Consider the following 135234-nt stretch of genomic DNA (forward strand, 5'->3'; position numbering starts at 1 on the left):
CTCTTGACATATAGAACAGGATGTACCTCACTCTCAATATCAATATCCCTCTTTGCCCAGCACATGTAACTCTGGGCTAATTCTTTCATTTTAGCAATACCTGGGTATATTTGATGTAGTTCATCCTTTATTATATCATGTCCTTGCTTTGGAACAATGACCCGTGCTCCTCATAATACACACCTGTCTTGCACACTAAGTTCACTGTGTCATTTATAATAAGGTGTGAGATCCTGAGGCACTTTGGTCTGGGACCATTCCCTAAGCACCACTTTTGTGAATACGGGATCTACACCAGTCCATGATTTTACCTGTAACACTGTCACTGAAGGTGTGTCGAGACAGTCCATTAGTAACGCTGTCTCTTCACTTTTGTCTTTTTCCTTTGTCTCCACTAAAGGCAAATGGCTTAAAGCAACTGCATTTCCCAGCTTCTTCCCAGCTTTGTTTGCAATAGCATATTCATAGGCTCTTAATGTCACTACCCATCTTTGGATTCTGGGTGATGTCATTTGTGGCACAGTCTTTATCTCAAGAATCAATGAGATCAGGGGTTTGGGTTCAGTGTAAATTGTAAACAGACACCCGTACATATATTTGTGAAACTTCTCCACCCCAAAATAACAGCTGATCCTTCTCTCTCTAACTGTGAATCCATATGTTCAGCAGAAGACAGAGTCTGGAATACAAAGCCATCTGGTTTCTCTGGTCCATCCTCCATCCGGTGAGCTAAAATCACTCCAGGAGATGCATCACAAGTCAAAATCAGTTCTTTGTCAGCTTGATAATGGATCAGGACTTCTGAGGACTGCAGAAATTGTTAGAATCCTGAAACACTTGTTCCTGAGCTGATTTCCAATAGCATTTAATCTCATTTTAAAGTAACATATACAGAGGTGTGATGGGGTGGTCTAGGCCCAGAGGCCCCCTGCTGGATGCCTCAGGGTGCCGCCACACCTGTCCCAGAAAAGGAGCAGTGGAAGAGTCCTCCAAGCAGCCTAGAGTAGCTCCAGGGAGCAGCCAATCAGGGCCTAGGAGGGCCATATAAAAAGGAGCTGTGGAGCCAGAGACAGTCAGTTTTTTGCTGGAGCCAGAGGAGTGTAGATGGTGCTACTGGCTGGCCAAAAGGAACTGCAACACCATGGACAGCTCAGTGTGGGCAGGGACTGGGGGAGTGAGGAAGAGCTCCTGGCTGACTGCTGGGCCTGAACATAGAAGAGCCCTGAGGTCAGGATGAAGCTTTGGTGAAGATTGGGGCTGTGTGGAAGTGGCCCAGAGAACTGAAAGCAGTTTAGTTAAAGAGACACAGTGACATGTGACTGCTATTCTTAGGGTCACTGGGCTGGGACTTGGAGTAGTGGGTGGGGAAGTGGCCTACAATTGGAGAGTGATAAGCCTCCAGAAGGGGTTCAGAACTACTTAGTGGCTGAGCTGGGGCCAGAAAAGACCAGAGAGGGTGAAACCATTGCCTCCCAAGAGGAAGCCTTTGGGGTATGGCTCGATACCAGGGCTGGGACTGGTTTAAAGACTGCAGACATACATGACCAGAAGGGTTGCCTGCAAGAGGTGGGTGCCAGAAGGTTACAGGAGGCATTAGAAGTTTTGATAAGTTTGGCAAAAACTTCCTGTAGTAGTTCAGTAAGCCTTCAGCTCTGAAATATTCATAGGTGCTGGGGCATCCCAAATTGCTTTCACTTAATCTCTGACTGGGTGTAGCCCCTGGGCATCCACTTTATAACCCACAAATATCACTTCATGTGCCAGGAGGGAACATTTACCCCTTTTTAGGCACACACCTGCTTCCTTTAGCCTATTGAGCACATCTGCTAGATGTTGTAAGTGTTCTGTGTCTGTGGTAGCTGTGATTAGTATATCATCCAGATATACTGCCACATGTGAAACTCCCTGGTCAATCTATCCATGGTTCTTTAGAAACCAGCAGGGGCTGAGGACACATCAAAAGGTAACTAATTATATTTCAACAGTCCTTTGTGAGGATTTACACAGACGTACTGCTTGGACTCTTCTTCCAGGATGATCTGTTGGTAGGCACATCTCATATCTAATTTTGTGAACAATTGCCCTCCTGCTCAAACTGCAAACAGATCCTCAGTTTTTGGAACTGTTTATTGTTCTAACTGTGAGACTCTAAGTACAATTAACTTACGGTCACAACATAGGCATATGGAGCCATGTGGCTTCAACACTGGTACTACTGGCACAGCCCATTCAACAAACTGCACAGTTTCAATAATGCCAGTTGCCTGTCATCTTTTTAACTCAAATTCAACTTGTTGTTTCATGGCAAAGGGTACAGACCTGGGCTTGAAACTACAAGGTGTGACATTTGGGTTTATGTAGATTTTAGAAGTAGTGCCTTTTAAAGTGCCCAGTTCATCTTTAAATACTTCCTATAGGTATTTAAAACAGTTTCCAGAGCTAGACCATCTTCTGATTTCAAGTGATGCACTTTCTCTTTCCAGTTCAGTCAGCCAACCATCCTTTACTAAGCAAGTTAGGGCTAATGCCTGCAACCACTAGCAAAGGTAGATACCTCTCTTGGTTCTGGTGGCTCAACTTCACCTTGGTGGCTCCCAGCATCTTTACTACTTCTCTAGTGTAGATATTTAATTTTATCCTACATGTCTGCAGTGATGGTGGTTCACTGCCTTTCCACAATGTCTCATATGCTTTTTGGTTCACAATAGTCATACTGCATCCCGTGTCGAGTTCCAATTCTACATTTTTTTCATTTACAATCAACCCAATATGAATGCTTTAGGAATATTTGCTTCCATTTTTTCCATTTGCTTCCATTCCATTTGCTATAGGTAGTATAAGCTACTTCCTCTTCTTTTTTACTACTTTCCTCCTTCGGTATATGGAAGGTACCATGGCTATGAGGCTGTTTTTTATTGTGGTTTTGGGATTCTGCTTTCTTGGGTTGTTTCGACACACTCTTCAAATGTGCTCAGTCAATCTGCAAATGTGACATGTTTCATGTTTAAATCTGAAAGCCATTAGCATGTGTTTGCCTCCACAATGACAAGGCTCTCTGCTAGCTGATTGGATCTGTTTCCCAGGCTGCCTTGCAATTTTGTACATAGTACCATGCCTTTCCTGCATGCTATTTCCATCTCCCCCAGCTCTTGTAGCTTGGGTTCGTAAATCCTGTACATTTTTTATTTGCAGACTCCATAGACTGGGCCAATTTCAGAGCTGTTTCAAATGCTAACTGTAGTTCAGACTGCAATCTCCTTTGCATTTCATCATTAATGCTGCAAATTAATTTCTCTTACCATTTGTGTTAGAGTTGCACCATAATTACAACCTTGAGCGCGCTTCCTCGGTTCTGCCACATATTCTCCTACTGTCTCCCTGGATTTCCTCCAACGATAGTTAAACTAAAATTGTTCTGCTAAATTGCTGGGGGTTGGGCTGAAGCAGATTTACGAGCTCATCAAAAGTTTTAGCTCCAGGCTTTTCAGGGGCTAACAGATTTCTCATTAAACTAAGTCTTGGCCTCTACGCTGCCGGATATAATAGCTCTCGTCTTACCTGTAATATCATTATCAGTGAAAAAACAAGATAATATTTTGCAGTTTTCATCCCACACTGTCACTGTCTTCACTACATCTCACACACACACACACACAGTCTTTACTGTAATAAATCATTGCCAGAATTTCTTGTGAAGCAAGTGATTGGTTCAAGCAGCTGACTTTGAGACCCTGATCCTTTGTATAGCCATGGCAGTCAGAACCGCTATGAATAGGTCAATGCAAAGCCCCATCCCAACTCCCCCCTGCATTGCATGGGGCGTTTGGGTGAGAAATGGCTCTGTCCAGCACTGACTCGTTATGGGTTGTTTGTCGCCAACATTGTCCCAGCCCTGGATCTGGTGCTCGGCCACGGTCTCAGAGGCTCTTGCCGGGTATTCGTTCAGCTGGATCTAGGCAGAGCAATTGTAAACCCAGATGGACCGAACCCCATGTGTGTGTATGTGTTTCTCTCCATTAACAGGTGCAGTGGGTTTAGAAGCACAGGATCCCAGGGAGCCAAAGGCACTAACCTAACCCTCATGCCCCTACACAAGGGCTTGTAGAAAATCTTAGGGGCCCCAACCTGCTATCAGCCCCGTGGCAGCCCATTATGGGGCCTGGCCCCCTCACTCTGAGGTGAGTGAGCAGGAAAGCAGGATCAGAGGGCAAAGGAAGAAACTTTCCCCCAAAGCATCAGTTGGACCAGGCCCATTCTGTTTGGACTCAACCCTGAGGAGCCCTGGGGTGAAGGGGATCTGTTCATCCCAAACCCACCCTGCCAAACCCCTTGGTGCCAGCAGGACCCACAGGCCATAACCCAGCAGGACGGGGCCATTGGGCCAGTAAGAGCCAGCACTGAAAAGAGTCCCATTGGTTCTTGATGGCCCTTTGGCTCACGGGGTGTCATGTGACTTGACCAGAGGTCCCGGTGCCCTGAGGAGAGGGCTAGAGGGTGTGGGAGAGTTAGAATCATAGAATATCAGGCTGGAAGAGACCTCAGGAGGTCATCAAGTCCAACCCCCTGCTCAAAGCAGGACCAATACCAACTAAATCATCCCAGCCAGGGCTTTGTCAAGCCGGGCCTTAAAAACCTCTAAGGATGGAGATTCCACAACCTCCCTAGGTAACCCACTGCAAGGGGGGGAGGGTGAATGTGAGGGATGCACTGTGTAAAGGGGCACACAGTGTGGGGGAAGGGGTGGATGTAGGGCACACAGAATGGAGGGAAGGAGTCTGTGTGGGGTGCACAGTGGGGATGAGGGATGGGTGTGGGATGGAGTGGGACTTGGTGTGGGGTGCACGGTGTGTGGGAGGGTTGGGTGTGGAATGCCCAGTGTGGGTGGGAAGCATGGGTAGGGGTGGGATGGAATGTGTCCCTGTGGTTTGCAGGGCAATGATTCTTTCAGGGACACATGGGGTGCGTCTGCACTGCAACGGTGGGAACCTCCCAGCCTGGGCACACAGGTTCTTGTTAGCTGGGCCTAAGGCAGTGCACCAAAAATAGCCATGTGGCCCTGTGGCTCTGGTGCAGACCTGGGCTAGTTACCTGAGCTCAGACCCAGGGGACAGGGTGGGCTTGAGAGCCCAAGCAGCTGCCTGAGCCACAAAGTCCAAGCTGCTATTTTTAGCTGCTAGCTCAAGAAGAGCTAGCTCAAGCCTCTGTAACCGGGCTCACTCCCCCTGCAGCATAGACATGGCCACGTGCCTGCCTTCCTTCCTGGATTCCCCTCTGGCTGAAGCGTGTGGAGCTGGGCTGGTTCTAGCAGCTGTGCCTGCATTCGCACGAATGCCCTTCCTTTTCCCACCACTCCCTGCCCTGTGAGTGGGTGCACCAGTGGGTGATGAGGTCCCATGCTGGGGAGACAGTGGCCCCCTTTGCCCCACCCCCCAGCTGGAGGAGGCTTATTTATTAAGCAGGAACTAAAGCCTTCCAGCTGAGGTTGGTGTCACTAAGGATATCTCTATGCTGCAATTAGACCCACTCGGCTGGTGCATGCCAGCTGCCTCAGGCTGCGGGGCTGTTTCATTGCAGTGCAGCTGTTTGGGCTCAGGCTGCAGCCCGGGTTTCAGGACCCCCCACCTCGCAGGGTCCCAGCAGCCTATGAGCCCGAGTCAGCTGGTACAGGCCAGCCCGGGTATCTAATTGTAGTGTAGACATGTCCCAGAATCCCCAAGTCTGGGGGAAGCAGAGAGGGGGGCATTCTGCTCCCAGGGGCTGCCAGCTTGCTGGGAGTGCACACTGATTCCAGGACTGCTGCAGTTCCAAGCTTTCAGCTGCCCCGAATCAGCATGTAGACACAGTTCAGCACAAACGAATAACAGCAACAAGCTGCTCTCCAGAAGCAGCTCCCTGCCTAGGGCAGTGCTACCGCAAAGGCCTCTCCTAGCCCCATGCTGGGGTCACAACTGGATCACTGGGGGTGCCTGACACTTCACAGCCATGACACTCAGGGAAGGGCAGATTTCATAATGATGCTTGTCCTGCCAAGAGACCTCAGCCGGCCAACCATCTTCCCGCACCACCCGCCGGTCCCAGCAACTGCCACCAACTGTGATAGCTCAGAGTAGAGCCTGACACAGCCTGAAGCCAGAGCCCTCTTATTAGCCAAGACACAGGGTCTGATAGGACAGGCAGGAGGAGAGGGGCTGGTACATGCCCTCATCCTGGGAAGGAAAGAGCCAAGGGAACATACAGCCAAGGAGACTGGGTAGAGGGGACGCTCAGCACAATCCCCTCTTCCTTTATTACTGGTTGGTAGATGGGATCAAATCTTCTCCCCTAGCCATGGTAGAGATGGTCTCTGTCTTCTTCTGGGCCACTGATGGCTTCAGCATACGGTGCCACTGTCTGCATGGGGCCTTCCTCTTCCAGAGCAGCGTCCGGGGGGTGGTAGATCTGGTCTTGGTCTTCCTCTGGTACCGCTGCAGACTTGGCACCCAGCGGGGCTGGCAGGTCTCCAGCGCTCCTGGGTGCTGCAAATGGAGGAGGCAGAGGGAGCGTTAGATTTCTGGGCATGCTGAGGACGCCAGCGGGAGAAGGAGTGTCATCCCTCAGCTTGCTTACCTCTTCTGCCTTGTGCGTCACTAGACAACAGCCTCATTCCAGGATCAATATCCGCCGTTTGTTCTTCATTCTCAGGTGGCTCAATAGCTCTTATGCCCAGAATACTGAAAAAAAGAAATATTAATAATAATAGCTTGGTCTTATATAGCCCTTTCCAGTTGTGCTTTACAAAGGAGGTCAGCCTCATTGTACAGCTGGGGAAACTGGGGCACAGAGAGGGGAAGTGACTTGCCCAAGGTCACCCAATGCATCAGTGGCAGAGCTCACAATAGAAGCCAAGTCTCCTGACTCCCCGAGTTTTGTAACCCCTCCTCCCCCTCCCCAGTTTCAGCCAGGAAATCCCTAACCACATACATGGAGAAATTTGCCTCATTAGCATTTCAAACATCTTCTTACAGGAACGTTTCACCAAATATCCCCTTAGAAGAGGCCTGGTTCCTTCCCAAGACCTCTACACACTGGTGAGTCCCCACACACATGACCAGAGCAGTACTGCCCTGTTAGGAACATGATCCAGCTCCTACTGGCCGTGTGATATTCCCTCACCCTGTGACTGGACAGGAGTAAAGCTGGGTGCATTATTCATTGTGAACAATATTAGATGCACCAGAATTTACTCTGTTTTGTTTGCATAGTCACGGATTGTAGCATTGGCCTAATATGCTATTTGCTGCATCGCTTGGTTGGTAATTTTCACGGAATTCATTCAATGCTATATTTTTATTCGTAATATGTGATTGGGTACCTAAGTCACATGGCATTGTTCCTGCTCCTTGACTGGCTACTGAAACCTATTAAACAGGAGAATAAAGAGTAGCCAATAAGGAGTGTTAGGCCAAATAACTGTTAGTGCTACAATTGGTGACTATTTCAGGATTCAGAAACATTTCCATGGAAACCCAGTGGTCATCTGAATTCTTGCAACTAAAGAACAAATAAACATGAATAATGCTTGGGAGTAGCAGAGACTTGTGATTTGGATTCATAAATTCATGAACTAGGATTTTCAAGACTCAACCAGCTTAATTATAACCAGGAGAGAATTCAAAAGGCAAAATGATGACCAGAGGATTAATTTTGGGCCAGTACCAGATACACCAGCATGTTCATTCAAGCTGATTGTTCCTGTGATGCTTGTGAAGAACAAAAATGCCACAGGCAAAAATAAACAAACTCTTTTTTCCACATAATAAAATTACAAGTGTTAGCCATCTGTGAGGATGCAAACATCGTGACTGACCCGGAGGCAAATAATGAGATGAAATTCACTAGACTATCATAAATCTTAACAATGACTGATATGGAACCCATGGCTCAGTGGACAAGGGGACTTGTGTCTGTTTAGGCCTTTGGTGAATTTGGCCCAATATCTCTGTTGTTACATATATCCTGATTTCTAAAGGGCACCCCTTTAAAGAGGTCTCTACCCCACCTCTAATTTTGTGCTTGCATCAGATGGCACGTGCAAGTAACAGGATTTAGACCTTTTCCTACCTGCCTGGCAAATACAGAGAGGGAGCGAAACACACAGATACAGACCCTACCCCCCGACTTATGCAATCATTCCATTCCAGAAAGCCTTGAGTAACTCGAATTTTGCATAAGTCGGAAACATATACCTGTACATTACTCAAACATTTCCACAACTCGAAAATCCTATTTCTGGCTTATGGAACTTTTTCTGTAAGTGCGAATTTGTGTAAGTCGGGTCTTGCATAACCCGGGGACCGTCTGCATATATTTATTTTGGCACAGAAGTCAATTAGGAGACAGTTATTTGCATATATGATCTAATTTAATTAATATTGTCCCAAGACTCAATATACTTCTATGCCCCTGTGAAGGGGTAAATAGTTGTGATTTATTGATATCACATGACTGTTTTCAGCCAATCACAACCCAGGGTTTTCTGCTCTTCCAGGGATCCCTATTAAAAAGTATGCCAAATTTTGGAAAACAAGCCTCTGACAACCTCCACAAAATCAATATCATTCTATTAAAATTTCCTGCAAATTTTATTGTGGTTTTTTTTGGAAAACAAAAACACTTTTGGTTTTCATTTTTTTTCTTTTCTAAAACCATTTTCAGTAAAAAATATTACTGAAAAATATTTGGTTTTTCAGAAAAAAAAGGGAAATTTGATTGAAAGTGATATTTTTGCCATGACATTTTCATTTTTGACAAAAGCCATTTTTTTGGTAACGTTACTTTTCAATGAAAAAACTTTGTCATGCTCTAAACAACCCTAACTAACCCCAGATCTTCCACAATTAACAAACAGGCAGGATATGGCCAAATGGAAAGCAGTCATTAACCCCCCATGGCAAGCTTGGCCTCACTCATTTTTGTCTGACTGAGGAAAATCTGGGATTACCCAAGAATTCCCTCCACTACAAGAATCACTGGGTGAGGTTCTCTGATCTCTGTAATGTAGGAGGTCAGGCTAGATAATCATATGATCTCTGAATCCATGAAGAATGTGTCAAATAGATATTCATTCAAAAAAGAAAATGCAGAATTTCTAACGCATTGTAGCAGGGCATGCTCCCTCCTGACTGGGGTTTTTCCAGGCTGCACAGTTCCCAGGCCTCCACAGCTCCTCCTGCTGGGCCCTGAGCACCTTCCTGCCTCCCTAGGTTCTGGACACTTCTGCAGCTTGCAGAGCCAGCCATCCCTTCTCTGGGTGCAGCTTCCAAAGCCTGGATTTTTGCATCACCAGAGGTGGCGAATTGCATTCACTTTCTCAGGCAATCCACGTAACACTGTCTACCCCAAAAGTCCATTCACGTCTGGCCCATTGTTCAGTACAGTTCTCTGCAGTTCATAACATTTCCCAGTGGTCATATCTCATCACCCCCTACAAAGAGGGTTACATTAAATCCCGACCCACAATAAAATGTAACCTTTGCATTTAATACAATGGACCTAAGAGATGCTTAAACTTAATTAGGTAATGTTTTTCAAGGCTATTGCAAGAAATTGCCATATCAGTCACAGTGTCAATGATGATAATATTAACAATAACCATCTTACATTTGCTTCTTAATGTCCTGTTCCAAGGAACCCTCCATTTCTTTGCCTTCTTTCAGAACCTGGAACCAAAGAGCAAGTCAGCAGCAGGGGACCTTCCCCCTTCACTGGACAGCTAATGGCCTCCAATGGACACAGAGACAAGCGAAGCGAACCCGTCCCGCCTCCCCTGCCCTGGCCAGCAGTTTTGGGCTTTGCTGTGAAATAATCCAGTCCTAGGTGGGTCAGCAGCTGTACCCGCACCGCCCCCGTTGCACTGCGGGGGTGACCAATGCACAGAGTGGCGGTGGGACCCGTTCAAGGTTGCACATTCAGCCCGCGACAGATCCCGGAACGAAACGCACCTTCCTCACCTCCCAGCCTGGCGTTCAGCCCGTGCACCCAGACCTGCCCTGGCATTACAGCAGTTCAGCGCCAGGGCTCTCTGCCAGAGGTAGTTCAGGTGGTGGAGACAGCCATATTCCCAGTGGGGAGCTATCCAGAGGGGCCTTGTGTGGCGGAGGGGAACTGCTGGATCTTGTTGTGGGCCAGGAGGGTGGGGGACCAGGAGAACATGGAATAACTGTGACACTGGGTATGTTGGGTTATTTTATGCTAGGGAGTCAGGACAATGGAATATGCACCACTGTATAAGGACCAGACGGGTTGGGGGGGAGTCCCAGTACACCAGCACAGCAGAGGTAACTGGCATGCCTGCCCACCCCATCCCTGCCAGTGGGCAGCGAGTGATGCCCTGTCTCAGGCCAGCAGCGTGCTCCTCTCATGCCAGCAGGCCTAGGGCTCGCAGAAGAGAAATGCTGTCTTCTCACAGCTCAGCCAGTACCCACTCTGCCTCTTGGGCTGGGGAGCCAGGACTCCTTCAGCTCCGATCTGGAAGGATCTGCCTTTGCTGCATGCAGGCCAGGGCGATGCAGACTGCAGTGACCATCATTTCAAACTTGTGCAGGACTTTCATCGGGTCAGAGCAAGGCCTTGGCCAGGTCCTGCCAACACCACAGTCACTAGCAAGGCTCAGCCAGGCCCCGTAGTGGAAGGGGGGACTCTCCAGCTGGCCTTGGCGCTGGCCTGGCGCACCAGGACATTCATCCCCGTAGCAAAGCAAATCTTATGAACCAAGCCAGCATCCTATGCTTGTCCATGGACACAGACTCCAGGTACTTTGCCTCAGCTGTGCTGTGTGAGTGAGAGGAGAGACTGTGTGGGCTGCTACGAAGGCTGGGGCCAGGCAGCAGCTGCGTCTGTCCATGCTGAGGGGAATGATGAGCTGTATAAGGCGGGGGCTCCTCTAGGGTTCAGACGGGCACATGCTAGGGCAGAGCCAGGCCCCACGAGGCCCTGTGAGCAGCCTGTGATGAGCGCTGGTATTAAGTAGAGGGACGGCAGGCAACTGGCACATTACCCTGCTCGCAGCCTGGCCGCAGAGCCTGCAGTCGCTCCACGTTGGTGGTGGATGGCCCTGCTCCCGCTGCCTGCTGCTGGGGTGAGTCGAGGTGAGGAGCTAGCGCTTCCCCTGCATCCTCCCTAGACTGCGGCGCATGAAGCGAGAGGGTCCCAGTGCATTGGCTGCACCCACCATCTCTCTGCGCTCCTCCCCCAGACTCCCGTCCCCTGTCCCCATGACTCACTATCCCAACAAACCCTCTGAACCCCATGACCCCTCCATAGAGCTCCCTTCTCTCTGCGCCCTCCAATGGGCAGCCACCCTATCCCACACCACCCACCTCCTTTCGTGGGGCATGGCAGCTCTGCAGGCTCCTGACTGCTCCTGCTCCAAGTGCATACTCTTCCCCTTTAACTTACCAGCTAGCGGGGCCCGCAGAACACTTGCTGTGGGAAACTGGGCCCAGCAGTAGGGCCGCAGCACGGGGAATGGGGTGGAGGTGATTACTAAAGGGCCCGGAGCCGGGAGGTTTGGGTGGCAGTGGGCATCACAAACCTTTGGACACGTATCTGAGCCAAACCTCCAGCTGTACAGTAGTTAGCCCTCATCCGGCCTCCCATTCTCCTGGAATGGGCACTCATTTTGGAGGGGAGGAACCTGCTTTTGAAGCACTTGTTGCTGAGAGCCAAAATAGCTGGCCATTTGCAAGTCTGATTAAAACTCAACCCCGTGACGAATCCCCCTCCTGATGGGCAGTCTCTTCCTGAGCAGGAGAAGTCATCGGGAAGAGTTTTCTTTCTCCTCGTTTCAATAAGGAAGTAAAGTAGCTAGGGTACAATTTCCAAAAGTGCCTAAGTGCACACATATGACTTGCTATGACACTCCAACTCTAAAGTGCCTTTTGAAAAACAGGACTTGAGGTTCCTAAGTCAGTTAGGTGCTTTTGAAAATTTTCCCCTTGATCTCATCCACAGAGGTTCCTCTCCTGCTTGGCCTCAGGGAACTGTGTCCCCTCCAGAGATTTGCATTATTTTTGGTGTCGTTATTTTCACTGGCGAATGAGACAACTTTCTGGTCTCTGAGCTCATCGGCAGCTCAGCTTTTGTGGGAAAAGAAATGACGCAAAAGTAAAGTTCAAGGCCCTGATCCAGCAAAGGAATGACTCCACCATTGTTCTAACATGATGAACTCCAACCCTTTGATCTCTTCGCCCAGCACTGCCACCTGGGGCCAGAGTTCAGTAGGACCCAAGAGGGACATTTCTGGGCAGAACTGCAAGGACTGGCCAGCCCACATGGGATCTCATGGTAGGTAACGACTGACCACAGAGGACACCGCTCCAAAAATCTGTGTCTGCTGAATGCGTTTCCTCTTGCCTTGAGAGCCCATCGTGGCTCAAGGTCTCACTCATAAACACCACTGTGCTGTGCAAATAACTGTCAGGGGTTTGGTGGGAGATGGAAAGCTCTTAAGGGAGATGGGAAGCGCTCTCTTACTGTCTAGAATAGTCTAGGTATACTTAATCCTGCCTCAGCATAGCGGAGTGGACTAGGTGACCTCTTGAGGTCCTTTCCAGCCCTAGATTTTTATGATTCCACTAGGAAGGTGCCTTGCATTCCTAGCTTGCTAGGGAACTCAGGTTCACCCTACACAGGGAAAATTCCTGTGTCTTTTGGTCTCTCTTTGTGGTCTCCTCTCTGCCCATTGAACCGCTGGCTGCAAAGCCAGGAGTTTTCTGTAGTGCAGTCTGTGTGGGGAGTGCATAAAACCTAAGTGGTACTGTGTCCCAGATAATGGATGGACTTGATTCTGTGCACTCCTAAAACCTTAAAGAACAGGCACCTAATGGGCTTAGAAATGGTGGTATTAATTCTAGTGCTTGACTGATGCTGTTGGTTTTGTTTTTCTCAATCAGCCCACCTCACTGCTTTGCTGAGCTGCTATCGCCTCTGTGAGTGGCGAGGAGATGCTTGCCCTGAATATTCCAGTGTCGTGGAGACAGGCTCATGTGTATGGGCACGATTTCACTATCTCCCATTGTAGAAACATGACCCATTATTACTGGGCTCCATGTCTGTGGGACTGTCACGAGTTTGCTCTGCACCACACAGTTACACTGGTAGGTGTTTGCTGTTTGTAGGGGTTATGGCCATTTGGTGGGGCAGGGTCAGTGCAGCCTGTTGCTGAGCAGACTCACGCTGTGTTGCATTTCAGAGCCACACTTTCAGCTACCACAGCTATCTCTGCATCTCATACTGGAGGACTCAGCCGTCCGGCTAGCAAACAATGCCATTTGTGACATGGGGACTGTAATGTCACACTGGAAACCAGTTTCTAACCAACTTTGATACTGGTATAAGAATGAGGAGGAATATTTTTGTTTAATTTGTAAGTAAGGGTGTGATGGGGTGGACTAGGCCCAGAGGCCCCCTGCTGGAGGCCTTAGGATCCTGCCATACCCATCCCAGAAAAGGAGGAGTAGAGGAGTCTTCCAGGCAGCCTAGAGTGGCTGTAGGGGAAGAAGCCAATCAGAGCCCAAAAAGGCCATATAAAAAGGAGCTGCAGTGTAGTGCACAGGCAGTTCCTTGCTGGAGCTAGTGGAGTGTAGGTGGTATTCCTGGCTGGTCAAAGGGAACTGCAGTACCAGAGACAGCTCAGTGCTGGCAGGGACTGGGGAAGAAGATCTCCTGGCTAGATGCTGGGCCTGAACACATAAGAGTCCTGAGGTAAGGGAGAAGCATTGATGAAGGCTTGGGCTGTGGGGAAGTGGCCCAGGAAACTGAGAGCAGTTTGTTAAAAGGATGTGGTGGCATTTGGCTGCTATTCTTAGGGCCCCTGGGCTGGGACCCCATAGGCCACTGGGGAAGTGTCCTATAATTAGACAGCAAAAAATCCCCAGGAGGGGATCTGAACTGGATCCAGAAGGGGCCAGAGAGGGTGAAATCATTTCCTCCAGGGAGGAAGCCCTGGGGGTAAGGTCTGATACCAGAGCTGGGACTGTTTAAAGATGACAGACACACCCAACCAGAAGGGGTGCTTGCTATTACACAGGGTCCAAGGTCAGTGTCTCTCTGGGCCAAGTTCACTGATGGCTCAAGTAACACATGAGGCATGATTCTCATTTGCACTGAGGCCCCTTATGCTGCTCTGGCTGTGTAATGGGGCCTTTCAGTAGGTGTATGTCACCTTTATGTGCACTGTAAGGCCCAGGAAAGGGGCTTCAGTGTAAATGAGAATCTGGCCCATTGAATGTTAGTGAAGGGAGCGGGGAAGGTGTGTTGCCCATACATTCAGTGGGTGAGCAAGAGGCAAGGACCAGGAAAAGCAGCAACCAGCGGGCTGTTATCCAGCAGCCATCCCACCCACCTTCCCTGGCTTGGGGAATTCCCCTACTCTCTGCTCCCCAGGGAGCTTAGGTGGCTATGGGGAGCTGTGGATCCTCCATCTGTCCTGGGCAGTGAGCCCTGGGGGGCAGGGACTCCTCTTGGGCACTCCAGGGCTCCCCACAGTAGCCTGGGCTCCTCTTACCACTGCCCAGCTCTGGCCTGGCTGTGGGTGGGGCATCAGGGGGAAGAGGAGGAGTGGGGTGGGGCCATGGAGGTGGGTGGAGCTCCTGTATGTGTCCCATTTTCACATTTTGAAAAGGTGGGCACCCTTTCCTCGTGTCTATTCTGAACCGAACCAAAGGCCAAGCTCTGCCTGAACTCTGCTGCACTTGGAATCCAGATCTGGAGTCATAATTTGCACCTGGGACTCCCCTTCGTTTCCTCAAAAGAACCCAAGCAGCTGGCCCTCTGGGGAGTGAGGCTCATAGCTGCTTTGATGGGCTGGAGCAGAGCTGGTAAACTTACAAGTGAAGTCAGCCAGAAGGGTTTTGCCCACATGCTCAGGGTCTAACTGATCACCATATTTAGCACGGGGAAGGAATTTCCCCCAGGTTAGATTGGCAGAGACCCTGCAGGGTTTTCACCTTCCTCTGCAGCATGGGTCACCTGCTGGTTTGCACTAGAGTAAATGTTGCCTTTAAATCAAGACTTCAGTAACTCAGCCAGAGGTTAGGAGCCTACTACAGGAGTGGGTGGGTGAGGTTCTCTGCCCTGCAATGTGCAGGAGGTCAGAGAAGATGATGATGATGGTCCCTTCTGGCCTGACTCTCTATGAGAGTAAGAGCTAAGGTCGTTCTGCTTCTAACGGCTGCCTTGAGCCCTGCTCTGCAAGACAGTGCAGGCAGGGGCCCTGTGACTCTCTGCACTCTCACACATGCTTGGCAATTCAGAGTGACAGAGGTGTTAAGGAGAGAATAAAGCATTCATCGGTGCACTGCTTGCACAACATGCTTCGGCAGAAATATTTGAGCTGAACAACAAATGCACTGCAGCTACCAGCATTGGCTGTGGGGCAGTCAGGGATAACCAAGGTTGCCTTCTCACATGAACCAGGGGATGTATCAGTCCAGGATCCTACTAGGGTTTGGCACAGCGGATGTTACTATATCCGCGACGTTACCCTGAGTCAGCAGGATGGAGAAGGAATTGCAGATCCTCCTGAGTTATTGTGTGGGCTTGAAGGGAAGTTCCTGCAAAGTGGTGCCCTAGCCTATTGCAAGCACATGGTGGGGCTGTGATCACGGTGCGCAACAGACCGAACTGAGAGGAGTCTGGTGCAGACCTACCTGGGATGTGCTGTCGACTCGCAGAAGAACAGCCAAGCCGATGCCAATGAGGAGCCTGGAAGGATTCCCGGAAGGGGAAGGTTAATTTTGGCAAAACAAATCCGTTGGTGCTGCATGGCTGTATCTGTGTCTGCTCCATTGGCTTCCACTAAACAGGTTCAGAAGTTCTAGGGCTATCGCTGTTTCTAGCAGAGTTTCCCCAGGATGGCTGACACCAGTAATATCAACTCTCCATGTGTCTGGGGAGACGGCCTCTCACTGACAGGTTGCTATATGAGCAACTCCACAGTGAAGGTTGTACTGAGTTTCCACTTTAAACCAGGGCTGACCCTTTGTGTGTGTGTGGTCTGGAAGGGAAGATGGACTCTAAATAACTTTGACATAACTCGAGTAAGTAGTTGGTGGTGAGTTGCTATTCCTCTGAAATGGGCCCTTTGGGAAACCTGTCCTGATGTCAGCCCACTTTTGTGTCACGCTAGCTAAAAAAGCATATAGCCAGGCCCCCCTCCTCCCCATAGACTGAGAACTGCTCAGACATGGGGTGTTCACCCTGGGGGAGCAGTTTATGGAGAGCACCATGGGGAAGCTGTTTAGGAGGACAACCCAGGGACAGAAGATTAGGGGGCGCACCCTGGGGCAGAATGACAGGAATGCTGTAGAAAAATGTCTGATCATGTCATTAAAGATTCTCATAATGAATATGCATGAGGAGGCAGAATTAAGGTTGCATAAAGAAAGGCAGCCTTCATTCTGGCATCTCCTAGCTTTTCAGAGCCTGGCTTTGCAGCCTTAATTCTTTACACATAGGTTTTTTTGTGAGTAGTAACCTCGAGAGCCTTGCCTGCCAGGGCTGGAGAGTGCAAGGTGGAGTCAGGTGTTCACCATGTGACAGCATGGCCCAGGCCCGTATCTGTTTACAGCCTTACGTTGGTGCGGAACGGAAGTCCCCTAATGCAGTCCGATCAGAGTACAGCCCCGTTCCCGGTGGAACTGACAGGGCAAGAGAGATTGGCAGGCTGGCCTAAGTTAACTGTGATGTCCCCTCACACATACACTGCCCACTGTTACTAGAAATGGATGAACCCCACTCCCCTACCCTGTATGGCAGGAGCTTAGCAGTGGCACCTGAAGGTACAACAGTGTAAAATTGTGGCTGCTGCCCCCAGGGAGGTGGGGTCAGAGGTGCAGGGCGGAGGCTGGCTGCCCTATGCGATACCACTAACCACATGGCTGGCAAGCGCTCACACTAAGGCGCTAGGTCTTCCAGCAGCTTGGCAGAGGGAGAGTCCGGCCCTGAGCTAAGCTCCGTGCCGTGGGAAGTGGCAGTGTTCCTAATGAGAGCTTTCTCTCTGAAAGAGGGGAGGGGAGCCTTTGCCATGGGCGTGGCTGCGTGTGGGCTCACACTGCCCTTTGTAACTGCAGACGCAATGGGATGCCAGTCACCCGATCAAAGTGCTAAAGCAGCTGGCTGGGTAAGGGTGGAGGCATGCCCATAGCTCAGGTACGCAGCTCCTGTCTCTGCTGTAGGAATGGCTGCAGGGCCCTGCCAATGGCTGCATAGCCTGGCTGTCAGACAGGGATGTTGGATGGCAAATAGCACTTGCCAGGACCTTGCCATTGGTTGCCTTGCAGATTTGGGGACACATCTGGCCAGATGCTAATGACCCTCACCACTGTTAGGGAGATGGGCCCAAGCAGCAAAGTACCCCCAGGTCAGGGCCCCTCTCCAATTACCACCAGGGCACCTGCCTGTACATACGTCATCAGGGCAGGCGGGCCGTGCTGTCCCCGGCTGGGGCTGGGTGTCGGGGGGGGGACAGAGAGGCACATTCCCACTGAGCCTGGCCCCAGATGCTGCATGGGACCGAGCCCCCAGCAATAGACTGTCAGTCTCCAGGATACCAGGCGCCAGATATCGGCCGGTAACTAATTGCTGCTCAGCTGTCAGCATCAGCTCATCCTATCTCCCCACCACAGACTGAGGACCCCCTGCTCCTGGGTGGGAAGATCAGGTGCATGGAGTCTGGTGTGAGTGGTCTTGGCTCCCTGGGCTGAGCCCCCTCCCCTCACAGAAGAGCCAAGCCCCCTGAAGGAGCAACTTCCCTGTCCCAGCATGGGTCTGGTGTCACAGACCCAGAGAGGTTAGGACCAGAAGGGCCCATTCTCATCATCCTGTGTGAGCTCCTGCAAGATAGGGGCTGGCTGCAGGGTTCACGGGGTGGGCTCGTGCGAAGACTGCTGTCACCCAGGCCCGGTACCACCTTGTTGTGGAACCTGGCTCTAAGCAGGGCTAGAGGCAAGGCAGATGTGGGGCTGGGAGGCCCCGGATTAAGTCAAATGGTGCTGGGGGGGAAGGCACCGAATTAATGTGGGGCTGGGAGTGCCTGGGCTGGCTGCTGGGCAGGTGTGGGGCTAAGGGAAGGCACAGCTGGACTCAGGGACACCGTGACACCATCCACAGGGCTGTACCCCACGGGCTGTCAGTCGATCTCAGGCAAGGGGCCGAGATCGCATCCTGTGGTGCGCAGGGGGGACTGGCGATGCTGTGACCATCACTTACACTGGGGCGGAGGGGGCTGCATCAACAAGCAGGAAACTCCAACCCCCTGATTTCATCATTAAGAAATAAATCTGATTTTGGGGGTCTGGCTTGTGATTTCTGAGTGCTTGGGGCTGGGGCTTCTATGGCCATGAGGGAATTATGGCTAATGGGTCCGAGGCGCCCCAGACCCCGAGCCCAACGCGCTGCCCAGCCCTGTGTGCTAGAGAGACATCACACCTGCTGTTCCCCGTGGCCAATACAAGAACCCATTCACCAACCCACTGGTGGCCGTTCTCCAGCTGCTGTGCTCCAAACCAGCGCCACCCAGTAAGGAAGGGAAGGGTCTTACCAGGCCATGTCTGTTTTCCCTGCAGCAGCAAAGAGAGAGAACTCCGGTGGCTGGGTCGGATGTGCAGCGGCCACTTGCTGCTTCCTGCCTTTTACGGCGCTGAGGGCTATGCAGACTGTCCAAAGTCCAGGAGCTGATTACAGGCCCTGATCTGCAAGTGCTGAGCTCCCTTCGCTCCCAGGAAGGGCAGGTGGGCTGGAGGTGCAGAAGCCTCTTCGCAGGCACATAGCTCTGTGCAGGATCCGGCCTACTACCCTTTGCCCCTTGGGCTGCGCTCTGCACAGGGGCCTATTCTGATCCCCGTGGATATTCTCCCTGCCCTGTCTTCCCCACACCCTGAGCAGCTGCTCACCCCTTCCCTCACAGCAACTCCTTTGCAGAGTCAGCAATGCAGCTGGAAGGAGCCCAAGACACATCTCCCAGCAGGCTTGCCGTGGCTGGCTTGCAAGGAGGCCGCTGCCTCTGCAGAAAGCCCCGGTGGAAATGGAAGGGCCCACTCCGACTGTCAGACCAGCCCGTGCACAGGGTGCACCTGCCCAGGCACAGCTCCCGCTCAGAAAACAGGACACTGGCCTGGGGATCTGCTGCGTGGCTCTAGGAGCAGAGCTGGGCCTGGGCACCTGGTTGTGTGTGAAGATGGGAGGGAGAGGCAGTTTTGCTGCCACTAATTATTCCAAAGTTAATTTGCATCTGTGCATGAAGAGCAATTTTCTCATCTTACAAGAAGTGAGGTGTAGATTTTTCTGGCATTGCACACACTGCAGGGCAGGATGGGGTGCTGGTTTGAAAGGGGCAATGGTCACATTGTCATGGAATAATCTGATCCAGGGGCAGGAGCTGGGGATCGAGATATGGGGGATAGAAGATGGGAGAGGAAAGGGAGCAGAAGCTGTGGAAAAGGAGAAGGGAGGGGCAGGCGCCAAGGAGCAGAGACAAGGCAACCAATTAGACATCAAGAGAGGGAATGATGGACAATCACAGCAAGTGACTAGCCAGCTGTGACTGTTAGTCTGGTAATCATCCATCTGAGCTGAATGAACAGACTGCCAGCAAATAGGCCTGGCTAGCACATGATCTGGGACCCCCAGGCTAGACAGACTCCTTCAGGTAGTTTGCTCATTTGCCAGCTCCTCTCGAGGGGCACAGGCGGAACCAAAGCAGGCAGGTTTAGCTTGTTGTCAGCCATGCAGAGACGGGACTGCTCAGCACCAGGAATGAGCCCTAGTTCAGGATCTGAGGCTGAGATGAACAACGTCTCTGCTTTTGTGGCCTGCCTTGCTGCGCGTCGCACATGTTGCGCTGGGCGTTCAATGACCGCGCCATTTGATGGCTCTGTGCTGGCTTCCTACACAGAGAGCAACGCTGATTGTCAATAACGTTGCCCAGCCAGGATTCCATCTTTCTAGTTACAAGATGCCCCTATGAATATTTTATGAGCTACGCTAACCAAAGGGGATAGAGGCATTAACTTGAAAGCTTGAGAACTTGATCAAAGAATATAATATGCCTGTGACCGTACTTCAAACACGGCTTAACCCCAGGGTAGCTGCTCATAAATATGTGCAAAGAAATCCCAGTTCCTGTTTACTGCACATTTCAATATTTATATTTAGCTGCTAACAGCCGTAACGTTTGCGGATTTAAAAATACGATAAGACTTTGTATTCTGGAGAGATGAATGACTGTAATAGAGTTGCAGTTATGAAATGCTCTTGGTATTTTTATATATTCTGGAGTCACCATAAGTAGCTCCATAGTTAAGGTTGAAATGAGATTTGCACTTAAAGCAGGAGATAAATGTCTTTATTTTGTGCAACAAATACGGTGTATTTCCCCCAAATTCACAGCACATAATCGGAGAGTAAGGACTACATTTTCTAAGGCTACTCAAGTGACTCTGTTAATTAGTTTCTGAGTAAAACTTAAATAAAAAGGGCCCTTTAAGACTTATTTTTGTGATTTTTAACAGTTCCTAAAGAGGCAAAAATTCACCATCATCATGAACCGCCAGGCCAGGATCCTACAAAGATCTATGAACATAGTTAATTTTACACTCTGTGATAGTCCCACTGATTTCAATAGGACAACCCATGGGGTGAAGTCCTGCCCCACTGAAGTCGGTGACGAAACTCCCATGGTTTGTGGAGTATAAAGTTACGCACATGCATAAGTCTTTGCAGGGGCAGAACCACAGTCATTGCTGGCACAAGCCATAAGTTTCCTTTCAAGAAAACGGGCTGTGATTAAAGCTGGTTGGAAAACAACATTTGTAATGAAAAATGTTGAAATTTCACATTTATTTCCATTCCACTGGGTAGGAAACCAAGCTGGTTTTTGTTTTTTCAAAAGTTGTAGTGAATTTTTTAAAATAAAATATTTATTGAAATAACACAAACAACGTGGAGTCCGGTGGCACCTTAAAGACCAGCAGATTTATTTAGGCATAAGCTTTTGTGGGTAAAACCCCCCACTTCTTCAGATGTATGGAGTGAAAATTGCAGATACAGGCATAAATATCATATTAATTATCAGATGTTTATGCCTGTATCTGCAATTTTCACTCCATGCATCTGAAGAAGTGGGACTTTTTACCCATGAAAGCTTATGCCCAAATAAATCTGTTGGTCTTTAAGGTGCCACTGGACTCCTCATTGTTTTTGTGGGTACAAACGAACATGGCTACCCCTCTGATTATTCAAATAACGTTGTTTACAGGAAAAATGTGGCTTTCAATAAACAAGACATGTCAATAACCACGTAGAGAATGTTTTTACACAAAAATTTCAATAAAAATATAATGAAAAATTAATTTTTTTTTTAAAAAGGCCTCTTTCAGGTGGATAATTCCCAATAGTCTAATTGTAACCAAGCCAATCTATTAATGATTCTTGTATGCGGTTGTTGTGATTATAATCAGGGCCAGGTCAATAGTTCAGGTCATTCTTAAGCCATGTCATTGCTTGTGATATCAGATGTCACTCAGCCAAACCTCGCAGTTCTTCTCCCGTTACTTTACATGCTCCCCCCTTCTCTCGCTTGTATGCTACAGGGTGTGTGGGAAGGAGAGGCCCCGGGACAAGCCAAAGGATGCAAAGATCCAAATGGAAGATGTCTGGCCTCATCTAAGAGGCACAGGACAACAGCCCTCTCTGCAATCACTTTAACATCTGCTACGCTTTCATGGCATTGCAATTTGATGAAGTGAGCTGTAGCTCACAAAAGCTTATGCTCAAATAAATTGGTTAGTCTCTAAGGTGCCACAAGTACTCCTTTTCTTTTTGCGAATACAGACTAACACGGCTGCTACTCTGAAACCAATGTAATGATGATTTCACAGTGCAAACAGAACCAGACATCATGGGTTAAACATTTATATGCCCAATGGCATAATGTGTAAAATGTGGAGCATCTAAAATGTGAAAAAAATCTGACCTTTACGAATCTGCAGATCACTCCTCCCTCCCCCTGTGTAGAGCCAGAGGCCAACTGAAAACCAGCCACAGCAACCACCAGCTTTATCTGGCCCAAAGTCACAGCAGACCGCTCTGTGCCTCAGTACACCCTCCATTGTCTTGCCTTGGCCAGTAACATTTCCAGTGCTCCTTTCACTACTCTTTAGTCCCTCTAAGGGCACAGCTTTTCCCCCCTCCTTTTTAACAAATTTGCCCTCTCTGTGGCTCAGCTACTGCATGCAGTGTCCATGCTTATGGTTCCTGCAGACTGGGAGCATCTGGATCTGACTCTGTTTGGATAAGGACAAAAAATGGATGGAACAGAATGGAATGATCCCATTTCAATTTCAAAGGCTGGCTAGCAACCCCCGTCCTTAGCTACCTGAGGCCTGTCAGGTAGTTTACTCATGGCACCTCTTTATTTTAGAGTGTACATTTGTTTGTCTTTATCATTAACTTTACCCAGCGTCCTTCCAATTAGAACATTGTATTAATTAACCCTTGCGCATGTGGAAGCTGTACACTACAATGACGTGGAACTTTCCAGTCTGAAATTCATAATGACCGAATGAATACCAGGCTGCTGTTTCAACTCCAACATTTCATTTTAGAAATGGTCAATTTTCAATGTCTGAAATAACATCAAGCTTCCATGCAGCGAACACTCCCACTGCCTGACCTCTCACATCACAACGTCCACTGCCCCACATGGCTAATGGGAGATTGGTGTCCTGCTGGGCTACGGTCTCATGGTCAGCTTCCAGTGCACGATTGCATCCAAACCTGACATGCCCCTCCCCCCCCCCCCCAGTTCAGCCTGCTGCCTAGAGCTGAAGCCCCAGCTTACACGTGGTGCTGATCCAGACGCAGGTGTTTGTCCTTTCGTTGCTTTCTCATCATATCACCCAGGATGTTACTTTCTATTCTGGTTTCTAGTCACGTCGCTTTCGGCACGACTGGCGGGAGCTCCGATATTACAGTGCTGAGCACGTTACAAGAAGAGAATGGAGACAAGACAAGCCTGTGATAAATGGAGCATGTAGTTTTGTGAATGAACATACTGAATTTAGTTCAGATCTGGAAAGTTTCCCAAATTTGTCCCAAAAGTTCATTTTTTGTTGTTGTTGCTGTTCTCCTGTTTCAAACAGAATTGAGGAAGCAGGTGCAATATCACGTGAGCTGGGCAACCAATTGTACGACAGCAATCTAAATGAGGGATACTCAGTGTGACCTGTTTGCAAACGGTTACTGTCTGGTGACAGGTTTCAGTGTGGTAGCCATGTTAGTCTGTATCAGCAAAAAGAACAGGAGGACTTGTGGCACTTTAGAGACTAACAAATTTATCTGGGCATAAGCTTTTGTGGGCTAAAACCCACTTCATCAGATGCATGCGGTGGAGAATACAGTAGGAAGATATATATTTCTTAGAGAACATGAAAAAATGGTGTTGCCATCTTCCTGGGGAATCCTCACAAATGATCAAGCTGGTTGCAGAAACCAGGGCTGTCTCCTGAGCCATTTGGAGCCCAAGAAAGAGACTCCTGTCAGGTGGGTTATTTTTTGAAAGTTGTATTGGGATCAGCTCCATTTCCATGCTTCCTTTGCCTGTGGTTTGCCTATGTGTTGTGCTGTGATTGTGGGGTTCACCGTCCATGTCTAGAGCTTTTGGGAGCCATTCTGTGGTAGAGGAAAGAAGAGGTGTCCAAAGAAATTCAGTGGGTGTTGGGTACTTACCCCTCAACCTCCTAACAGTTCCGGATGTCTCGGGACTCCCCCCAGCCCCTCTGTCCCAGCTGAAGTAGAACATTTCCTGCACTCCGGCCTGGATTAACCAATCCGCACTCAGCACACTTGCACAGGGCCCAATTTTCAGGGGGCCTGCGACGGCCAGATTGGGTGGGAGGTGGTGTGATGGTCCAATCCTGAGTGGTGCTGCGACCCCATGGGTCAGGTCACAATGCCACTCACTGAGATTTGGCCTGGCAGCCCTTCCATGTGGGGCAGGTGATGGGAGCAAGTGGAGCCACTGGGTGGCAGGGATCGGGAGGAGCCGCCCTGACCCAGGATGGAGCAGAGCACTGAGCCGTGGGGTGGGGAGGGGGAGGAAGATCCCAGGGCAGTGAGTGAGGGGCTACAGGGTGAGGGGTTGGAGGCTATGGGGTGAGTTTCAGGAGCTCTGGAAGGAATGGGAGATGTTGGGTGGTGGTGGAGTGAATTGTGGGGGCTGTGAGGGAATGGAGGGTGTTAGGGGCTGTCGGGTGAGTTGTGGGGACTGGGAGGAATGGGGGATGTTGGGGGCTGTGAGAAGAAATGGGGGTGTTGTGGGGGAATGGGAGGTGTTGGGGGCTGTGGGGAGATGGGGCTGTGGGGTGAGTTGTGGGGGAATGGGGGATGTTGTGGGTGGTGGGGTGAGTTGTGGAGGCTGTGCGGAGGAATGGGGGATGTTGGGGGGTGGTAGGGTTGGGGGCTGAGATGTTTGTCAGTGATGGAGACAGATGAAAAATACTGCTTTCATTATTTTGAATGTGTTATTGTTATAGGCATTATACCAACCCTTCCCCAGAAGCATAATTACTGTATTGATGGTTTTTACTCTGTCCCGCTTTAGCCACTTGCAAAGCTGGGAGATGTGATTCCCTTAGGCACCCTTTAAATTCCCAGCCTTAGATATCAGTTAGCCAGTTCTTAATCCATTTAAAGTGTGCTATGTTAATTTTATATCCTTCCAGTTTATTAATCAATATGTTGTATGGTACCAAAGCCAACGTCTTACGGAAGTCTATTACATCAACATTCTTACCTTTATCAATCAAACCTGTAATCTCATTTAAAAAAAAAAGATATCAAGGTAGTTTGACAGGATCTGTTTTCCATAAATCCATGTCAATTTGCATTAATTACTTTATCCTCTTTTAATTCTTTATTAATAGAGTCCTGTATCAGCCACTCCATTATCTTGCCTAGGATCGATGTCATGCTGACAGACCTATAATTATCTGGGCCTTTCCATTTACCCGTTTTAAAAATTGGCACAATATTAGCTTTCTCACAGTCTTCTGGAATTTCCCCAGTGCTCCAAGACTTATTGAAAATCAGCACTAACAGTCCAGAGAGCTCATCAGCCAGCTCTGTTAAAACTCTTGCATGCAAGTTATGTGGACCTGCTGATATAAAAATGTCTAACTTCAGTAGATTCTGCTAACATCTTCCATCAATACTACTGTAATGGAAAGAGTGTTATCACCATGTGATGAAGCTATATCATGCTTTTTCCCCAAATTCAGAGCAGAAATATTTACTAAACACTTCTGCCTTTTTTGCATTATAATTGATAATTCTACCATTTCCATCTAGTAAAGGACTAATACCATTATCAGGATTCATTTTGTTCCTAATATATTTTTAAAACTCCTTATTGTCCTTAACTCTCCTGGCCATAGATTTCTCCTTGTGTCCCTTTGCTTTCCTTATCAACTTTCAACAGTTCCTAACTTCTGATTTATATTTGTTATTATCAACTTCTCCTTTCCTCCCTTTGTTATATTTTACAGCCACCTTCACTTCCACTCTAACCCAGGTCATTTTTTTTAAAACCAGCATGTCCTTCTTCCTCAGTTGTAAGACTGTGGCTTTTTGAGCATAGGAAGATGTTCTTAAATGATTCCCAATGATCATTTACATTTTTCTGGTTAAATTCTTCCTCCTAGCTGATTTGGTTCAATTATTTTCAGCTTTGTGAAACTGGCCCCATTAAAGCACCAAGTACATATATTACTGGTCTGGACTTTATTCTGCTTGCACATCATAACTGTGATCAAGGCATGCTCACTTGTATCTAAGCTCCCTTTAATTTTTGTTCTGTTATCAGTTCCTTTATCTGTTAGGATAAAGTATAAGAAACAATTTCCCTGTGTTGGCTGCAACACTTTTTGAATTAGGAAATTATCCTCTATAACAGAGGTGGGCAAACTATGGCCCGCAGGCCATATCCGGCCTGCAGGCCATATCCAGCCCGCGGGACCCTCTTGCCTGGGCCCTGAGCTCCTGGCCTGGGAGGCTGACCCCCAGACCCTCCCCCACTGTCCCTCTTCCCCTGCCTCCTCAGCGCACCGCGTTGCCGGCACAACGCTCTGGGCAGCCAGGCAGCGCAGTTGCAGAGCCGCGGCCTGACCTGGTGCTCTGGGCAGTGCGGCTGTAGTGCCGCCACCCACCGGTGCTCCAGGCAGCACGGTAAGGGGGCAGGGAGCAGGGGGGGTTGGATAGAGGGCAGGGGAGTTGGGGGTGGTGGTCAGGGGGTGGGGTGTGGATAGGGGGAGGGGCGGTCAGAGGGCGGGGAACAGGGGGGTTGGATGGGGCAGGGATCCTGGGGGGCAAGTCAGGAATGAGAGGAGGGGTTGGATGGGGCGGCGGGGGGCAGTCAGGGGTGGGGCTTCCTGGGGCAGTCAGGGAGCAGGGTGCGGTGGATGGAGTAGGAGTTCCGGGGGGGGTGCGTCAGAGGATGGGGGCCGGTGTTGTATGGGGCAGGAGTCCTGGGGGAGCCATCAGGGGGCGAGAAGCGGGGGCAGGGGGTGTCAGATAGGAGGTGGGGGGCGGGCCATGAATGGCTGTTTGGGGAAGCACAGCCTCCCCTAACCGGCCCGCCATACAGTTTTGGAAACCCGATGTGACCCTCAGACCAAAAAAGTTTGCCCACCCCTGCTCTATAATGTTTAGAAATTCCAAGGATGTTTTAGTACTGGGAGCACAAGACTCCAGCCTACATCACTCAAATTGAAGCCCCCTGTGATCACCCAGCTTTGTTTCCTACACATTATAAATAGACACACAAGGAGGCGGTCATCCTGTTTCCTAGTGTGATTTGGTGGCCTGTAGCAGAAACCAACTAGCACTCCATCTTGAGGTATACCTGCTAGGACATAGAAGGAAATTATCTTGAATGCATATGGATCAGAGTTATTAGTGACTCAGAAACAGGTAATGCCATTTTTGACATGGAGTGCCACCCTCCCCCCTCACTTTTTGCCACTTGATCCTTCCTAAATAGGTTATAACCATTGATTTTAACATTCCAATGGTGCAAATTGTCCCACCAGCTTTCAATAATAGCAACTAGAGTGAACTGAAGTGCATGAATGAGCAATTCCAATTCCTCTGATTTGTTACTCAAGCTCCAAGCATTGGTGTATAGGCAAGTCAATATTCTGACTCAGTTTGTTCTGACTGTCTTTGTTTATAGTGTGACAGTTCTCGGGGTGCCCAGGACTATGAGTCACTTTGTTACCCCCTTGCCTCTAGCGAGACTTGCTTGTGTTTAACTGGGTGTCAGTTCCCTGACCTCATCAGCATGTGTGCCACCCAAACACTCTCCTCTGGGCAATGCCAGCCCTTACTATGCTTTGCGGGTTAACGATCGGTGCACCCCTTTAAACATTCTCCAGTAACATCCAGCCTCTACTCCATTGAATACTCAGAGAAATACCAGGCCAGCCGTTCCCCAGGGACTAGTGTGCACCCCAGCTTGTATGAGTCACTCAGGACCAGCTCCTTGTATAACATCGCAGTGCTGAGATAGATTTATAGTGAAGACAGCCCTAAGTTTATTATGAAACATTTGAGATTCAAGAGATACTAAGGACAGAGGAAAACCCACATATCCTCTGCAGCGTTTCAACCATGGTTGTGATCCTGTTTTCATGAGTGTAATTGCCCCACCAGATTACTTCTGAGGTGCAGGATGGAGGGCTGCCTTCCCCGCATATCCCCCAATGGTCTTTGTCTGTTCCTGAGTCAGGATAATCCTCCATAGCTTATTCTCCAGAGCGCTGCCTCCCTGGTGATTTCACATCACCGCTGTTGATGCTGTATGTAAAGGGGCCTCCATGGTGCCAACTTACAATGCTGATGTAAGCAGTGTCAGGATGAGCTCCACCCTGACATCTGGTGGTGAGGTGTGGCAAGTTGTGGAAAAGAACTTCAGGGGCCGATCTCATTTGCATAGGCACACCCACCCCGCCTAGAATGAGGCCATAGCTGCCCAAATGGTCACTTTGGCTGCTGTGGGATCCCCAGTGTCTCTGTTATTGGGGCAGGAAGAATAAATTGTTATTACCCTGATTATGGGAACTGTGCTTGGAACTGTACTTGGCCTTTTGTTATGATGGAGGGACTCACCATCAACTAAGTGGCACTCGCTAGGCAAGGGTCATGGGTTCCAAAACTCTGTAAATTGAGAGAGGCTGGGGACAAGTATTAATACTTGGTGGCATGGGCCCCTTGGTGAGGGCCTTACATGCTAATTGCACTGCCTCCTTTCTCCACTGTGGAATATCAGAGCTAATTTTGATTCTATTAGGCGTCTAGTTACAGGCTGCTGAGCTCACTTTGGGCTAACAGTGCACCAGCACTGAGGCTCCCCTACTACAAGCTGAATTCACCAAAGAGCTGAACTGACTAAGAGCCGAAATCACTGAGCGTTGTGTTAAGTAGTGGGGGAGCCTGAAGATATAGTGTGGAGCTGTTTGCGGGACGGCTGGAGTGCCTTGTGGACAGGCTGGCGGAGCAGTTTGTAGGACGGCGGGAGCTGCTGGTGGGACGCGGAGCAGTTTGTGGACCGGCTGGTGGAGCAGTTCATGGGACGGCGGGAGCTGCTTGGGGCCCGCGGAGCGGAGCTGAGCTGAGCGAAGGAGTTCGTGGGGCGGTTGGCGGAGCGGAGCGAAGGCCTATGGAGCTGTGGGGCGGTCAGCTTCAGATCATGTAAGGTGCCTCTTACCTCCGTCCCATCTCCACCCAGGGTGGGAGGTAAAGCTCCGCAGATGAACTTTCGAACTCTGGGGCTGCCCTGACCAGGGACAGAGACTTTTGGGTCATTGGACTTTTGGGACTTTGGGTGATTTGGGGTTGCTGGACTCAGGAACCAAAGGGAAAGGACACGCCCCAATTTGCTTGGGGTGGGTTTTTGCTCATGGTTTGTGTTATGAATCCTGTTGGTGGTGTTTCCCCAACATAATGCCACATTGTTTCTCTCTGTTATTAAAAGGCTTTTTGCTACACTCAGACTATGTGCTTGCGAGAGGGGAAGTATTGCCTCTTGGAGGCGCCCAGCAGGGGTGGTATATATTTGTCCCAGGTCACTGGGTGGGGGCTCGAGCCGGTTTGCATTGTGTTATTGGAATGGATCCCCTAGATATTGAGCCCGGCCCTTGTTGCTGCCAACTCTGACGGGCAGAAGGGTTACACTTAGTTTACATGGCTGACCGAAAGACAGGTGAATAAACACCTTTTGTCTGGCAGAAACCTGTTTGTCAGCTCTGCCTTGATCCAGACTTCAGGAACATTTGTTCTGTATCTGTAGATAACTCCTTACATAGGATCTGTACATACCTGTCACAACATTAATGGCCAGCATGACCCCAGCTTTCACTTGAGACCTCAACCACATTCTGTGGTGAACCAGCATGTACAGACAGCGATCAGGACATTCCGGTAACCCCCTTGCCAGCAGGCATTGGGGGGCTTCTCAGGATCACATACAGGGACAGGTCTGAGACAGACACAGCCCCAATGTTGTGTGTGTGAAAGCAGGCGCAGGCATATGTGCCTGTGTATATATGCAGGTATTTGCATATATGTGTGTGCTCGTGTGTGTGTCTGTGTAGGTGTACTCCACCAGGTCCCAGCCCAGGGCCCTAACAGTGGTGAATGGTTCCACCACTGGGTCAGCAGGGATCTCACCAAAACACAGCGACTCGTTTTCCGGCAGCACAACCAGACTAAAGCCTGGTTTCCCTGGCTACTTCCATCTGGGAGCAGGGCTCCATAGTCCAAGGGTCTGCCATCTCCTTAGGGTACAGAGCTGCTGAGAATCCTGGCAACTCCTCTCCATGGACAGTCTCCTCCAGGGGCAGGGTGTTGCACAGTGCAATTTTGGCTCCAGAGTTCTGCACCAGGCTGGAGACATCTACCTTCTTCCCAGGCTCCAACCCAACGGAGCTACAGGGCCTGCCTTTTATACTTCTTGTCATGCCACTCTGCTTTGGGCATAGGGGGCGGGGCTGGTTTGACTCCCCCCACCAGGGGGAGTGGCTTGGTCCCTCCCTGTCAGGCTCAGATGGAGGCCACTCTGCCTCACTACAAGAGGCCTTGGTTTAAAAAAAAATAGCATTTATTTTAAAGTTGAAAGTTTATTGATTAAACATAAGAAATTCAAAGAGGTTTTTATACTGAATTAGAATAAAAAATACTTAATAGGTTTTAATGAAATTTGTTTTGCATAATCACTTTGTTTTGTTTTTGGAGGCAAAATATTAAAGGTATTTTATGTTATTAACAACTTTTTGTGATGAACAGGAAAGAGTTCATTTTCCTGCCAGTCCTGATGGGCGAAGGGTATTTATGTCTCCTGTTTCTAACACCCAGACTGACACAAGGTGGAGGAGATACAGGATAGAGAAGGTGGGGGCAGCAGGGCTTTCGGGGATGCTGTTGGAGTGCTGGGCTGTTACAAATGGACACTCTGGCTGGCAGGTCAATTACGACACCTACTGTTTGGACCCTGGTTCGTGTCCCAACCAGGGACGTTCTTGGGGTGGTTTTCTGGGTTTTTTTAAGACAGGGCAGGACTGGTCCTCTCAGCTGGCTGTGCTGATGGAGTGCAGTTGTTTTCAGGAGATGCTGAAAAGGCAAGAGAGTGAGAGGGAGGCTGGGAGGAAGGAAGGTGGGGGGCAGAATGTAACCCAAGGGAAGGGAGGCAGAACAGGCTGTCTGTCTCTGCAGTGCTGTCATGTAGGTGGGTGAGGTGACAGTGCTGTCACCAGTGGGTGAGGACTGGATGCCATGATCATATGATGACTTTTACAGCTCATAGGTGAAAAACCAAGTTCCCTGAAGAAGAGCAAGGCCTGTTGGCATTCTTCTCTGGAAGAAAGTCCTCTGGCCTATTGCTCCTTCTGTCTGGAGTCAGGGAAGATGAAGTGGGAGAAGATGAGCTGGGATGCACTGGGAAGATGAGAAAAGATGTTTTTTTTCACAGTCTCCTTGTTAAGAACCCCAAAAGGGACCAACCACATAGTTCACCCCCTGGCTACTTTGTCCAGTATCGCTGGTTGGAAAATGAGTATTGTTTAGCAGAACAGTTTGACAAAAATGAAAAAAAAACAAAAACTGTTTGTCAAAATTGCTCATGGAAAATATTTGTCTCTCATAGGGTGAGAGCAACATAGCTACACCAGCCCTGCAAACAACATGGGAAATGTTGGCTTTTCAGCAAAAAAATGAACACCAACATTTTTTATTTGCAAATATCACTGCAGTGGCGCATGGGAGTTGTAGTTACCACATTCTCCTCTATGGGCTAGGCTCCCCAGCCGGACTACATCTCCCATATGGCACAGTGATCTCTGCTCATGGTTTGTCACTGGGGTGCATCATGGGAGTGCAGTGGCCATGGTGCATAGTGCCATTTTCTTGTACTTTTCACTGCTCAGGTGTGCACTGTGGCTCACGCTCAGCATTTCTGACCTTGTGCTGTGTGGTATTATGACACACTGGTCATTGTACAGAATCCCAGCACACAAAATAATCTCCTAGCATGCTATGCCTGGAGGTGCCTGGCTGTGTCTTGCACCAGCCATCCAGAATGCCTCCCTAAGAGAGAGTCATTTTGGGGTTCATGGTTGAGCTGGTTCCATTCTGTTTCAGAGATGGGCAGCACTTGGGTCAGATCAAATCAGACAGAGCTAAGGAATCTGAATTAAAAACGTTTATAACTGGACACTCACAGTGCATGTTTTGGGGGGTGTTAGTGTGTGGGGGTGACAGGTCAGAGGTGGGGAGATGAAGGTGGAGAGAAAATACTAGAGTGGAAAGAAAATGGTCTAGTGCATGATGGGCAAAGGAGAGATTCATAGATGCTAAGGCCAGAAGGATCCATTCTGATCACTCAGGATACATCTACACTGCAATTACACACCCATGGCTGGCCCGTGATAGCTGACTCGGGCTTGCGGGGCTCGGGCTAAGGGGCTGTGTAACTGCGATGCAGATGTTCTGGCTCGGGGTGGAGCCCAGGCTCTAGGACTCTGTGAGGTGGGAAGGTGCCAGAGCTCAGGCTGTAGCCCAAGCCCAAACATCTACACCACAATTAAACAGCCCAAGCCCCGTGAGCCCTGCTCTCTGTCTTGCTTCCAGATCTGCGAGCAGTGAGCAGGGTTACTGCTTTGGCTCAAGAGGTAGCAGTGTGTGCTGCGGTGATGAAGAGCTGGGTGCGAACTTCTTGGATGGCATAGGGAGGGGCAGAGAGAGGGGGACGGGGCCATCACACATGATGGAATTTCTTGGCGGTTTCAGTTAGCTTTATTTTACAAATCTAGGAAATTCCCCTACAAAGAGCTATGTTAAAAACATTGTTAAGGTTGCCAAGTCCGGCCCCAACCACTGCTTCCAGGGAGGTCTGGCAGCGCTGCAGCCCCCAGCTCAGCCCCTGACTGAGAGCCCGAGGGGGCTTCATTTGCCCCAATTCTGTCATAGGTTCAATTTTCTTCTGAGCCCCAGGAATAAGGGGGTGATGGGAAGAGACAGCGGTATGCCCTGGCCCCAGTCACACAGCAGGGTCAATCGCTCCATCCCAGGACCAACGAGGCCCGTCTCCATTGGCCCCAGGTGCACAGTCAGCTCGCTGGGGAGCTGCGCTGCAGCAGGACCCCAGTCCAGCAAGGCAGGGGATTGTGCACTCAGCTACCAGCAGCCCGTGAGCGGGGCTGCTCCCGCACTGAGGGCCTTTGCAAGGTCAGGGGAAGAGACGGGGACCATGAAGCAGCATGATCACAAAGGGCCAGAGGGCACAGTGAAGGCCCCAGGTTGGCAATGAGGGCTCATATTACCACCCTCTGGAGGCATGGTGCCACCCAGTGCCTCCCTGGACACAGGCTAAGCGGGCGCATGACACTGCCATTCAGGAGGTGGAGGACAAGCCCTGCCCTGCAGTGCCATGGCCCAGCTCCTGTCCAGCCCTGTCCAGGAGAGGGCAGGCTGCACTCGCCGGTGCCACGGGTGCACAGGGACGAGGAGGGCACTTTGTATCTGCCCCTCCTGCCCGGTCATCACTCAGCTGCCAGAGCCCTGCAGGGAAGGGCAGGAAGGCAGCGTTCAGCCCTGGGGACAGCCCCGGGGATCACTGTGAAGACCAAGCCCCCTGTCCCTGCCCCTGGATGATGCAGGAGACCAGTCACAGCTGGGAGCGACAGCTGTTTGGGGCTCTCAAGGGCCTCATGCTTCAGGTCCTTAACTGGCAGGGAGCCAGCAGGGGCTGTGAGCAGCTCTGCTCTTAAAGCGCCAGGCTGCTCCTTGAAGCTTTCGAATTCTTCCCACAGCCCTGGAATACATCACCTAGGTAACCAGTCTTAACCAGCCAGCCTGCCTTCACCCCAGCAGAGCATTTACAGGCAGAATCCTTGCAGGGAGAACAGCAGCGTTTTCCACCATGTAAGTGATTTCTGAATCCTTCCTAGCAGGCCGGCAGGGGTGGTGGGAATGGTCCCTGTGGAGCCGGGGCGTTGTGTCGGTTGCATGTTAATTGCATAGATGGGGATTGGCAAGGTACCCCAGGTGGCTTTCTCTGTCCTTTGCCTTTGCATCTAGCCGGAGGAGACAGGAGTGGTGTGTGGCTAGGTTTCAGGGCTGGGAGGGAGGCAATGTAGGTCCAGGCGGCAGCCCGGACAGCGTGGGCTCAGGGCTGGGAAATGATGTTGCTACATCCATGGCTTCGGTAGGTGAAGTTTGGAGGAACTGCGGCACCATTGCCTTGCAAGGATTGAAGGGAATTCCCTGTCTCCAACAGCAAGCTGCTTTTGCAACAACACACGGGGACACAAGATGGTTTGGAAATAGCCCACAGCAGAATATTTGCTTTTTCTTTCTATTGTACTGGCTGGTGTTTTCAGAGTGCCACTCCATGGGATTATAAATCTGGCTCTGTCAAACTTCTCTGTGCATGGGTGTCCAGCACACTGTGCTCTCAGCCTCCGCCCTTGCAGAGCTCAGAGACACAAAGAGGTGGGGATGTTGGAAATTGATCAGATGAACCTGGATTTTCCTTCTCAGTGGCAGTCCACACTGAGATGCCAGCTGGCTGGTATTTCTGCTATCCATGGCAGACTGCATCTCTGAGCAGCAGCCACTTTGCTACAGGCAACGAAAATGGTGCTATTTTCCCCCTCTTAGCCAAAGGTTCAACCCCTCCCCCATTTAATGGCTCTGGGATCCGGGACTGCGGCATGGGCTGGTGTGTGTGGCTCACTCAGGCTCTGTACGCCTAGCTGATGAAATGCAGAATGCCGACGGACATCTGCACATGGGCTTTGTGTGTTTGCGCAGGAAAAGGCATTCACTTCACTCGACTTCTACCTCTTCCCCTCTGCAATAAGCAGCGACTGGTGCTCTGTGTCCCCACCAGAATGGCTAAGGCTGGAGAGCATTTTCATCGCTTCATGTCATTATTGGCAAACCGTGATTCCTATTTTTAGGCGCTCTGCTTCCCTGCCCCTCCTTTCGCTAGCGTGCTGGGTCTCAGAAATAACCTGAGTCTCATTTGCATCATGGGTGTGGGGCTGGACCTTACTCACACAGCTGATGTAGCAGGTTCGGCCAAAGCAGCAGATCTAGCTTGTTTCCACCCAGTCGCTGACAAAGGAGTCAATATGAGAGGTGTCGAGCCCCGGCTGTCAGCCCAAAGCCAGGTTGCCAGGAGCTCTGTCTCTGTTCTGTCCCTTCTCAGCCATTGTGTTAGGTTTGGACAAGTGCTTTGGTAGCATCAAATGGGGAAAAAAACAAGCAAGCATAGTGCAGCCAGCATTACTGCAGGTGCATGGAACTCTAGCTTGATAACTGCCGCTCTCGGGGTCCCCCAGCAGCCGTGTTCTGTGCCCATCTTCACTGGCTTAGCATTGGAAGTGGGCCAGTAAATGTTTCCCAAGTGTTGTAGAGAGCATCGCCTGTATGTCTTCCAGAGGACAGATGTCACATACAGGTGGATACGAACCTTTAACGCACTCATGAGATTTTGGAAAATCCTTTGGCCTGGCCAGAGGCTCCATGAGCCAGGGCGGGTCGGATAACGGTGCGTGTCTGCTCACCTCTGAGCGGCCCAGGCTGGCTGGCCAATCAGATACCTGGACACGCCAGGCCCCCTGTCGCCGGGGAGCCACCACAGCCAGCATTATTCACGAGCATGTGCTACGCACAGCGATTGATGTCTGTCATGACACAAAGGCTGCACCTAGGCCAGGTGTTTCCTGCTGGGACAGTGAGGGAGCAGACTTGCCTGATGCCAAAGCAACTGATCACTCTGGGCTCTTTTCCAAGGGAAGTTACTATTGGACCAATTTCATACCGGGTATAACTCCTTTGAAACCCATCTGTGGCTTTCCCCAGGGAGAAGGGTTTGTGGACTAGGCTCTGTGTAGAATAGCCAAGGATATTGGCCAGGGCAGCCTTGAATTGGCTGGAAAATATGGCAGTGCCCTAGGGAATGCCCGTTTCCCAGGGCATGCCCTCCTCTGCTCTCCCTTCCGAGGTGGGGGTTCCCAGCTCGTTGAAATCAGCTCCCTGCACTGCTGCATTACTAATGTTGCTAGCAAGCCCTAACTGGCAAAAACCAGCAGTGGTGTGGCATTTTATCTGTAACTGTACCCCTGCCTGTCGCCTTCGCTCACCACTCGTGTCCCCTCGTCTGCACGAGGGCTATGTTGCACCGACCCACAGACTTGGCTGCTGCTGAGCTCTTGCCCCCAGAGAAGCCAGCTGTGCTGGCCGAGTGGCCTGGGCGAAAGCTGTGAAGGGAAGCATGACAGTCTATATGAGACCACACACCTCCCATGCTACAGCTAGGGCTCCCAATCCCGCCTCTGTCGCTCGCTCTGGCTTTGGTCAGATCACTGACCCTCCCCAGTTCCTCATATATAAACGAATATGCAGGGCCGGATTTCCAATTAGGCACAGTAGGCCCATGCCTCAGGGTGTTGGCATTCTAGGGGCACCTAAAAGTTAAAAGTGGGTTAAAAGTTAAAAAGTGAATACATACAGCCCCCTTGCAGGCAGGCGGCTCCTGGCCTGGGCCAACTTTCTAATCGCACAAAACCAAATACCCCTGCCCCTTCCCCGAAGCCCTTTCCCTGTCCTGCCTCTTCTCTGAGGCCCCACTCTCGCTCACTCCATCCCTCCTCCCTCCATCACTCGCTCTCCCCGATCCTCACTCACTTTCACCAGGTTGGGGCAGGGGGTTGGGGTGTGTGGGGGGGTGAGGGCTCCAGCTGGGGGTGTGGGCTCTGGGGTGGGGGGATTTGGAGTGCAGGAGGGGGCTCAGGACTGCGGCAGAGTGTTGGGGTGTTGGGGAGGGGACTCCGGGAGGGAGTTTGGGTGCAGGAGGGGACTCCGGGCTGGGGCAGGGGGTTGCGGTGCGGGACAGGGTGCGGGGTCCCAGCAGCGCTTACTGCAGCTCCCAGGAAGTGGCAGCCAGGTCTCTGAAGTCCCGAGGCAGAGGCGTGGCCAGGTGGTTCTGCATGGTGCATGCTACCCTTACACCTGGAGTCGTCGACCCTGCAGCTCCCATTGGTCACGGTTCTTGGCCAACGGGAGCTATGGAGCCAGAACTAGGAGCAGGGGCAGCCTCCCTGGCCACCCATGCACCTAGGGGCTGCAGGGTTCTGGCAGCCGCTGTTGGGAGCAGCACAGAGCCAGGGCAGGGTTGTGCTGCCGACCGGACTTTTAACGGCCCAGTCGGCTGTGCCAACTGGAGCTGCCAGGATCCCTTTTCGACTCGGCGTTCCGGTTGAAAACCGGACACCTGGAAACCCTAAGGCTGCTAAGGGTGCTGTGAGCCGCGGCCGGGCAGGCCGGCTGCTGAAGGTGCTGGGAGCATTCCAGCACCTTCCCAATCTCGGCCACCCCACTGCCTTCACCTCGTACGGGGAGGGAGAGGGAGGAGTGTGGCCGGAACACCATTCACTTGCATGGGCAGAGTTGGAACATGGCTGTGGGAGGGACAGAAGACACCCGGGGACCACTTGCTATGTGGAGAGGTACAGTCCCCGCCTTGCGCCTCGCCTGGGGCAGGTGGGCTGTGCCCCGACTCAGGCTGGGAGCGCCATGTGTGGCAGAGGGTCTTCTGCCTGCTGTGTTTACCTTTCTTTTCCTTTCATTTTTTACGGAAGACACAAAAGTCAGCTGTAGGCGGGGGTGGGGGTGCTGAAGATGCTGTGCCTAGGGGTGTGTAAGGTGTAAATCCAGCCCTGCCAATATGGTTCATACCTGGCCAATAAGTTGGGCCAGCTGACTCGGGCGAAGGGGCTGTTTAACTGCAGTGTAGATGTTCCAGCTAGGGCTGCAGCCTGAACTCCAGGACCCTCCCACCTGGCAGGGTCCTAGAGCCTGGACTCTAGTCTGAGCCCAAACGTCTACACTGCAATTGAACAGCCCCTTAGCCTGAGTCAGCTGGCACAGGCCAGCCGTGGGTTGTTAATTGCGGTGTACATGTACCTTGGAGGCCAAATTCCCAAAGTCATTTGGGCACCTGAAGATGCAGACAGACACCGAAACACCTATAAAAATTGGGCCCTGGGAGCCTGTCCAGTGGTTCTGCCAGAAGTGACGGGAAAACCCACCTGGCCCCTCAGACCAACTCAACTCTCTGCAGACCCGGGGGCTGATCCTCAGAAGGTGGAAATCATCATTGCGCCATTGAAATCAATGGGGCTGTGGACATTTCAGTGGCTGAGGATTTGGCCCATGGTTCATAGCTGATCGCTGGGACTAGCTATAATAATAAATAAGGCAGGTCCCAACAGTCCTTTCTCAGAGTCAAATCGACACCTGAATTTCAACCAGGTTTAGCCCAGCAATGACAGCTACTGGAGAGTTCACTTACGCAATGTACCAGAGCCCATTTCTGTCCTGACTGATGCTCTGGGGAGCCCCGCTGAAGTCAGAAGTGGGTGGGTGGGATTTTGCTTTCAGTTTCACAGGGGTAAACCCAGAATAGGTCTACTGGGTTCTCTTCCTGAAAGAAATACTCTAGCTCAACCACAAGATATGGGCTGGATGCAGGAATCACTGGGTGAAATTCTCTGGCCTGTGCTATGCAGGAGCCCATATTACATGACCATAAGGCTTGCTGCTGGCCTTAAATCTGTGACTTCAGTGGAGTTATTCCATGGAGTTATTATGCACTAGAGAGCAAAATCTAGTGGGGTGTGCGTGGAGAGAAAGCAGACAGCAGTGTATGCGAGTGGATGCACCCAAACTTGCTCTGAAACGGAAGGGGTGATTTCCCATTGTACGTGGCTGCTTCTCTTTGGGGGTACTAACTGGGGGGATGAGCCATGTTCTTTGGAAATGTCAGCCAACCATTGTCAGAGAGTGGTTGCTTGGTGGGGTGTCATTGCTAAGCTGCCCTGGGGATCGCACCGCCTTGTATGGTTGTTTGTTGTTGAGGGATTGGTTAGAGCAGCGTTTTTCTTTTATGAATATATAACAACAAAATGCTGCTTGATAAGGAAATCATTCTCTCCTCTCCAGCTGGGGAGGGCCGGCCACACAGGGAAGCATCATTAACAGATTGCCCTGCTCTGCATGAACCGATTAATACACCGAGATTTAGAGGTGATCGATGGGCGCCTAATGAAATACTTTGAGTATGAGTGTGGGCACCATAGAGTCAGCCCCAGTGAATGGGGAGTTGCTGCTGGAATCCTTGTAATGAGCTGTGATTTCAGCACCGGTGCCCCATGTCTGGAAACCCCAGGGAGGAAACTGCCTGGTTGTTACTTCCATGGTGGCATTGAACGTTTTCAATCAATAATTGTGATCGTCTTTAAACATAGCTCTCTGGCCTTAGTTACAAATGAATCCTGATTCCCCCCAGGAGCTGGTTGCTTGTAGGGGCAGTGTGCTGGGAGAGAAGCTGAGCCCTGATTAGGGGGCGGGGTTTCTCTGACTAGGGGTCCTATAAAGGTAGCCAGCCAGCCGCACAGGAGCCAGCAAACAGAGCTGTAAACAGGGGAGTTTGAAAGGGGAGTTTTGGGGGAAGACTAAGATCCAGGCAAAGGAACAGACAGGCTAGTGAAGTGAGCGTGTGGTGTTCTGGTAGCGTTTTCGTGCTTGTTGGGGGTTTGTTTTGTGGTGGGTGGGTGTTTTGGTTTGGTTTGTGTTTCCCAGATTAACAGGACTTAGGTGAGAAGGCTATGACAGACACCGAGGCAGCAGTGGTAGTGACCCAAGTAGTGGAAGACACTATGAAGATGACTGGATGTAGAAGCTGTGGCATGTACATGATCCTGGAGGGGGTACCTGTAAAGAATTTCATCTGCATGAAGTGCCACCTGATAGAGCTGAAGGAAGAGAAGATCGTAGGATTGGAGATGCAGGTGGAGACTCTGTTTGAGTTTAGAAGGGATTCGAGCAGATGATAGAGCAAAGACATGAGGAGGCTGAAGGGAAAAGCTCAGACTTGCAGATGGAAGCAGGACCGAAGAACTCTGAGGGGATACTGCTGGGTGAGGAAAGTGGACAGTGGAAGCATGTGACTAGGAGAAGCAGGCAGAGGAAAAGGCTGGGCAGTGAAGGAGAAATAGAGCTCAGGAACAGGTTTGCAGAGTTGGAAAATGAAGAAGGGGCACAGCAGGTGGTCACTGAAGGTGAGAGGGCAAGGAAAAAGAGAAGAGCAGATAGTCCTATTGGAAGAAGGCAAGAGTCAGTGGAGATAATAACACCAAATATGAGCCCCAGGAGGATACGAGATGGGTTGCAGAGGATTGCAAGGGACAATAGGAATCGAGAGGCCTTGTGGCCTGATGGGACAGGGGATAGACTGGAGAATCGCACCATTGCCAGGAAAAGGCAGGTCTACGTGTTTGGGGACTCATTACTGAGAAGAATAGACAGGCCTGTAACAAGAGCTAATCCAGAGAACAGAAGGGTGTGCTGTCTGCCGGGTCCTAAGATACGGGATGTGGACCTGAGGCTGAAGAGGATCCTAATGGGAGCCAGAAAGAATCCATTGATTATCCTTCATGTGGGAACAAATGATATGGCTAGATTCTCGCTGGAATGTATCAAGGGAGACTATGCCAGGCTAGGGAAGACGCTAAAGCAAATCGAGGCTCAGGTGATCTTCAGTGGGATTCTGCCTGTTCCTAGAGAAGGGCAACAAAGGTGTGACAAAATTATGATGCTCAACAGATGGCTCAGGCAATGGTGCTATAAGGAGGGCTTTGGTATGTATGGCCATTAGGACGCATTCATGGACAGAGGACTGTTCTCTCAGGATGGACTTCACCTGAGTAAGGAGGGAAATAGACTTCTAGGATGGAGGATAGCACAACTGATCAAGAGAGCTTTAAACTAGGAATTCGGGGGAGATGTCCAGGTAATCTCCACGCCAGTTATTCTCTTTGAGAGGGAAGAAAATGAAGTAAGAAAGGATACAGCTGTGGGTAGGAGAATGGACATAAGGCGGAAGGGCAGTGTACATACCAATCTAATAGGTAATATTGGCGGTAGAATGTCTGTGCCCAGTTGGGTAAAGAATGTGAGCGAAGCCAAACAGCAAAAATTAAGATGTTTGTACACTAATGCGAGAAGCCTAGGTAATAAAATGGAGGAACTAGAGCTACTGGGGCAGGAAATGAAACCAGATATTATAGGGATAACAGAAACATGGTGGAATAGTAGTCATGACCGGAGTACAGGTATTGAAGGCTATGTGCTGTTTAGGAAAGACAGAAATAAAGGCAAAGGTGGTGGAGTAGCATTGTATATCAATGATGAGGTAGACTATAAAGAAATAAGAAGTGATGGAATGGATAAGACAGAGTCTGTCTGGGCAAAAATCACATTGAGGAAGAAAGCTACTAGAGCCTGCCCTGGGATAGTGCTTGGGGCGTGCTATAGACGGCCAGGATCCGCGCTTTGCTGAATCAGGGCCCTGGTCTTGCCCAGACACAAGGGCGACTGGTGCCAAGTAAATAAAAACACCAATGAAGGCTATGTGGAGTGACAGTACAGGTGGCATCAGGACTTGTCCCCAGCTGAACCCCTAACAGCAGGAAATTCTTCAGGGAAGGAAAAATCTCCTTCATTCCTTGCCGCCTTCACAGCCACACCCCACTATCAATGCTGCTCACACCTGGCAACACTGTCAGTGCGCTCCCACACTCCAGTCACACCCAACCACACTGTCAGTGCTCTCTGACACTCTATTCATGCCCTGACAACATCCTGACAATGCTGTCAGTCCACTCCAGTCACACCCAACAACACTTTCAGTGATCTCTGACACTCCAGTCACACCCCGACAATGCTGACAGTTCTCTCCCAAACTCCAGTCACACCCAACAACACAGGCAGGGCATTCTGACAGCCCAGTTGCACCTAGACAACACTGTCCGTGCTCTGTAACACTCCCTTCACACACAGCCCACACTGTCAGTGCTCTCTGACAATCCAGTCGCACCCCAAAATGGCTGTCATTGCACTTGGACAGTCCAGTCACTCTCTGAGAACGCTGCAGTGTACTCGGACACTCCAACCACATGCAAACCACACTATCAGTGCACTCGGACACTCCAGTCACACCCAGACCACACTGTCAGTGCTCTCTGAAATGAAAATTTGAAACATTTTGTTTCAAAATTATCACACCAAAATGTTTCAACTTTTCCAAAATATATTTTCCTCCTTTGTCATTGGGCCAAAAGTATTCACCAAATTGGACCCAAATTCACAAATAGTTTCATTTGACCAAAAAAAAAATGTATTTTTCAGGAATACTATTCACAGAAATAAATAAATATTACCCAGCTCTGGTTGGCGATTAGGCCTAACTGGTGGATAAAATAACGAGATACTAGCCAAGGACCTGGGGTTTAGAACCCAGGACTGTAGAGCCTTGGGTAACTGATGTACCCAAAGTACCACCAGGAGCCTATAAAGAAGCATAGCCAGGGAGCACAGTGGAGAATAGGCACCGCAAGAGGTACCACCCACAAGACCCAGATTGACAGAACCCTGTGCCACTCCGATTGGCCAAGTGTCCCTACTTAACCCCAGGGGTTGGCCTAGGAAGTTGTTGGGGGCAATTTCACAGACTTTGCCTTGTCTCTGAATCCAGCCTGACCCCAACTTCTGCCTCCCAATTCTAGCCTGGTACTGCCTCGGGTCTTTGACCCTGGCCTAACTCTGACTCTAACTCTGATTTATGGGACCCGGCTTTGTGATCCCTCCAACTCCTGCACAGTGATGCCTGTCCCTAGTGGGCAGGACCTCAGCCCAGCTGTGACTACTAGGCCAGACTGCCTGTGCCCTGGTCCCTTACAGGTAGGCTATTCTGCCTATTGCTCCCTTTTGGGATCCCTAAAAAGAGTCTTTGGAGTGAAGATGGGTGGACTGGAGGGAGCCACTGTTATCATCATGCCACCACCACTGTATCCTGGGATCCACCATGATACCACGGGCCATTTGTCCTCCTTATCCTGAGAGAGGACCCAATCAGATGAGGCCAGAGAGAGGGACCCAGATGACATCTCCACCTCTACTAGCACTGGCTGAATCCTGAACACCAAATGGGCTGTGAGACTTGGTCTATTGCTCTCACCCCTCCATGTGTCATGTTTCCTTCCCCACCTGATTTCTTCTTTCCTGTCTTTCTTCCTTTGCTGTTTGTTTAATTGACCGGGCAAAGTGATGCCTAACGCTCAAGTCGATGGCACTTCTGTCTGTCCACACTTCATTGTTTAATGTTGTACCAGTAAATAAGGCTTTTAGTAACATCTTATCCCTTTTTGGGCCAGAGACAGTCCTTCTTCAGAACAACACTTCTCCTGTTCACGTCCCCACACACAAACCTCTCACCTGAGTTTGGTCGCTCGTTCAATCTGGGCATGGGGGTTTGAGTGAAAGCAGAAGTCAAGCTCTGGCTGATAACACCTCCTACTTGGCATTAGCCAGTTAAAGCTTCATCTATGTGAGGAAACTGGTCAGCATAACTATACTTGTGTCAACAAGCCTAAATCACTGGAGTGCTGATAGTCCTCCAGTGCCTTCCCACAATTCCTGGTGTGTGCCCAGGAGGATGGACTAGCTCTCCCATAACTCAATGGGAAAGAATCATAGAGTGGTTCCTCTTACTGCAGCACAGACAACCATGGGATATTCCCCGCAGTATTTTCCACTGCATGCATCCGATGAAGTGATCTGTAGCTCACAAAAGCTTATGCTCAAATAAATTTGTTAGTCTCTAAGGTTCCACAAGTACTCCTTTTCTTTTTGCGGATACAGACTAACACGGCTGCTACTCTGAAACCTGACACATGGGGGAGTGCATCATCAGTTAGGATCCAGTAAATCAGGTAGGGCTTTGCAAAGTGACTGCTCATACCCTCTAGACTCACCTGGCTGCTGATCACCTGAGTTAACTTTGCAGTGAAGACATAGGGAGAGAGAAAAGAATCTCCATCTATTAATTTATCCAAGAGAAAGTTCAGAGGTGACTTGATCATGTCTGCAAGTACCTACCCACGGAGAGGATTTCTGAGTATAAATGGCTCTTTCCTCTAGCAGACAAAGGCAGAATAAGAACCAGTGGTTGTCATCCCATTTCCTGATTCCAGCAGCCAGGGCTTTAAGGAACACACCACAAATCATGAAACCTGTGATAAAGTCACCAGAGATGCAATGAGGAAGCAAAGTATGCTGTATACAGCTGTGATTTCCTGGGATATTTAGTAGAAAGGAACGTAAGCCACAAGATTCAGATCCAGATCATTTTCTTAAACTTTTCTATAAAATATCTGCAAAATGCAGCCCAAAGTTTCCTTGTCTCTAGAGAGCTGGCTGTTTTAGGAAAACAAAACCAACTAAAGTTGGGCCAAAATTGAGGAAGAAGGTCATACTGGTTTTAAAAAAATGACTTGGTTTAGAGGGGAATTGAAGGCAGCTATATTTAAAAAAAAAAACCCATAACAAATAGAAGAAAGGAAAAGCTGATAGTAATGAATATAAATCAGAAGTTAGGAATTGTAGAAAATTGATAAGGGAAGTCAATGGAACCAAGGAGAAATCTATGGCCAGCAGAGTTAAGGACAATAAGGAGATTTTAAAACATATTAGAAACAAAATGAATCCTGACAATGGTATCAATCCATTACTGGATGGATGTAGTACAGTAGAACCTCAGAGTTATGAACACATCAGGAATGGAGGTTGTTTGTAACTCTGAACAAAACATTATGGTTGTTCTTTCAAAAGTTTATAACTGAACACTGACTTAATACAGCTTTGAAACTTTAATATGCGGAAGAAAAATACTGCTTTCCCTTTATTTATTTATTTATTTATTGTGGTTTACATTTAACATAATACTGTACTGTATTTGCTTTTTTTTTTATCTGCTGCCGCCTAATTGTGTACTTCCAGTTCCAAATGAGGTGTGTGATTGGCTGGTCTGTTCATAACTCTGGTGTTTGTAACTCTGAGGTTCTACTGTAGAATTATCAATAATAATGCAGAAAAGGCAGAAGTATTCAATAAATATTTGTTTGGTACTTAGAGAAAAACAGATGATATACTTTCATCATATGGTGATAACACTCTTCCTATATCACTAGTATCTCTGGAGCATGTTAAACAGAAACTACCAAAGTTGGACATTTTTAAATTAGCATATCCACATATCTTGCGTCCACGAGTTTTAAAAGAGCTGGCTGAGGAGCACACTGGACAATTAATGTTGAGTTGCAATAAGTCCTGGAGCACGGGGGAAGTTCCAGAAGACTAGAAGAAAGCTAATATTGTACCAATTTTTAAAAAGGGTAAATGAGATGAGTTGGGTAATTATTGGCCTGTCAGTCTGACATTGAGCCTGGGCAAGGTAGTGGAGCAGCTGATATGGCGCTCAATAAAGAATTAAAGTAGAGTAATGTAATTAATGCAAATCATCATGGGTTTATAGAAAATAGATCCTGTCAAACTAATTTAATACCTTTTTTAATAAAATTGAAAGTTTGGTTGATAAAGATAATAGTGTTGATGTAACATACTTAGACCTCTCTAAGGCATTTGGCTTGGTACCACACGACATTTTGTTTAAAGATCTAGAACAATATAAAATTAACATGGGGCACATGAAGTGGATTAAAAACTGGCTAACTGATAGGTCTCAAAATGTAATTGTACAAGGGGAATCATTCTTGAGTGGGTGTGTTTCCATTGATGTCCCACAGTGATGGATTCTTGGTTCTATGCTATTTAACATTTTTATCAATGACCTGGAAGAAAACATAAAATCATCACGATAAGTTTTCAGATGACACAAAAATTACTGAGGGGGGCTGCGGGTAAGTAATGAAGAGGACAAGTCACTGATGCAGAGTGATCTGCATCGCTTGTAAATTGGGTGCAAGTAAACAATATGCCTTTTAATATGGCTAAGTGTAAATGTTTATATCTAGGAACAAAGAATGTATGCTGTACTTACAGGATGGGGGACTCTATCCTGGGAAGCAGGGACTCTGAAAAAGACTTGGTGGGTCAAGGTGGATAATCAGCTGAACATGAGCTCCCAGTGCAACATTGTAGCCAAAAGCACGAATGTGATCCTGGGATGAATAAACAGGGAATCGAATAGGAGCAGAGAGGTTATGTTACCTCTGGATTTGGCATGGAGTGCGACCACTGCTGGAATCCTGTGTCCAGTTCTGGTGCCCATGGTTCAAGTAGCATGCTGATAATTAGAAAGGGTCAGAGAAGAGCCATGAGAATGATTAAAGAATTAAAAAACATCACTTATCATGATAGACTCAAGGATCTCAGTGTATTTAGCTTAATAAAGAAAAGGTTAAGGGATGACTTGATCATAGTCTATAAATACCTACATGGGAACAAATATTTAATAAAGGGCTTTTCAACCTAACAGAGAAAGGTCTAACACAATGCAATGGCTGGGAGTTGACGATAGACAAATTCAGATTGGGAATAAGGTGTACATTTTAACAGTGAGAGTAATTAACCTTTGGATCAGTTGACGAAGGGTTGTGGTGGATTCACTATCATTGACAATTTTTAAATTGAGATTGGATGTCTTTGTAACAGATCTGGTTTCAGAATTATTTTGGGGCCTGTGTTCTACAGGAGGTCAGACTAGATGATCACCATAATCCCTTCTGGCCTTGGAATCGATGGTTCTGAGTGCACCTGTCTCATGGCTCTGAGGAGAGCAGGTCTGGGTATCAGACACTGACCAGATGATTTTTCTGTCTGTTGAAGGAATCAGCCCTGTAAATCCCAGTGTCTCATTCACTGGGTGGCGTTCACCATAAAAACGGCCATATTGGGCCAGACCAAAGGCCCATCTAGCCCAGTATCCTGTCTTCCGACAGTGGCCAACGCCAGGTGCTTCAGAGGGAATGAACAGAACTGGTACTCATCAAGTGATCCATCCCCTGTCGCCCATTCCCAGCTTCTGGCAAAGAGCTAGAGACACCATCCCTGCCAATCCTGGCTAATAGCCATTGATGGACCTATTCTCCATGAACTTATCTAGTTCTTTCTTGACCCCTGTTATAGTCTTGGCCTTCACAACTTCCTCTGGCAAGGAGTTCCACAAAGAGTGCGTTGTATGAAGAAATGCTTCCTTTTGTTTGTTTTAAACTTGCTGCCTATTAATTTCATTTGGTGACCCATAGTTCGTGTGTTATGAGAAGGAGTAAATAACATTTTCTTATTTACTTTCTTCACACCAGTCAATATTTTAGAGACCTCAATCATATCCCCCCTTAGTTGTCTCTTTTCCAAGCTGAACAGTCCCTGTCTTATTAATCTCTCCTCATATGAAAGCCGTTCCATACCCCATATCATTTTTGTTGCCCTTTTCTGAACTTTTCCAATTCCAATATATCTTATTTGAGATGGGGCAACCACATCTACACACAGTATTCAAGATGCGGACATACCATGGATTTATTTAGAGGCAATATGATAGGGATATTTTCTGTCTTATTATCTTTCTTAATGATGCCCAACATTCTGTTCACTTTTTTGACTGCCGCTGCACATTGAGTGGATGTTTTCAGAGAACTATCCACACTGACTCCAAGATCTCTTTCTTGAGTGATCACAGCTAATTTAGACCCCATCATTTGGTATGTATATTTGGGATTATGTTTTCTAATGCACATTACTTTGCATTTATCAACATTGAATTTCATCTGCCATTTTGTTGCCCAGTCACCCAGTTTTGTGCGATCCTTTTGTATCTCTTCACAGTCTGCCTGGGACTTAACTATCTCGAGTAGTTTTGTATCATCTGCAAATTTTGCCACCTCACTGTTTACCCCTTTTTCCAGATCATTTATGAATATGTTGAATATGTGACAAAGTTCCTGCTCTACCTTGGTGGGTCTTGCGCTTATTGGCAGATTTGCTCGCCTTGGAGCTTCATGGCAGCCCTCAGCTTGGCCGTTTTTCTGAACTCACAGTACAGGTCGACTCCTCCTGCGTCTGACCAGGAGTTGGGAGGATTTGGGGGGAACTTGGGCCCGCCCTCTACTCCGGGTTCCAGCCCAGGGTCCTGTGGAATGCAGCTGTCTAGAGTGCCTCCTGGAACAGCTGTGCAACAGCTACAACTCCCTGGGCTACTTCCCCATGGCCTCCTTGCAACACCTTCTTTATCCTCACCATAGGACCTTCCTCCTGGTGTCTGATAACGCTTGTACACCTCAGTCCTCCAACAGTCCACGTTTTCACTCTCAGCTCCTAGTGCCTCTTGCTCCCAGCTCCTCACACGCACACCACAAACTGAAGGGAGCTCCTTTTTAAAACCCAGGTGCCCTGATTAGCCTGCCTTAATTGATTCTAGCAGCTTCTTGATTGGCTGCAGGTGTTCTAATCAGCCTGTCTTAATTGTCTGCAGAAGGTTCCTGATTGTTCTGGAACCTTCCCTGTTACCTTACCCAGGGAAAAGGGACCTACTTAGTCTGGGGCTAATATATCTGTCTTCTATACTTACCTGGCAGGGGAGACACCATGATCATGAAGACAGGTTTCAGAGTAACAGCCGTGTTAGTCTGTATTCGTAAAAAGAAAAGGAGTACTTGTGGCACCTTAGAGACTAACCAGTTTATTTGAGCATGAGCTTTCGTGAGCTACAGCTCACTTCATCGGATGCATAGCATATCGTGGAAACTGCAGAAGACATTATATACACACAGAGACCATGAAACAAAACTTCCTCCCACCCCACTCTCCTGCTGGTAACAGCTTATCTAAAGTGATCATCAAGTAGGGCCATTTCCAGCACAAATCCAGGTTTTCTCACCCTTCCCCCCCCCCCCACACACACACACATACAAACTCACTCTCCTGCTGGTAATAGCCCATCCCTCTTTGAAACCTCTCTTTATAATGCGCATGATAATCAAGGTGGGTCATTTCCAGCACTAATCCAGGTTTTCTCACCCCCCCCACACACACCCCCCTCCAAAAACCACACACACAAACTCACTCTCCTGCTGGCAATAGCTCATCTTACAATGTGCACAGCAATAATCCAAGTTTAACCAGAACGTCTTGGGGGGGGGTTTGTAGGAAAAAAAACAAGGGGAGATAGGCTACCTTGCATAATGACTTAGCCACTCCCAGTCTCTATTCAAGCCCAAATTAATAGTATCCAATTTGCAAATGAATTCCAATTCAGCAGTTTCTCGCTGGAGTCTGGATTTGAAGTTTTTTTGCTTTAAGATAGCGACCCTCATGTCTGTGATTGCGTGACCAGAGAGATTGAAGTGTTCTCCGACTGGTTTATGAATGTTATAATTCTTAACATCTGATTTGTGTCCATTTATTCTTTTACGTAGAGACTGTCCAGTTTGACCAATGTACATGGCAGAGGGGCATTGCTGGCACATGATGGCATATATCACATTGGTGGATGTGCAGGTCAACGAGCCTCTGATAGTGTGGCTGATGTTGTTAGGCCCTGTGATGGTGTCCCCTGAATAGATATGTGGGCACAGTTGGCAACGGGCTTTGTTGCAAGGATAGGTTCCTGGGTTAGTGGTTCTGTTGTGTGGTATGTGGTTGTTGGTGAGTATTCGCTTCAGGTTGGGGGGCTGTCTGTAGGCAAGGACTGGCCTTTCTCCCAAGATTTGTGAGAGTGTTGGGTCATCCTTCAGGATAGGTTGTAGATCCTTAATAATGCGTTGGAGGGGTTTTAGTTGGGGGCTGAAGGTGACGGCTAGTGGCGTTCTGTTATTTTCTTTGTTAGGCCTGTCCTGTAGTAGGTGACTTCTGGGAACTCTTCTGGCTCTATCAATCTGTTTCTTCACTTCCGCAGGTGGGTATTGTAGTTGTAAGAATGCTTGATAGAGATCTTGTAGGTGTTTGTCTCTGTCTGAGGGATTGGAGCAAATGCGGTTGTATCGCAGAGCTTGGCTGTAGACGATGGATCGTGTGGTGTGGTCAGGGTGAAAGCTGGAGGCATGTAGGTAGGACTAGCAGTCAGTAGGTTTCCGGTATAGGGTGGTGTTTATGTGACCATCGTTTATTAGCACTGTAGTGTCCAGGAAGTGGATCTCTTGTGTGGACTGGACCAGGCTGAGGTTGATGGTGGGATGGAAATTGTTGAAATCATGGTGGAATTCCTCAAGGGCTTCTTTTCCATGGGTCCAGATGATGAAGATGTCATCAATATAGCGCAAGTAAAGTAGGGGCGTTAGGGGACGAGAGCTGAGGAAGCGTTGTTCTAAATCAGCCATAAAAATGTTGGCATACTGTGGGGCCATGCGGGTTCCCATAGCAGTGCCGCTGATCTGAAGGTATACATTGTCCCCTCAGACAGAGACAAACACCTACAAGATCTCTATCAAGCATTCTTACAACTACAATACCCACCTGCGGAAGTGAAGAAACAGATTGATAGAGCCAGAAGAGTTCCCAGAAGTCACCTACTACAGGACAGGCCTAACAAAGAAAATAACAGAACGCCACTAGCCGTCACCTTCAGCCCCCAATTAAAACCCCTCCAACGCATTATTAAGGATCTACAACCTATCCTGAAGGATGACCCAACACTCTCACAAATCTTGGGAGAAAGGCCAGTCCTTGCCTACAGACAGCCCCCCAACCTGAAGCGAATACTCACCAACAACCACATACCACACAACAGAACCACTAACCCAGGAACCTATCCTTGCAACAAAGCCCGTTGCCAACTGTGCCCACATATCTATTCAGGGGACACCATCACAGGGCCTAACAACATCAGCCACACTATCAGAGGCTCGTTGACCTGCACATCCACCAATGTGATATATGCCATCATGTGCCAGCAATGCCCCTCTGCCATGTACATTGGTCAAACTGGACAGTCTCTACGTAAAAGAATAAATGGACACAAATCAGATGTTAAGAATTATAACATTCATAAACCAGTCGGAGAACACTTCAATCTCTCTGGTCACGCAATCACAGACATGAGGGTCGCTATCTTAAAGCAAAAAAACTTCAAATCCAGACTCCAGCGAGAAACTGCTGAATTGGAATTCATTTGCAAATTGGATACTATTAATTTGGGCTTGAATAGAGACTGGGAGTGGCTAAGTCATTATGCAAGGTAGCCTATCTCCCCTTGTTTTTTTTCCTACAAACCCCCCCCAAGACGTTCTGGTTAAACTTGGATTATTGCTGTGCACATTGTAAGATGAGCTATTGCCAGCAGGAGAGTGAGTTTGTGTGTGTGGTTTTTGGAGGGGGGTGTGTGTGGGGGGGGTGAGAAAACCTGGATTAGTGCTGGAAATGACCCACCTTGATTATCATGCGCATTATAAAGAGAGGTTTCAAAGAGGGATGGGCTATTACCAGCAGGAGAGTGAGTTTGTATGTGTGTGTGTGTGGGGGGGGGGGAAGGGTGAGAAAACCTGGATTTGTGCTGGAAATGGCCCTACTTGATGATCACTTTAGATAAGCTGTTACCAGCAGGAGAGTGGGGTGGGAGGAAGTTTTGTTTCATGGTCTCTGTGTGTATATAATGTCTTCTGCAGTTTCCACGATATGCTATGCATCCGATGAAGTGAGCTGTAGCTCACGAAAGCTCATGCTCAAATAAACTGGTTAGTCTCTAAGGTGCCACAAGTACTCCTTTTCTTTTCATGATCATGAAGGTGGTTCTCCCAGGGTGAGGCTCATCCATTGCACTGTGGGTGTGCTGACCCCTGCGATTTCCCCAAATGCGGGAAACTCGACTGCATAATTTGTGGTAGTGGGGGACTGCGTTCACGCTGTCCCCTGGAAAAAAAAATTACTCTCCTATAGCCATCTGGCCTGACCCTGTCACAAATAGGATTAGACCCAGTACAGACCCTGGGTGATGCCACTATTTACCTCTCTGCATTCTGAAAACTGGCCATTTATTGCTATCCTTTGTTTCCTGTCTTTTAACCAGTTACCAATCCAACTACACCGGTCCTTTCTGTGCCATACGTTAGTGCAGAGGTACAGGGCAGAAGGAATCACTCTCTCATCATGCATCAGTCTGTGTAGATGGCGCAGAGGCTGTTTATAATTGTGGAGTACAGGGGAGGACTGAGGTTTATTACAAAGAAGGTCTTGTAAACAGGAAGAGCATGTGGCCCGGGGGGCAGGTTTAATAGCGATGCCTGATGCACTCGGGAAGTGGATATAGCTGGTTAATGACGGGTCCCTGCTCCTGGCACCCCTGTCTGTGGCTGGGACCCCAGCTGGTACATGCACAGTGCTGGGTCGCAGGGAGCACACATCCAGCACTTTCTGACTCTAGAGAGGTTGTGTGGCTTGTCGGGTCACTGCTGAGCTTCATGGGTCAGAGTAGTTCTGGGTGCTGGATGTGACCCTGGATGCTAAATAGCCTTCCCAGCCATGCCCTTCTCCCACCTTCCTGTCTTGCCGTACACCAGAGCCAGCAGCTGGGATTCGTTATCTAACATCCCATAAGGCCCAATAAGGAATCAGAGGGAAGGAACATAAACAGATGAATGACTCCACCTGGCACAAGCTGCTCTCTTTCTCCTAGAATGGAATCTGATTCTGGATTGACCCTGTGACACTCCCCCAATGACAAAGGAGAAGGAAATGGACAGAAAGACAGGGAGAGCTGCTGGGACCCTGTGTCAGTGGAATGGGAGGGTTGGGAGCCCTGAGCACTGCTCAGGCAGGAGGAATGTACGGAAATTGCCTGTGAACAAATAACTGACAATAGCAATTATGGTGGGGCTCTGAACTGGGGGCTGTTCTGTGCCCCAGCCGCTCCCCATCCTGATCTCTTAAGCCATTCCCAGGAGAGGGAATGTTCTGTGGAGTGAGGGCTGAGAGTACATATTAGTGGTTTAATGATGAACACTTTCCCAGGGACATTGCAATTATTCCCTAAACAAGAATCAGAAATCCTGGGCACTCAGAGCTAATCTTAAATGTGAAAGAATCCTAGAAGGTCAGGAAATGTGCGGCGAAGGTGCTCAAACAGCCGTAACTGGCCCTCCTTTTTTTTGTTCTTTTCTTATTTAAGGACTGACCCTATGACTGATGGTTTATGCTATTGGAGATGGGAATGGACGGCTCTCATTTAGGGCTTTAAAAACTCATGGACAATGGCAGGGCACAGCCTGAGGCCAGGTGTAGCCTGAAAACTTTTGCCAGTATAGTAATGATGGTCTAGCTAGTTGGTATAGTTACATGGCAATACCCTCACTCGTGTAGACAAGACCTGAGTTTGGAAAAGACAGGGGGGGTAGACGTTTGGAGAATCAGCTGAGTACGAACACCCAGTCCGATGCTGTCACCAAAAGGGCTAATGCGAGCTTTGGATGCATGAACAGGGGAATCTTGAGTAGGTGTAGCAAGGTTATTTTACCTTCATATTTGACACTGGTGCAACCGATGTTGGGATACCGTGTCCAGTTCTGGTGCCCACAATTCAAGAAGGATGTTGAAAAGTTGGAGAGGGTTCAGAGAAGAGCCACGAGAATGATTCAAGGATTAAAAAACCTGACTTATAGTGATAGACTCCAGGAGGTCAATCTGTTTAGTTTAACAAAAAGGTTAGGGGTGATTCAATTATAGTCTATAAGTACCTACATGGGGAACAAATATTAATAATGGACTCCTCAATCTAACAGAGAAAGGTATAACGTGATCCAATGGCTGGAAGTTGGAGTTAGACAAATTCAGACTGGAAATAAGGCATACATTGTTAGCAATGAGGATAATTAATCATTGGAACAATGTACCAAGGGTCGTGGTGGATTCTCCATCACTAGCAATTTTTAAATCAAGATGTTTTTCTAAAGATCTGTTCTAGGAATTATTGTGGGGCAGTTCTCTGACCTGTGTTATGCCGGAGGTCAGACTAGATGGTCACAGTGGTCCCTTCTAGCCTTGGAATCTAGGAATAATTGTCCCATGCCCCAGTCCCTTCCATCCTCATCTCTTTGACATCTTTTGTCACCATGTCTCTGAGGTGTTTGCATCCTAGGGCTGAAAAAGTCAGTTGTTTTGAAAGAGCTCTTTGGGGCTGATCTTGTCTCTTTGAGCTGCTCACGTTTCTGAACGACATCACAAAACCATGCTGAAAATACAGCAGACACTTGCAAAGCAGAGTGCTTAAAGTCAGGCTCCGAAGCCCACCCATATCTAGGTACCTGGGGCCAGATTCTCAAAGAGTTCAGCATCTGACAGCTCCTATTTAAAGCACCTCAATGGAGCAGACAGATTTTTGAAAGTGACCAACCCTCAGCAGAGTTTTTGAATAATAACTGGAGAGGCTGAGCAGCCTGCAAGCCTGGCCTCTGTATTTAAGTGCTGAAGAGCTTGTGCTCACTAGACGTTTGCATATCCTATGAACTGATTGCCAATTATCTCAAAATACTTAACATCTCTGTATGGGCTGGTTCTGCTCTAGGGGCCTGACGCTGCCCTCAGAGCACCTGCTAAGCTCCTGCCAAAATCCATGGACTTCCTGCCCTGCCAACTCTGGGAATTTTGCCACAAGTCTTGCAGTAGTTGGTGCTTTTTGTAAAGCCCCAGCTCCTGGAGTCAGAGGAATCCCAGCTTTCATTTTTAAAAAAGTTTTAGCCCTTCTGATTGCAGAGGGAAGCATGACCCAAGTGTCCTAGGGGCAACAAAAACAAACCCAGCATTGACTATTAAACAAACCTCCTGGTTTTAACCCAGTACCCTGACTTTGGGACCTGACTGATGGGTTTTGAACCCTTGGAGACACTGGCACATGCATGTATGAGCCCTTGCTCCAGTCAGGTTGGTTCTGAGCTGTAGTTTGTCTCTAGCTAGTTCAGGAGAGCTGCGCTCCGGCTGAGCTGTGTGTGTTTTTATGGCTTTGAGAGAGATTTTGGGAGGCTTGGGCAGCTGACCGGTAGCACATTCATAATGTCATGGCAGGAATCACCGGAGGTGCTGTTACATACAGCCTGCAATTTCCTGTTCTCAGCCTGCCAGCAGTGTTCAGTCTTGGAAGGAATGCAGTGTAGTCATTCCATCAGCGTTACAGTTTCTTTGTAGGGGAGCTGTGCAAGCAGCAAGAGGCGGAGGGATTGCTCTGCCCCAGTCACTCCGACTAGACCCCTTCCATGGGCCACAGTTGCTCCCCAGGCACTGGGCGTCAGTGTTGGGCACTTAGCTAAGGGGCTGGGAAGGGGAGGCTGGCAGTGGGTGGAGTCCTCTTACTGCTGTTCGGATATGCAAACAGCTGGCAACAGGCATGGTACAAAGTCCCCGATCCACCCAGCTCTGAACCTGGTGGCACTGGGTCCAGATCTGAACGTGTGGACCCACAGAGGGACGCTTCAGTGATCACGGCCTGACAAAACGGGTAACCTGCAACTGTCTCTGGAAACTGAGCAACTGTCTGACCTGTTGCCTCTCCCTCTTTCCCTCTCAGCAGTGTTATCTGACCATGGTGAAACTGGGCAGCAATCTCTGTGAGAAGCCGGACAAGGAGCAGGGCGCCGGCAGCAGCGATGACAGCTTTGACAACATCCCTTTGATAACACCACTGGACGTCAATCAGCTACAGCAGCCCTTCCCTGACAAGGTAATATCAGCGGCGCCCCTCGGTGGCCAGCACCAAGCGCAAGTCCCCTCTGCCCCTGCTGGCCCCCTCACACTGTCTGATGGGGCAGCGGTGGTGCTTTGCGGCCTCATTTGCCCCTCGGGAGGTATTAACCACTTCCTGATTTTCCCAGGGCCCTGTGCTGTGTGTGAAACCAGCAGCCAAGCCCAGCATGCCCCCTGCGCCCGCAATCCCACTGCTGGGGCTGGGTTTGTTCAAGGAGAATTGGACTGTGCCAGTCAGGATGTGCGCAGCCATGCCCCCTCGCGTGCAGGGGAACTCAACAATAGTCAGCGCAGCAGAATCCACCCCGGGCCAATGACAAAGGGGCCGCGGTTTCCTTCGTGAGTGAAAATTAACTCATGCCATTTTTTTCCGAAACGGAAAAAAAAATGAAGTGAATAAAATTGAGTTTCTTATGGATTCGGTTATGTGGGGGCGTGATTAGCCAGGGGCGCCTCACCTTTTTCCATAGGAGAGCCAAGCTCTCAGATGGTGTAAATTGGGCTCTTTGTGCCAGCTGGGGACCTGGCCCAGAATTGCTCTCTGGCCATGTGTCTGTGCCTCTTTATTTGCTGGTTCCAGAACATGGACAGATGCTGTGCTTAGCCCATAGCTAAGCTTTGAGACTAAAGCTAACATTCAGAACTGGCAGCACCCTGATAGCAGCTGCGTCTCCCCATCACTGCAGGCCCCTCGCTCTCCCAAGGTAGGTTCCTCCCCCTGGGGCTCACTGAGCAAACATGTCATCTACATGCTGGCTAGCCAGTGTGTGCAAGCCAATGTGTGCAAATAGGTCTCTGGTTCTGTGCAACACTTTTGTTTCCCAGGAGTGAGGGATGGACACTTTTGTAGAAACGAACCAATCCAGGGAAATCCAAACTTCTTTGTGAACAGTTGGCAAACACAACAATGGGCTAGAGCCACCAGACAAGCCATCGGTTGTGGCAGAGGTGAGCAGCCCATCTTTGCCTGGGAAATACGAGGAACAGCAAGTCTTGAAGGCCCTGGGCCTGAGTCTCATTTGCACTAAGGTCGCTATACGTTGCTGTGCCACTGTAAAGGGGCCTTACAGTGTGCATATGTACCCTCCCAGAGCAAATGATGGAAAGGCTCCTTGGTGTGAATGAGATTCAGCCCCTATGTGTTTGCTGGGGCCTCTGTGGAGGGCTGGAGGACAAGGCTGGAGTGAGGCAGGAAGGCAGGAAGCAGGACCGGGTGGGAAGGCGGGGCTCAACAGTCAAGCAAATAGGCAGGGTCCTATTTCCCATAGTAGCAGCTAATCAAAATTCTAATACTTGCTCAGAAAAGTTCCTGTATCTCTTTCTGGTTTATATAGAGCTTCCCAGCCAATCGGTGGGCTTGTGAGCTTTGTGAGTCAGGAGCTTTGTGGGCGGGGCCTTTTGTGAGGTAGAGCTTTACTGGCCCCCTTCTCCAGTCATTCAAGGGAATGGCTGGGTAGTGGCCATAGTCTGAGGAGTACTGCCCGGGTTCGAGACCTACCATCTCACACCTCATTCCTTCTCCTAGAGCACCCTTGGGCGGTCATGGGCCAGGTTTTCCAGGGTGGTTTTTGTCGAAGGCATTGACCAGGTCCAGGAGCATGGACAGTGTCCACCAGTTCCCAGGAGCGCTCTTCAAGACCATAGCCTTTCCAATTCACAAAATAACCGAGTCAACCCCATCTGATTCTAGCCTCAAGGATCTTCTGGACAATATACTGCCCCTCCCACACGTACTGGTGGGAGGGGCAGTTTGGAGTGGTGAGGGAATTGATCCTGAATGTAGGGTTTTAGGAGTGAAATATGGAAAACTCTTTTATTCAGAGAGAACCGGGAAAGTCGAGTTCAAGTTGACTGCATTGATTTGCTGGTGAACTTGGTAGGGGCCAAGGAAGTGGTAGTTCAGCTTATGAGATGGCCTGTCTGTGTGTAGCTTTTTCATTGAGAGCCATACTTTCTGGTCTAGTGGAAGGGCGGGACCCTCCTGTTGTCATCGGTCTGCATGTTGTTTCTAGCTCTTCTAGGTGTCCTCCAGGCAAACTTTTGGGTCACTTTGGGTTTGATATATCTGTTGTAACCAGTCCAGGGCTACTGGGTTGTGGAAAGTTGCAGGTAGCTCTGGGTAGAACCAAGGGTGGAACACATAGTTTGAAAAAAAAAAAGGTGGGGGGGCTTTGACCCATAGATACGTGTTCTGAGTTATTGTATGCAAACTCTGGATGAGGTAGGAGCAAGGACCAGTCATTCTGGTGGAAGTTTACGTAGCATTAAATCTACAGCTGCAGGATGTGGCTGGTTCTCTCTGCTTGACCGTTTGTCCAAGGGTGGTAGGTGGAGGCAAGGCAGGACCAGATGTCCAAAATCCAGAGAACTTCTTGCCAGAAGCAGGAGATAAATTGCGCACCACACTCAGAGATGATGCGCTGTGGGAGACCATGGAAGCAGGCAACTTGGTCCACCCAGAGCCGGGCAGTTTCCTGGGAGGAGAGTAGGCCAGTGCAGGGGATGAAGCATGCCATCTTTGTGAGGTGGTTCACAATTGTCAGGAAGGTCATGAACCCACTAAAACTGGGTAGTTCTACTACAAAATCTAAGGCAGTGACTGTCCAGGGGTCAGGTGGAGTGTGGAGGGGTTGTAGGCATCCAAGGGGATTATTGTGCAGTGTTTTGGATCAGGCATTTACATTGTACAGGCCTACACTGTAACCCACATGTGAGACCACCAGAAGACATGAGAGATGAGATGCTGAGTTTTAAAGCAGCCAAAATGTCTGCCAGGAGGGAGTCATGACTTACCTGTAAGACTGTAGTCCTCAGAGGCTGGGGTGAACGTATATACACCTTTTTTGTAGGTTATGCAATCTTCTTGGTGGGAAGCTGCACCCAGAAAGGTATGAGGCTTGAGGATGCATGAGGTTTTCGGGTTCAAGTCCTTTAGGTCAGTGTAATATTTGCCCTTTGAGGACAAAGTGTCGGCCTTGCTATTTTTCCTGGATGATAGGAGGTTATGAAATCAAAGTGCAAAAAAAAAAAAAAAAAAGGCCCGCTGAAGTTGTAACTGGTTGAGGGCCTTGGCACTGCACAGATATTCAAGCTTGTATGATTAGTGTACACCTGGACAGGATACCAGGCCCCTTCTAGATAGTGACACCACTCTTCAAAGGCAGTCTTAATTGCTAGGAATTTTATCCAAAAGCTCATTATTTTGCTCTGTGAGTAGGAGTTTCCTGGAATAGAAGGCGGGCACGGATGTAGCAGTTGCTGAGAACAGCACTTTGGGATAGCACTGCTCTGATTGTCACACTGGAAGCACCCACTGTGTTGAAGAAGGTGTGCGAGGTGTCGGGGTGGACCAATATCGGAGCAGAGGTAATTGTGAGTTTGAATTGCTTGAAGGCCTGCTGGGCCTTGGGAGACCAAAGGAACCTGGTGTTTTTGTGGAACAGGGCAGCAAGAGAGGTGATTCTCTCTGAGAACTTTGGCATGAACCCCAGGAGACACTGTCGTTCACAAACGCTCTGTGGCACCACCCACTGGAGGACTGCTGTTACCTTGCACACGTCCAGGCCAGTACCAGCAGGGGATAGGATGAACCCCAGGAATTTTATGGGGGCTGAGGAAAGGCCTATTTTTCTAGCTTAGCCCATAGGCCATGTTGGCATAACCCCTTCAGGACAGAATGGACGTGCATTCTATGGTGTTCGTCCTTGTCTGAAAAAATAAGCGTGTCATACAGGTTTGCTACCCTGTATTGGTCCACAATGTCTTGGAGCACACCATTAATACAATGCTGGAACATCACAGGTGTGTTTGTCAAACCAAAGGGCATCAAGAGATATTTAAAGCGACCTTAATGCGTTCAAAAGCTGGTTTTCTATTCGTCCCCAGCTCTAATGCGTACTAGGCTGCATGCCCCCCAGACTCTAGCGTTGTGAATACCCAGGTGATGCTCATGCAGTCCATTAGCTCAGGAATTAGTGGTAACAGGTATCAGTTTCTAATGGTGACCTGATTCAGGGCCTGATAGTCCATACGTAGTCAGAGGCTTCCATCTTTTTTTAAACAGAGGACTAGTGCCCCACCAGTCAACATGGATTTACAAATAAAGCCCTTGGCTGGGTTCTCCTGAAAGTAGGTATGCAGCATGGCTAGATCGGACTCCAACATGGTGTAGAGGTGCCCGAACAGAATGTTTACTACTGGTTGTAGCTTGATCGGGCAAGCTGAGTCCCTGTGCGGGGGCAAGGTGTCTGCGTTCTTTTTTTCAAAGACATCTCTGCAGTCACTGTATTGGGATGGCAGTTGAGGACCAGAATCAGTGGGTGGCTCTGCTGGGCCAGCTACCCTGGCATGAAACTGCTGGGAAACTACTGCCCATTTCCTGGGGTCAAGCAGTGCTGGAGACAGTCAGATGCCAAGCCAAAGATCACAGCTGGAATCGGTGTGGGGGTAGGGCGTAGGAATGGGGACTGGGAACAGACACCGATTTGGGATAAGGAGAACAGGAACCAGGAACAGGTGGGAAGGCAGGGCTCAGGAGAAAGGCAAGTAGGCAATGTCCATAGTAGCAGCCAGCTAATGATTCCTCTGCTTGCTCAGACAACTTCCTGTGCCTCTTTTCTGGTTTAAGTAGAGCTCCCCAGCCAATCGGTGGGGCTGAACATCTCCCCCAGTCAGGAGCTTTGTGGGTAGTTGGGGCCTTTTGTGAGCTATAGCTTTGCTGGCCCCTTTCTCCAGCCAGTCAGGTGAGCTGCTGGGGAGTGGCCATGGTCTCAGCACTACCTGAGGACTCGTGGCATGTGTTCGAGGCCTGTGTTCCCTCACAGCCCTCTGATCGGCCCATCCAGGCTTGTCTGTCAGGAATGCATGTTAAACCATCTTTGACCAGAGTAAACCTGATGGGACTCAGCCTCCCATGTCGGCCTTATCGAAATGCTCATGCAGTTGGCTTTTTCCAACCAAAAACCATTGTCGGAAAAATGGCCGACCAGCTGTTGGCTGAGCGTCCTCTGCCTGATGGCCAGAGTTGGTGCCCTTGGGTTGGGGACTTTGGGCTGTCTCTGGTGTCTCTCCCCTTAAGCCCAATTTCTCAGTTGTGTTTTGGATGGACAGTCTTTGCTCCTCTCTGCTAATCTGGGGTCAGTCACTGAGGGGAGCGAGTGTCTCTGCATTTCAGTCTCCCCTGGCCCTGGCTTCTCCATCACTCCTCTCGCTTTGTGCTTCGTGGCCCCCGTTCTCCGCTGCAGCAGAGGAGCGCTTGGACAGAGGGGAGAGTGGGAGTGCAGAAAGCCAGCGACAGCTTCAAGCCCCTTGGCTGCCCAGCCCTGGAGAAGGTTAGACCCGAGGGGACTTATTGTAATGTCACCAGAATAAGCCTGGGCCCGCAACACCCTGGCCCACCCTCTCCTCCCATTGGTGTGGGGAGAGGGTGTGGAAAGTGGCTATGTGATCAGAGAGTCCCCAGCATGGGGAGCTCTGCTGGGAATCTCTAGCTTTTCCATGCTGCATAAGAGGCTGTATCAGACCAGAGAATATGGCCCAGTGTCTCCTGTGTCCCCTTCTCCCTCGGCATGTGGTGAGAGTTTGCCTTGGCTTTGCGCACATCTCTGTTGGGGCCCCAATGCCAGGCTGCCGGTCATGGGCAGGGAGCCATAGTTTGCTGTTGCCTTATCTCTGTTGGTGCCAGTCACTCATGTGTTGGCCTCCAGCGTCACTGGTTCTGGAGATGGAGAGGAGCCGAGTTTTGGGGTGAGGATGTACAGAAATGAATGAGGGCTCGCTCTGGACTGAGTGTGTGACTTTGGGTTGGGGGGTGTTTGCTGCTGCAGCTGGGGTGGTACCAAGGGGCTGGTGTCCTCATGCGATGTTGATCGGGGGATCACAGCTGTTGTTACCAGGAGTTCAGGGCACAGACTTTGTTGGCACATTTGCTTTTGGGAGTTTTCTCCCAGTCAGGGTGATCGGCTGTTACCATTGGGCCCAGACCTCGCTCCTTATTGGAGAAGGAGTTGGGTGACGTGGCAGAAGGGCATCAGCCAAGGGCTGTATTCATCCAGTGGTTTCTTTATGGCACAGGAGGTCTGTAGGGCTTCTCTGGGGCCATGACAGATAGTCTGCAACTCCTCCGGCCATCTCCACACTACAAAATTATGACGACCTAACTTACGTCACATACAGCCACCGCGGTTATTAAATTGCTTGTGTGTGTGCACACTCGACTTCTTTTGTCAGCGGTGCCTGTCCTCACCAGGAGTGCTTGTGTCGATTGCATTGTCAGCATGGGGACGGCTGCAGGAGGCCAGTAACAGTAGACGTAAACAACACAGTGTCTACACTGACACCTTGTCAACCGAATGACATTGAGCATGACTCCGTGCTGCTCGGGGAGGTGGCGTTACTAAATCGGCATCAAGAGGCATTGAAGTGGGCGGGAGCCAAATTGAAGTGAAGACACTTCCACAGCTAGGTTGATGCGAGGCAGCGTACGCCGGCCTAACCGTGTAACATAGACTAGGCCTCCATCCGGCTGGTGAAGCGTGCGTGTAGCACACGTTGTGATCAGCTGCTGCTGGGTGCCTGCAGGCAGAGAGGACTTTCGTGGGGACCCTTCAGGGCTTGACTCTGAACTATCCTGGGGTTTGTTATTTTCCAGGTTATCCCTGGTTGGCACATTCTCCTGTGAGCGGTCACGAGAGGACACTAGTGTAACGTGCTGGGGAGTGGGTGTGACAGGTCCCCACTGCACTGATCTGCTGAGGCTATGTGCCTGTTACAGCCCCAGCTACGCAGCCTTTTGCTTTTTGCCCTGGAGGTCCCCACTTCAATCCCCAGGGTGCTGACTGTCACAACAGCAGGACCCCGTCACCAGCATTCTGCACACCCTGTGGCCCCAGTTCTCGGCTGCCTGGTGCCCCGAGCGAAGGGAGGGCAGAGTGCTCACCCCCAGTTTGTGCTGGGGTCTGACCACATCAGGTGCAGGGAAGGCTTTTGGGCCAGTTTCTCAGCCCCACTCCATCCCATTTACATTGCTCCTGCCGAGCTTCAGGGACAGAGAACTGCACCAACAGGCCAGCAGGCTAATCCCTTTGTACAGTGACTCCCTGGCAGGTGTGGACCTGGGTGTGCCAGCCGAATCTCATTTCCTCTTGGTCTTCCCAGAAATAAGGTGCACTTTTTTAACAGCGAGGGTAATTAACCATTGGATCAACTGACCAAGTGCCATGGTGGATTCTCCATGGCTTGCAATTTTTAAATCAGGCTTGGATGTTTTCCTACAAGATCTGCTCTAGGGGCAGGGGCAGGTCTCTGGCCGGTGCTGCACAGGTGTCAGACTAGATGATCACAGTGATCCTTTGGCCTTGGGATCTATGACGCTGTGAACAGGAATCCCCCGTTGTGATGCAGTGCCCAGGGCGGTCAGCCTCTGCAGGCTCCACTGTGCCTCTGCAAGCTAGCGATGGGCCCGCTCCAGCCGCTGAGCCCTCCAAGCGTCCCCTGGAGTGTCCAGCCCCTGGTCCAGTGGACACTCACAGTATTCACAGATACACTGCTCCCAAAGGAACAGTGCCCCCAGCCTACCAGTTCCATCTCAGATCACAGTTCCGCCTAACACACAGCACTTAGACCTGACTATCGTGAAAACAAGTACAAGTGTATTGAATAAGGTGTAGAGAGTCGAGTAGCAGCAAGTCAAAGCATTGGAAACAAATGGTGACACATCAAATCAAATCAAAACACGCCTCTAGAGTTCAGATTGAATTAACAAGATGCTGTCCTGTCTAATTCATTGTACCTCCCGTAAAGTCTTTGCAGCATTTGCCAGCCAGGCTGGCTCTGATCCCCACTCCCCTTTCTTAAGACAGAAGATGCTGAGGGTTTGGCTCCTTGGCAAAGGATGCAGGCTGTACCTCAGTATTCCCAGTTACACCCAAGAATCCATTGTCTTTGCTTGTTAACAGATCGCCCCCTGCTGGTTTTGTATTTTCCTGCAGCATTCCTCGCATAGGTTTTGCACTCTTTTGATTAGCATCAGGCTCGGTAACGCAGAGAGGCCTCCATTGTGATACATGCAATGCATGGGACACACCTGACCAGCCAGAGAGATAAGTGTCTCCTGCCCCTGCCTGAACAGAATCTATCCAAGCCCTGTCACTTCCTGGTGACCTGCTTTTAATATCAAGGCTTTAAGGACATAATTCCCACTCTAAATACATAACTTCTTCACTATTACCCGTACATGCATTTCACAATGACTAGGAGGACCAGTGGGCTACTGGCGCTCAGAAGAGACCTGACATGCCACCCTTGGTGAATTATTAGGGATGTACCTCAACCAGGGGATCCCTGTAAAGCTCCATGCATCCCCTCTGCCAGCTGGCATCAAGAGGCCCCTGGGTCACTCTTGGTGTAGGGGTCATGTTGAGGGTGGGAGAGGCATGGGGCCTTTGTTCCGGTCATCACCAGCCAGTGGCATGGTCCCTAGGAGGCTGATACCAGAGTGTAAATAGAGCCCTGTGACTGCTCTAATTTATGCTGTGCTCCTGGCTGCCCCTAGGGTAAGGGCGATGGCTTAAAGCCGCCTTTGCTCCCTCCCCTCCCCTCCGGTTCTGAGCCAAGCACTGCTCAGCCAGACCTGAAGTTCTGGCCCTTTAAATTCGAGTTGTTTAGCAGGAGCCCAGGCAGAGGAATCTGTTTCACGAGGTTCGGTCCGGACTCAGTGTACCTAGTGGAAAGAGCAGGGCTGAGGTTAGCTCCCTGACTGGTTCACGTGGCTCGTGTTTGCACCATACCATTCTGACTCGGTTCATGGATTTAATCAGCTCGTATGTTTTCCCACAGCGTCAATGTTGTCATGATTTAAGATTCAGGTTTCAGTGCCGGAATAGACAGAGTCTTTCGGAGCCTAGAAAGCCAGTGCAGAGCTTTACCTGGTGCATGGGTTTGTAGCGTACACTGTTGTTAATGAGCACCATGAGGCCCAGCCATGGATGCTAGCTGGTTTCTCTGGCAGGGATCCATCTGCTCGGCTTTCCCACATTATGTCACTGCTGGTCAGTTACCTGGGATTCTGCAGCAGCCTCTGCAGAAAGTGCTGTTACCCCAGCTGTCTCTGTGGGTCATGGGCACTCTCCTCCTTGAACGTTGGGTGACGAGCCCTTCTGACCACCTCTCAGGGAAGTTTCCCGACTAGGGGGCTGGTTTAAATGGGTGGGGTTTGCCAAAGTGACTTAAAAGCCATTGAAAGTCAGTGGGAGCAGGGGGCCTTGCCGTCCTGTGCGCCTTTGAACGTCTCCCCGTGGCGCTGGTGTACCTACGCCACTTCTGCGCTTGTGTGGATACCACCCACTAGCTTCGATGGTGCTTCTTGGAGGCGCCCAGTGCTGTGTAACCGTGTCCGGAGTGACTGGCCCATCGCAGGTGGGTAGATCTCGATGGTATGTTCGGGTGCAGCGAGGGCTCTTTTTAATGAGGCTGTTTGGGTGTCAAACCAAGTGTCTTTGGCTTGGATTCCTTTGTGGAGGCTGTGGACGTGTTCCCTTGAGATCTGGCCATCCCGCGTTGCTGTCTGTTGGGTTTACGTTCTTTCTAGGCCTGCCAGAAGGACCCTCTCCTGCTGGAGCAGGGTGCTGTGTTGTAGGGAGCATAAGCAGTGGCTCTCCCTGCTGGAGGCTGGAGGGTTCCAAAGCTTTCTTCATCTATGGCAGCATCTAGGCAATCATTTTACCGCGCAAAGCATGATCCTTCCTCACTGGCTGAGGATTGCCTGGCTGTTCTGCTGGGGACTCTGTGTCACTGTAAGATGCCTTGTGCCCTAGTGTGCATTCAGAAAGGTCTTTTGGGTGCCTGGTTTTAGATGTGAATTGCTACCCCTCCACACCACGGGCTGCAGTCATGGCTGTGAGTGACTCTGCCAGCACATCATCGCCTTGGGGAATCCCCACCCCCTGCTCCCCACAGAACTACATACCTTGCACTGGGGGCCTTGCAGAGAACGGGGTAGGGCATTCGGTTGTTTCCTCTAGTGCAGTGATGCATCAACATCAAGAGATTGTACTCATGGCTGGCGGGCCCATTGTGTTCCCACTGGCACCGCTCGCTAACCATCCGTCTCCATTGATGATTTCCATGTCATTCTCGCTCAGCCGGCAAGTACAGAAAGGATGGCCCACTCTGAGTGCCTCCCTTCTGGGGCCTGGAGATGCCTTGCGGAGACCCGATTTCCGGAGAGTGACTGCTCAGAATTTGCTGAAAACCAGCCCCTCAAGTCGGGCTCCCCAAGTCATCTGCGACAATAATGACCATGGTTTCTGTCTCTTGCTAGCCCCAGCTCAGCCTGGCTCCTGATGGCCACGGTGTGTTTTCTCTGCACCCCACACCATATCTGCAGCCAACCACAGCTTCGCATCATGGAATCTGAACTTAGGCCAGCTTTGGCAAACGTAGGGACCAGAAGTTCGGCTCCTAAATCCACACCCAGGCATGTGAGTCAGAGATTGTAAGTGACACTGAATAACTGGCTCCTGCTGGCTTCATTTGGTAGGAGCAGGGGGTACGCAGCACCTCTGACAACCAGGTCACATATGGAGTTACTTGCCTATCTTTAGGCATCCACGCTAGCAAATGGTGATCTGCCCTGCATTGAATCTGGCTGGAGGTCAGCTTGCTTTTTGGCTATTGGCCTCACTACCAAATGAGCAAGACTCTTGGGAGGCCACTTATTGCAGTGTCACTGGGAGCAGAACTCCCTCTTGAAATATGCTGAGCCCTCCTGGAATTACCAGCAGCTCTGAGCTGGGGGGATTAGGGCAGAAGGAGGCTACAGGTTGCTCTCTCTTGGTCTGAGCTTTGCTGCCTTACTACTTTTTCTGCCCTCGGCCCCCGAGCAGCCATGATGATCCATTAGGGAAGCCCCAAACATGGTGAAATCCCACAGCAAACTCAGGGCAGCATTGGTGAATCACTACTTGCAAGTGGCCCAGGCCCGTTGCCCCAGGCCTTGTGAGCTCAAATACCAGGCACCTTCCAGCAAAGAGTCTGCTCTGCTTTTTGCCTCTCTGAGCAGTTGTTCCATGCAGCCTTGTCCGGTTGTATACAGGTCGCCGCTCACTGATTCCTCTCCTCACAGGTGATTGTCAAGACCAGAACGGAGTACCAGCTCCAGCAGAAGAAGAAGAGAAAGTTGCATGTCCCCGGAATTAAAAAACTGAACATAAACCTGTACGATGAAGTATCAGAAAAGGTCAAGGTAAAGCATTCTCCTGTCTCCCCTCCCACCCCACCTCAGCAGGGATTGTGATTTGAGGGATTGTCTCTCACATTGACACTGCAACGGGGAAAGTGAATAATCCAGATTAACTCAGACCAGCCCTGTTTTAGCCAGGAGAGGGGCCAATGTGTCACCTCCCACTCTCTGTCCTCAGGGGGGAAGCCAGCAGCCTGAAACCAGAGCAAGCCGATTTACATTCCTTACAGAACAGTGCATGGGCTGCTCTGTGCTCTCCACGGGCAGGAGGCTGGTGGAGATCCTGCCTCTCTCATGGGTAGTGTGAGGGCAAAAGGGCAGAAGAGGAAGAGGGACAAGGGAGGGCCTGTCGCTGTAGAATGGTCTGTTCCTGGGGCTGCTTCCTCTGCTGGAAAGCAGAAAGGGTTAACAACAGTCCTACAGACAAGCCAGGAGGAGGTGGCTAGCATGGGATTCCCTAGGGATGGCCAGGAGGCCCTGGTGCTGACTAGCCCCCCAGGAGGTCACTGCAGTGAGTGTGGGAGGAAGGGGCCCTAGTCCAACAGCACAGATGCGGTGCGGGACTGCTCCCAGGAACAGGATCTGGTTTTCTTCAGGAGATGCCACCCCCCAGCATCCCACAGAGGCTCAAGTGGCAATGGAGGAGGGAGATGGAAATGGGGCTTGCTGGGAAAGGGCTTGTTCAGGGGACAGCAGAGGAGTGGGGCTGTGGGTGAGGGGCAGACTCAGACAAGCTGGGTTTGAATTTTCAGTGCTCGGCCACACCAAGTGCCAGAGCTGCAGCGTTTGCCCATCCCTTGAGCCCCTCCACCTTGGGGTCCCTGGGCCTGTGGCAGTGCCATGAGCCTGGACACCACAGATCCCTGTAGTTCATTCACCTCAGGCTTAGAGGAGAGGCAGGATGGAGCCTGGGGACGAGGGGTTTGTAACCATTTCAGCACAAGGGTGTGGCTAGCTGGTCACTGCTGCTGTTCCCGCCCCCCAGGCTCACACATGCCCTGGCTCTGACATGCACTTGGAAGGGGCGTCTGCAGGGAACACCAGGTGGAATGGGCAGTGACAGCAGAATCCCTTCCACACGGCTGATGTGGATTGGCATAATACACTCCATATGAGCCGGTCTCACTGCTACTGGGTTAACCGGCTGTCCGGTGACTTCTGCCTCCAGACATGCAGATTGTTTGGGGGGCCCAAGTCCAAAGGTTCTGCAGTGTCCCAATTTCCCTGGCGTACTTTGTCTCCAGTCCCTTGAGAAGCCACACAGGTTGTTCCTTGTCCCTCTGATTTTTCCAGGATCATTGTCCTTAGCTGCACGTTATTTAGGGCCCGTTTTAGGACTCAGCTGTCTTACCTCTCACTCCTGAATTTCGATCCTTCTCCCCATTGCATGTAGAGGTCTCTGGGGGCCATATTCTGCCCTCCCTATTCACACTGAGTAGCCCCTGGCTCAGGGGGAATCTGACCGTAGCTGTCTTCATTCCCCCACATGTGCTTTGTGGACACTTGAAACCCTTGAGCTGTGTCAGACTGTATAAGCGCAATAACATTCCCAGTAAGGTACAAGAGACACACACCCTCAGGCAGGGCATTAACCAGACAAGATGGGTCAGGAAGACACCCCCACTCTCCCCCCGAACAGCTTATTCCAGACATGCCCATTATGCTTTCTTGCCCCTCCCTCTGCAGCCTCTGGTCCTGACTATTGTTGGGTACCGGACCCTGGGCTGTTGGTCCGGTGTGCTGAGGCCATAGCCACATCCGCACCTGTACAAACACAGCCTGGTTTTCAGTCCAGTCTCAACCTGACCACCTCTTTGACAACCATGGGTTAGTTCCTGCGGTGACATGTGGCCAGGGTTGGTTAAAGCTGTTAGGTGCATCTAGCTGTGTCTTTGCATCCACAAACCGAGAGCCCGGTCTGAAAACCAGGCTCATGATGCATTTCCTTTGCCCCCTCCCCCTACTCAGATTCCACCTCATATCTTCTGAGGGGAAAAAGGAAAAAAAGAAAAGAGAAAGAGAACGAGCTAATGTGTCTCTGAAGATCAGCTTCATCTTATCTGGGAGTAAACCCGCTAATGTGCATAAATGTAGGGTGATTGCACGGCATCTCTGCACAGCCGAGTTAAGGTTGTTGGATGCTTTTCCATATCCTATTACTATGGTAGGATTTCTGTTAAGTTAAACTTTCCCTCTGAATTTCCTGGATTCATAACACTTATTTGGGGGATAATTGCACCATCCCTATAATGTTTTTACCCTAATCACTGACGTACTCTTAGCCTTAACTCCATCTTGGGGTATTTTTTGGTTTGCAAAAAATCACAACAATTAGATACAACAGCCTCAATAACTGTGTTTAATTATAACCTAATTTCTTCAAATGGAGTCTATGCACTAGATTTCAGTGAGTTTTAACTACATGGGAAGCCTGAAGAGGCTGGGCTGTTCTAATAAGGCCATTTGGGACAAGAACATGTCGGATGCAGCATGTTTCATTTCCTAAAGGACTCATTTGTAGTTTAATTTTAACTTCTACACTAATGTATGGGTACACTTGTAAATTCCCAGGCAATCCGTTCGATACTCAAAGGCTGAGCGCTGAGGATATGGTGTGCTCTTCCAAAGAGGATGTGTCCCTTGTATGAGCGCAAAACTCAGCTCGGCCTTAACTCTGGTGTCCTCACCAGCATCTTCCTGGTGTACTGGTGTATTCTGTTCATTGGCCTGGTCCCAGAGGCCCATTTCTCCCCCAGGGGATATGGAAAATTCCCTCTGGCATTATAAAAACCAGGACCGTGACCTAGTCCCTCTTCCCCTTCTCTTTGATAAGTCATGTACCTGAATGCAGCATGCTCTGGTAGTGGGGAATTCCTGCTTCCCGTACGGAGCTCTGCAACACGTCTAAGCATCAAGGTGAAATAAATGGCCATGGGATCCACGTAGCACTCACCTAGCATTACCTAGGAATCACAGTGAAGGGAGTGGGCTGGCTGGCCGCTCCCTGGAGAAACAGAAGGGGCTGTGTTAGAATCCACTGGGTCTGCCAGAGGAGCTGGGTCTGTTGGGGAGTGGAGGAAGCCCAAGTCGTCTTCAGAAGCTGTGTGACCCTCACAAAGTTTCCACTGGCTCTGAGTTCCACCTGTGAGTTCCTCATAAGTCCGGGAGCTGCAGCACATCCCCGCATGGAGCGGGGTTGCGGGGAGGTCGGTCCCAGAGCTGGGTGAAAATTTCCAGTAATTATTTTACTGAAAAAGGCAGATTTAGATCAACCGAAACATTCTGTGAATTTGTGTTGAATTCGCTTAATTGTTTTGATAAATAAAAATCCCTCCAAATAAAATGTTTCCTTTTGAGACGACGTCTCATTTTGAAATGGATTTCAATTTTATTTTGGAAAAAAAAAACAACTGAAAAAGGTTAAAGCTCTAAAAATGAAACTAAACGTTTAGTTGGACTCAAAACCCTTTTTTGGGAACATTTTGGTTAGGGCAGCGAACTGGAAAATCAGGTGTTTGCAGAGCTCTGACCGTGCCCTCATCTACAGTATACAACCCCTGTGGGATCTGGGAGTTTGCACCGGTGCGGGTGATGGAGAGGCCAGAGGCTGAGCCACAGAGGCTGGCTCTGCACAAGTGGCACAGTCTGGAATGGGCAGAGATGACGCAAGAGATCCCTGTCTTCACTGTCTGACTCACACCTGGGCCCTGGTGCTTTAATGCAGCTGTAAATAGCAGCTCTCACACTATGAGTCACAGCCAAAAATAGAACTTCAGAACCAACAAGCCAGCCCCCACAGGAAGCTTTCTTTTGGAGGAAGCAGGGAAAGTTCTTTGCAGCCACTGCTGCAAATAACGTCAGACTTTGCACCGCCCAGAGCCAGCCAGGCAAGGTCTGGAAGTGAAAATGTGCCTTCTCTTGCTGACTTTCTCTCTTCATATCCATGCAGACTGGGTGCCTGGTCTTAGCCGGTGTGCCTGAGGCAGGCACTGTGACACTGCCCATGCTCTGCAGCACCAGCAGCAGCGGGCATTTCCATCCCATGCTGTGGAAGGAGAAGCGGCTTCATTGAGCGATTTATAAATGATGTCACACACGTTCTGTCAGGGCCAGTTCCTGGGGGCCGTTTCTCCCCCAGCAGGGTATAAGTAACTTGCCAGTGACGTCACTCTATCTACTTATCTTGGGTCGACATGTATTCCCCACCCCGCAGCTGCAATGGGCATTTGCTTCCCTCTGGAATCCATAGAGACCAGAAGGGACAGTTCTAACCATCCAGTCTGTCCTCCTGCCCACCACAGGCTAGCGAGCCCCCCTCCCTCCAGTGACTCCTGCAGGCAGCCCAGAACATGCAGTGGAGTTAGAGCAAATCCCTTTGAAAGAGACATTCTTTCCAGACTCCAAGTGATGGAGAACCCTCCATGTCTCTAGGTGAGCTGTTCCAGGGGCTAACTAACCTCCATTTAAAATGTGCTCCTTATTTCAAGTTTGTCCGGCTTTAGCTTCCATCCACTGGATCTTGTTCTCCCTTTTCTGCAAGATTAAACAGCCCTCTATTATTAGAAATTTCTGCCCCAAGGAGATACTTGTAGACCATGATCAAGTCACCTCTTAACCTTCTCCTAGATAAACAAAACAGACTGAGTTTCTTTAGTCTGTCACCGCAAGGCAGGTTTCCAGACCTGAATCATTTTTGTCTCTCTCTTCCAAACCCTTTCCAGTTGGTCCAATTGATTAGAAGTCCAGACACCAGACCTGGACGTGGTATCCAGTGATGGTCCCACCAGTGTCATATACAGAGGTAACACCTCCCCTCTTGCTATAAGGTCTGTGTGGACACCTGGCCTGGCTATGGTCATGGTCTCACCAAGGCAGGGTACCCTCTCTCATTGTCTGTCAGTGCCTTCAGGTTTGGGGATTTTTGCCAAAAATTTTTGTCTGGGTTCATGCCAGTTGATCTGTTTTGTTCCCTTTCCTTCCAGCTGACAGGGTTGATTCTCATCACGGTGGCCTTCCTGGCCTGCCTGCTCATGCTGGTCATGTACAAGGCGCTGTGGTATGACCAGCTAAGCTGCCCAGAGGGCTTTGTGTTTAAGGTAAGATGACCCCTGTCTCCCTCCGGCCTGTTTCAGTTATCACCTTACTGATGGTGGTGCTGGGAAAGGAAGAACGCTGCTGTCTCCTCAGTGTCAGATGTTTGCATTATGCTGAGCCCGGGCTCATGTATGGGCCCCGATCTTGCCTGGTGCTGAGGGCCCTCAGCTATCCATGCTCTCGGCTTTGCAGGATGAGCTCCCTTTGGGACTGTTGGGAGAAGGCCAATTGCCGAACCCCGACACTGGCCTGTCTCTCCCAGTAAGTGTCTTGTAAGCGATGTTCACATGGAGGTGGAGTTGCGCGTGGGTGAGCGGTGTAACCAGCTGGTCACAGCCGCTGGCTGTGTTCTTCCTTGGGACACCCCACATCCGCAGGCATCCTCCAGAGGGACCCCAGCAAGCATCTGACCTGCAGAGCAAAATGCCTGTTCCTCTTGACTGGGGCAAAGTGTCCCATGAGCGTTGTGAAGGAGAGATCTGCTGATACAATCTGCCCAGTGGTGCAAGCATATGGATTGGTGTAGCGATTTGCCGACCTTCTTCTGCTACTGTGATGCCCAGAACTGAACTTGGTGCTCTTGTGTTGTACCTGTCTATCCCCAGGGAATCTGAATCAGCTCCCTCTTCTGACTTGATGTCCTTTTGTATGCAGCCCAAAACGTAGGGGCTGTTTTACTGCTTTGTTTGGCAGCTCGCTGGGGCTGTGCTTTCCAGCATACTTCTAGCTCTCCCCCCAGGGCTTTTTTCCAAGCTCACGAAAGCTTATGCTCAAATAAATTGGTTAGTCTCTAAGGTGCCACAAGTCCTCCTTTTCTTTTTACTGAGTACTTGTGTATCACGCCCTCTCCCAACCACTGGTTAGCTTGCATTTGCCCAGGATCAGTCCAGTGTGTTATCTCTCCCCCTTGGCAGCGCTCTGGCTTTGTGAGCCGTTTGGGTGTGTACAGCAATGGTGTGCAGACTGGCCTCCAGCTGGTGCCCCTGCTGGGCGATTTCAGAGCGCAGTGCAGAGGTGCAGGATGTCACTAAGACTGGCCCTTTCCCAGTGGAAACATGTTTACTGCTTTGGGAAAAGAAACCCTGTGTCTGTGCCACAAGCAGCAGAAGCCAAGTGGGTGGTTTCATGGGGCGGAATATCCCCCCATCTTCAGGCCGGCAGGCTGTGACTGCTGGGCAGCCGAGGTACAAAGGCCGGGGGAGGGGGGCCTCCAGGGTGTGGTGTTGGAGCAGAACTCTCCTTGCGCTTCCTCCCGGTGAGCCTTGACTCCTGTAATTGGCCTGTGGGGGGGGGCGAAAGGGGGGAGGGCAGAATATCAGACGGATGCAGCCTGCCATGTCGGGCTGGGGGCGGGTGGGGGGCGGTAAGGAGAGACCATGCCGAGGGCCCAATTCAGTGCAGGGCTTTTTGCCAGTGGAAGCTGGTGCTGACCCAGTGGGAGGAGCCCACCTGGAGGAAAGTTCACAAGGAGGGAACAGCAGTGGCACAAGGTGCCAACAACTCCGGTCCTGCCAGGGGCCCATGGCCACCCTCAGTGCTGCTGTCTGGGGAGGGGCATGGCCAAGGCAGCTGGGGTAGGGCTGGTCAGAAATCTTTTTTGATGGAAAATTGGGGTTTTGATGGAATGAAATATTTCATGGGAAGTGCCTGGTTTCCAAGGAAAGGTCCAGAAACGGGCGGCCTGAAAACCAAAATATTTCCATTGTGAGGTGCTGCCACGGTGCCTTGTGGGCATTGTAGTTCGGGTGCCTCTAGCTCCCCATTCTCCTCTCTGGTCAGGCCACATTTCCCTAAGTGAGGGGTGTGAAGGTCGAGTGGTGACGCTCTGTGTGGGTGGGGCGGCACATGCTCACGCCGTGAAGAGAGCACTGTGAAGCTGGGATGAACTGTGGGGTGTCACCCAGATACCCCTGCTTCCCGCCTCTCTCGCTGATCACACACTGTAACCCACCAGCCAGTGCATTCGCTTCGTGTCCCCCTCCATGCCCAGTCCACACAGGTTATGAGTCTGTGACAATCCGGGCCTGCGGAGTCTGGCTTCTCAGCCCAGGCTACAAAGATTCGTGTTTAGGGGCTGTGCAGTAGGCAGCCCGGCAGGTGTAATGCAGGGCAACCTGCTGCTGCAGCCTCCCCTGGCGGTACCTAATTCTGGAAAGTCCAGGAGAGGCAGGGAGTGTTTCAGGGAGTGATTAATGGCACAAAGGGTGCCACGGCAGATGACACTAAGCTGCGGGGAGAGGTAGATACGCTGGAGGGTAGGGATAGGGTCCAGAGTGACCTAGACAAATTGGAGGATTGGGCCAAAAGAAATCTGATGAGGTTCAACAAGGACAAGTGCAGAGTCCTGCACTTAGAATGGAAGAATCCCATGCACCGCTACAGGCTGGGGACCGACTGGCTAAGAAGCAGTTCTGCAGAAAAGGACCTGGGGATTACAGTGGACAAGAAGCTGGAGTCAACAGTATGCCCTTGTTGCCAAGAAGGCCAATGGCATATTGGGCTATATTAGTAGGAGCATTGCCAGCAGATCGAGGGAAGTGATTATTCCCCTCTATTCGACACTGGTGAGTCCACACCTGGAGTACTGCGTCCAGTTTTGGTCCCCCCACTAAAGAAGGGATGTGGACAAATTGGAGAGAGTCCAGTGGAGGGCAATGAAAATGATTAGGAAGCTGGGGCACATGATTTATGAGGAGAGGCTGAGGAAACTGGGGTTATTTAGTCTGCAGAAGAGAAGAGTGAGGGGAGATTTGATAGTAGCCTTCAATTACCTGAAGTGGGGTCCCAAAGAGGATGGAGCTCGGCTGTTCTCAGTGGTGGCAGAGGACAGAACAAGAAGCAAGGATCTCAAGTTGCAGTGGGGAGGTCTAGGTTGGATATTAGAAGGGTGGTGAAGCACTGGAATGGGTTACCTAGGGAGGTGGTGGAATCTCCATCCTTAGAGGTTTTTAATGCCCGGCTTGACAAAGCCCTGGCTGGGATGATTTAGTTGGGGATTGGTCCTGCTTTGAGCAGGGGGTTGGACTAGATGACCTCCTGAGGTCTCTTCCAACCCTGATATTCTATGATCCCTCCAGCTGACCGCTAAACAGGGAGAATTGCTCTTTCAGTAACTTTCCAATGGGATACAATGTTAATAGACACAGAACTGAATGAGGCATGTCATTCAGCTACTCACACCCTTCTGAAGGGTCGACCTAGAAACAGTCCCAGTACCATAGCTTCTCCCTCTGATTCTCAGGCAGGGGCAGCTCCCCTTCTCCTCGATTCTGGGAACAGCTCAGCTACTCCAAAGCTGGATAAAAAAACATGTGAAATTAGCAAACAAAAACTACATTCAGTGGCAGTTAATGTTGCATTAAGACTTGTCACTAACCCAAACCCTTTAAATGTGACCTCATATCTATTATATGACCAAATCAGCCCATCTGACTGTCACACATTCCATGCATTTGGGAACATATTCTGTCTTAACACAGCTGAGATCACTGGTAAGGTTTTGTGTTAGATGCAAATTTGATGCCGTTGGGGCCTGTGCAAGTATTGGCTGAAGACGGAAGTGAGCTCTGTGGAGCGTTGGAGGTGGCAAGGAATGCAGGAATCTTTCCACTTAACTGCTTATTTCCAAGCTTTTAAGTTTTTGGACGGATGGGATATGTCCTGCATCAGCCTGAACTGTCACTAAACATAGATTTTGTTTGTTGTTAACATGTATGATAAGTTACACACACCGATGCACAGACAGACAGACAGACACACACAAGTTAAAAGAAAATTAAGGTTGCAAAGCCAAGCACTCAAAAGTTAGGAAATGCCAGAGTGAAGACTGTCTGTACAACCTTAACTCTGCCCCCTTGTGCATATGCATTCTGATACAGTTTGTAATGATGTGATCACAGACTATTTTTTCCACAGGAGGCAGTGGGGAGATGTGAGGGGATGGAGCATGCTCAGTGGGGGCAGAACCTTTGGAGATTTTCCTGCTAACACCTATGAAGTTTCTATGGAGCATGTGTGAAATGCGATTTTCTGAAGGTTTATAACTTGGCCAAATTTAAAAAAGAATTTGCTAACCTGGGCAAAGCAATGTATTTCCCCTCCCTTTGTTCTCTGAAACAGCTGAACTGTTTTGACTGAAATTTCCCACCCAAAATCAGCCTGAGACAAACAGCTGGCAGGGGAAATGTCAGGCCTGCTTGGCCAGCGTGTTGAAAAGAGTGAGAGCTGTTGATTTGTTGTGACGCTTCCCCAGCAACAGGCTCAGGGAGCAGTGGCAGGGGCAGGCTGTGTTGGGCGCTCCATCAGCACAGCACAGACTGGCCTGTTGGGAGGCAAGTCAGCCAGGTGAGGGGTGGACAAGGGCAGGCCCCAGCTCAACATCTAGCCCCCTGGAGAGTCCCAAGGGTCAGAACTATGAGGGGGCATCTAACCCAGCTCATTGGGACCAGTCTCAGATTCCTCCTGTATTGGGTGCCATGCAAGACCCATAGAGCTCGGGGTGATACAGGGGGTCCTGGCCCCAAAAACTGCCCTGGCCTCAGTGGGGCCGGGATTTCAGTCCCGGGGTCTTTTGGGGGACTTGTCTGTCCCCAGCAGCGTTTGTGTGGGGATCCCTGCCTAACTCCAGCAAGTCCTATGGGACACCATTGGCTGCCCAGTTCTGCTAAGCCAGTCTGTGGAGACTGCAAGGTGCCAGCAGTGGCCCCCTTCCCCCACTCTCCTCCACTTGGCCAACATTGACAGCATAGACCATCTTCTCATGGGTCCCTGAGCACAGGGTGTCCATCTTCTCTGAGGGCTTCAGAAAAGGGGCAAAAGCAGGGAAGATGGGATCCAGGAGCGCATGAGTTCAAACCTCACCAATTCCAGTCACTGCTATTGATATCTGTGTGCATGTCACAGCCCTGATTATTGGCCAGTGCTGGGTGCCTCGGCTGCAGTGAACAATCACATGCCTGTTACAAACAAAGGAACTGAGAGCTTGCTGGAGAGGCTCCCCCGCCATGTGACAGCACTGCTGGGGCAGAGATGAGGCAGAAGGTCCCCCCATCCTTCCTTCCCCCTATAACCCCCCTACCCTTCCCCATCTACCTCCCAGACCATGTTGCCTCCCACACTGACACCGTTGAAGCTAATAGTTTAGGTTTACCCCACTCAGGCAGGCAGGATTTGGCCCATCTAGCACATTAAGGACATCTGAGGCCTCTCCCCACTAGGATAAAAGGCAAGTTTTAAAGACACGCTCCCTAGCAGGCTTGAACTAATATGTTCTCAAACTATAGGGCAGCTGGGCCAAGCTGCAGTTAACAGGTGTTAGCTGGTCAAGGTGAACCCTAGCGGGGAGCCACCAGCAAACATGGGTTAAAATGCAATCTGCCCTGCCTGCACGAGAGTTTTAAACCGGGTTAGTTCAAAGGGGCTGGCTGCCGTGTTTAAACATACGCTTGCTGTCCTGGCATGGAAAGGCCCTATCTGATGTAGGACAGCAGCCGGGATCCTGCTCCTAAATCACTTAGAGGCTTTTGAAATTCCCCACCCTGCTCCTTCCTTGGGCGGGCCCAGCCTTTCTCTTGTCCTAACTCCTGCGTGTGCTTCCTGTGGGGAGAGCGGCTCGACGAGACTGGGGACCCCTCAGAAGCTGGAACCAGTTCTGCATAAGTTGTTTGCCGTTAAATCCCAAACTCAGGGGAAATCACCTGGCTTCAGGAATTTGGGATGGTCAAAAATTCTCAGTTGAGATTTTTGACAGAAAATGGGGGTTTGGGCTTTTCAAGAAAAGTGCCTGTTTTCTGTGGAAAAACCAGATACTCCCAAAATGAATATTTCAGTGTGGGGATCCTGATGCAGGGCCTCAAGAGAGTTGTAGTTAAGATGCCTCAGGTCCCAACTACTTCATGTCCTCTATGGGCCAGGCTCCCTGACCAGATGATATCTCCCTTAATGCAACGCAGCCACCAACTCCCATGATGCGGCTGCCTCCCAGCACCAAGAGAGGGATCATGGGGACGTAGGCAGGCCAGGGAACCCAGCATATATAGGGGAATGGTCACTGCAGCAGAATTCAGAGCCCGCCCACCCTGTTTTCCAGCTCGGACAATTGGACAGGGAGCAGAATTCTGCTTCCTGGTGCAAAACCAGAGGAACCCGTGTTGTCAGTGGAGTTATGCCAGTGTAAAGAGATGCCGCCCCAGGGAGTGGATCAGCAGGCACTGCAGTGGGTTGAGCTATCTGCATCCTTTCTCTTGCCGCATGGAAGAGCATGACCCAGCACAGTTATTGGTTACAAGGGAGCTTGGGGCCAGCCAGTGTCACTGCTCCCTCTGCTCTCTAACCAAAGCCTGCAGGTCTCATTTGCTCATGGCGTTTTCTGTTCTTTTCCCCAGCACAAGCACTGTACTCCCGCCGCACTGGAGATGTACTATTCGGAGCAGGAAGTGGGACCCCAAGGAAGTCTCTACACGGCCATTAACCACTTAAATCAAGGCAAGAAAACTATCCCTGAACTGCCGTCCCCTTGGTTACCGGTCATTAATGCCTTGAAGGAAGGTGAGAAAGGCAAAGAGGATCCGGCTGGCATTCAGCAGTAAGGGACAGGAGCCAGACACACCTGGACTGTGGTTCCGGGAGTGCGTGTATTAACTTCAAGGAGAGTATTAACCCATTCAAAGCTAGTTTTGTGTCCCAAATCAACCAACAAAAAGACAATGCTGAAAGGGCGCCTAGAGCAGGAACAAATTGTTTTCTTTTTGGCACAGAGAAGAGATTTTGCTCCATTCTGAGAGATGCCCCTCCCCCAATCTCTTGAGCATAAAAACGTTGTCCGAACGGTTATTCTTTGCTTTTCTTTATTTCTGTGTATTTATAACGGGGGCTGCAGGGGGAATCTGTCGGCGCGGTGGCCGAGTAGCCATTAGAACGCCATGCCATGCCAAGGCTGAGATGCGTTGCTAGTGTTTTTCTGCACCTCCATGGATAATTTGAGATGGACTGAAGTAATACTCTTCTTCGTGCTATACAGGGGTTAGCTTTTGTCTGCACACATTGCATTAGCCCCAGAAGGACCTTTCGGTCCCTGTCCAGTCGTGTTTCGTTAATGGTTTTTTGACACGGTGGTTGCTGAGTGCCCATGACCACCTTCATGGCAGGAGGGAAGAAAATAGGCTATGGGCACACCACAAAAATAGCAACCTTTTAGAGCAGCTAAGTGCTTCAGCGTTGCTATCCAGTGCTGTATGGAGGCAAATGTTAACACGCATTGCACTTTAATTTGAGTAAGCTTTTAAATGTCATTTATGCTTCGCTAGTCTCGGTTGCAATTTGATTGCTAATTACCAGGCTAAATCTGACACCATTTAATTACATTGCTGCTGGCTAGGGTACCTTTTTTGTTTGGTCATTAACACATCTTCAAGTCTGTAGGATCTGGTTGGTGTGAAATCATTGTACCACTCTCGTTTGCACCGTGTGTTTGTCTGTGTGTGTGTATGTGTACTGCTTTTAGGCCCTCGCGTTGTGGAACATCATTGGCGATTTTACACCACTTTGTACATTTTTATAGAGATTGTGATTTGTCACCTTGCAGCAAAGCACTTCCAAGTGCCAAAATGAATGTGGTAATCAGCAGCTTTTCTGTAAGTAAAAATAAATGTTCATCTTCACCGTGGCTTATTCATTCTTCTCCTGGTTGTAATTGGTTTGGGGTGGGGGGGGGTTGAGTCTTTCTTTGCAAGAACTCAGCAATGCTGACAGCTGTGCCAAGTCCAGTCACCTAACACGGAAGTGTAAACAGTGATAATCAAATTCACTGTCACTGCAGCATGGTCCTGTGACAGGAGCCCAATGCAGTCATTGCTCTGGCATGGGGAAAAGTGCCATGGAATTTAATAGCTTCAGAGCGTCCTAGATTTTAAGGCCAGATGGGACCATTCTGATCACTCAGTCTGACTTCCTGTATAGCACAGGCCAGAGAGCCTCACCCAGCGACTCTTGCACCAGCCCAGAACTCCTGGTTGAACTAGGGCATGTCTGATTTTAAGGAATGCCCCACACAATTGGCCTCCCTGTTGAAACATCTGTGCTGTTAAATACTTCATTTGCACGCCCCCAGGATCTTGGTTTTGGGTTCAATGCAAATCTGAAAAGGGCCAATTTTGCTCGTTTGGAGTCTGAACCCAGACTCTGTCCAGACTGAGCCTCAAAATCAGAGCCCAAACCCTGGGCTTGCCCTATTCTATATTCAAACACTTCCTTACTCCCTTTCTGCTGCAGGAGTTGCTTGTAAAACAGAGTGGTTGGGAAAATGCCCAAGGAGAATCAGCCTCCCCAGCCTTTCCCCAGTAGCAACAGGCTCTTAGCACCTCTGGGGCTGCCAGGTGCCACAGAGAAGGTTTACAATGCTGCAGGGTTGTCAAGATTTTTCAGCGCGTGCCGCCGTGTGGGCTGTCTCTCTCTCTCTAACCTCTGGCTTTGTTCGTTATTATCCACATTTGGCACTAGGACAAAAGTCATCCGTGACCGTGACACACTCCTGGCTCTGATGCTGCACAGCACTGAACAAAGGAGCTCAGTATTGTCACTCTGTTTCACAGAGAGGGGGTGTGGCAGAGGTAGAACTCGAACCTACGTCTCCTGCCTTAGCCACGGGCCCACATGCTGCCTGTGTTATTTAGCTGGAGTGATGGAGAACCCCTAGCTCCATGGTGCTGACCCACGTAACAGCTAATGCAATAATATGAGACCTTTCCAATCATCAGTGTGCCCTCTAGGGCCCAGTACAGTGCGGCAGGGAGAGAACAAACACTCCCTCAGCCAGCTGCTAAAGTCACTTCCTGCACCTTTGGAGTTTGTCGGTGGGTTCTCCATCTGGTTTTCGTCCTTTGCCAAAGATGACAGACCAATCCAATTGCACTCTCTCCCTGTGTGCAGACGGAAAGGCTTTGAGCTATACTTGGCAGGGAGACTTTCCGAGTCTTGGTAAAAGAGCCCAGCTTCTTGAGTCCGCTTTTGATTTTGCATGTTTTCATTGGTCCCTCCATATGGTGACCCAGAAGGGAGTCCCTCATCATCTTCCCCTGGGCTTGCAGCCAGGAAGAGCCCACTCTGGGTCCATCATTCACCTGTGGGGGAGACACCCCGCTCTCTGCAGTGATGGGTGGAGGTCAAGATTCCCTGTGAGACTCTCTGGTCTGTCAGCTGCCTTGGATGTCCCTCCCCAACAGGGTTAGGTATCATTCATGTTTACATGGAAAACCCTTCTCCCAGCATCTGCTGAGCTCCTTGTCCCCAAAGCAGAGTTCAGCGTGCTTGTGCCAAATCCTGGTCGAGCTGGTACAGTCATGCAGCAGTTGGGAGCAGGGGGGTTTCAGGCAGGTGGGAGATATGCACAGCTTGCAGAAGTCTCCACTTCTTGCTCTCTGAAGAGCACCATGCAGGTGCCCCGAGAAGGGCTGTGGCTAGAACACGGCTCCCCTTTGGAGTTCCAGGCACAGTCCACACGGATCTGTGCTCTGTCCTCTTGGCTGCCTAGTGAATGAGGAATAGAGAGCTTTGGCAAGTGAAGTTTTTTGCACTGGATACAGATGACCTTGCTGAACCTCAGGGCTGGTGGAGAACCAAGAAGTGACATATGCGGGTAGCTGCGTTTTGTCCTGTATGCAGAGATTATAGCTACAATTCCCAGCAATCTCCCCTTCTTTTTCTCTTCTGCAGAAGTTCCATGGACTTGCACAAATTTCAGGCCTTCTTAAATAAATAGTTCACAGTGAAGCAAGGTAAATAGCAGGGTCCCCCAAGGATCTGCACTAGGACCAGGGCTGTTCATCATATTCATAAGTGATCTGGAAAAAGGGGTAAACAGTGATGTGGCAAAGTTTGTAGATGTCCAAAGCAGACTGTGAAGAGTTACAAGGGGGGGTCTCACAAAACTGGGTGACTAGACAACAAAGTGGCAGATGAAATTTAATGATGATAAATACACATTGGAAAACATAATCCCAATTAGAAAGATAAGGTGGGTGAGATAATATATTTTACTAGACCAACTTCTGTTGGTAAGGGAGACAAATTGTAGAGCCACATGGAGCTCTTCTTCAGGTCTGCTTTCCTATTAGGCAAAATGGTTAAGGATGCAACCCCATGCCCTGGGTGTCCCTGAACCTCTGACAGCTACAAGCTGGGAGTGGACGACAGGGGACAGATCACTCGATAAATTGTACTGTTCTGTTCACTCCCTCTGAAGCCGCTGGCACCAGCCACTATCAGAGGATAGGATACTGGGCTAGATGGACCATTGGTCTGACCCAGTCTGGCCATTCTTATGTTCTTATTTCTTTCTATGTACAGTTATATTTACATGTAAATAGACAGGAAATGGAGATAGGTACCTGATAGTCCATGTAATGACATGAGTGCAGTAAGAAAGCAATTTGAAGTACTCTGCTCAGAAATATACACTAACAGAATACAATTATAAATGTGAGTACATGGCCCAGTCAGGAATTAGACAGGAACAAAGGTTCGCTTTCAGCTGCAGTACAATTTCCAAGGGGACCTTGTAACACTTAAACATCAGGCCTTCTTCCAGGAGTTGTTTCTTTAGCTGTGCCCAGGGCCATGTCAGTACAAAGGAAATGGAAGTATCTGCCTGGGAATTCCATGTCAGTCTAGGAGAGTGTGGTGGGAGGGTAATTAACAGGCACTGCCATGAACCAAGTTAAGCCCTGGGGTTAAACTTTGGTTTGTAGGATTTTGCAGTAAATACATGTATCAAAAAGAATAACTCCGTAGTAATTACCCTTTGGCTGCAATGTAGGTAATGTACCAGGATTCTTACAAATATGTGTTCAATATGAGACCAAAGGGGTAATATTAAGTAATTCAGGCATTAAAGTGAAGTTTCTCATTATCTGCAATAGCGTTAATTACAGGTATCAAAAATTAGAATTGCCCTGAATTACAAAGTAACTGTACTGTGATCAGTGTCCCTGTATTTCCAAATCTCTATGGCACTGGAAGAATACATGGATAAATACAAGAATAAATAACAATTACTGTTCCAAAGAGCTCAGAGCACTGGAGTTACAGGCGTTGTTATTCACCTTGTACTCAGACACCTACTGATTGTTTTCTTTAGGAAAATGCTGAGTTTTAAGAAAGCATACTCCAAACAGACGAAGTAGTCCAATCCCTGATAGCTGAAGAGCCATGCACTGCAGCTTAGCTCTCCGCCATGCAGTTCCTACACTTCCTTCTTTCTCCAGAAAACAGGGGCGTTAACATGGAACACTATTCACTTCTTGAGTGTGGGACTCCTCCCTCTCTGAGCATCGCCCTTTTATACACAGGCTCTGTCCTACCCACCCCACAGAATGTCATAAGAATGGGACTCACATACTAAAGCTCTCCAGCTGCATACGCATGTAGTCCATGCCTCCATGAGCTGTCCCTAGGATTGCCAGGCATCCGGTTTTCGAGCAGAACACCCAGTCGAAAAGGGACCCTGGCAGCTCTGGTCAGCACTGCCGACCGGGCCATTAAAAGTCTGGTCGGCGGTGCTGCAGGGCTAAGGCAGGCTAGTCCCTACCTGTCTTGGCACCACGCTGATCCCCAGAAGCAGCCAGCAAGTCCAACTCCTGCGCAGGGCAGCCAGGTTGCTCCGCGCGCTGCCCCTGCCCCCAACACTGTCTCTGCACTCCCGTTGGCCGGGAACTGTGGCCAGTGGGAGCTGGCGGGGGCGGTGCCTGCAGGCGAGAGCAGTGCGCGGAGCATCCTGGCCCCCCTGCCTAGGAGCTGGACCTGCTGGCTGCTTCCGAGGCCCAGCGTGGTGCCAGGACAGGCAGGGACCCTGCCTTAGCCCTGCTGTGCCGCTGACTGGGAGCCAGCCCAGGTAAGCCCACACCGCATCCCCAACCCCAACCCCCTGCCCCAGCCTTGAGACCCCTCCAAACCCAGAGACCCCTCCTACACTCCAAACCTCTCATCCCCAGCCAGAGCCCTCACCCCCCTGCACCCTCACCCCCCTGCACCCAAACCCCCTGCCCCTGCCCCAGCCCAGTGAGGGTGGGGGAGAGCGAGCCACCGAGGGAGGGGGAATGTAGTGAGTGGGAGGCAGGGCCTCAGGGGGGCGTGGCAGGGGGTTGGGGCATGGATGGGGCTAGGGTGTTCTGTTTTGTGTGATTAGAAATTTGCCAGCCCTAGCTGTCCCACTAGGCCAATGAGATGAGTAAGAACTGCCTGGCAGAGTAAGGGGTGCAGGGTCAGGCACAAATTGATCTGAAAAGTTCACTGCGGAAAATCAGTTAAGGTGTAGGCTGCATAGCAGAATAAACAGACCCTTCAAGTGCCGTGGAGAACTCACTTCTCCATGTGCATCACACCGCCATGCTGGGCTGAGTTAGAAGGGACATGCTCAGGGCTCTGCTCAGCATGGTGTGTAGATATCCCAGGAGGTGGAGATCAATGCTGCGGAGAAGGCAGGCTGTTAGATCTACAATGCAAGCAAATGGCCAAGGCACAGCATAGGGAAAATCAATTTGAAATGGTGAGTTTGCAATACAAGCAAACATTGGCTACTCTTTGAACTATTGCTGAAGGAGGCCACAAGAGAAAGTTCTGACTTCAGCATATATGGCTTAGCTACACCTGCCCACCTTTACTGGTTGATCCTCGAAGCTCCTAATGACTGAGAAGTGAACAAGCAAGTGCACAGGTCAGCTGTTTAAATATTTAATTTAACACAATCCAAACATCAGGAAGCATCTGGCCATGTCACATGAGACCCTCGTTGTTCCTATAATCATCAGATGGAAAACCAACCACACCTTCACATCTTCTGTTGTCTGAGATTTCTGAGGCCTGGTCTACACTACAAAGTATTTTCACCATAGCCGCCTTGGTCAGGCGTGTGAAAAAATCACATGCCCCTAGCCGTCATATCTATGCCATCAACCCCCCGGCCCCGTAGCAGGGCGCTGGTGCAAAAGCACCTAATTAGCCCCTGCCCAGTCACCTCCAATCAGGGGAAATAGATTGGGGCTGATGGAAAAGGCCTCATGCTGGCCTGAGGATTGGCAACACCTGCTGGCCTGACAAGCCAATGGCTATAAGGGGGCAGCCAGGGAGGGAACTGGAGGCCTCCCAGCTGAAGGCTGATGCTGCCTGTAAATGAGACTGAATAATCCTGTAAAGCTTGTATATCGATAGACACTGGTGGTGGGATAACCTTAAGTAAATAAAGACAAAGGTGTTGCACAACCTGAAGCCTCTCTAAGCCTCATTGGGGCAGCAAGCAGGCCCCAGGAAGAGGGGGGGGTTGTGGACCCTATTACATATGGGGGCTTGTCCAGGATCCTTTGCTGGTGACCTGGAGATGGAGGGCACTCTGCAGTGGCTCAAAGAGCAACATAGGGAGATGCAGAAGACACTGCAGGCCTTTCAGCAGTCCCACCAGCTGGAGAGGGCAAGCTTTACTGGCTTGGCAGGCCGAGCAACAACAGACTTTGCAGGACTCAAGGAACAGGCAACGGTGCAGCAGCAGCTCCTGCAGAAACTGGTGAGTCCTGTGAGGGAAGATGGCACCCGGTCCCTGGGCCTTAGCCTCTGTAAGGTGGCCCCGGCAGATGACCCTGACTCCTTTTTGGGCACCTCTGTGCGGGTGGCCCTGGGTGCGGGATGGGACAGGACAAGCTGGGCCCTGCGGCTAGCCCCATATCTTGCTGAGGAGGCGCAGGTGGCGTATATGGCCCTGACAGATGCCCAGGCTAGAGACTATGATACAGTGAAGGCAGCCATCTTGAACCGCCTGGGTCTTTCATCAGAGAAATACCGGCAAAAGTTTCGGGCAGCCCCGGGCCTTCGCCCAGAGATTGACGGACTGGGTGACGTGGTGGTTGAGGCCCGATGCCCAAACAGTGGGGCAGATTATGGATCAGGTGATACTCAAACAGTTTGTACAGTGCCTCCCAGATAGCATGCGGGTCTAGCTGTGGTAACTTTAGCCTGCCCCCACAGAAGCCACCGTGGAAAGGACGGAGGAATATGCAGAGGCAGACTTCCCCTCGAGGGAGCATCGGACCCTGTGAGATACAGAGGGAGGCAAGAAACCCCGTGAGAACCCCGCTGGGAAGCCGGTAGACAAGCGACGGGAGGAGCACAAGGGAACCCCTAGACGCCCGGGACAACTTGTATGCTGGTGCTGTGGACAGCCAGGGCATAAGAGCCTTGACTGCCTGGTGATGAACTGTGGGGACACTGAATTTTGTGGTTGGACCAAGGTTGTGGGGCGGAAGAAGAGGCGTGGGATAGCCTCAGAGGGGTCTAGTGGATACGGCCTTAACCCGCTCCCTCATACAGTGGCACTTGGTAAAGCCGCATTGGCTTATCCCTGGGGAAGGGATGGTGGTGGAATGCATCCACTGGGATGGGAAGTATAGTCCTGTGGCCCAGGTACCCCTGGAGGTGCAGGGAAGGTTTGCCTGGAAGCCGGTGGGAGTAATAGAGGGGTTGCCCTACCCCGTGGTCCTGGGGTTGGATTGGAACCCTTCCCCAAAAGGGAAAGAGGGCAAGGGGGGGAGACCAACGGAGAAAGCGAGAGAGAGGACCCTGGAGGGAGGGGGCAAGGCCCCTATGGGGGTGGACCCTGAGAAAGGGGAGTCCCCACAATCTCAAGGGGAGAAAGATACAGACCCTAGACAACACAGCCAGGATAGGGACCCTACGGGAAGGACCAATGAAGGAACAAATGTCCCAGGACGGAACCACCCAGGGGAGGGAATCCCTGTGATAGAGGCAGAGAAGCTAAAGAAAGGTCAGAGGATAGAAACCCACAAGGGGGAGGCCTAAACTCCAAGAGGGAGAGGGCCCAAACCGGGGACTTGGTAGGCTCGGGGCAGTTGGCTCTGATCTCTTTCCTTCCCTGGTAGGGGAGACAGAACATCTGGGGCGACCCGCCCAAGGTTGCGACTGGTGTGATGACTTCTGGGAGGAGGTAGACTTGTGGCGTGGCCCACACCCTTTTGTGGGGGGGGGCACGCCAAAACCCCACAGGGTTGAGCTCAGGGACCACCCAGATGGGCAGGGAGGCCACTCCTAGAGTGGAACCCCAGGCTGAGAAAAGCAGGGCCGAGGAAGGTCAGCCCTGGCATTGGCTTAAAGGGGGAAGTATGTAGCAGGGTGCTGTTGCAAAAGCACCTAATTAGCCCCTGCCCAGTCAGCTCCAATCAGGGGAAACCAATTGGGGGCTGATGAAAAGGCCTGATGCTGGTCTGAGGATTGGCAACACCTGCTGGCCTGACAAGCCAAGGGCTATAAAGGCTGGGAGGGAGCTGTAAAGCTTGTAAATAGATGGACACTGGTGGTGGGATAACTGTAAGGAAGTAAAGACACGGGTGTTGCACAACCCTGAAGCCTCTCTGAGCCTTATTGGGGCAGCAAGTGGGCCCCAGGAGGAGGGGCAGGTCATGGACCCTGTTACACCCCCATATAGACACAGCTGTGCCACCAGAAGAGGACTTCTGTCAGCATAGCTAATGGCATAAGAATGCTGGGCAAAAAACGCCTTCTGTTGGCATAAGTTGGCCCTATGATAGAGGGCTCTGCCAGAACAGCTTAGTACAGATAGTATAGATGATAGCTGTACTGGCAAAGAATTTCTTGTAGACAAGGCCTGAGACTCTAGCTGCATCAGATCTTGAAACACATTCGTAGAGCTGCCTGGAAAGCAGGAATTCTTCCCATGGGGATTTTTGAATCCCCTTTCAAGACTTTCTGATTGTGAGTTTCCAAGTCTTACACCAGAGGATTTGATAAAGTAAGAAATAGGAATCAAACCTACATTTTCATACTGCTTTGCAATCTTAACCAGTTGGAAATCACCACACTTTCTCACACTCTGGAGTTTTCCTGCTGGAATTCCAATTTTCCCACAGGAAACTGTTTTTGATGAAACCATATTTTCCATCAGAAACATTTTCTGCACAGAAAATTCTGACCAGTACTCCAAATTAGGGATAGGGAGTGGATGACTAAAGAGCCCAAGTGAGCTAATGCTAATGGAATCAGACTAAATGCTTGAAGGGTATGTGTACACAGCAAAAAAAACCCCATTGCTGACCCAGTACAGTGAACTCAGTCCTGCTGCCGAAGCCCCATGAGTGTGTTTCATTTCTGTGTAGACTTCTGGGCTCGGGTTGGAGCCCGAGCTCTGGGAACTGCCCACCCCTGCAGGGTCCTAGAGCCCTGTCTCCAGCCCGAGCCTGGAAGTCCATACAAACAGCCCTTCAGCCCGAGCCCCACAAGCCCGAGTCAGCTGCCACGGACCTAGGTTTTTCTTTGCTGTGTAGACCTACCATCAAGATTTAAAGGGCCTGGGGATTTAAGGCTCCACCTCTTCCAGCTGAGGACACGCCCCCTGCTCAGGACTCTGGCGTATCAGTAAGTCCTCTAACTTACTTTCACCCCTGCCTAAGGGTAGGCATTAATAGAAACTGGGTACCTAAATTCCATAGGTGTCTTTGGAAATCCCACCCAAGATGTCTAGCTAGCTGGTATAAAGAAGCAATTCGTTGTTAGAAGCCTCACTTTGAATATTTGCACCTGCCTTCCAATGACTGCCTGCAAAAATTGCAGCCAGTAGGAACTGAGAGAGTGCAGCTGCAGGAGCAATCTTAGAGGATGTCTTTGGAAATGGCTCTCTACGGCTTTTTGCACTGCTAACTTTGATGATTCTAGGACACTTTGCTACAGTGAAAGAACAGACCATCCAAGAGCTAAGTGAGATCAATAAATATGAACCAGGACAATATGGAAGCAAATGCCGGTGAAAACTCAGGGCCTGGTAGGGTGTGACTAGACTGCTTGGTAAGTCTGATGCATCTGTGTGCTGGGAATTAGCTCGAGCTTCAGACTCATTCATGACTCAGGGGTCTGCTTGTCCTTCTTGACATCCCCCTGACAGCAGTGGAAGCTCATGCTGAAGGGAGAGGAGCAAATGTGTGATGTCTGCTACCTTCTTCCATGACTGTTTAAAAAACCTAAGGAAAGAACTCGGATCAATGCATATGGAAATGTAAATCCTATGTATGTACACAAACTATGTTAATAGAACATTATTAAGTTGCAAAGTCAAGCACTGAAAAGTTAGGAAATGCCAGGATTAAGGTTGCTTGTGCAGCCTTCATTCTTGCCCCCTATGATGGAGTGGGCTAGGCCCTGAGGCCCCCTGCTGGAGGTCTCATGTCACTGCCACACCCTACCCCAGAAAAGGGCGAGAGAGAGTCTGTGGAGAGAGTCCTCCAAGCTGCCTAGAGTGCTGATGTGGGACGCAGCCAATCAGAGCAGCTGCAGGGAGCAGCCAATCCGGGCACAGCAGGCCCATATAAAAGGAGCTGCACTGCAACACTCAGTTTCTTACTAGAGCTGGAGGAGAGTGGATGGTGTGCCTGGCTGGCTGAGGGAGCTACAGGACACTAGAGAGACTAGTGCTGGCAGAGGCTGGTGGGGAACTTGAAGGTGCACTGGGCTGGCTGCTGGGACTCAATCAGGACAAGGCCCTAAGGTAAGGGTGAAGAATGTGCTGGGGCCATGCGGAAGTGGCCCAGGGAATTATAGCAGTGATGCTGTTTATTTAAAGGGACATGGTGGGTGGCTGCTATCTATAGGGTCCCTCGGCTGGGACCCAGAGTAGAGGGCAGGCCTAGGTCCTCCCCACTGGCAACTGGGAAAGTGGCCTGGAATTTGAGGAACCCCAGAAGGGGAATTGAACTCCTTTTAGTGGTCCAGCTGAAGAGCTGAGGCCAAAAAGGCCCAAACAGGTGAAGAGTCTCCAGGGATGGAGCCCTACACCAGGGGTGGGACTGCTTGCAGAGCAGGGACAATTTGAGAGATCCCAGGAAAGGGCTGAGATACAGTTCGACCAGGATACTGCAATAGGTCCTGCAGGACTGATTGAGGAGTGAGCCCAGAGATAGGACTGAAGATCGAGGGACCTTATAGAGTGTGCTGAAATAGGCTCCCTGTTGGACGTATATCCTGGAAGGGGGTTGATTTTTATCTCGCATTCAGACTGTGTGACTGTGGCCTGAGGGCTGAGTCATCAAAGACCCACCACAAACTGAGAGAGTGCAGGCTTGTGAGAGGGGAGTACACCCCATTACATCACCTATGTGTGTATTATGATAGGTTTCAGAGTAGCAGCCCTGTTAGTCTGTATCTGCAAAAAGAAAAGGAGGACTTGTGGCACCTTAGAGACTAACCAATTTATTTGAGCATAAGCTTTGGTGAGCTACAACTCACTTCATCAGATGAAGTGAGCTGTAGCTCACCAAAGCTTATGCTCAAATAAATTAGTCTCTAAGGTGCCACAAGTCCTCCTTTTCTTGTCCTATAATTGCATAGGTGTTAATGGGCCTCTCTACCTTGAATGGTCCCTTACAATGTGTGTTTAGCATAAATAGTTTGTTCCACTTTGTATTCCTGGGGGAATTCTGCTCACAATATTTGAAATTCTGCAAATTTTATTTGTCAAAATAACACTCTATAATTCTACGCGTTTCAATTATTTTGGTAATTTATTTCAAAATATCTGACCGTAAGTATGTCTGTGGCAATACACACACACAAATTCCCCACAGGAGTGGAGAGTTAAAGAAACCCCTATGACAACACAGTTCCTGTTTCTCGGCCCTCCCCCAAGCCCAGCAAGAAGTCCAGACACCTGCCCCCCTCCCTCCCAGAGCCCATCCATGGAGGGGCCCCCAGCCAATACACCCACACTCCCTCCTGCCCCAGGGATCCAGATGAAGAAACAGCCTGATGTTCTGTCCCAAGCTTGCATGGAGCTTCCTGCGTGCTGCCCTCTCCTTCCTTCAGGAAATGCTGGGAACTGCAGCTGCCAGGAACTCTCTAGCTCTCTCCCCTTCCCCCTGGCAGTGTCTTCTATATGCGAGCTGGGCTCTGTTGGGTCCAGTGGCCCCTAGTGGTGGCCAGTAACACTGTAGCCAATTTCTGTGGGGAAAGGAAATTCTGCGTGCACATTAATTCTGTGTTGCGCAGTGGTGCAGAATTCCCCCAGGAGTAACCTTGCATTTTGCAGTGCAGTTAGGAGTTCCTTTCCCAGACCTGAAGACGAGCTATGTTGTTCGAAAGCGTGTCTCTCTCTCTGTCCAACAGAAGCTGGTAGAATAAAAGAGAGTGCCTCACCCCCCTTGTCTCTTTCATACCTTGGGACTAACACGGCTACAACTACACTGCATACAATAATCATATGCTGTTTTTTCCACAGGACTCCGCCTCCTTCAGTGCACAGGATGGGTGGTGTGCACTTACTGAGCACCTGTTCAACATTTTGTCTTGTTCTTGTTCAGTGTATGGTTCTTGGCCGTATTTACTGCTCACTATTCAAACCCTGCTCTGAAGACAGACTTATTAATTTCTTCATGAGAGAGTCCACTTAGTGGAAAGACATTTTACATTAGAAATTGATTGTCTGCCCATTTTGGGCCTCTATCATTGACCTGCTGAGCGTGAGGCTGCCGTGGTGGATTATTCAGTTATAAAATATGTATAAATATGCTGGTCCAAAAGGTCAACACAATGAGACCTGATTATAGTATACTACACAGTGCTCAAGCACTATGTTAACTCAACTACCCAATGAAAGGGCAGAACTAGGGCTGCCTCGCAAGCTATTCTTCCAGAGCAGACTCTACTGTACAACTAGCTTGGACTCTGAGGAATAATTCAGCAAAACCTCTAAACAAGGAAAAATGCTTCCAGCTTTTTCAAAGGTTCAGTGTTTTTCTTGGTTCGTTTCCTGGCTCAAGCTGTTAGCGTTTTCATAATCCCCAGGAGCTATCTTCTTGCAGGCCAGATAGTGCACAGAGGCCTGTTCGTTATGAAAGATGATGATTGTATGAAATGTTTTAGCACCCTTACAATTTACAGAGCTGCACTGTTACATATATGGATTTCAGAACTCAAAAGATCAGTCATTTACTTCATCTTCTGGCTCTCCCGAGGAGATCCACGCCTCACTGGCAGCCTCTCTGTTCTGTACAAATGCTACCTTTAGGTTTCCTAAGTATAATGCCTCATTTTAAGGTGCAAGGTTTTGAATGCTGAGCTTTATAAATCTGTCTCTCAGCATGGACCTCTGCAGCACAGAGAGCTACGGTTCTCATCTGTTCCAAATGGCAGAATATTTGTCCCTGGATTGCTGTTGCTGTGATACTTAGTTTGCTGCTCATTGAAAAAGACTAGAACAACCTCTACCCAGCCAGTATTTATGGAGCATGTTACAAGCCAAGGATTTCAGACAAATGACTCCCAGAAATTCAGGGCCAGGTGCTGGAGGGGAAGAAATGGGTGGCTGTCAGGAAGCCAGTCACTGGCGAGCTCTGCCTTGTCTTGGCCCCACATGTAGGTGGAAGCAGCCTGACCTTCACTTGTTAACCCCCTTGAAATTGAACGTATCCAGAATAAGATGCAGACAGGAATAGCTGGCCTAAGAGGTTCATGGGGCTGATCCCCTTCCCCCACCTCCCTTCAACATCCCAGCTCTATAGTGGGCTGATCTACTACAGGGTGCAATACCACCTGCTGCCCCAGGGCAGGAGTGGGAGCGCTCAGACTTCAGCAGGGAGCAGAGAGAGGAGAGACAGGGCAGTGAATGCCACTATAAGGGCTGATTCAGAGCATGGGGTGGTCTGTTCCCATAAGCCTTCCCAGCTGTCTCTGCTCCTGCTTCAGATCCAGCACCTAGGCATGGAGTGGCTCTGCAAGAGGGAGGAGTGTGTGCACAGTGGGGGGGTCCTGGGCAGCTGGTTGGATCAGGGTGCAGAGCTGGGCCTACCCACAGCCCCACCAGTGCTTTTGGGCCCAACTATTGCTGGAGGCAAAAAGTGGCTCCCCTAGACCCTCAGGGTGACATGCTCTAGCCTGTATGCAAGGGCCATCGACTGGAGTCACAACCCAGGATTGACCATTCCAGGGCGGGGTCAGATCCCACGTGGAACGCAGCTGGCAGAAAGAGCCAGTCAGAGTTGATCAATCCCACTATGGCGGTGGTTCCCCTGAGTCGTCATCGTGGCCCTGTCTTGGGGCCAATGACTCTCACCAGCTGCTTCAAGGATAACACCGTCCAGCCCAGACCGAGCCTACTCCTTGGCCTAAAATCAATGCTCGTGCAGAGACCTCAGGTGGAGACTCAGGGGCTGCCTGCAGGATCCCCAGTAGAGGGGGCCTGTTCTGGAGGGGGATCCACTATGCCATGACTGCAGAGGGAGGTACAAAAAGGGCTGGTCATTAGGACACCAGCTCCCATGGAAATCAAATGCTGGCTTGTCATAGATCCTTCCCCTGCCAGGAGCTTGGAATGGAGGAGTGAGCACTAGAACTAGAGATTTGCAGAAATCAGGGCAGATGCGCAAACAACTTGTGAACAGAAAATTGGCTTGAATTTGTAACCAATATTGGGCCTGACTCATCTCTATATTACTCACTAAATTTCAGTGCAGTTGCATAGGTATAAAACTGAAGTAACACACAATGGTAAATCACAATGAATAATTTAGCCCCCCTAAGATATTCTCATTGTCTATTGCCCCCACACACGCTATCAGCAGAATTTCTATGTCATAATAACTGTTGCTTTAAATATCTTAATATAGCCTTAAAATTACTAAAAAGTTGAAAAACTAGACTAACCCCGCAATTTGGATTCATTCATGTAACTTTGGTATTGTGACTGCATTTACTTACTTTGTTTGAGTCAAACGTGTTAGTGTAAGTGTCTTAACCAGTCAGTAGCTGAGGGAAGAGTATTGTGCAAATCCATGAAGGAATCTTGCCAGTCTTGAAGGCTGCACATAATATGGCCTATATCTTCTAACCGCACAGCAACCAAGGGGAAAATCATGAAAGCCCCACTTAGTATCATTTGTCATACCTATGATCATTCTACATCTGAAGTGATTGATCTTTGTCCACAGATGGCATGCAAGGTCAAAACCTGGGGGCTGGACTATCGGGTCTGTCATGAGATAGGCATTGGCTATGTTTGAAGCTTGTTCTTGCCACCTAGTACGCCATCTGGAGGTGACATGAAGGCTCTTTACAGGAATTATCCAAATGGAGTGTCTTGTGCTAAGATGGTAGATCAGTGGGTTAGACGCATCTATAAACTAGGGTAGATGTGGCATGTCCTGTACCTTAAGGAACAGATTCTGCAAGGTTACTTGGCACCTTATCTGAGAAGGGGCAATGTTGGACAGGACCAGCAGCCAGGCCAGGTTCATCAGTCTCATGGTAATCAAAATGGCTAAGGCACAAAATGAGTTACGTTTAACGAGGGACACAAAAGGCAATAAGATATTCTTTAAATATATTTGAAGCAAGAGAAAGATGAAGAAACGTGTAAGCCCTCTACTTATCAGGAAAGGCAAGATAATAATGGATGACATAAAGAAGGCTCAGGTGTTTAATGCCTATTTTGCTTCAATCTTCATTTAAAAATTGTGACCAGATACTCAACACAATTAATATTAACAACAAGGTGGAAGGAATGCAAGCCAAAACAGGGAAAGAACAGGTTAAAGAACTTTTAGGTAAGTTAGATGTATTCACGTGAGCGAGCCTGATGACATTCATCCTCAGGTACTTAAAGAAGTAGCTGATGCAATCTCAGAACCACTAGCAATTATCATTGAGAACTCAAGGCAGATAAGAGAGGGCCCAGAGGTCTGGAGAAGGGCAAACATAGTACTTACCTTTAAAAGGGGGAACAAAGAGGACCCAGTGAATTATAGGCCAGTCACCCTAACTTTGATATCTGGAAAGATACTGGAACAAATTATTAAACAATTAGTTTGCAAGCACCTAGATGATGATAAGGTGTTACATATGCCAATATGGATTTGTCAAGAACCAATCATGTCCAACCAACCTTTTTGCCTTCTTTGACAGGTTTACTGGCCTAGTGGATAGGTGAGAAGCAGTAGATGTGATCTGTCTGATTTTTAGTAAGGCATTTGACTAGTCCCACATGATATTCTCATAAGCAAAGTAAGGAACTGTGATCTAATTACTATAAGGTGAGTGCAACACAGAGGTGAATTAGTGATTCATTACTCTGTCAGCAACTCTTGTCAGGCTTGGCACACTATCTACGCTATTAACATGCTGTTGTCATGATATATACGAAAAGGTGGCCTATATTATATAACTGGAAAACTAATAACTTGCTGATCATTAATATTCTTGTGTGGGATGTGTACAAAGTTATGGATATGTGCTAGAATTATGTTCTTAAAATGTGTTTGGCAAGTAATGCATCATCCAATGTGCCTGTGACCATGTGGACTAGGCCCAGAGGCCCCCTGCTGGAGGCCTCTGGGTCCTGCCACACCTGTCCCATGAAAAAAGTAGTAGAAGAGTCCTCCAAGCTGCATAGAGAGGCTGCATGGGAAGTGGCCAATCAGAGGCTGCAGGGAGCAGCCAATCTGGGCCCAGGAGGGCTATATAAAAGGAGCTGCTGAGCCAGAGTCAGGGAGTTGCTGCTTGGAGCCTGAGTAGTAAAAAAAAAAAAAAAAAAAGCCACTGGGGAAGTGGCCTACAATTGGCCAGTGATAAATCCCCAAAGGTGATCTGAACTGTTAAGAGGCCCAGGTGGAGAGCTGGGGCCAGAACAGGCCAGAGTGGGTGAAAAGTCTCCTGGGAGCATGGCCCCCTACTAGGCCAGCAGTGCTTAAAGATTTTGTTGAACTAAGACCTTAGAAGGGGTCTGCTTGAGTTGTGTTCCATACAGACTGTGTGAGACTCGGCTGGAAGGCTGAGACATGAGAAACTACCAGAAGGGGTCACCATAGACTAAAAGAGGTGCAGACACACACCCGAACATTGGGGTACTTGCAAGAGGTGGGAGCCACCTCATTACAATGCCCCTGGATAAGAGAATGTGTATTTGCTTGTCTGACCAGCTTGGTCATCAGGCAGAGACCATGAAGGTGGCATTTACATAAAAGGTAAACAAAGCCATCAAGCTAATTGGGGAGGAGGTAATCACTCAGCTGTTACTAGCAGGGGAGGAACTAGTATAAAGTCTTCACCAGACCACATGGCAGCTCTTCCTAGCAGGAGAAAAGGAACTTTATTTGAGGATACATTTCAAAGGTTTACTGGTCTATAAAGCCAGGGGGTCTGAACCCCAGAGAATAAGCAATTGAATCAACTGATTATGTATAATAAACTGTAGTAAAGTGTCTCAAGTAACATCTTTTTCTGAAAGCTGGTGACACACTGGTGATTAATATCTGTGAAATATCAATTTTAATACTATAGGAGGAATTATTGATGCTCATTGATATTATGCTTTGAAATCTGTGACCAAATATAGGTTTCTCCCGGATAGGAGTGGAAGGTAGCGTGGTGGAATCAAAGAAGTGGAAACCCTATTTACATATGAATAAGCAGGAGGATGGGAAGCCCACAGGAAGGGAAGAACACATGAGGTCCTCACACCTCTTGTTATAGGGTTAATGAAATCTGAGAGAGATAAGGGGAAACAGTCATTCTGGCATCTTTCCTCTAGGAAGACCGGAGAAACCAGCACCTTGTACTTCTGTGGATGGTCCTGTGTGTGAGAGTCAGCCATGGCTGGAAAGAAACAAGTTGGTAAGGAATCTACCTTGAACCAGACTGTAGCGTGAGTTAAGTCTTAGCCATTAGGAAGCATATTTTCACTTTTTTATTTGCTTGTAACCACTTTTTCTTTATCCCTTGTACTTAAATACACTTAAAACCTCTCGCTTTTGTTAATGAATGTGTTTTACTTTTAATCTAAACCACCTCACTGCTGTTTGACTTGAAGTGATTGTTAACTCCAGTTAAAGGAATAAGCTGAGCTTCGGTCTCTTTAAACCTTATTACTTCTCTGAGTGCTCCAAAAGGAGGCTAGGCACAGCAGAAAATATGGTTTTGAGGAAATTCAGGACTGGGGATATGTTGGGGTTACCCACAAGCAACGTTCCCTCTAATTTTTGACAGGCTGTGTGAGCAAAAAATTTCTTCTGTGCAAATTGTTGTGCTTCTGTGCAAATCTTTGTGCATGCGATGTTTCCCGTGTGTGTGGGGCTTAGGATCTGTGTGTGCACGCACATGCGCACAGCTTAGAGGGACCAGTTCCCACAAGTAGAAACCCAGGTTGGCAGAGAGCAGGGTGGGGCTGTTGTGTTGTAGGCAACACAGGCTGTTGGGGTCGGAGCGCTGAACTAGGGCGTTTGTGTCAGGGCCAGTGAGCAAAATTACAGATGGGGTTTCTGTTCCCAACTATTGACAGTTGTGTGTCTCAGAGAAAGATCCTCTAACCCCTCTCTCCAAGAGACGTACCCTTGTCTCCAAAACCAGGGAGGTGGCAGAGCGCATGCTGGTTTATGCCTATGCTACACATTTTCTGGCCAGCCTTGAACTCTCCAATTCCATGACGAATGTTCTTTTGACACTTAACGGCTTTTATATTTTTGGTCTAGCAATTATTCAGACGCTCAGCCCAATCGGCCAGGTCCTGCTTCCACGTGCTGCCTCACTTTCCCCCTCTCTGAAGTGGGGATAATCCTAACTGACAATTAGACAGTGTTTGATCCTCAGGTCTTGCTTCCCAAATCCCTGCCCTCCTTTCCCAACACCAGCCTCTCCCCCATTTCCCTAAACTTCCATGTCTATGTTGGTGCCTGTCTCATTCCCCCCAACTGCAAGTTCTCATACACAGTCGCCTTCCAGCAAGCTGAAGCTGACCCTGGCTCTAGAGCTGGAATTGCATATCCTGAGAGCTTCCCTTGCATGGTGTATTTACCGTGGGCATGAGAAAGGACAACACCCATGTGCAGGTAGAACATCATCCTCCACTTCTGTCCCAGCAGCAGGATGGCGTCTGATCCCTGCTCCCTCGGACAGCAGGAACTACTGAGAGGTGGGGTTGGCAGAGCGTGAGAACAGCCCATGAGGTTAAGAAATGGGGTGGGGGAGAGCCTCTTCCCTCCATGGGACATTACGTTGTCCCTCCGTGGGCAGTCCTTTCTTTCTGCAGGCTGTGCTTTGGTTCCTGGATTCTGCCCAGAAGCCCAGCTCCCATTCCCAGCAGCTTGGCTGTTCCATGCCCTGCTGTGCACCAGACCCTCTGCAGAGAGCTGCTTTGGGCACGGACTGCAGAGCCAGCTGTCATCCTGGCAGGTGTATCTCCAGGTTCCATAACCCTGACCCATAGTCTCCCTCCGCTGGCAGGCTCTGAGCAAGGCCTGCCCAGAGAAAATGGATGATGAGCTGTAGATCCTGCTGACAGCAGCCCCCAGCACAGACAAACTCCAACACATCTTGGAGGTGAGCAGAATGGGGAGGGGCAGCGGAGGTTTTACCTTAGCCCTGGGGACTCCTAGAAAGAAGAGACTGGAAAATCCATGTTTCCATTGGATCCTTCCAAGTATGTATTTGTGATATAAACTCACTGGGTGACTGTGGGGTTAACTCATTTCCCCCTTACGGCATAAGTCTTCTCCACTATCAAATCTACCTTGGGTACGAAGGGCATAAGCCCTGACAATCACCTTCACCTGTGGCTGTCTGGTCCTGGAGCCTAAACCAACCGGACTATCTGCCCCATCACCTAAACTGCCCTGTCTTTCCCTCCAAGGGCCTTGTCCTAAGTGCTCAGCCTGGCCCCTCCCTGGACCGTCCCTGACGTTTAAAGGATTCTCCAAGCCCCTCCCATGCCTGCTCCCCTTGGCGTCTCTCTCCTGGCTGAGCACAGGCTGCCCTTATATCTCTCATCAGGCCTGGGTCCTAGGCGCATGCTGCTTCTTGTCACATGACCCCCACACTTATTCCCTTCAGCCTAGGGAGCTGCATAACCTGGTCTAGGTGCAGTTGAGCTCCAACCCCTTTCCTGGCCATCTCACCCTGGGACAGGTTGAAACTGGAGACCTGTGGGCTAACAGTAACCGTTTGCTCTCGAAGGTGCTGAACACACAATGGAAGAGGAAATCCTTTGGCCTGGATTTAAATTATTCCAACTGAAAGTGAATTAGAGAAAATAGGTCTAGAATTATCTTCCTAGCAGCAGAAAATGTATAAGTTGACAGATGTTAAGGTCAGAAAGGACCATTATGTGCATCTAGTCACCCCTCCTGTACAACTCAGGCCCTAGAATGTCACCAAGGGGTTCCTTCAGACAACTATAACATGTGACTGAGCCAGAACACGTCTTTTGGAACAACGTCCGCAGGCATTAGAGCCAGTTGGCGAACAAACTCTTTCTTCTGCAGTGACGTGAGGTTAAGGGACATGAAGGAAAAGACATGGAGGCTGTGACTAAAGTTAGAGCAGCGAGGCAAGGAAAACTAGGGCTAGGTACCAAGACTGGCTATCAGAAGACCTGCCGTTTTCTATTCCTGGCTTTGGGACCATGAGCGAGTTTCTTCACAGCTGGGTGCCTCGGTTTCCCCAACTATCAAATAGAGCGAATCAAGGTTTTTTTCTTCCCCCCCATTTTACAGGGTGGGGAACTGAGACACAGTTGGGACCTGTCTACACTCCAGGACTGTAGTGCATTTCTAAGCTGCTGACCCGCACATTTTGTTCAGAGCCTATGGACAACACAGCTCCTAAATGTGTGTTTGTTCTGTGTTTATCTCCTATGTACCAGCAGGGCTGGACAGCCTTTTCTCACTGTGCAGTTGGGAGCAGGTCCTGCATTACTAAGGGTCTGAAGAAGCTCTCAAGGACAAAATTATTTTAAAAAATTCATCAGTGAATTGGGAGAAAACATACAATCACTGCTCATAAGATTGGTGGGCGACAAAATACTGGCAGAGTGGTAATTACTGATGAGGAGAGGGCAGTGATGCAGAGCAATCTGGCTCATTCAAAGAAAACAAGTTTGACCAGAGCCAAATGCAAGGTCCTATACCTAGCAACAAGGCCTGCTGGCCACACCTACGGAATGGGGAAGTGTATCCAGGAAAGCAGTAACACTGAAAAGGATTTAGGGGCCATAGTGGAGAAGCCACTCAACATAAACTCCTAGTGTGATGCTGTGGTGAACAGGGCTAGAGCCATCATTAGACATAGGAGCAGAGCTGTGAGTAGGATAGGGAGGTGACACAGCATCAGTGAGGCTGATACTGGAATACTGCATCCAGTTTTGGTGTCTTCATTTGAAAAAGATGTTGAGAAATTGGAGCTGGGGCAGCAAAGAGCCACCAAATGTTCTGAGGGCTGGAGAAAAATGTCTTCTAGGGAGCGATTGAAAGAGCTCAACCTGTGTAGCTGATCAAAAGCAGATTGAAAGGTGACTTCGTTGAAGTGTTGAAGTGCCTTAATGGAGAGAAACTATTGGGTATTAAAGGGCTCTTTAATCTAGCAGAGAAAGGCACAACAAGATCCAATGGCTGGAAGGTGAAAAGAGACACATTCATATCACAAATAAGGCACAAATATTCAACAGCGAGGATGATTCACCACAGGAACAAGCTACCAAGGGAAGTGGTGGATTCTTCATCTCTTGATGTCATTTAATGAAGACTAGATGCCTTTCTGGAATGTGTTTGCCCCAACAGTGGTATACAGGAGGCTTGTGATATGTAGGGGGTCAGATTAGATGCTCTAATGGTCTCTTCTGGCCATAAAGTGTACTAATTTCTGAAAAACTGAGTGTAGCATTGGGAGCAGCCTCTGATGTTTTACTGTCTAGCCGGCTTGCTTCCTAGAACGAACACTCATTGAGTGGGGTGATCCAGAGGGAGTAGCTCAAACCTCCAAAGTGTCTAGCCAGCGGCAGGACATTAGCATTGCAGGGGAGGGGTGGGTGTGGCAGTGACATCACAAAGGCCTTTTGCAGGACCTCAGCCTATTGGTCAAAGGCAGTGGGGAGCTGGTGACCTCACAGAGAGATAGTGACCTCAGCCGGCAGGACAGGGGTGTGGGGCCAGGGAAACCTCGGAGACCCCTGTGGCTTTTGCTTCAGCAAGTCTCCTTCTCGAGGTCTGTCTTTGAGGACTGAGAGAGTATTTGTGTTCACATATGTGAGCGCGAGGAGGAACCTCTTTTGAGTTTTCTCCTTTCCTTTGACTGATTTTACTAGAAAACAGACGTCCCTGTTTAGAAGGTAAGAGCCTCCGAGAGGTTTGGAACCTGTTCAGTCTGATCCATCTGGTGCCAGCTGAATGCTAGGCATGGAAAACATTAGCTTAAGGTGGCAGAATTTTATTCACCACCTAGGATTTTGTCCCTTAGAATCACTGGGGACATTAGGGTTTGTCCTTTGTGTTTTACCTTTTCCTCCATCCTTCCCTCCTTTCTCTTCATCTCTTACTACTTTTGTCCTTTCCCCTGTTCCCCTCCCACCACCAGGAGGGGTGTGTGTGTGTGTGTCACAGGGAGGGGCTCTGCAGCTCCCACTGTGGGAGGTCCACCCAAAAATGTGGGGATGATATAGTGTTCAGACAGTGATCCCCACTGGCGACCTGGGCCATCCTTTGGGCTCTCTGGTTAGAACCCTCAGTTTCTCACCCCGCAGTCTCTACTCTGATTGGCTGAGCAGGGGGTTATTGACCGGGAGGAGACTCTGGTCCTTGTTGTTCTCTTTTAAGACCAAGTAAATAAGTCATAACCAGTCATATATTTGATGAATTTTGTTGCTTCTCTGCATTAATTGTCTCTGAGCAGTTCATGATTCTCTCTAACATTCCAGTTCTCCTAAAATACTTGCTGAATAATTGCTATGAACTGCTGTTGGTCTGGAGCTCATTTGAGAGCACTTTATTCAGGTCATTCAGTGTATGAAATTCAAGATGCGACGGTTAGTTTGAAAGTCGGGGTTCTGGGGTCCTATTCCCAACTCTGCCACTGACTGGCTGTGTGACTTAAGACAAGTCAATTCTCCTTTCTCAGCCTTAGCTTCTCCCTCTTTCAAGTAGGGATTGCAATCCACTCCTACCTGTCTCACAGTGGGTGGAGGATGGGGATCCATTGAAGAGAGTCACTAGGAGCAGTGCATAATATGAGGTGTCCTATCACATTTACTCAGATCAGATTATGACATAATAGAAGAGCTGAAATATTCTATTTTATTATTTTGAAATTAAGAGCAGCAACTACTTAGCTCAGGCTGAAGCAACTTATCTAGTTTTTGAGATCTAAGTGTCTCCTCTTTGTGTGTGATGAGACAATTTAACACACTGTGCCAAACAGGAGATGCTTTTGTTTTGCAACAAAATATTTTTGCAAAGAATTTTCATCCCACTTGTTATGATTTCAAGAAACCAACTGGTTTAGTCTGAATGGGATTTTCTGACAGAAACAGTTTCAATGAAATTTTCTCAGAATCTCGATTCCTGGGCTCTATCCCTGCCTCTGGGGGGGTTGTCTGTTAGAATAGGAGTCAGGACTGGTGGCTTCTCTTTCTGGCTCTGCCACCATCTTGCTGTGTAGGCCCTTGGGTAGGTCACTTCCTTTCTCTGGGAACAGGGACAATTCTCAAACTCTGGGCAGTCGTGAGCCTGGGTGAGATAAGGGGTGTTAAAACCCTTTGTGAAAGAGAAAGGGGAGTTTCACAGTGTTGAGCACCAAGGAATTCTAAACTTTGCTAAAATGTCTAGTCTGCGGAAATAAGAAATGGTCGGGGCCAAATTTTAATAGTGTTTTTTAAAGCCCATTCAGGAAAGAATTTTCTGTAGTATCTGGCTGGTGAATCTTGCCCATGTGCTCAGGGTTTAGCTGATTGCCATATTTGGAGTCGGGAAGGAATTTTCCTCCAGGGCAGATTGGAAGAGGCCCTGGAGGTTTTTCGCCTTCCTCTGTAGCATGGGGCACGGGTCACTTGTGGGAGGATTCTCTGCTCCTTGAAGTCTTTAAACCACGATTTGAGGACTTCAATAGCTCAGACATAGGTGAGAGGTTTTTCGCAGGAGTGGGTGGGTGAGATTCTGTGGCCTGCATTGTGCAGGAGGTCGGACTAGATGATCATAATGGTCCCTTCTGACCTTAGTATCTATGAATCTATGTGAGTCCCACTCTTTTAGGTACCTGGGGTTCTTTTCCATTTTGCCACTTTTGTGGCCTTAACAAACCAGGTGCTGTGCCCCAGTTCTTTTTTGGGGATCTCAGACGAGAACATCTTCCCATCCATTAACAAGACAGGACCTATCTTTAAAAGGGGAACAAAGAGAGCCCTAGGACTTACAGACTAGCTAGCCTCACTTCCATGCCTGGAAGAATACTGGAACACATTATTAAACAATCAGTTTTTCAGCACCCACAGGATAATTTGGTTCTTAGGACTAGTGAGCATGGATTTGTCAAGAACAAATCATTCCAAACCAATCCGATTTCCTTCTTTGACAGGGTTACAGGCCTAGCGGAGGTGGGTAAACAGTAGATGTGATCTATCTTGGTGTTAATAAGGCTTTTGACACAGTTCCATAGGACATTCTCACAAGCAAATTAGGGAAGTGTGGTCTAGATGCAATTAGTATAATGTGGGTGCACAGCTGGTTGAAAGCCCGTACTCCAAGAGTCCTGTTCCATGTTTGGCTGCCCAACTGAGAGGGTGCACCTAATGGGTCCAGCAGGGATCAGTCCGGGGTCCGGTACTATTCAATATTTTCATTAATGATTTGGAAAATGGAGTGGAGAGTATGCTTCTAAAATTTGCAGATGACACCAAGCACTTTGGAGCACTGGACTGGACTTCAGCATGCCCTTAACAAATTGGAGAATTGGTCTTCTTGAGTCAAACTCCATGGCTGGGCCCCTCTCTATAGACTGGGCTGAAGTGAAACCCCAGAGCCAAACACTCCTTCTCCTGGACAGTGCACTCCAACCTTTAATGGTCAGATGCTGCTTAGCACTGTCACAGCAGCTTTTGCTGGGGGAATCTCCCAGCACTTTCCAATAGTGGGAAAGTATTAAATCCCCATTTGACTGCTGGGGACAGAGCCATAGAGGGGAGAGAAACTTGCCCAAAGTCCCACAGGTCAATAGGAAAACCAGCACTGGAACCCAGGAGTCCTGACTCCCAATCCCCTGGTCCAGTCACTACAGCAGAGCACACTCCCTCTCAAAGGCAGGGGGACCGGACACGAGGGCCTGGTTGTAATTGCCAGCTGTGGGAGGGAGTGTGCAGCAGTGGTTAGTGAAGGGCCTGGAAATAAGGACAGCTGGGTCCATCCATGGCTCTGACACTTGGCATGACACTGAGCCAGTAGCTTCCCCTCTCCAGGCCTGTTTCTCACCTGTAGGGTTGGGGCCGCAGTCCCTACAGCCCAGGGGGGTTGGGAGGCTCCAGGAAGGTGTGTAAAGTGCTGGGATGTCAGGAGCTGGGAGGCGCTGTCACCCCCACACCAGGGCAGTGTTCTGCACCCCCTGCTGCTAGCTGAGTTTCTCCATCCCTTGGGAATAAGACAGACTCTTGTTTTCACAGCTAGTCGATCGCTTAGTGTCATCACCCTGCCTGCTGGCTGGGCAGGGTAACTCCTCAGGTCACCACCCTCTCCAGCCTGCCTTGGGCTTGGAGAGTGAGGAGGAGGACGAGAGACAGCTGGCGACCCTGAACATCCGGCATCCTTCGCTCCATCACCTAGCGTGAGTGAGTGGCATTAGGGTTCCTCTGTGGCATCCCCTGTCTGTCTGGGGAGAGGCAGAAAAAGGGGGAGAGAATCTCTTCCCGCAGAGAGAATCTCTTTCCAAGGAAATTGGATTTGCAAACTGCTCCCAGGAGCCCCTCGCTCTCAGACCGGGGAGGGGCTTCTCCAGAGCAGTCTCCGGTGTGTTTGGAAAGGGCCCAGCACTGGGGCTCCTAGCCCTTCCCTTGTGGGAGACTGTTCCCCAGGCTGAGAGTCTCTCAGCTGGGCCAGAATCTGTGAGCTGCTGAGCATGGAAATCAATGGGCAAGGAGGGGGCCCTGGGCTTGCTCTGCCTAGGGACTCTGACATGCGGAATGGTTTCCCAGGAGAATTGCCGACTCCTGGGTTCTGTTCCTTCTCTAGCCTTTAGGGGAGTGTGGCCTGGGACGGCAGGAGGGAGCTGCTTGTCCAAAGTGACCAACGGTCTTTGGGACTGACCCCAGTGCTCGAAAAGGAGGAGACTCTCCGCGTATTGCAGCACCAGGGATGACGAGGGGGAAAGTTGGGAGCCAATCATGCAATGAACTCCTGCCAGTGTGTGTAGATTGCACTCCCTGCACCCCTGTGTGGGGGAGGAGGAGCTGCTCTGGCTGGGGTAGGGATGGGGAGGGACCAGAAAGGCTGGTTAGTGAGAGGCTGCCTTGACCCCAGACTCACGCCTGCTCCCCGTTTGGTTCCAGGATGGCCAGGCTCCTGAGGATGTTCAGGAAGGAGGCTCTGCAGGTGGCCCCAGAGCCTGAGGGAAGCAGCTGCCATCTTATCCAGGAGCAGAGCTGTCCCTCCATCCCTGCTGGCGGGGAAGGAGCTCCCGGCCGGGCCAGGAGGTGGAAGCCCCCAGCCTTCTAGCAGAGGAAACCCGCTCCCGGCGCAGGTGCCGAGGTGGGAGATGCACCGGCCAGGCCGAAATGGAGCTGGCCCAGGATGCGGCTGGGCAGGCAGGACCCAGCCCAGGAGAGAAGCCGGGCAGGGTGGCTCTGGGGCTTGTTGTGTGGGAAGCACCGGCCCCAGGAGCCCAGTCCTGATTCCCAGCAGGAGGCATCGTCCTGCCCGGTCACCGAGGACCTTCCAACCTCCCCAGGGCCGGAGGTGGAGGATCCCTGTCCCAGCACCAGCAGCTCGGCCCGATCCCCGTGGGACAGCAGCAGCACCTGGGACTCGGACAGCAGCAAGGCCGATGGGTGCTGCTGCTTTGTTCCAGGTGAGGAGCCAGGCTGGGCTCAGGGAGGGGTGAGGAGGGGGCTGTGAACACCCTGGGGCCAGGCCCTCGATCAGTGCCGTGGGGCAGGTCCCCAGCCCAGGTGTCTGGCCTGAGCCACATGAACCCCACTGACACTAGATGCTGCCACTTTGGTCCTTGATGCTCCAGTTGAGGGGAGAGGGGCGCAGGTACCTCCGAGGGAGTCCAGGCCAGTGGGAGGGCAGGCGTCTCCTTGCTATGGGCTCCTGAAGAAGTTGGGGGCTGAAGGCATCATTGAGAGGGGGGAGTGTGGGGCCCGATCTGCCCTGGGTCCTGGAGGTGGGAAGGGGGCATGTTGCCCCACCATGCCACTGTCCTTCCCCAGAGTGGCAGCAGGCATCACCCTGTCCCCTTCTCTCCCTGGTGCAGGGACGCCCAGGGACTCGGAGGAGGAGGAATGGGGGGACGTGGCAACAGAGGAGACTGTTCTCAAGAACATCCAAGAGCAGCTCCAGGGCCGAGAAAAGGTACAAATGTTCCCCAACTGTGCTGGAACCGAGATTGTCCTGCTCCTTCCCAGCATCCTGACCCCCTGCAGAGGGTCTTGTCTCTGACGATCCACCAGCCCTAATGGGGACCTTTCTCCTCCATGATCTGGGACCCCCAAGATGGGGGAGTTTGTCACACACCAGCCGGGTTCTCCTTCCCCCACAGGCACTGTCCCAGTTCCTCACCCTGCTTGTGTAGGAGTCGTGGGTGATTTGGACAATGGGCGGGTCCCCACAATCCCCCATTCAGGCCTGAGTCCTGCAGCTGGTGTGGGTGGGGCAGGGAGGTCCCTGGCTAACTGGCTGTCTCTCCCCTAGCCCCACTCCTGGTGGGTACAGGATGAGGCCCAGCAGCTCATGTTCCTGCACGCCATCCACCCCACGTGTCTCACTGCATAGCAGAGGGCAGGACACATTGGAGCCGCACTGCTGCAAGGCGGCTGTGGTGGAGAGGATTGTGGTGAGTGAGACAGGGTGCCCAGCAGCTGGAGGGAGGACAGAGACAGGGGAGGGGCAGGGGTCTCCCCAGGCCAATGGATGGGGGATGGCTGGTGCTGGAGGGGAAGCTGAGGACAGGGATTGTTGGGGCTGAAGATTGGGGAGAAGAGACAGGAGAAATTCTGAGATTGATCACTAGTGGGCAAGAATCGGAGGAGCGGGAGGCAGGTGGGGTGGCTGTGTAATCTCCTCACTGGGAAGTAAAAAGAAAAGGAGTACTTGTGGCACCTTAGAGACTAACCAATTTATTTGAGCATAAGCTTTTGTGAGCTACAGCTCACTTCATAGAATGCATACTGTGGAAAGTACAGAAGATCTTTTTATACACACAAACCATGAAAAAATGGGTGTTTACCACTACAAAAGGTTTTCTCTCCCCCCCACCCCACTCTCCTGCTGGTAATAGCTTATCTAAAGTGATCACTCTCCTTACATTGTGTATGATGATCAAGTTGGGCTATTTCCAGCACAAATCCAGGTTTTCTCCCCACCCCCCCAGCCCCCACACAAACCCACTCTCCTGTTGGTAATAGCTTATCTAAAGTGATCACTCTCCTTACAATGTGTATGATAATCAAGGTGGGCCATTTCCAGCACAAATCCAGGGTTTAACAAGAACGTCTGGGGGGGGGGGTAGGAAAAAACAAGGGGAAATAGGTTACCTTGCATAATGACTTAGCCACTCCCAGTCTCTATTCAAGCCTAAGTTAATTGTATCCAATTTGCAAATGAATTCCAAGTCAACAGTCTCTCACTGGAGTCTGGATTTGAAGTTTTTCTGTTGTAGTATCGCAACTTTCATGTCTGTAATCGCGTGACCAGAGTATGGCCCCACAGTATGCCAACATTTTTATGGCTGACTTAGAACAACGCTTCCTCAGCTCTCTTCCCCTAACGCCCCTACTCTACTTGTGCTATATTGATGACATCTTCATCATCTGGACCCATGGAAAAGAAGCACTTGAGGAATTCCACCATGATTTCAACAATTTCCATCCCACCATCAACCTCAGCCTGGTCCAGTCCACACAAGAGATCCACTTCCTGGACACTACGGTGCTAATAAATGATGGTCACATAAACACCACCCTATACCGGAAACCTACTGACCGCTATTCCTACCTACATGCCTCCAGCTTTCACCCTGACCACACCACACGATCCATTGTCTACAGCCAAGCTCTGCGATACAACCGCATTTGCTCCAATCCCTCAGACAGAGACAAACACCTACAAGATCTCTATCAAGCATTCTTACAATTACAATACCCACCTGCGGAAGTGAAGAAACAGATTGATAGAGCCAGAAGAGTTCCCAGAAGTCACCTACTACAGGACAGGCCTAACAAAGAAAATAACAGAACGCCACTAGCCGTCACCTTCAGCCCCCAACTAAAACCCCTCCAACGCATTATTAAGGATGACCCAACACTCTCACAAATCTTGGGAGTCAGGCCAGTCCTTGCCTACAGACAGCCTCCCAACCTGAAGCAAATACTCACCAGCAACCACACACCACACAACAGAACCACTAACCCAGGAACCTATCCTTGCAACAAAGCCCGTTGACAACTGTGCCCACATATCTATTCAGGGGACACCATCACAGGGCCTAATAACATCAGCCACACTATCAGAGGCTCATTCACCTGCACATCCACCAATGTGATATATGCCATCATGTGCCAGCAACGCCCCTCTGCCATGTACATTGGTCAAACTGGACAGTCTCTACGTAAAAGAATAAATGGACACAAATCAGATGTCAAGAATTATAACATTCATAAACCAGTCGGAGAACACTTCAATCTCTCTGGTCACGCGATTACAGACACGAAAGTTGCGATATTACAACAGAAAAACTTCAAATCCAGATTCCAGCGAGAGACTGTTGAATTGGAATTCATTTGCAAATTGGATACAATTAACTTAGGCTTGAATAGAGACTGGGAGTGGCTAAGTCATTATGCAAGGTAACCTATTTCCCCTTGTTTTTTCCTACCCCCCCCCCCCGACGTTCTTGTTAAACCCTGGATTTGTGCTGGAAATGGCCCACCTTGATTATCATACACATTGTAAGGAGAGTGATCACTTTAGATAAGCTATTACCAGCAGGAGAGTGGGGTGGGGGGAGAGAAAACCTTTTGTAGTGGTAAACACCCATTTTTTCATGGTTTGTGGGTATAAAAAGATCTTCTGTACTTTCCACAGTATGTATCCGATGAAGTAAGCTGTAGCTCACGAAAGCTTATGCTCAAATAAATTGGTTAGTCTCTAAGGTGCCACAAATACTCCTTTTCTTTTTGCGAATACAGACTAACACGGCTGTTACTCTGAAACCTGTCACTGGGAAGTGAGGCCCGAATCTCTCACGCTCCTTTGTCTCCTTTGGGTCTCACAGGAGCTCATTGAGGAGCTTCCTGATAACTCTCCACCCAGCACCATCCTCGCTAACTCCCTGATTGCTGTGGGCAACCTCAGGTACCGAGACCCTCCCGCCCGGTTCCTCTAACCCTGGTGTGGCTCAGGCCCAGGGCTGGGAGTCACTACCCCTCCCACTCCCAGGTCACCTCCCAGGGGTGGCTCCTCTGGCAGAGGTCGCAGGAAGGTTCACTCTCTTCTGGCTGGGCTGTTCTTTTCACCCCAGTAACATTGCAATGGCTTTGGGGAGAGGCTCACTCCCAGGATCAAATACAGGAGGGGCAGCAGGGTCCAGGGAACAGGTGCTATTGCTGCCCTGCCACTGTCTGGAAAACTTTGGCCTTGTCATTCCCTGGCTCGGTGCCTCAGTTTCCATTCTCGCCAGCCTGCGCCTATTTCCCTGCAGTTTCGCATCCATGTTGGTGCCAGTTCCACCCCCGCACTGCACAGTCTAATACCGGCTCCTCTCTATTATTGCCAGCACCATGACACCTGCCCTGGAGCCAGAGCTGGAGACCCACCTCCTTCAAGCTGCCCTGCATGCCGTCTTCACCCTGGGAACGGAGAAGGACACCACCCAAGTCCAGGTAGATCATGCTAAAGTCATGGATTGAAGAGCCAGCTGTCATCCTGCCATGACTCCTTGCTAATTGCCTGCAGTGGGATGTGAATGAGAGAGGCCAGGATATGTGTTTGGGGGTCTCACCAGTGCTTCCCAGAGATCCCTCTTCCCATCCTGTGGCAGGTGTGGCCCAAGGTTCCCTAAGTGTGACCCATGGCTCTCCCTTGCTGTGCAGGATCTGCATAGGGTCTTGCCAGACCTCCTGGATTCCATGCTGGGGAACCTGCTGGCAGAGTCCCCAGACACCGACAGTCTCCACTACATCTTGGAGGTGAGGCCGATGAGAGGGCTGGGGGGCAATTTTACCTGAACTCTTAAATCCATTTTCCGGTCTGTCCTCCTAGCTGGGCCCCCAGTGGGCCGTCCTTGGTCAGGGCAGTCAGTGCAATGCAGAGTCAGGCCCTTCCTCGTTGACGGACAGAGGAAGGAGCTGAGACTTCAAGCCAGAGCAATGCCTGGGTCTGTTGAGCACTAACCACAGGGCCCCTGGCTGGCTTGGGGAGTGAGAGTCTGAACCCCTCCTGTGAGATCCAGAAGATGGTCCTCAGAAAAGAGTCACAGGCTCCTTCCTAGAGAAACAGGAGGACCCCAGAGAATCAGCCCTTCTCTCCAACGGGCCCTGAGATTCCTGAGGGGATTGTGCTCACACTCAGTCCCTTCACCCAACCAAGGACGTGAGAGCTGGGGGGAGGGGTCTCTCTCCTTCTTGGTGAGCTGTTCAGGAATCAGGAGTTCAGGGAGGACAGGACCAGCCCAATACCGAACATTGTTCCAATCTAGAGAGACAATGACAAGTTGTGAGGTGCAGGATACAAGCATCGTCCTGGGGGCAACAATCCTCCTTCTAAAGCTCTGCGGTCAGTGAATTAAATATTCCACCCTGCTCACAGCCCCCTGGGTATGGGGGGGTCTCATTTGCCAACACGTGCACCTGCCCATTGATCCTGAGATGCCTCCTTTCCCCACAGCACATTAACTACTGGATCGTGTCCAGGGTGTCGCAGAAGAGAGCCAGGGCCATTAGGAGCAGCACGGCCCTGCTCAGATTCACCATCACGCTCCCTGAGTTTGATGTAAGTGACCTCTGACCCCAGCTTCCTGACTCCAGGCGTAGGTGGGCTTGCTCCAGCTGGCCGTAGGATCTGCTGCTGCAGGGGCTGTGGGTTAGGAGTGTTCCTCTTGGGTAGGCAGAGTCAGAGCAGAGAATGAGCTTGGCTTGAGTCAAGTTCTTCCTGTCCTGGTTAAGTGGTGACTCTGGGCTTTTAAGGGGACCATGCTCCAGTTCATGTCTCCCTGTCATCCTGGAGCAGCTGTGGAAGCAAGTCCTCAAGGAGGGCCCTGCCCACATCCCTGTGCTCCAGGCTCCCTTGAGGGCAGACGAAATTAAGGGTCTAGCTCTAGCTCCTATCCTCTAGTACAGTGGTCCCCAATGCAGTGCCCGTGGGCGCCATGGTGCCACCGGCGGCATTTCAGCGGCAGGGTGTCCGGCACAGAAAGGTTGGGGACCACTGCTCTGGCATCTCCTGCAGAGGGGCTGAGGCGAAGGAGTCCTGGCCCAGCGGGGGACAGGGAGCTGACAGGAAAATGCTGATGGAGTCCCCTCTCCCTCTCCCTTCCATTAGAACTCAGCAGAATTCCCCAGGATGGGTCACCATGTGGCACAGCTGGCTCTGTTCATCAGTGACCCAGACAAGGATATCAGCCAGCAGGCCAGGGAGGGGGTTTACCGGCTCTACCAGCTGCTGCTACACCAGAAGGGTAAGGAACCCAGCTGGGAAATGGCACCCGAGAGAAGAGTGAGACTGGGACTCCAGCCAATTTCTCTCAGACTGACCCCGGCTAGAGGATGAGTCTCTCTCTATCTCTTTCTCTGTTCTACACCACTCCCTGCAATTCTGTTGGGCCAGGCACGTAGTGAGGACTCTGCCCACTGTGCAGCCACCAATGGGATTGGAAGGACACAAGCACTGCAACCAGAATGCCAAATGTGTGTGTGTCTCTCTTTCCCAGGGCTGACCATCCATGAGGCGGAAGACCTGTGGTGTTGGGACTGGCACCAGGACAGCAGGCTCCTGGGCTACAGGAACACAGCCAGGGTGGGGGAGGTAAGGACACTCTGCCAGGGCATGAGACAACTCAGGGAGTGGGGGTGGCTGGGTCCCCTGCAGTGGCTGCCTCCTGGGGCCACTAGATGGAGATGCCGTTCTAGCCCCAGGATTTGGCACCTGGCTCTGGGCAATCTGCTAATGCCTCACATCTTGTTGGTTTTAGGTCTTTGGAAATTTCTTCAGAGGGGCAGAGAAGATTCTTTGTCCGCACAGCAGTGCTGGCCATCCATGACCCCCTGCTGCATGTCAGCCAGGCTGGGCTGCTCCTTGCCTACTCCCTCCTGGGGGAAGCCCAGCAGCTGACGGGGGACACGGTAAGCAGTTGCATTAGACTCAGGAGATTGGGGCCGGGCCCAGGCCTCGTTCCCATGCTATCGCCATTCGCTGGCCTGGCAGCAAGGAGCCTGGTGGGGAGTGAGAGTGAAAGCAGGTGCTACTGGGAAGGGAGATGAATTCACCTCCATGAGCAGGAGGGAACCAGCTTGTCCCCGGAGCAGCTCCAACCCCGCTCTTTAGCAAGGCTAATTAATGACAAGCATTACCTCATCACAGACTTATGTTCTTAGGACATGGTGCTATTGCTCTTGGGAAGGGCAGAAAAGTCCCCTAAGTGCGCTCTGCAAGTCTCTACTGTCCCACAGGGCCGCCCCCAGTTCACAGTGGCCTAGCGTCCGTGTCACCCGAGCCACCACCCAGAGTTGCTCCCATCACTGGCAGGCTGGGAGGCCAAGGACTGACTGGTGATGGTGACTGACCAGGCAGGGCTGAGGCACATGGCGGGGGAAGCTTGTCCTGCTGCTAACAGGGCTGGACCCGCTCTAGAGAGAACGGGAGGATTCAGTCAGCAGGGGCTGCTGATCTGCCCCATTCACCAGGGCTGCCATCTTGCGGCTTCAGCGTTAGTGGCTGGGATGACTTGGGGAAAGGTCTCAACCTCCAAGCATCCCACTTCACTGCTGCCAGAATCCCTCCTGTCCCCCATGCTAGAGCCCCATCCCTGCCCAACCTGGGTGGGGGTGGAGAAGAGGGTTCTGAGAATTTGAGCTGTGGATTGGAGGTGGAACAGCTGTCAGGGGCACTGAGGGGGAGGTGGCCGGAGTTCACCCTACAAGGAGGGGGGTTGGCACTGGAGGTCATTAGAAAGGACAACACAACTCCATTCTGGGGGTCAGGAGGATGAATCCATCCCTCAGAGGTGGGCAGGTGCTGGGTGGAAATGCTACTGCTTCCAGGTGCCCTTAATCCCCCCTGATTCCTCGGGGGCATCCAAGTCTGACAGGTTCTCGTTTCCTTGCAGCAGGAGGACATCTCGGCCAAAGTGATGAGCCAGCTGCACATCATCCGGCACTTGCGCCAGGTGCCTGAGGCACTGCAGGGCCTGTGCCTCTGAGGCCACCAGCAACTCCCGCTCCCTGCTGCAGGTACTGCTCTGGCTCCCTGTAAATGGAGAGCTAGTGGAAGGGGAAATGGAGCCCCCTGGCACTCACAAAAACTCTCTTCCCCCTCTGTGGAGCAGGGTCCTTCCCTCTGCCCCCCCAAATTCCTTCATCTAGGGCAGGAGCTCTTTCCCTCACACCCATTTCCCCCTGTTTCCTTGGTCTACCTCCATCCCATTCCTCCTGCTCCCAGGCAGAGCTCTCCCTGCCCCATATGGTGCAGAAGGGCCATTGTGTCAGGGCCAAAGTCCTTAGCCCCACTGAAGCTCAGAAAGCTCCACTTTTGAGGAGGTGGGGGTGGGACAGAGGCTCAGGCCTAGCTTTACCTCCTGCCCTTTAGTCTCCCCTTGGCTCTTCTACGGGGTCTCTGGGTGTGAAATGAATAGGAGCCTCCTTCCCAGCTTCTCTTCCAGGCCCTGGGATCTGTCACAGCCTCCCAGACAGGCACAGGCTGCAGCTGAGCCACCTCCGGGAGCAGTGGGGACAGGTTACCTCGTCCCGTCAAAGCAAGCAATTCTGGGTCTCCAAGAGGCTTAGATGGAAGACCCCACTCCCCCATGGAGGTAAGAGCCATTTAGTCCTTGGGGCATGTGGGAGAGAAATGGGATCCCCAATGCATAGCCTGGCTGGGAGCTTCCCCGTCCCTGGCTCCTAGCTCTGACACAGAGATGTCTCCATCACCCTGGTTTTGTTCCTAGGAAGGGGCTCCCCAGAGACGTCCTCTAACCTGAACTCCTGAGAGCATTTCCGGTAGAAGGCCCCAGCCCCTCGGGCATGAAGATAGCATCGGGTAGTCTCATTCACGTGGCATCTCCGGTCTCCACCTCCACTTCCCACAGCAGGGCAAACAAACCCATCAGCTCCCAGAATCCCAACTCTTTGACCTCCTTCTGCTCAGCAGTGGGGTTTCTCCAGTCCCCTCACCACACCTGTCAGCCTCTGAATGATGAAAGGCCTGAATGTCAGTGTCACCAGAACAAGCAAACTCCAGTTCCAGGCAGTGGGGCCTGTGGGTACTCAGCCCCTCTGGAAACCAGGTCTGAAATGGGGAGCAAAGACCCCAGCCCAGTAACAGTAGGAGTGGACAGAGCAGGCCTGTAACAGGGTGCTTTCCCCTGGGCTGCACAGCCTGGGGCTTAGCCTAGCTGATTACAGAATGAGCCCTAACTGAGAGGCATCATGTACCTCCCCCTAAAGAGCCAGCTCAGAGCAGCAAGGAAAGCCTAGAGGGGAACTTGAGAAGAGAGGTAGGAAGTGCCCAGGGAAAACTGTAGCAAACAGAAAGGAGCAGACCTAGCTGTCGGGTACAGGGCCCTGGGCTGCTACCAGTGTCAGGGTGGGACTGGGTTCCCCTACTGGCCCCAAAGAAGGGGGAATACGCGCACCCGGAGAGTGTTACCAAGCCCAGCAAGGAGGCTGCAGGCTGAGCAAGAGCCCCAGCGATGACAGAAGGACTTTCTTTCTTTGGAAAGATCTCTTTGGACTTTTAGTGTGAGACAAGCTGGGCCCCAAAAGGTTGTCTGCAGGTGGTGACCTGGACAGAGGGCTGAGTTACCAGGCAGAGAAACTGCCATGGTGCTGGAGCAACCATCGATGGGGGACGCTAGCCAAGTGAGAGGGCTGTGATGCCATGCCTGGCCACCGGGGGGCACGTAACAATGAGTAATTGGTTTATGATGGGCATAGTCAGGACGATTGACTTCCCCTTGTGATCCGTGAGGGCTGATGGAAGTCTTGGTTGCTGAAGGAAGGTCTGTCCTCCCAAGCGGGAGTCTCGAGGGACCGGTTTCCCTGACGGAAAAGGTTTTGGCGTATGCAGCGGCAGTAGCAAAAAGGCTACAGAAGAAGCTAAAGGCTTCAGAACTGGCTCTGCAAACAGCTGTGAAGGAGAGTGAGTGGCTGCAGGAAGAGCATTGGGATACTGTAGCAGAGAAGGATGGCCTCTTAATTCTGGTGAGCGAGCTGGCAGTGGAGCTGGAGACACTGTGCTCGCAGACTGTACACGCGCGCAGCCGGTGACAGTGATGAGAGGATGAGGGATGAAGCTTGGACAAGAATAGAACTTGCCCCCCGTGTGGGCCAGGTTCTAAGGAGGAGGGTATATAACAGGGGGGCTTGGCCTGTGGGCTACACAGCCTGGAGCTAGGCCAAATGGATTACAGAGTGAGCTCCACCTGAGGAGAAAACCAGGGAAAACCACAGCAAAGGTACAGAAGCAGGCCTAGCTGTTCGGTACAGGGCCTTGGGGCAGAACCTAGAATCCAGGGTAGGACTGGTTCTCCCATGGCCTCTAAGGAAGGGGACGTACAAGGCCATAGAAAGGGCTACCAAGGCCAACAAGGGCAGGCCGAGCCAAAGTCAGGATTAGGAAGAACCCCCAAAGGGACAGAAGACCTTGTTTCTCTTAAAGACATTTTTGGACTTTTAGTTTGGGATGAACGCCACCCAGGAAGGAGTGGACTAAAAGATGATCACCTGGCTAAAGGGCTGAGTTCCCAGCCAAAAAACTGCCAGAGTGCCCTAGTGACTATCGGCGAGGGTGCTAGCCCAGCAAGAAAGCTGACACGAGGCCTTCCCAGAAAGGGGCACCTATCGGTGAGTGAACTCTGTTACAAGCCTGCTTCCATTATGGAAACAGCCTAGTATTGGAGAGTGGTGGGGATGGCCTATGGGAGAGGATGGCTGGAGGGGTCATATAGGAGGGTAAGCAGGGTCCAGAGAGCAGGGAATGGGTTGTACTGCAGCCCTGCCACTGAGTGGTAACATGATCCTAGCCAGGTCACTCTCCCACCTGGTGCCTCACTTTCTCTATCTTTGAAACGGGGATCGTCCTGACCCACATTAAGAAAGTGTTTGATCCTCTGCTCTTGCTTCCCAAATCCCTGCCCTCCTTGCCCCACACAGGCCTCTGCCCTGTTCCTCAAACTTCCATGCTCACATTAGTGCCTGTGTCACTCCCCAACTGCAAGGTCGCGTGTACAGTCTCCTGCCAGCAAACTGAAGCCGCCCCTAGATCCAGAACAGGAATTGCAGTTCCTGTGCGCTGCCCTGAATGGAGTATAGAGCATGGGCATGGGGAAGGCCAACACTCACATCCAGGTAGATCATCAACCTACTCCTCTGTCCCAGGAGCAGGAAGGCCTCTGGTTCTTGCTCTCTTTGGTAGCTGGAGCTGCTGAGTTGGGGTTGCAGTGGGCAGAGATGGGAACAGGCCATAGGATTCACCAAGTGTCAGGGGAAGACTCCCCCTCTGTGGGAGATTTTTGGCCCTCTGTGGGGAATCCCTTCCTGGCAGATGCTGTGCTTTGGTTCCTGGACTCTGTCAGGAAGCCCAGCTCCCATCCCTAGCAGCTTGGCTGTTCCCTATTCTGCTGCGCACCAGGCCCTCTGCAGAGAACTGCTCTGGGCAAGATCTGCAGACACAGCTGTCATCCTGGCAGGTGTAGCCCCAGGTTCCATCACCCTGACCCACGGTCTCTCTCCGCTGATAGGCTCTGAAGAAGGCCGGCCCAGAGACATGGATGTCATGCTGAAGAGCTTGCTGACGGCAAACTCCAGCACATCTTGGAGGTGATCATTATGGGCAGGGGCAGGAGGAATTTTACTGTAGAGACTGGAAATGAGAGACTGGATGATCCACGTTTCCATTGTGTCCTGCTACCTGAGAGCCACTGGGCTACCCATGGTCAGGGCAGTCAGTGCAGAGCCGTGTTGGGGCCCTTCCTCCTTCAGGGACAGAGGGAAGGTGCTAGTGCTCAACAACAGGGCTCTGCCTGGTTCTGTTGAGCGCTAACTCCAAGGCCCCAGGCAGGCTTGCGGAGTGAGAGCATCAGACCCCTGTGAGGTCCAGGAGAAGGCCCTCAGAGAAGAGCACTGGCTCCTTTCTAGGAAGCTGCTGAGATTCTCAAGGAGGGATTCATCCCTTCTCTCCCATGGACGCAGAGGATTGTAAGGAGCAGGGTGTTGTCCTTTGTCCAACAGAGACCTGTCCTAGGTCTCACCCACAAACCTGGGAACTTGACGGGGTCCTACCCCAGCACTTGCCCTGAACACTCTCGTCTCCCCTCCCCTCTTGCCTATTTAGCTATGGCTCTATGAACATGAAACAAACAGGAACTTCTTCTCCATCTCTAAGCCAAACTGGTTTATCAAGTCTGACCCCTCAACACATTTTAGGGGGTGTATTTCCAGTACATGTACAGAACTCATTATACCCCACTCAGACCTACATCACACAAGAATATTCATGACCAGAGTGTTGTCCGCTTTCCAAAAATAAGAATGGCCATAATAGGTCAGACCCAAGGTCCATCTAGCCCCTTACCTGTCTTCCAACCGTGGCCAATGCCAGGTGCTCCAGAGGAAATGAACAGAACAGGTAATGATCAAGTGGTCCATCCCCAGTCACCCATTCCCAGCTTCTGTCAAACAGAGGCTAGGGATAGCATTCTTACCCACCCTGGCCAAGGGCCATTGATGGACCTATCCTCTGTTCTCCCCCTGGGATGACAGAACCCTGATTGTCATGTCTGTCTTCCAGGCTCTATCCCAGTCTCTCACACAGATGTATCCTGTAACCAGCCCAGCTTAGGGAGCAGTGGAGACAGGTGATCTCATCCTCTCAAACCAAGGAACGTGGGTCTCATTGAGGCTCAGATGGAAGGTCCCATGCATCTCCTGGAGGTAAGAACCATTCACTCTTCCTGCCACTTGGGGCTCTTACAACAAACTGGGGGCTCCTGCTACATATCCTGGTTGGGAGCTTTCCCTATCCCTGGATCCCAGCCCTGGTACCTGTTTCTCATCATGATCTATTTCTCATCATGATATCCTCATTTTATTCTCAGAGGATGTGTCCAGGATCCTGGATAATGTTTTCTGCAGGAGATTTGAGCGGGGAGAGATCACTCACTGTCATGACCCAGGGGTCTTCAACCCAGGTCTGTAGGGTTCATGGGAGCAGCCACACTCTAACCCTCCACCTGGAAGCCTGCTGAACATTGCTTACTTAGCACCCATGAAGTTCAGCCCCTGTTTGAGGCTCCACTCCTGAGGTCCTATTGGAGGAGTCCCAGAGAAGCTAATTGGCCCCCTGGCCCTGCTTAAGGCAGCAGCAGGAACAGGAAGCTGACTGAACACCGGGGCTGCTCCCTGTTCTGGACCGTGCTGCCTGTTTCTGCTGCTGATCCCCTGGCTTGATTTCCTGGCATCTGATTTGTGGTTGTGATCGCAAGATTGTCTTTTGCTTCTGATCTTCCAGTCTCCTGACCCAGCTGGCTCTCGACTCCTGTCATGTGAGTGTGGACTCTGGCTCTGACCAGTAGGTCTGGCTGCCCTTGACCCAGCCGTGACATTGACTTTCGTACAATTTCTCCAATGCCCTTTTTTTTGCTGTCCAGCAAGATGCAGCAGTACCTTGGCTCCTAAAGTCTAGTTGCCTGCTATTCAAGGGCTGAGGAGTAGTGCTTGTATTTCCCCCACCCCAGCTGCTTTTCCTATGGGAGTCTCCCTAGAGCAGAGGAGAAATTTGCTCTTCTCTTAGGATCAGTCACAGCAGTAATTCCACCCACCCTGGGATCAGGAACCATTTTTGAAGCCCTTAGCGTGTGGGGTAGGTGGGGGCAGAGGCTGAGGCTCCAGCAGTTTCCACCGGAGGACACCACCCTGTCTTTCTATGGTCTGACTAGGGCTCACCATCCATCCTGGAACTGAACACCAGATGGGAGGTGATAGATTGTTCTTGTGTGTGATGGAGCTGTGTGCCAGAGAGGACCAGGAGCAGATGCACCACACGTGGCCAGGAATGGGCTAAACAGCCTGTAATACTAGGTGAGTACAACCATGGCCACATACAGACACCATGGGCATCCATGGGGACTGAATCTGGCCCTTTGCTACCAAGAGCACAACTCACTCCAACTTGAGTCATTATGGTAGTGACCCCTGACAGCCCCTCTGAGGGGGGTAAGTATTAGCTGGGGCACAGGGATGGAAAGTAATTGGCTGTGAGGTCAGACACAACATCACTGACAGAGGCAGGACTGAAGCACTGTACTGATACCAGTCCAGCTCCAACCACTAGATTCCACCCACTTCCAAAGCCAGAGACCCCAGGAGCCCTGACTCTGACAGCTAGGCCTTAAATGACCAGACCAAATTCCCTCCCACTCAAGAAGCCATAGAAGGGACCCATGTGTGGTGCATCATAGCTAATGATGAATACAGCGGGCTTTGTCGTGTGTGGTGAAGGGTTTAAAATGGGTCTCTTTACTATCACACTAAACTTTAAAATAGCTGGGTATGATGAAAGGGCAGGTCTATAAAGGTAAGAGATCACTCTTGAAGTCTGAGATTCTGTTGCTATTGCATGCTTCTACCAGCTGATCTCAACCCAACAAATCCCTCAGCTGGTAACTGAGCTCTTGTCCTCTTTTTCTGGACCAGCCACCAGAAATACATACATGTACAATATATGTGGCCAAGGAAATACAGAGGCATGGGGGTCACTTGCAGAGTTGCCTGTTAATGCGACTCTTGTGGGGGAGCATGGCCGGGTACTGTGCATTAGGCAGGAGACAAATGTCTCCAAGCCTGCACATCCTGAGGATCCAGAGTCCTCTCTCCAGATCCCAGAGTCCTAAGGAGCCAGATGGAATCTGGCCTCTCTCCCCTCACCTCAGCAGTCCAGAAGAAGCTGTTTGCAGACATGTCACATGTTCTCTCCTGCCACACTCACCTGTTGGTGACTAATGCAGTCACAGAGTCCAGTCTGGGTGTCCTGTATTCCTCTGGGCTGTGGGAAGCAGGAGGACTTGAGCTGCAATGGAGCCTCCTGTGCATGGGCTGAGTGGACAACCTCTCTATTGCCCTATCTGGCTTCCAGCAGCCGGGGGCTGAGGAGGAGGTGAAGGACTTACCCCAACACACTGCCTCTACCTATGCAGCAGCTCTAACATCACCTATCCCTGTACCCACTCCAGCTCCTCACAGAGCAGCAGCCCAGTAGTGCATGCCCAGATCACTGGCTGTAGCATATCGCCCCAGCTTAAGTCGCTTTGTAGAGCTAACCTTAATTCCAAGTAGCTTGTAAAATATTGTGAAGTGTTAGTGGGTGCTGGACACTTGTTGAGTTCAAACACAATCCGGTGATTTCAGTTTGGGCTGGACCAGTACAATGTTTTGAGCCTCAGGCGTGTGCCAAACAATGTTGTAAGAACTAGGAAACTTCACTCCAGTCCTCTTCTTGGGAATCCCTTGACCAAATAACCCCAATGTTGCACCATTAACTCTGCCTTGAACCGAGATGAGCTACAGCAATTTTCTAGATAATCTGTGTCAGCTTGTAGATTTTAGAGCACTAAGGAAATTTAGCTATTAATAAGCTCATCTCAGCTTTAGCCACAGTGCTTTTGCTGCCCGATTGTAATGGCACTGAACTGGGCCTTAGGTGATGGATCCCTTGGCCACTTGAGCTGGGCTGTACGACCAGTTCAGTGCTGTCCAAGGCAGGCTGCTGCCTTGTCAGCCTGCGACACTTCCCATTGGAGGAATGCACCAGCCAGAGGAGTGAAGAGCGTAGCAGGGATGTGCTTGCAGTGACCAGTCCCTCCGAAGGCCCAGCAGGAATCTGCCCATGACCGCATGGTTGAAAGACTGTATCTTTCCTCATAACCCTATGGACGGGCTAGTTTCATTGGCTCTGACGGGGGGTTGGTGAGTACAAATCCATCACGCTCATCACAGATCATGCAGAGGAGGGCAGAGTGGGGCCTCTCCCCCATCCACTTAGTGCCATCTCCTGGCTGAGTTGGCATGAGAGATGCGACATTATTAATTATTATTATTATTGGAGACAAGGTGGGTGAGGTAATATCTTTTCCTGGGCCAACTTCTGTTGGTGGAAGAGACAAGCTTTTGAGCTTACACAGAGCTCTTCTTCATATTATTATTTATTATTATAACCTGTATTATCATGTAGCCTCAGAGCTCTGAGTCATGGACCAAGGCCCTATGTGCTGCACAAACACAGCACCAAAACCAGCCCTGCCCCAAGGAGCTGATATCAAAGTGCCCTGAGACTGGATCACTGTTGGTACGTAAGTATACAGAGGGCTCCAAGACATGGCTCCTCCGAAGAGCTTGTGTAACCCACACACCTCCTCAGTGTCGTGTTCTGTCCCATCTAGTGGCACTACGACCACTTAGAGAGAGAGATTAATGAGTTTGCTCTACAACCTTACCTAACAGCCAGCTGCCTTTTACTTATGCAGTAGAGGCTCCTGCATCTAGCTCCAGAGGTCCCAGGTTCAATCCCGCCCGCTGATGACCGGGGTCTGTCAGTGTTCCACTTGGACTCCAAATGCCTAGCTCCCTCCTTGCTTTCTCAACCACAGCTCCACTCTGAGCAAAGTCTCCATTGTGCCGTCTGTCATGGTGACGCCCAGCTCCCTTCCCTGAGCTGATGCAGGGAAGTGCACAAGCAGTTCAAACTCTTCCCACCTCGGCAGGGCTCAGCTAAACCCCCAAAGCTTCCCCTCTCCAGGCCTGGGAGGACTGGGGTAGCTGGCAGGCTCAGAGGATGGGGTCTTTTGTCCTTACAAGGCAGCCACAGGGAGGGGGAGAGCAGACACAAGCCGTGTGCACTCAGGAGGCCACCGTGCTGCAAAGGGAGGACAAGAGTAGGGGCAGGAGTGGGAACGGCTGAGCAGCTGATCCCTGCAGCTGGGGTCCCTCTCAGGCCAGTGGCATTTACAAAGCACCAGGTGCATCCATGTGTTCCTGATGTGCTGGGCAGCCCTGCCAGCCCATTATGGCTTTCAGAGACCATGTCGGGGGGAGGGGGAGGCCAGACAATGGCAACATGGCTGCCTTTGTAGCCATGCTCCCATTGCTATGGGAATCAGCCAAGGAGGCAGCAGTCCAGGAGAGTTTGAGGTGGAGGTGGAATGCACTGCTATGGGGGAAGGTGTGAACTCATCGCACTCTAGCTAGGCTGGTGTGACCTCAGGCAACACTTCTAGTCTGGGGTAAGAGAACCCTTGTGCAGTTTAGCTTGTGTCACTTTGGAAACAGTTTAAGCTAAGCTGGAAAAAGCCTCTCTTATTTCACATGGAGAGTGTCCATACAGGGAATTCTAGGGCACAGTACAAGTGGGGCAGTGACAGTACAGATATCCCAGTATGCAGCCCAGTTGCAGGCCCCAATCCTACTGCTCCTATGCAAATTGGTGGCAACCTCCCGTGTGGTGTAGAACCAGGTTGTTTGGCTCCAGTATTGTCCTCTCAGCTTGGTGCGTTCCAAGGAGCCGACAAATGGGCTTGGGGACAGATTGCTCCTGGGGATGCCAGGTAATCAAATGACAAGCAGCGGCTCATCCCAGACTGTCAGCTCCAGGCGTCACCTGTCTGTGAGTTGCATTTGCAGGAGATAAAGCAGCAGCCTGCTTAGTTGCACAGCTGTGGAATCCTCCCCTCCAGAGCCAGCATGGGCGGCAGGACCAGCCGATAACGTCTCATGCTCAGTCCAGCTCAGCTCTTTCAAAACGCAATAAACAAACTTGGAATCCACAATCCTGAGTTCACAAAGCAGCGCTTCACGCTGGGCAGAGCTCTGGGAGCGCTGTTCAAAGTGCCTGGCGGATTAAAAACCTCTCAGTGCTCGGGCCAGAGCCTTTACTTCGAAACGTAAGATAAGGAGGAAACTCAAAACATGCCTGTGGGCTGGTGGCTGTATTTGATCCATGTTAAAATTATTTTGCTCATTTTGATCAGCCTTAAGCTGTGGGAAAAGCGGTGAAGGGCGTCGCATGCCTGTGGTGAGAGTTATCTTGATGAAGCCTGCACTTTGCAAGATTATATGTAATGAAACCAAAATGAAATTCCTTCTTTTATCTGAAGGTTGCAAAGAAGCATGTCTGGGCGTGCGGTACCTGGGCACCTGTTCCTCATTAAAGAGGGCCGGACGTCTGTGGCCTGCAAGGAGCAGAAAGCATATCCAAGACCTGCAGGCAGGGCAAGCAGGGTCTGACCCCAGCCTCTGTTCTCGTCTAACATGCACGCCGATACCTGGGCTCAGTAGGCTTCCCTGAGTCTGGCGCCAGAGCTGAGAAAATGCCTTTTATACCCTGCCAAGACATGGCCAGCCAAAGCTTGCTTTTTTTTTTTTTTTTAAGAGACAGGCTTCTTTTTGGTGGGTGTTTGAAAGCTGGTGTTTAAAGCACTAGGAAAAAGGTGGGAGGATTTAGTTAAATGTTTTTTGAACATGTCCTCCTTTTATTTGAGTCTGTGAATTGATAAGTTGATATCATGGTTGCCCTACATTATGTGGTTCTCACAGTTCAGGGAGAAGATGGCACCGAGTCACGCTGCAACTGTTACTCGACTGCAAAATGAGATCTGAGCAGGAACAGCCCAAGCCAGTTATTGGAGCAGACGTTACACATCTCAAGTACTGCCAGGTGAAAGGGCATTGATTAAGACCAGCTTCTTGCCAGGCCGAGTGCTCTGGTAATGAGCATGGGCTTGCTCTGAGGACTCTGCAGTAACGACCACAGTGACAATTGTTGATGCAACACCATTAACCTGGGCCATGGAACTGCAAAGAACTCCTGAGAATCGCTGCCTTCATTTGGAATATTTCTCATCCGAAGCTCTGGCTGGCGAGGGATGCCTCATAGCCCCACATGCTCTTCGAACACTACTGATATGCAAATTTCAAAGGCTGTCCTGAAGGCATTGACTTCAACCAGCACTGGCCCTCTGTGGTTGCCATGAGAGACACAATTCTTCTCAATGGTGCTGAAAAGCCCCAGGAATTAGGAATTTCAAAATAAGATTGAAACTGCAGGCAAGGACTTTATGGTTCAGGCCCCAGCCTGACACTTACAAGATCTGGGTTTAGTTCCCTGCTCAGCCAGACTCCCTGAGTGACCTGGGACAAGGCTTTTAATCTTCCTGTGCCCCACTTTCCTAGCTGTGAAATAGACACTATACAGTATCTTGCTTTCTCTCATGCCTTGTCTACTTAGAATTGAAGTTCTTCAGGACAAAGTCTGTTAGACCCAGGCAAACACTTTCCCATTGAAAAATGGGGTTTTGTTGGGGGGAAAAAAATTCACAGAAAATTCGTTTTCAATTAAAATATTCATGTTTTTGCTGAAAACTTGAAATATCATCCATCACCTTTGCATCCGCCGTGCCTGTGAGTGGGTGGGTACAGATACCTGTTCTTTGGGCAGCTGTGCCAGCCGCAGCTTGTGGCCTCCTTTAAGAGGAAGCACCCATTTATACCCCAGTGTATTTCTCTGGTTCCCCTCCTCAGAGGAAACAGCCGATTCTGCATGCAGAGGCAGAGATTTTCAGCCATTGAAGGGATTTAGAGACAAAGACTTTAGCAGAATTGAAACATCCAGCCTCTATAAGCAGCTTTGGAAATCTCAGCCAAAGGCAGGAGGCAAACTCACCCATAGGTGGTGCCGTTGGGACTGAAGTGTGAGGCATAAGTATGGAAATTTCCGAGAAAGGAATTCTGGGAGGTACTTTCATGTCTCCATGGCCCATTCCAAACACCATGTATTGCTTATCACATCTCTCCATAGCACTAATGGGTAGGGTACTGGAGGAGTTTTGCATCAGTTTAAACCAAATAACTGAAACCAGCTCACTCACCATAACAGAGTTTTAATATTAAACTCAGCTGTTACTGGCCCAGTGTTACCCAGCTTCTCACTGCTTCTACAATGAGTGCAGGAACATAGGTAGCCATGTATTTAAATATAAGTGGGGCTGTGGTGCTGCTTGGGTAATCGATGGCCTGTCGTTATATTATTGCACCCAGTAAATTATGCATTAAATCAAGTTGTTTGAGCAAATAAGCTCTAATATGCCTGTTGTGTACATAATTTCTAGTAAGCATTAGTCATTACATTAATGCTAAGTCCACAGGGTTGTCGAGACTAAGGGCTGTTCCGGGACATGCCCATTAACGTCAAGGGGTGGCTCTGCTTTCACTCAGAGCAGAGTTTAGCCTGTACGTGCTGCGCCACCCGATTTTCATAGATTCACAGATTCCAAGGCCAGAAGGGACCATTTTGATAATTTATTCTGACCTCCTGCATAACACAGGCCACAGAACTGCCCCAAAATAATTCCCAGAGCAGATCTTGTAGAAAAACATCCAATCTTGATTTAAAAATTGCCACTGATGGAGAATCCACCATGGCTCTTGCTAAATTGTTTTAATTACTCTCACAGTTAAAAATTTGTGCCTTATTTCCAGTCTGAATTTGTCTAACTTCAACCTCCAGCCATTGGATTGTGTTTGACCTTTCTCTGGTAAGAAGAGCCCCTTCCCAATGTAGACAAATATAAACTGTAATCAGGTTACCTCTTAACCTTCTCTTTGTAGAGCTCTTTGAGTCAACCACTATAAGGCATGCTTTCTAACCCTTTAATCATTCTCGGGGCTCTTCTCTGAACCCTCCCCAATTTATCAACATCGTTCTTGAATTGTGGGCACCGAACTGGACACCGTATTCCAGCAGTGGTCACACCTGTGTCAAATACAGAGGTAAGAATCACCTCTCTACTCTTACTCTAGATTCCTGTTAATGCATCCCAGAATCCCATTAGCCCTTTTGTCCACAGCATCACACTGGGAGCTCATGATCAGCTGATTCCACACCATGATCCCCAAATCTTTTTCAGAATCACTGCTTCCTAGGACAGAGTCTCCCATCCTGTAAATATGGCCTACTGTGACACAGTATATAAACCCCACACTGAGCAAACAGGAGTTAACCAATCACTTTTGGCCACAGAGGCCATGCCCCCTTGCCCCTGCTATGCATGCTCCCCATGAGGGGAACAGATAAAAGGCAACTGGTCATCTCAGTCTCGGGTGGCTGAGGAGGAGGAAGGACATGTGTTGTGGGCTCCTGCAGAAGAACCACTGACTCTTCAGACCACCAAGGCTATGGACCCAGACTCCACTGTGGAGAACCAGCCAACTTGCAATCAGTAGCAGTCTAGTCACTATGGAAAGCTCTGGAGAGCTGTTGGGAGAGTCCAAGTGGTTCTCATTGGTGGCACGTGAGCTGGACTGGCTGTTCACTTGCCCTGTATGTCAAGCCACCTCAAGGCCTTTCACCTAAAGCCAGCCAGAAAGCTAGGATGCTTTTCCTGAACTGCAGTTATGATTTCCCTTTCCACTTCTGTACTGTGGACACACCCACACTGCTGTGACTCTGGCATATGCATTCTCTCCCATCTGAAAAGTGATATGTCAAACTTCCCCCATGCATGTTTTAATTCCCAGATGCTATGGGCCAAATTCCCAGCTGACCTAAGAAGATGTAGCTCCAAATTTTCTAAAAAAATTCAGCCTGGGGCAGATGTCTGGCATGGAAAATTTCAGTCCCACAGCTAAAGTTTGGCAAAGATATACACAACTGAAAACAGGTGCTGATAATGGGACGTGTTGGGTAACCTCACTAATAGGCAGCACTACCAGCCTCGCCTATAATTATATCAAAATAAAAACTATGTAAAAAGAACATTGACTTTGCAAAGTCAACCACTCCAAAAATTAGTAAATGCCAGAATTAAAGTTACTTGTGCTACCTTAATTCCACCCCCAGTGCATTGTGATACAATGTTTAATGACATGATCATATATGGTTTTTTTTTACAGACCCCCCTGCCTCATTCAATGCACAGGATGGAAGTTGCATGGAAGCTGGGGTGAAACATTTTTAAATCATCAGGCCCAGGTAACTTGCACCCAAAAGTCCTAAAAGAGTTGGCTGATGAGAGCTCTGGCCCGCTGATGTTCATTTTCAATAAATCTTGGGATCCTGGGGAAATTCCAGAGGACTGGAGGAGGTACTTGTGATGGGTTCGGTCACAGAGACCCCCCTGGGGACCGTCACCTGACGTGCTGGAATCACCTCTGAGACGGTTTTCCCTGCAAGCTTGGAACTCCAGAACCTTTTCTTGTTGAGCCAGACATGCTAACCTGCTGCAATGCAGACCCAGGTCTGGTCCATGCCCCCAAAGCTGTAGACTTTAACGAAAAACTGCTCAGCAGGTCACCTATCTCCAGCACCCAGACACCCAATTCCCAATGGGATCCAAACCCCAAATAAATCCATTTTACTCTGTATAAAGCTTATACAGGGTAAACTCATAAATTGTTCACCCTGTATATCACTGACCGAGAGATATGCTCAGTTGTTTGCTCCCCTGGGTATTAATCACTTACTCTGGGTTCATTCATAAACAAACATGATTTTATTAAGAATAAAAAGTAGGATTTAAGTGGTTTCAAGTAATAACAGACAGAACAAAGCAAAAACACACAAGCCTAAGTCTAATACATTAAGAAACTGTTTACAGGTAAAATCTCACCCTCAGATGTTCCAATAAGCTTCTTTCACAGACTAGACTCCTTCCTAATCTAGGCCCAATCCTTTCCCCTGGTACAGTCCTTGTTAGTTCCAGCAGACATCTTAGGTGGAAAGCAGGGGTGTTCTCATGACTGGAAGCCCCCTTTGTCCTGTTCTGCCCCCTTTTATAGCTTTGGCACAAGGCGGGAGTCTTTTGTCTCTCTAGGTCCCCACCCCTCCTTCTAAATGGAAAAGTACCAGATTTATGATGGATTCCAGTATCCTGTGACATGGTCACATGTCCTGTGAGACCTTATCCTTCATTACCCATGGGCTGGCCAGCACGTACACAGGAAGGCTTGCAGGTAAATAAACCCATTCACAACCAATTGTTCTAGTCAATGGGAGCCATCAAGATTCTAAGCCACCATTAATTGCCCACACTTTGCATAATTACAATGGGACCTCAGAGTTATACTTCATATTTCTAACTTCAGATACAAGAATGATACAAATAGAATACATGCATGCAAATAGGATGAACACACTCAGTAGATTATAAGCTTTATAATGTGTGGCAAATTGCCGGAACTACTATAATGGGTCTTGCGCTTTCTCTTCTTGGATGGGGGTTCAGGGCACTGTTTCTTGCCCCTGAACTGGGGTATTAACTGCCCCACTAGTGTCCTAGAGGAGGGGAGTGGAGAGGGAGGACCCGGCCCCACCCTCTACTCTGGATCCCAGCCCAGGGGACCTAGGGATAGCGGTTCCTTCCCCTGGGCTACTTCCCTCTCCTGCCCTTCAGCTTGTGGGGCTTCCTGCCCTCCCTCTGCACAAACCAGGTGTCCCTTTACCTAAGGTCTTGGTCATCTTAGCCCATCGCAGCACTTCTCCAAACTCTCCTCTGCTTCCCTCCAAACTGCTCTCTGCTCCAACACCAATCCACTCTGCTTCAACTCCTCCTCTTGTCTGATTGAAGCAGGGGGCTTTTATCATGTGACTGGCTTCAAGTGCTTTAATTAATTTATAGCAAACTTTCTTCCCTCTACAGGGAATAAGGCTCCCTTGTAACACTCTCCTGCTGCTCTCTGGCCATGCTGTATCACAAATGATACCTTACAAGAGACCTTTTGCATAAAGCATATTCCAGTTACATCATATTCACGTTTGTATTTCCATAAAACATATGGAGTGCAACGTCACAATGCTAATGTTCTGCCAATACTCCAAAAGGGCAAGTGAGATGGCCCAGGTAACAGCCTGGAATGTGATGATACCCAGACATCAGTTTGCCCTCTAAAAAACAGATGTTATGAGGTTGGTGAAACCTTGCTCGGTGTTGAGTTAAAGCCTTGTTCAAGCTGATGTGTGAATGTGCCCTTCACTTAAGATAGCGCTAAGAAACATTTAAGGGGCCACACCTAAAACAGGATCTCATAGAACAGAGGTTCTCAAACTTTTTTTGTTGACCCCTTTTCAATGCAATGTTAATCATGGACTACCAACTGAGAAACTGATTGACAAAAGTGTGTACTTCATATAAACACATACTGTTAGTAAAATGCTTTAAGAAAAAGAGTAGAAGGGTACTTACAAATATCAGTGTGATGGGTGGGCCTGCTTCTTATGGCAGAGTCTATCTATCCTTTGTGTGATGGTTGACAAGCAAACTCGTAAATCACTCTCCACTTCCAGTCGAGACCTGAACTTTGTCTTCATAGCTGGCATGGCAGAGAATGATGCTTAACATATATATGTTTTTCGGAAAGGTAGCCACACTTTCATTGCTTCTGTAACTAAAACTCGGTACTCTGTAGCACCAGTTGGCCAAAATTGACAAGGTCTCTGTTCCTGAAACTTAATTTTCAGTGTGCGGGCACAGGTAGTTCGAGCAGCTCCTGTTCTGCTTTTCCACTCAAACGGCAAGATGCCACAGCAGAAGTTGAGAACAGATCCTGGAACCAATCATATTCCTCCATGTTGATATTTGTAAAGTAAACCGTGAAGTGCTCAGTCAAAGGTGAGCAACAATCCCGTCTCTCTCACAGTCAATTTTCATGCTGTTCATATCCAGAAATTCTGTCCATAGTGGAAACAGATCTGAGGTTCCACTGCTCAGCCTAGTTTTCCAAATCTCTACTTTCTTCTGAAATGCTGCACTCTTGTCATTCACCTACAGTATGGTTGTACTGCCGCTTTGTGTGGACAGGTTCAGCGCATTCAACAAGTTAAAAAAGTCTGTGAGTTATCAGGTCAGAAAAGTGTGTGGTGATCTTGGGACTGTGCACAGAAAGAAAACTCAGCAGCTCTTTGAAAAGCTCAAAAACTCTTTCCAACACACTGTTGTGAGATAGCTAATGCACTTCCATATGAAACAATAATTTGTCATGTCTTGCACCCATTTCTAAACACAGCCTTGCAAAAAGGTGGGAATTCAAAGGCCAGGACTTTACAAAATTCACGATTAGCACATCATGTAATTCATGTTCCAGTCTCTTTGATGCAAGGGCTTGGTGACCCAGCGTACAGTGTGTTACCACGTGGGTTTATGGTTCATATTCTTGCTCCACCACCAATCCTATTGCCTGTCATAGTGACAGCACCGTCTGTGCAAACAGCAACACGCTTCTCCCAATTCAGAGATTCAGCTTTCACGAAATCATCCAATAATCTGAATATTTCCTAATCTGGTGTCTGTTCTGGTAACTCCTAACAAAGAAAATCTTCCAAAATTCCCCTGCAGCCAAACATAATGAACAAAAACTAACAATTGTGCTGCGTTACCGACATCACTTGTCTCAGCAAGCTGAACTGCAAACTGTTCACACATACACTAGTAGGAGAATTGAAGAGCTTTCAAATTATGTAAAATGGCAACAAATTGTGTCTTTAGAAAGTGGTATGGCCTTAAGTTTCTTCACTGCCATCTTCCCTTACCATCACTTCACACATTTCTACAGCAGCTGGAAGAATCAGTTCTTCTCCAGTGGTGTGGGATTTTTTACTTTTTGCAAGCTGAAGATATTGTTTGTCATTTGAGTTTTCTGTTGATTGTATTCTTTCTTTGGCTGAAAAAAGTCTCTGGATTTATCTTTATACTCCAGGTGGCTTTGTTGTGAAGTGTCGTTTCAACTTTGCAGGTTAGATTGCTTCGTCTGATAGGATTTGTAAGCATACAAAGCATTGTGGTCGTCCATTACTAAATCCCATAAAACCAAAATCAATAGAACTTTCATCAAACTTTCTGATCTTCATTTGTTTCTCATGGTTTGACTCTGCATTGTCCATGGCTTCAGTACAACTAGCAGTACTAGTATGAGGACATTTTAAAAACATATCCATTTTCGATATAATTTGCTCACACACTGTAAAAATATATTCCATTTCCATCTGCCAAAGACAGTCATCAAAAAAGCGTACATCACTTCTGATTTGTCACAAAGCAGTGAGGTTTTTTTACATTCATGCTTATGCAATGTGAGTATTATGGCATTGTTCATGCATCATGGAATATGTTGTATAAACAGAAATAGTAATTTTGTCAGCTTTAATTGTGAGGCAATGAAATATGCGGCGAGATTTCTAAAAAAATTTTCGTGAAATTTTGCAGACCCTTTATGCAATTTCGAAGGACCCCCTGAAGTCTGCAGACCCTAGTTTGAGAACAGCTGTCATAGACTCGGTTCAGAATCTAGCATCATGTGGGTGAGGAGGTTCCACTGAGTATTTTGACCAGATGGGCGTGGGCAAGAACACACAGAAACTGGAAACAGACAAGAACAGAAAGAGAGAGAGACAGAGGCAAAAAAAAGCAAGAAGGCACCTGTAACCAGAGTGTGATCCTGGAAAAAGCTAGAGAGAGAGTTTTGTGTTGGCTGGACTATAAACTAAGACACTGCTCCCTTTGTTCTGGGTGCTGCCTGCATTCAGAGAAGCAGGACTTTGTACATTCCTCGTAAATCAACAAGGATGCATCAAACAAAACAAGAGAGTCCATCAATTTCTATTTCCAACTGGAACATCACCAGGGCTCAGAAATTTGTCTAGCCACTTGGGTTGACAAAAGGCAACCCAGTTCCAAACAGTTTCCTCCCTCCCAGGGCTGCTGTGGGGTTAACGAGCAAACATTTCTAAAGCACCCACAAACAGAAGGCACCAATGTTACATTCCTTACTGTAGTGTGCGTGTAGTAAAACCAACGCACAGACATGGGAACGTGAGTGCGGTGAGGGTCTGGGCTTGCTCCAGCTGACATCAATGGCAAAGTTCCTTTAAATACCGGTGGTGCCGGATCTGTCCCCATGGGGGTGACCAGGCTGTGAAAGATAAGCAGCTTGGCTTTTTAGAGAGTAAATGGTCCTGATCCTGGAGAGTCTTGGGTTTGCTAGCCAACACCCCATTCTCTCACTTGTTACTGGTACTTAAAAGTCCAGGCTAGCCTTTGATGTAGCCAGTGCTGGCTGCAGTTGCAATTACTGCATTTACTGTGTGAGTGGCAACCACTGTTGGATTTTCCACCCCACTAACCTTCCAGTTTTGATGATTCACTAGGGACTCCAGCCAAGACCTTTGTGTGGAGGACCAAAGAATGAGCACCAGGGACCTTGCTGGGCGGGACACAATTCTCTTCCCCAACCTAGAACCAGATCCTGGGACCCCCTATGTTGCTGCTCTGTTGGCTGTCATGGCAGCTGCTGCCCCATGCTTTTGCTGCTAAGAAGTATTGGCTATGGGATTACCATCAGTGCAATCTGTTGGACATGGCCCTGCCTTCTCTGTGCACTGTCAGAGGCAGACCTTCTGTGGGTTACACAGCTCCTGGGGCCCCTGGTCCTCAACAGCCCAGAGGAAGGTCAACCTAGATCTGAGCAAAAACTGGAGTTTCTGTCTTGCAAGAAATTCTGGTATTTCCACATTTGATTGGTTGGGTACAGAGCAAAAGACACAACACTTTCCCTTCTAGGTCACTGGCTGCTATTCAGCTCAGGTCAGTAAAGAGTGCAAGCCACTGTAGGATGACTGTATCAGTTGGTGGGGGGCGATGCTCTATCAGAAAACCGGCTCCAGCACTAACAAACTAGCCTTGACAAAGTCCTCATTCATTTCTCTTCATTTAGTTGACTCTATTCCAAGCTGTGAGTGAACCAGAGGAACAGATAAAAGCACTGTGATCACAAATGGTTTATTTCTCATGTTAGCACGCATGGTTTCATGTGGTTTTTCGGTGACATGGTGCTGCTAATACACCACATACAGACACCTGATGAAAGCAGCCTCTTTAAATACAATGATTAACTTCAAAATACATCCTTATCTGTGACTCCTTGTATAATTTATTTGAACCATCACAAAGGCTATTAACTTCCCTCCCCTTCATTGGTATTTACTAGGTTTTTAACTCAAAACAGGCAAAGCTCAAAGTCCAATAGGAGTGTTGTAATCTACATGACTTAGAGCATATGCATGTTGAGTAAATTTTATACTATCCAAAAATGCCATAAAACTTTTATAGCAGGAAGGGTCAAGCTAGATACACAGATTTTTATTTCATGCTGTAATTTCTTGTTCAGGAAAGACTTGAAACCACAAGACATTTGACCTTTCCACATTAGGCTTCTCCAGATCCGATCGGGGGAAACTAGATGCACTAAGACTTGCTACTCCATGAGGAGGATTCAGGGAACTGAGCTTGGTTTTAAAGACACTTGCTTTTGTAAATAGCAAGAGAAGGTGACTACAAACAAAAGGCTTAGGTTTAAGGGCACTTTTAGCAATACGCTTTTAACTGACAGAAAGAAAAGCATCTGCAGAAGCTAATATGAAAGCAGACAAACCTGCAGAAAGGAGTCTACAGATTGACCGAAAAGCAATCTGATCTTACAACAGCATGAGTGCTGTCTGTCTTTATTTAGTTATAAAGACACTCTTGTCTTGAACTAGACAAAACAAGAGAAGACGTCTGATAGGAGCCCAAATCGCTATTGCCTTGACTCTTGCATATCAAAATGAAAAGTTGAACCCTTGAAAATTTTCATGAGCCAGAAATCCAAACAAATTTTCAGTTGGGGGGAATCAATCAAAAGGTTTTGTGCAGATAATTTTGAAAGGTTCCATTCAGCTTTTTTTTAGTCTAAATTTACTAAAATGTCATTTTTGACTCAAAACATTGAAACCTGCCATTTCAAAAATGTTGAACCAGGACGGCTTGACAATTTCAACATTTTTTTCCCCAAAAAAACTTTTTCAAGGCAGGAGAGTCATCAAAAGTCACCCTCTTTTTGGAACAGTTTCATTTTTGATGAATCAGCATTTTTCCAGGTGAAAAAACAGTTTGTCACAAAATTCCCCACCAGCTTTAAAATACACTTTGTTTACCTCTGTGTCCCGCACCATTGGTCTCTGTGGCACTTTGCAGGGCACTTTTTAGGTACAATCCTGCACCGGGCAGATGCCAGTGTAAGAACCTGATCCTGTAAACATTGTTGTTGATGTGTCACCCTGGGTGCAGTGGGATTGTCTCTGCGGGTGACCAAAGCACGTAAACAGGTGCTGGCAGGTTTGGAGCCTCAGACAGACAAATGGAGGGGATCAATGACATCAGGTGATAAGGGGAGAGAGAGGTAAGTCTTGCAAGGTGCCAGGCTATTATAGGGTGCCACATACCCCAGAGCAGCTCCCTTCTCCCACTGTTTTGTCTGGTGGAAGAAATGTATAAGTGGCTGGCTAGGGTCAGGTTGGTCATAACAACAGGACATCTCCCTCTTCATGGTCTGTGACTGAAGATGAGGCCCAGTTCTGCCGTCAGTGGAGCAGGAGCGGGCCCAGTGAGTGCCATGTGGCAGAGATCAGCGAGGTGGGGAAGGAGAATTCTGCATGTTCTATTATTTCTCTCCTCTGTGCACAGATCAGCCCTGACCCTGCCTACACCTGGTTGATTGATCGGGGACAGTTTGGGGCATGTTGGTGCCAGTTCAGGGCAGCATTTCCACACTCGTTGGGGGCACAGGTGAGAGCTAATAAACTGTCAGAGAGTGATTTCTATGGAGTGCCTAAGACTTTTCCCATTGCTTTATTAAGTCCAGGATTACAGGCCTGAACTGCCAGAGCTTACCCCTGCCTTTAATTCAAGTAATTAGGAGCAAGATGTAGGAAATGCTTCAGGTCTAGCTGGTGGCTTCTCCCTGGGTCCTTGAGATAAGTGCGTTGGCCATGCGTATAACTGCACAGAGGCGGTTTATCATCCTAAGAGCACATCACTAAAACACCAGCCAGAGAGTATGAAAAGCAGGATGCTAAGTGCAGTCAAAGGGGTGCCACGCCCAGGCTGCCCCTGCAGAACCAGCCCAAGAGGCCACCCTCTTTGTTCACTGTGCGGTCAGCGGGCAGCTGCTCTCCCTGGAGATTCCCTGAGGGCACAGTTATACTGACAGGGACCTGTCAGAAGGGCAAGAGGGATTGGGGTGAAGGTGCTCTGCACAGCACTACTCCCCCACAGTGCCTGACCTTTGCAGCCAGATGGGGGTGTGGGGCAGCCAAGGATGAAGAAGGGGCTAGGGCAGATGACCAGAGGACACTATGTGGCCTGCACTGCAACTCAGGAGGTCTGGTGCTAATCCCAGCTCTGCCATTGACCTGCTGGGTAAACTTGGGGCAACCATTTCCTCTCACCTTAGTCTGAATATGAGCTCTTTGGGGAAGGACACACCTCAAGGCATGCTGCGTGGGTGCCGTGTCTGGCCCAATGGGGCCCTCAGCTCATCCAAAGCCTTTAAGTGCTCATGAAAATGAAAATAGTAAAGAACCACAGAGCAGCTCCCTGGGAGTACAGGAGACAGGTGGGATTCTGGGATGGGTAGATGGCCTCTGTAG

General features: G+C 49.8%; 2 protein-coding genes and 1 non-coding gene across 7 annotated transcripts; 2 read left to right on the plus strand and 1 right to left on the minus strand.

Annotated features, from left to right (window-relative positions):
- Positions 1-6236: 6236 nt before the first annotated feature.
- Positions 6237-18790, minus strand: PRAP1 (proline rich acidic protein 1). Its single transcript, XM_037905370.2, has 5 exons — positions 18581-18790; positions 15690-15744; positions 9640-9698; positions 6607-6710; positions 6237-6515 (listed from the first exon to the last, which is right to left on the minus strand). Exons 1-5 carry the CDS (start codon positions 18586-18588, stop codon positions 6322-6324), a joined length of 420 nt encoding a protein of 139 aa, XP_037761298.1. The 5' UTR covers positions 18589-18790; the 3' UTR covers positions 6237-6321.
- CALY (calcyon neuron specific vesicular protein) lies at positions 13728-79172 on the plus strand. Of its 5 annotated transcripts, XM_043550320.1 has the most exons (6): positions 13728-13743; positions 33399-33510; positions 55001-55153; positions 66299-66418; positions 71398-71511; positions 77893-79172. In XM_043550320.1, the coding sequence occupies exons 3-6, from the start codon at positions 55016-55018 to the stop codon at positions 78094-78096; spliced, it is 576 nt and encodes a 191-aa protein (XP_043406255.1). In that variant the 5' UTR covers positions 13728-13743; positions 33399-33510; positions 55001-55015; the 3' UTR covers positions 78097-79172. The 5 variants fall into 5 exon arrangements, with proteins under 5 accessions (XP_043406255.1, XP_037761674.1, XP_027675725.2 ...); XM_037905746.2 differs by lacking the exon at positions 13728-13743 and having other exon boundaries at positions 33292-33510; positions 55004-55153; XM_027819924.3 differs by lacking the exon at positions 13728-13743 and having other exon boundaries at positions 33298-33510.
- LOC114018929 lies at positions 51205-51360 on the plus strand. The gene has a single exon (XR_003564117.2). It is a non-coding gene; the product is annotated as a U1 spliceosomal RNA (small nuclear RNA).
- Positions 79173-135234: the final 56062 nt, after the last annotated feature.

This window comes from Chelonia mydas, chromosome 7, assembly GCF_015237465.2.
Source record: "Chelonia mydas isolate rCheMyd1 chromosome 7, rCheMyd1.pri.v2, whole genome shotgun sequence".
NCBI classification, from domain to species: Eukaryota; Metazoa; Chordata; order Testudines; family Cheloniidae; genus Chelonia; species Chelonia mydas.

Bases quoted from the DNA above. Each gene is read 5' to 3' on its own strand.
- PRAP1 (XM_037905370.2), bottom strand. The intron at 9,699-15,689 runs GTAGGTCTGCAC...CTTTGGTTCCAG, and splicing joins GAGTCGACAGCACATCCCAG to GTTCTGAAAGAAGGCAAAGA. The intron at 6,711-9,639 runs GTAAGATGGTTA...TCTTTTTTTCAG, and splicing joins CAGGACATTAAGAAGCAAAT to TATTCTGGGCATAAGAGCTA.
- CALY (XM_043550320.1), top strand. From the start codon at position 55,016: ATGGTGAAACTGGGCAGCAATCTCTGTGAGAAGCCGGACAAGGAGCAG. The intron at 55,154-66,298 runs GTAATATCAGCG...CTCTCCTCACAG, and splicing joins AGCAGCCCTTCCCTGACAAG to GTGATTGTCAAGACCAGAAC. The intron at 66,419-71,397 runs GTAAAGCATTCT...CTTTCCTTCCAG, and splicing joins AAGTATCAGAAAAGGTCAAG to CTGACAGGGTTGATTCTCAT.